Raw genomic sequence first — 144,179 nt, forward strand, 5'->3', positions numbered from 1 at the left:
AAACCATCCAGAAATTATGCCGGAAGAGCCCCCAAATGATCCCGAAAAAGTCCTCAGATGACCCCGACATACTCCATAGAAAGTTCCGAAATTGCTCCACGACGGATCGCGAAAACCATACAAAAATGATTCCGGAAGGATCCCAAAATGATCCGGAAATAGTCCGGAAATGACCCAGATGGGATCCAGCACAGATCCGGAAATGATCCCGGAAGGGTCCAAAAACTATTCCGAATAATTAACAAAAAATCCCGAAATAGCTCCTACGGCATTCCGGACGGATCCAGAAATGGTCTCGGAAGGGTCCCCAAATGATCCCAAAATGGTTCCGATATGACCCTGATCGATTCGGCAAACCATCAAGAAATTATGCCGGAAGGGTCCCCAAATGATCCCGAAATAATACAGAAAAAGTCACGAAACGACCCCTATAGGATCCCCAAATGATCCCGTATTAGCCCAGAATAGGTCCCGAAATAACCCCAACGGGATCCCGGACAAACCCCGAAAACCATCCAAAAATGATGCCGGAAGGATCCCAAATGATTCCGAAAAAGTCCCGCAATGATTCCGACGGGATCCTGAACGGATACCGAAAATCATCCAGAAGTGATGCCGGAAAAGTCCTCAAATGATCACCTAATAGTCCCGAAATGACCCTTAAGGGATCCTAGACGGATCCCGTAAACCATCCAGAAATGATCCCGATATAGTCCCGAAGAAGTCCGGAAATGACCCTAACGGGATCTCGAACGCATCCCTAAATGACCCTGACGGGATCCTGAACAGATGCCGAAATCCATCCAGAAATGATCTTGGGAGGGACCCCAAATGATTCCGAAAAAGTCCCGCAATGATTCTGACGGGATCCTGAACGGATACCGAAAACCATCCAGAAGTGATGCCGGAAAAGTCCTCAAATGATCACCTAATAGTCCTAAAATGACCCTGACGGCATCCCGGACTGATCCCGAAATCCATCCAGAAATGATCTTGGGAAGGTCCCAAAATGATCCCGAAATAGTCTCGGAAAAGTCCGGAAATTACCCTGACGGTTTCCCGGACGAATCCTGAAAACCACCCTTAAATGATCACGAAAAAGTCCCGAAATGACCCTGACGGGACCCCGAAAGGATCCCGAAAACTATCCAGAAATGATGCCGGAAAGGCCCTCGAATGATCTCCTAATAGTTCCGAAAAGACCCTGACGAGATCCCGAACGGATCCCGACAACTATCTAGAAATGATGCCGAAAGGGTCCGCAAATTATCCCGTATTAGTCGAGAAAAAGTCCCGAAATGACCCTGACGGGATCCCGGGCGAATCCCAATAACCATCCAGAAATGATGCCGGTAGGTATCCCAAATGATCCCGAAATAGTCCCGAAATGACCTCGTCGGCATCCCGGACGGATCCCGAAAATTATCCAGAAATGATGCCGGAAAGGTCCCCAAATGATCCCTTATAGGCCCGAAATTACCCTTATGGGATCCCGGACGGATCCCGACAACCATCCAGAAATGATGCCGAAAGGGTTCCCAAATGATCCCGTATTAGTCGCGAAAAAGTCCCGAAATGACCCCGACGGGATCCCGGACGGATTCCGAAAACCAACCAGAAATGATGCCGAAAGGGTTCCCAAATGATCCCGTATTAGTCGCGAAAAAGTCCCGAAATGACCCCGACGGGATCCCGGACGGATCCCGAAAACCATAGAGAATTTATGCCGAAAGGGTTCCCAAATGATCCCGTATTAGTCGCGAAAAAGTCCCGAAATTACCCCGACGGGATCCCGGACGGATTCCGAAAACCATCCAGAAATGATGCCGGAAGAGCCCCCAAATGATCCCGAAAAAGTCACCAAATGACCCCGACGAGATCCCGGACGGATCCCAAAAACCATCCAGAAATGATGCCGGAAGAACCCCCAAATGATCCCCATAAAGTCCCCAAATTACCCTGACGAGATCCCGGACGGATCCCGAAAACAATCCAGAAATGATGCCGAAAGGGTCCCCAAATGATCCCGTATTAGTCGCGAAAAAGTCCCGAAATGACCCCGACGGGATGCCGGACGAATCCCGAAGACCATCCAGAAATGATGCCTAAAGGGACTCCAAATAACCCCGAAAAAGTCCCGTAATGATCCCGGAAACCATCAAGAATTTATCTCTCGAAGGTACGCAAATGATCCCGAAAGTACCCCGACGGGATCCCGGACGGATCCCGAAAACCATCCAGAAATGATGCCGGAAGGGTCCCCAAATGATCGCGAAATAGTCCCGAAATGATTCGGGAATAGTCCCGAAAATGTCTCAAAATAACCCCGACGGGATCCCTGACGGATCCCGAAAACTATACAGAAATGATCCCGGAAGGGTCCCAAAATGATCCCGAAAAAGTCCCGAAATTACCCCGGCGGGATCCCGGAAGGATCCCGAAAACCATCCAGAAATGATCCCGGAAGGGCCTCGATATGACCCTTACGGGATTACAAATAAGGTGAAGCTAATTATAAAACCATGTTAATAAGGCAGCAGTCGCATTGGAGCGAATGAAAAGTTACATAGAAACATACAGGTAAAGCTAATAAAAGCGTGCTAATAAAAACAATTGATGGAGGGCGGATGGCGGGTGTAGAAGGAGAGGACTACTGATCGTTCCTCCAAAATTGTCTAGATCTCGATCTGTATGTGCTAGATACCAAAAACTATTGAAGTAGGAGAAAATTTATATTGAGTTATACCAATTTATAGATTTTACACCAGAAGGGGTGATAAAGGGGGAGGGGCGGCGGAGTGTTTCACTGCTTACTTTGTAAGCCCTCGACTTATTTGACCCTTGAGTCTGTGATATTGGTGAAGGCCAGTATACGTAAAGTTATAATGTGTAAAAATTATTAAAAAGTAATTGCTCGAAAGGGTCGTGGGACCCCCACCCCTCTTTCCATGTTCGAAAAAAATTTCGCTAGTAGACTACTGTCTGTGTCCCAAATTTCATCAAAATCCGTGTAGCCATTCTGGCGTGATTAAGTCGCAAAGACGAAAAAATATAATAATTAAATTATAACTGTTCCTAGGGGGCGGGGCCACGCCCCTTTTGAAAAATATATAGCTAGTAGATCCTTCTAGACTATTGGCTATATTTGTGCAAAATTTCATTCAAATCGGTCCAGCCGTTCTTGCGTTATTGAGTCACAAAGACAAACGTCTGGACAAACATCCAAACATCCAAACATCTTAACATCCAAACTTTCCCATTTATAATATACTAGCCTTTACCCGCGGCCCCGTCCGCAAGGAGAAAATGAAATATGTGGGCTATTCACGTTAGCCTGCTTATAAAGTTATCTGTTTAAAAATTTTTTTCTGTCTAATGCATTTTATTTTTGTAATTGAGTAAAAAAAAGAACTTTATGAGCTGATAACCTGATAGGATCCCAAAATGATAACGAAATTATCCAGAAAAAGCCACGAAATGACCCCGACGCTATCGCGGACGGATCCCGAAAACCATCCAGAAACGCCCCGGAAGTGTTTCCAAAAGTTCCCGAAGTAGTCCCAAAAAAACCCGAAATGACAACGACACGATTCTAGACTTATCCAGATAACCACACAGAAATGATGCCTGAAGGGTACCAAATTGATCCCGAAATAGTCCCGAAAAAGTTCCGAAATTACCCTGACGGGCTCCCGGACGGATCTCAGAAACCATCCAGAAAATATCCAGGAAGGGTCCCTAAATTATCCCGACTAACTCCAGAAAAAGTTCCGAAATGGCTCCGAGGGGATCCACGATGGATCGCGAAAACCATACAGAAATGATTCCGGAAGGATTCCAAAATGATCCCGAAATAGTCCGGAATTGACCCAGATGGGATCCCGCACAGATCCAGAAATGATCCCGGAAGGGTGCAAAAACTATCCCGGAAAAGTAACAAAAAATCCCGAAATGGCTCCTACGGCATCCCGGACGGATCCAGAAATGATCTCGGAAGGGTCCCCAAATGATCCCAAAATGGTCCCGAAATGACCCTGATGGATCCGGCAAACCATCAAGAAATTATGCCGAAAGGGTCCCAAAATGATCCCGAAATAATACAGAAAAAGTCACGAAACGACCCCTAGAGGATCCCCAAATGATTCCGTATTAGCCCCGAAAAGGTCCCGAAATAACCCCGACGGGATCCCGGACAAATCCCGAAAACCATCCAGAAATGATGCCGGAAGGAATCCCATATGATTCCGTAAAAGTCCCGCATTGATTCCGACGGGATCCCGAACGGATACCGAAAATCATCCAGAAGTGACGCCGGAAAGGTCCTCAAATGATCACCTAATAGTCCCGAAATGACCCTTAAGGGGTCATGGACGGATCCCATAAACCATCCAGAAATGATCCCGATATATTCCCGAAGAAGTCCCGAAATGACCCTGACGGGATCTCGAACGCACCCCTAAATGACCCTGACGGGATCCCTGACAGATCCCGAAATCCATCCAGAAATGATCTTGGGAGGGACGCCAAATGATCCCGAAAAAATCCCGCAATGATTCCGAGGGGATCCTGATCGGATACCGATAACCATCCAGAAGTGATGCCGGAAAGGTCCTCAAATGATCACCTAATACCAAAATGACCCTGACGGCATCCCGGACTGATCCCAAAATCCATCCAGAAATGATTTTGGGAAGGTCCCAAAATTATCCCGAAATAGTCTCGGAAAAGTTCAGAAATTACCCTGACGGGTTCCCGGACGAATCCTGAAAGCCATCTCTAAATGATCCCGAAAAAGTCCCGAAATGACCCTGACTGGACCCCGAAAGGATCCCGAAAACTATCCAGAAATGATGCCGGAAATGTCCTCAAATGATCACCTAATAGTTCCGAAAAGACCCTGACGGGATCCCGAACGGATCCCGACAACTATCTAGAAATGATGCCGAAAGGGCCCGCAAATGATCCCGTATTAGTCGAGAAAAAGTCCCGAAATGAACCCGACGGGATGCCGGACGAATCTCAAAAACCAGCCAGAAATGATGCCGGAAGGGACACCAAATGATCCCGAAAAACTCCCGCAATAATTCCGACGGGATCCTGAGCGGATACCGAAAACCATCCAGAAGTGATGCCGAAAAGGTCCTCAAATGATCACCTAATAGTCCCAAAATGACCCTGACGGCATCCCGGACAGATCCCGAAATCCATCCAGAAATGATCTTGGGAGGGTCCCAAAATTATCCCGAAATAGTCTGGGAAAAGTCCAGAAATTACCCTGACGGATACCGGACGAATCCTGAAAACCAATCTTAAATGATGCCGAAAAAGTCCCGAAATGAACCTGATGGGACCCGGAAAGGATCCCGAAAACTAACCAGAAATGATGCCGGAAAGGTCCCCAAATGATCTCCCAATAGTTCCGAAAAGACCCTGACGGGATCCCGAACGGATCCCGACAACTATCCAGAAATGATACCGAAAGGGCCCGCAAATGATCCCGTATTAGTCGAGAAAAAGTCCCGAAATTACCCCGACGGGATGCCGGACGAATCCCAAAAACCATCCAGAAATGATTTTGGAAGGGTCCCCAATGATCCCGAAAAAGTCCCGCAATTATTCCGACGGGAATCTGAACGGATACCGAAAACCATCCAGAAGTGATGCCGGAAAGGTCCTCAAATGATCCCCTAATAGTTCCGAAATGACCGTGACGGGATCCCGAACGGATCCCGACAACTATCCAGAAATTATGCCGAAAGGGTCCGCAAATGATCCCGTATTAGTCGAGAAAAAGTACCGAAATTACCCCGACGGGATCCCGGACGAATCCCAAAAACCATCCAGAAATGATGCCGGTAGGTATCCCAAATGATCCCGAAATAATCCCGAAATGACCTCGTCGGCATGCCGGACGGATACCGAAAATTATCCAGAAATGATGCCGGAAAGGTCCACAAATGATCCCCTAATAGTCCCGCAATTACCCTGATGGGATCCCGGACGGATCCCGAAAACCATCCAGAAATGATGCCGGAAGAGCCCCCAAATGATCCCGAAAAAGTCCCCAAATGACCCCGACGATATCCCGGACGGATCCCGAAAACCATCCAGAAATGATGCCGGAAGAGCCCCCAAATGATCCCGAAAAAGTCCCCAAATGACCCCGACGAGATCCCGCACGGATCCCGAAAACCATCCAGAAATGATACCGGAAGAGCCCCAAATGATCCCGAAAAAGTCCCCAAATGACCCCGACATACTCCAGAAAAGGTTCCGAAATGGCTCCGAGGGAATCAACGACGGATCGCGAAAACCATACAGAAATGATTCCGGAAGGATCCCAAAATGATCCCGAAATAGTCCGGAAATGACCCAGATGGGATCCCGCACAGATCCAGAAATGATCCCGGAAGGGTCCAAAAACTATCCCGGAAAAGTAAAAAAAAATCCCGAAATGGCTCCTACGGCATCCCGGACGGATCCAGAAATGATCTCGGAAGGGTCCCCAAATGATCCCAAAATGGTCCCGAAATGACCCTGACGGATCCGGCAAACCATCAAGAAATTATGCCGGAAGGGTCCCCAAATGATCCCGAAATAAAACAGAAAAAGTCACGAAACGACCCCTAGAGGATCCCCAAATGATCCCGTATTAGCCCCAAAAAAGTCCCAAAATGACCCTGACGGGATCCCGAAAGGATTCCGAAAACAATACAGAAATGATGCCGGAAAGGTCCTCAAATGATCCCCTAATAGTCCCGAAATGACCGTGACGGGATCCCGACAACTATCCAGAAATGATGCCGAAAGGGTCCGCAAATGATCCCGTATTAGTCGAAGAAAAGTCCCGAAAGGACCACGACGGGATCCCGGACGAATCCCAAAAACCATCCAGAAATGATGCCGGTAGGTATCCCAAATGATCCCGAAATAGTCCCGAAATGACCTCGTCGGCATCCCGGACGGATCCCGAAAATTATCCAGAAATGATGCCGGAAAGGTTCCCAAATGATCCCCTAATAGTCCCGAAATTACCCTAATGGGATCACGGAGGGATCCCGAAAACCATCCAGAAATGATGCCGAAAGGGTTCCCGAATGATCCCGTATTAGTCGCGAAAAAGTCCCGAAATGGCCCCGACGGGATGCCGGACGGATCCCGAAAACCATCCAGAAATGATGCCGAAAGGGTTCCCAAATGATCCCGTATTAGTCGCGAAAAAGTCCCGAAATGACCTCGACGGGATCCCGGACGGATCCCGAAAACCAGCCAGAAATGATGCCGGATGAGCCCCAAAATGATCCCGAAAAAGTCCCCAAATGACCCCGACGAGATCCCGGACGGATCCCGAAAACCATCCAGAAATGATGCCGGAAGAGCCCCCAAATGATCCCGAAAAAGTTCCCAAATGACCCCGACGATATCCCGGACGGATCCCGAAAACCATCCAGAAATGATGCCGGAAGAGCCCTCAAATGATCCCGAAAAAGTCCCCATATGACCCCGACGAGATCCCGCACTGATCCCGAAAACCATCCAGAAATGATGCCGGAAGGGTCCCCAAATGATCGCGAAATAGTCCCGAAATGATTCCGGAATAGTCCCGAAAATGTTCCAAAATAACCCCGACGGAATCCCGGACGGATCCCGTAAACTATACAGATATGATCCCGGAAGGTTCACAAAATGATCCCGAAATTGTCCCGAAAAAGCCCCGAAAGGACCTCGATGGGATCCCGAAGGATCCCGAAAACCGTCCACAAATGATCCCGGAAGAGTCCCAAAGTGATCCCGAAAAACATACAGGTAAAGCTAATAAAAGCGTGCTAATAAAAACAATTGATGGAGGGCGGATGGCGGGAGTAGAGGAGAGGACCACTGATCGTTCCTCCAAAATTGTCTAGATCTCGTTCTGTATGTACCAGATACCAAAAACTATTGATTTAGGAGAAAATTTAGATTGAGTTATAACAATTTATGGATTTTACACCCGAGGGGGGTGATAAAGGGGGGCGGGCGGAGGGTGTCACTGCTTACTCTGTAAGCCCTCGACTTATTTGACCCCTTGAGTCTGTGATATTGGTGAAGGCCAGTATACGTAAAGTTATAATGTGTAAAAATTATGAAAAATAATTTCTCGAAGGGTCGTGGGACCCCCACCCCTCTTTCCATGTTCGAAAAAAATTTCGCTAGTAGACTACTGTCTGTGTCCCAAATTTCATCAAAATCCGTGTAGCCATTCTGGCGTAATTCAGTCGCAAAGACGAAAAAATATAATAATTAAATTATAACTGTTCCTAGGGGCGGGGACCACGCCCCTTTTGAAAAATATATAGCTAGTAGATCCTTCTAGACTATTGGCTATATGTGTGCAAAATTTCATCCAAATCGGTCCAGCCGTTCTTGCGTTATTGAGTCACAAAGACAAACGTCTGGACAAACATCCAAACATCCAAACATCCAAACATCTAAACATCCAAACATCCAAACATCTTAACATCCAAACTTTCCCATTTATAATATATATTAGATATTAGATATTAGATATATTAGATTAGATTAGATTAGATAACGGCAAAAATTGCATGCATTTCCCTACCGCCGAAAGCAAATTTGAATCATGTTTGAAAGCAGCTATGTGCTATAAAACGGCGCAAATATTTATCACGTCGTAATGGGTTAAAAATAATGATTTTTTCCTTCACACATCAATAACGTACTTTCCATAAAATATTTCAAAATACGACATTTGCAAAATTTTGCAAATGGACACCAGAAATAAGTTTTTTTGATCTCCTGAAAAGTTACTGAAAAACACATAACTGTTTTTGTGAGCGCAGCAACGTTATGCTTTAATTATTTACAGTTCGAAGGTATCTGGTATATGCAACGTGGAATGACCCTCGACGAATCTTGGGATTTCCGCTGCCGAAGAATGAATTTCACGTATTTATATACAAGGCCACATGAAACGGCGTATAGAGCAGAAGAATTCAAAATAAGTAATCTATGGTAAGTATTTTTAATTGCAGTCAAATCTTTTGGTTTTAGTTGAAAGTTATGTTGTCTTTTATGTTGTTGATTTTTCGATAGGGTGCAAAAGTGAAGACTTTTGTCAAAAGAAACTTTTCTCAAATACCAAGTGCATAGGTAAAATATTAGTTTCCCTTTTCGTTCTCAAAAAATAGCACTGAAGATGGCACAACACCGAACCCGGTTCGTTTTCAAATCAAATTTGACAAGGAATGATGGAAAATTGTTCCAATATACAGCAATTACTTGAATTGGAACGATTTCCCGCCATTCCTCGTCAAGTTTGGTCCGGAGACAAACCGGTTTCGGCGTTCGCCATCTTTAATGCAATTTATCGAGAACGAAACAAGAAAAACAATTTGACTATAAAATTTAATTTTGAAAAAAATTTTTTTCAACCCAAATGACTACACTTTTCTTTATATTGGAACGAATTTCGGGGAAATTCCGCTTATTTCAAACTTTCTGCTAACGTTCGAATCGCTAAACTGTAGAAAAATTCACTGCAATTTTCAGTATTTCAAAGTGGCCTTTCTTTAGATTACTTGGGGAATAGTACAATGATACTTCAATATCAAGTACTTAACAAAAGCGTGTTTAACTCAAACTGATTACTCGTTCGTCAGCTTGCGCTGCTTTTATTCTATCTATTGTCTCTTCCGCATATTTCTCCAAAGGTCTAGACGTTTCACCTTTGCAACTGTTGTATCTCCTGCTTGGTTACCAGCTATATATGCACATGTATATTTGTAGTTAATGCTTTTCTACTGGTCGTATGCGTGTGTATGTATGAGTAACTACTTCGGCGATGACTACATCTGTGTGTGTGGAATATCTCTTCGTCGCCTTTATGTACACGTGTAAATGGATTAAATTGATGTTTTCGTGTACACAAGAGTGGCAGCTTGCTTTATTGTTGTTGTGCCTTTATTTACTAACAGTCTAGTTATGCTAAAATTCGCCACACTGCCCTCCACCTAAGTCGGCTCGTCCCGATCTAAACACTGCCAGCCTCTCCAAATGAACCACTTTCATTTTCTTTCGTGGTTAGCCAATGGTTTGTATGATGCAAACTACATCGTTGATTCGTTTTACAACTTTGTATGGGCCTTCCCACTTACACTGTAATTTCGGAGACAAACCATTTTTTCGTTGTGGGTTGTATAACAGCACCAAATCTCCTTCCCGAAAGCCTTCTGAATTAATTGCTTTATCATGCTTTCATCTTGTCACTCATAATCTTGGTTCGTTGCCTTACAACATCGTGTATTTCCTTCATCTCTTCCTCCAAGACGCCAGTGGATTTCTTGGTATTTCTCTCCGAATCGGCATTTATCCCAAACATCAAATCAGCTGACAGTCGAAGGTCATTGCCAAAAATTGCGGCCCATTGTTTCATGCACTGCCGATAGGTAAGCGATCAAGAATAATGATATGTATGTATCCCACTCTTTATGGAACTTGTCCACTACTTTCCTCAAGCGCTCGTCCAAGGTTCTATTGTATCGTTCCACCATACCAACGGACTGAGGATGCAATACAACTGTATCCGTGTTTTTCGAATGCTCAATGTCTTATACCTTTCTTGGAACACAGCTGCTTCAAAATTCCTGCCTTGGTCACAATATAACTCCATTGGTACACCTCCATCCCAATTGTTTGCAAACACTTCTGATACTGTTTCAGCTTCTTGATTTGGGATTGGGTATACCTCTGGCCATTTGCTAAAGTAATCCATAACCACCAGTACATATTTGTTTCCGCGGTTGCTAGTAGGAAATGGAACTGCGATATCCATAGCGATCCTTTCAAATGGTGCACCTGAGTTATATTGCTTCATCTGGCCACGACTTGGGGATTCGGGCCCCTTCGCTCTGCTGCAAACCTCGCAGTTGGCAAACCACTCCATGACCGACTGACGGCAACAACCCAATAGAATATCTGCTTAATTTTCTCAAGCGTCTTCGTGATCCCCAGATGACCTCCACTTGGACCATTATGTAGCTCGTTGAGAACGTCAGGAATCCTTTTCCTGGGGACAACTACTAGTTTCCTCTTACGTTGACCATCCTTTATCCAAACTGTTCCAATATGACTTCGCAATAGGACTCTCTGCTGACATCTCTTTATTTGGTTTTCGTTTCTTTCAAGCCCTCGCATAACATGTGACCGATCTGTATCTTCTTGCTGACACTTCCTTAGTTGTTCCATGGCCCCTTCATCCGAACACATTATAGTCATAAGCCGGATATCTATGATGTTTTCCTTAGCCTCAGCTTTCGAACAGTGTTTGCATTCCAAATTACATGGTCTTCGTGACATTGCATCGGCATTCCCATGGGTACTACCTTTCCGATGCTCAATGTAAAAGTCATAGCTTTGTAGTCGCCCGATCCACCGTGCCAATTGACCTTCTGAATAACGGAACTGTAGGAGCCATTTCAACGCGATCTGTCCTGATGCGGAATCGCTGCCCGTAGAGGTACTTGTGAAAATGTTTAATGCACTCTACCAATGCCAGCAACTCTCTGCGTGTAACGCAATAGTTCTTCTCTGGTTTTCCAGTTCGTCGGCTGAAATCTCCTGTCCTGCTATAGCATATTCACTGGCATCTGTATCTAGAATAAATGTTGCTCCTGCAATCGGATATGCCAACATTGGGGCAGTGCACAAACGCTCTTTCAATGTTTGGAGGGCCACTTCTTGCTCCTTCTTCCATTCAGAAGCTTTATCTTTTCTTGTAAGCTCATGGAGGCTATGGGCTACGCTTGCAAATTTTGCTACAAATTGGCGGTAATATGTGCACAGCCAAAGGAAACTTCTCAATTCAAGCAGGTTATGTTGCCTTGGCCAATCCTTTACAGCCTCTATCTTTTCGTTCGCAGTGTAGATGCCCTCTGTCGTTACCTTGTGAACCAAATAACTTACTTCCTTTTTAAACAGCGAACACTTTTTGGCACTTAGTTTCAGACCAGCGCCAGGCATTGTCTGGAAAACTTCCTCTCAGTTCTTAAGATGTTCTTTAAAGTTCTTTCCCTATTCGATAGTGTCGTCTAAGTACACTAAGCATGTTTTCCAATGTAGTCCTTTCAGTACCTGTGTAAAATATATTAAATTATTTATTTGGGTGGAGGCACCATACCCCTAAATATTTAAACAAGATTATTTAAGGAGGTGGCGCCCTTGAGTGCCGAATACCGAATCTTCGTTATTAATAAAAACTTCATCGTATTTACACATAATTCTTATGCGCTACTTAGTTACTACATAAACATATACATATTTACTCTTAATTCTTACATTCTTACTAAGTCTAACAAAATAACAAAAGTCATGTAGCCAAGCGTATGCATACACATTCGTACACACATTCATAAGTTGCTTCAATGCACTTGCTGAAAGCGTGTGAAAATGTTGGAGTAGAGGAATACGCGGTGTCTGCAAATTCTTAGTTACAGACTAAACAACTTAGACACCGCGTATGTTATGTGTGTAGATATGTATGCAGTCACTTTGGATACATTACACCTGATCCATAAATCTTTAAAAAGTAGCTGGTGCATTACATAGTCCAAAGGACTGTAAATTTCCAAAGACTAGCACCGACACTGAAGGCTGTTTTCTCTTTGTCTTCCTCCTTCACTTCCACTTGCCAGTAGTCGCATTTCAAGTCCAGTGTGGAAAACCATTTCGTACCAGAGAGCGAGTCCAGAGTGTCGTCAATTCTTGACAATGGGTAGCTATCCTTTTTCGTAACGTCATTCAACTTCCGGTAGTCCACGCAAAACCTCATTTTTCCATCCTTCTTCTTCACAAGTACCACCGTTGGCTCAATGGACTAGCTGTCGCTTATTTCTTGTATGATTTGACTCACAACTTTCCCCTTCGCCAGTGAAAGACTACGAGGAGCTTGACGGCTCGGCCTCGCATCTCCAGTCCCAATTTGATGTTTCACAACATTGGTGCGGCCTGGATTGGAGCCATCTTGGTCAAATATATTTGCGTACTTTAGGAGCAGTTGATTTGCCTTATTCTGATAGTCTTCCTCTATACCCCCCGTCAATGCCGTGATGTCATTTGAAAGATCAATGTTGCTTGTTGAAACATTTTGCTGGATCTACTCACAGTTAATAATTACATCAGCCTCTTGGCATCTTCCCAATATAGTATCAGTTTGAATGGTGACTTGAACTCATTGAGTACTCGTACCGGAATTCGTCCATCTTGTTTAGTTGTACCCAGGGTTTTTCCTACAAGTATTTTCGTTGTTGATTTGTTTGCTGCCTCGACAGCCCACTATTTGTTTGTTCCACAATCTCCATCAATCTTTGCCCAGATGACCCCCTCCGTTTTTGGTGGTATTTACTGATTCTCCTCCACCAGCACTTGTTGACTGCTGTAGCCTTTTTCGTAGCCAAAATTAAGTGGCACATCCATGTTCTTATATCGCATCGTCTTGCTTTGCATGTCTATCTTGATGCCTTGGTCGATTAAGAAGTCCACTCCAATTATGATTGCATCAACAATCTCTGCCACTACAAAATTCTGTAGTACCGTGACGTTCCCAATTGCGACTTCACATGCTACTTCTCCTAGAACCTGGGTGTCTACTCCAGTGGCTGTAACCAATCTTGCTCCATGCAATGGTCTTATCTTCTCGTTGTCTAAATCCGATTGAAAGATGGAATGAGATGCACCCGTTTCTACAGTCAGTAAACGTTCCCTTCCAACCCCACGTCTCCCGTTGGTAAGATTGCTGGACCTTATTCCAATTTGCGAGATAGAGATTATGGGGCGTTCAATTGCGGGAGATAGCTGTCACTCCTTGCCGCTGACTCGCTTTAGTTTAACGATTGAGTAAACTTGGAGATTTGCTTATCTCCTTCAGTTCTGCGTTTGCGGCCACCCACATTGTTGGAACTATTAGGACCGGTGCTGCGATGACGTAGAATGTGAGCTGGGTTGCCGCACTTGAAACATTTCATAACTCCGGCATTTTTTTGTTGTCATCCCGTCAGTGCTTCCAAAATTATGTCTACCCAATCTGGCTTTTCTACTTCCACGCGATGAGCTTTGTATGCGGGCTTACTCAAAAGTGACGCTGTTTCCTGAGTCAGTGCATGGGATACAGTTTCAGAAAATGTTGGCTTTGGATTTGCGTATGTAGCTCGCTTCGTTTCCACGTCCCGTATGCCATTTATAAAGGTCTGGATTTTTACCCTCTCGATGTATTCCACGGTTGCGTCCACATTTGCTAAATGGGTCAGCCTTTCGACATCCGACGCAACTCCTGCAAAGTCTCATTCGCTTTTTGGTAGCAGTTTTGCAACTCAATTTGGTATATCTGTTTCCTATGCTCGCCTCCGTAACGTCTCTCAACAGCGGCCATTAATGCTTCATAACTGTTCCGTGCGTACTCTGGAATAGTCTGGTGTGAGATGTCAGCGTGCGACAACATCGCGAGCCTGCGATGGCTGGAAGAAGTGGTTCCAAACCTCCAAAGGTGAGGCACGAACGCGCGGTTTGAGGTGGTGGATAAAGCTCAAATTCCAACGGTACCAAAAGTTAAGGTGTGGGTATCCACGCATGGTAGCGTGATGTCGTCGGAGGATACACTTCGACTTCTGCAGAATCAGAATACGAACATACCGGCAAAGGATGGGGAGGTACTTACTGTATCTCGGCCTACGGGGGAAGATCAGTTCTACATCTTCCAAATAAACAAGCAGGCGGAGGACAATATACGCAGCTTGGCAAAATATTCTTTGGTATAGGCGAAATTTACATGCGACTCAAGAAAAGAAGTCCGAGGATACAAATCCTTACACGCTAGAATTGGACGAAGTCGAAAAGGACCTCAAAAGCCAAAGAGAAAAAGGACAAGTGGAGGTAGCCGACGGCACCACAAAGGTATTAGAAGAGGACCAGCAGCCAAATGGTGCTGCGAGTCGCACACCCTGCACAACAGTTACAAAAGGCTGAAGGGGGCTTCGAATACTCTAAACCAAAAGGGCATGGGGAGGACGACGACGTCACGACGAAGGTGCTGGAGGGGGACAAACAGCGCAATGGTGCTGCGAGTCCTACAGATAAACTTCCAACACAGTAAAGTGACATCGAGCGAACTGCTGCTAACCCTTGAGGAGCGCTTGGTTTGGCGCTGATCCGGCAGCCGTGGCTCTCATCGGGGGGAAAGGTTTCTGTAGTAATGGTAAGAAAACAGCTGCATTCATATATGATGCCTAATTACACTACTGAGGACCTCGTATCTTTTTGATATCAAAAAGATTCATAAATTTTGTTTTATTTATATAATAGCGGTATTTATGTATAAATTGCCATGCAATGTGAAAAGCAAAATTTTTGTTTTGATCTGCGTACAGCGCTTAATAATTCAAAAATGTCAGCCTTCGATTTCAAAGTATTTTCGAAAGTATGTATGTATTCCGTTTTTAAATACTTTTTTATTTTTTATTTGGTACTTTTATCATCACTGGGTGTGTACATTTCATGCTTATATAATTTTAATAAAACAATCAGGCCTGTTCTGAATTCCGATTCCGATCAATTTTTTCGGAATCGAAATGGATTGGTGTTCTCAATTTCGATTCCAACCAAAAATTATCGGTTTGAAAAGTATTGCCTCTGAGCAGTCGGAATGAAAATTAATTGACCGATTATACACAAATGTTGCGAGATTTGTCTTTCAAATCATTTTTTTTTAATTCTTCATTTTATTTGGAAGAGTTGTGTGTATTTTTTTGTTTAAATTTGAGTTAAATTGGCATAATAAATCTTTCTTTAAAAACTTCTATCAAGAAATCTATTAGGCAAACAAATCGATGCTGATCGAAATGAAGTCGACCTATTCTGAATTCCAACCCAGCGCATTTTTACGATTCGCACGCACAATAGCACATCTTCTTGCGTCTGCGCATCCAAAAACCATATCTGCAGGCATTTTTTAATTAAAATAAAATTTTATGATACTTAAACCAAAACACATACGCGAAATTGAGAAAACCAATCCATTTCGATTCCGAAAAAATTGATCGGAATCGAAATTTAGAACAGCCTGATAAACAAAAACAGCTGATTAAACTGATTACCGAATCGGAATGAAAACGATTCGAAATCGACTTCGAATCGATTTTTTACAATCAGAATTGAGAACACCAAATATAAACCGAGTCGAAATCAATGTCGTTTTACTTTTCATTCCGAGTCGGAATTCAGAACAGGCCTGAATGTAATAATAGCAATGTAAATAAATGTTATATTTAAAGACACTTTTTTCAAAAAATGCACATTCGTTTTGGCTTTGCAAAATTTGATATATATAATATTTCGTTTGAACAAAAATGGCACATTCGTGACTTTGGCATTGTAACGACGATATATGATGGCGCACTTATTTTTAGCGCTGCTTCGTGTTCGACTTCAATTTCAACTTCGTCTTCGAATTTGGCATCAACCAGAGAGGATAGATAGAATAAGTGGCGTCATTTCATACTTTTTGCGAAATTTATTTGTAATGTCCCATTTGAGGGGTAATTTCATGAGGTATTTTTGATTGTTTTAAAGAATTGTATTAATTAAGCAATTCATCCTCTTTCCAACAATCACAATATATATTAATATACACTTCTTAAAAATGTGTAGAAGCCAATTTTCTAATACCCGCCAATCAGGTACATCTACTATATATATGTCTGAATGTATGTCTGTATGTATGTTTGGACTTGCAGCCTAAACCGCAGAATGGAATCGAACGAAATTTTGCCATGACATACCCTGACTGCGTCAATCTATGGTAGGCTATATAAAAAAAGTTTTCGACAAGGGGGCGTGGCACCTCCCATACAACTGAAATTATTCGTAGTCAATATATCTGAAAGTATTAAGGCTAGACGACTGAAATTAGGTGAGTGGTTATATGAGACCAATCCCTACCCCTCCGGAAAAGCTGGGTATAACGAAAAATAAAAATGTGTAGAAGCCAATTTTCTAATACCCGCCAATCAGGTACATTACAAATAAAAATTGAAATGACGTCTCTTATTCTATCTATCCTCTCTGAGGATATCTTTGTCATTGTTGAAACTTGGCTGACTCCAGATTTTTTGATGGCTAATTCTTCGATCCCAATTTGTTAGTCGTTTTCCGTAAAGACAGGGATGCAGGAAAAACTGGGCGTTCGCGAGGTGGAGGTGTATTTATTGCAGTTCAACGCAAGTGTAATACTTCCCTAGTTCAGCTTAATAATAGTGATTCCCTACTTGACCAGCTCTGTGTTAATGTTAGTGGCTCTACGTACTCCGGCTCTCTATTCGTGATGGCATCTTATATTCCGCCGAATAATTCTGAAGATCTTTATAAAGCTCGTGCTGACAATATTTCGTCTGTAGTTCTTAATAAGCCTTTGAGACTTATTTTTTAGATAACATGCTAAGCTTAAATTTACTACAAATCAATAACTTCACTAAAATTGACAGAATATTAGATTTTATATTCCTCAGTGATAATATTAATTTTAACATATCCGAATGCCATGCACCATTTGCTCCGTCGGATATGCATCATACTACTATTGTTCTTAAACTTGAGTTTTATTAGTTTTGTGTACCCTCTATAAATGATGATATCGCTTTTAATTTTGCACGGTGCGATATGTCTATCCTTAACCATGTTTTCTCGGAAATTAACTGGGCTGATCTTTTTTCCTCCTCAGATGTTAGCGTTTCCTATGAAATATTTATATCAACGCTTTTTGACCTATGTTTAAGGCATGTTCCAGTCTTTAACAAAGCGTTTAAAAAAATTGAGGAATTTGCGAAACAAATACTACAAAAAGTTTAGTCAGACCAAGAGTCTGTCCTTTTACGAGAAGTATCAGCAGTATCTAAAGGAGTTTAACTGTCTGGATAAGTTTCTTTACACAAACTATATTCTTAGCTTTCAGATAAACATTAAGTCCCATCCTAAAACAATTTGGAATTTTATTAAATCTAAAACGACATGCTCCTCGGTTCCTGCTTTTGTCTTTTACCAAGATAATGTAGCTAAAAATCCTAGTGCGGTATTGAACCTGTTTGCGGACTCTTTTAGTGTTAATTTTGCATTCTATGATGATGCCCCTTCTTTCTGATTTAAATTCTTCTCTGGATTTCGGTTCAATGTCAATTTCATGTGACGATATCTCAAGTGTTATTACTAAATTAAAGCAATCGGTCAAGACAGATTCTGATGGTCTCTCAAGTGCCGTGATTAAAGGTTGTCCGGCCTTAGTTTTGCCTCTTGAGATCCTGTTGACATATTAACTTTAGTGCGGGGAGCTTATTGATGCTTGGAAACTTGCATCGAAAACTCCTATCTACCAATCTGAAAATAAGAGATATGTCTATAACTACAGACCTATATCAAAGCTCACTACTGTTTCGAAGTTATTTGAATGTGTTGTAAAAGACAAGTTATACTTTTCAGTGAAGAGCCTAATTTGTGCCAAGTAGCATGGTTTTGTTGCGGGACGTTCGACGGTCCCAATCTAGTGGAGTTTAGTGAGTATTGTATATCTGCTTTTGCATCTGGATACCAGGTAGATTGTGCTTATTCTGACTTCTCCAAAGCTTTAGATAAGGTATCACTTATTCATAAACTTTCCTGTCTTGGTTTTCGCTCAATTTTTCTGCAGTGGCTAAAATCATATTTAATTAAAAGATGGTGTATTGTCTGTACTGATGGTGTATCATCCGATCCTTACGTTGCGACTTCCGGCGTTCCGCAAGTCAGTATGCTTGGACCCTTGGTCTTTGTCCTGACGTATCTCAAAAAACATCCAGAAAATATCCAGCAAGGGTTCCTTAATTATCCCGACGTAGTCCAGAAACAGTTCCGAAATGGCCCCGAGGGGATCCACGACGGTTCGCGAAAACCATACAGAAATGATTCTGGAAGGGTCCCAAAAGTATCCCAAAATAGTGTGGAAATGACCCCGATGGGATCCCGCACGGATCCAGAAATGATCCCGGAATGGTCTCAAAACTATCCCGGAAAAGTAACAAAAAAATCTCGAAATGACTCCCATGGCATCACGGATGGATCCAGAAATGACCTCGGAAGGGTCCCCAAATGATCCCAAAATGGTCCCGAAATGACCCTGATGGATCCGGCAAACCATCAAAAAATGATGCCGGAAGGGTCCCCAAACGATATTCAATTCAATGCAATTTATTTAATTTGTACAAGTGAGACTATTGTCTCTTAAAGTACATCGATATTTGGATCTGTGTACAATATAATAATGTAAGTATAACAATATTTATATTAATACTAGCAGACCCGGCAGACGTTGTTCTGCTCTAAATTTGGCCTATCTACATACATTTTAATAAGCTTTTCCGTCTATCTTTGCCCTACACTCTTTCCTAATATTTTATTCCCTCCTCCCTCCGTCTTTTTCGCTTCATCTCCATCTTCGTTTCATTCTATCTCTTTCTCAGTCTCCTTCTCTCTTTTCTCTTCTCTCAAGTTTTTCTCCTTCTTCTTCATCTCTTATTGCCAGTCCCAGAGGGTGGTATGTAATTTGTTCCAGTCCCACTCCGAGTCTCAGTCCCAGTCCTAGTCCTAATCCCAGTCCCAGTCCGTTTCTGGTATACTTCCCGGAAAAAGCATCGTAAATACTAATATAGGCAAATTTATATACGAAATTTCTGTCAAATCGAATAGGCCGTATGTGAATAGGTATGTGGGTATTATTAATTCTTGTCTTTATTTCGGCTTCGCATGCATATTTATCAGTTTTGCCAGGTTGATGCGACCAAATCGACTATCGCAATGAATTTTAGAGCTCTCAGCAACAGCTTTCATTTGATATTCATAATACACACACATTCTAGGGGTATCCGAGTCCATGCTTTAGCCTATATCTCGAGACCCTAGTCACCCAGCGTTGTGAAACTTACTCTGTACTAAAGCACACATCAACAGTTTCAATTTTATACCCATAATATAAAAACACATTCAAGGTGTATTCGGGACCATGTTTTTGCCTATATCTCGAGACCGTAGTCACCCAGCGGTGTAAAACTTACTCTGTACTAAAGCATACATCAACAGCTTCAATTTGATACCCATAATGTAAAAACACATTCTAGGTGTATCCGGGTCCACGTTTTGGCCCACATCTCGAGACCGTAGTCACCCAGCGGCACAATATTTACTCTGTACTAAAGCACACATCAACAGCTTCAATTTGATACCCATAATATAAAAACACATCCTAGTGTTACCCTGATCCACGTTTTGGCCTATATCTCGAGACCCTAGTCACCAATATGAAAACTATCCTGTACTAAAGCACTCATCAACAGCCTCGATTTGATACCCACAATGTAAAAACATTGTCTAGGCGTTCACGGGCCCACGTTTGGCGAATATATCCAGACCTTAGTCACCAAGGGGTATGAAAATTATCCTCTACTAAATCACTCATCAACAGCTTTGTTATTTTTCTTATCCATATTGTATAAACACATTCTAGGGGTACCCGGGTCCACGTTTTGACTAATATCTCGAGACCCTAGTCACCCATGGTTATGAAAATTATCCTGAACTATAGCACTCATCAACAGCTTTCATTTGATATCCATATTGTATAAACACATTCTAGGGGTGCCCGGGTCCATGTTTTGGCCTATATCTCGAGACCCTAGCCTCCCAGTTGTATGAAAATTATCCTGTACTATAGCACTCATCAGCAGCTTTCATGTAATATCCATGTTGTATAAACACATTCTAGGGTTACCTGGGTCCACGTTTTGATCTCAAGACCCTACGCACGTAGCGAAAAAAAAGGTAGACGGTGGCCGATTCTCAGGCCTACCCAATATGCTCACAAAATTTCATGAGAATCAGTTCAGCCGTTTCGGAGGAGTTCAGCCTCTAAAACCGTGACAGAAGAATTTTATATATTAGATAAAAGAAATAACAGAATATAATAATATAATATAAAAGAAATAACAGAAATAGACAATGTAGATTCGAGAAAATAGCTAGAATAGTGTTTTTCGTATATCAAAAAATTCAGACAAAGCCAATTTAAAGCGCGATGCATTGGCTAATTTTTAATAAAATTAGGTAATGAGTTCCACACTTTGATAGTACTGACAAGGAACGTCCTTGATGATGAGAGATATTTATGGCGTGGAACGATGAGGTTACAGGTTCTGTCAGATCTAGCAAAACATAAATTTCGGAATAGGTATTCTGGTTGTTTTTTATAAAATAATTTATTCAGGAAAATTAGATTGCGATAGTTTAGGAAGGTAGTAAGACTGCAATCAAGTATTTTAAACGAAAACTCTGATATGTGGTCAAATTTACGCTTCAAGTAGATATATCCTGCACAATTGTTCAATGCAAGTTGTAGCTTATTTCTAGACCAAACTAATCCATCACCAAACACTAACCCTCCCAACAAAATGAAAGGAACTATTAGTGATCTGACTAACATTAATTTGACATTTGGAGGAATGAAAGCAGCTGTGTACCACAATTTCCTTAACACAAAATAAATTTTTGATAAAACGTAGTTAATATGATCAACACAGTTAAAATTGGAATTTAGTTTGAACCCCAAACTACTAACGACCGACCCATACTTAATGGTAATATCCTGTAGTATAACCGATGGCAAATTCTCTACTAGTTGCGGAGTGTGCGAAATGCAAATAGCTTTTGTTTTAGACGCATTTAGATTTAAATTATTATCACTCGACCAGAGAGAAGAGATGCTTCCGAGATCCTCGTTCATCGTACAAACCAAATCTTCAGATAAGCCAATAGGGCGAGATAAATATATTTATGTCAAAGGCTTTCGAAAAATCTAAAAGTGACATCACAGTCAAATCACCCCTATCGTAGGCAGGGCGGATGTCTTCAGTTACCTTGAGTAAAGCCGTCGCACAATTATGGCTTGCTCTATAACCAGACTGGCATTCTGAGAGAAGGTTGTTCTTATTGAGGTGTTCGGTGATTTGGGCCACCACTAACTTTTCCCAGATTTTAGAAAGAGAGGGTAATATGCTTATCGGCCGTAAATCCATTGGCAAAACAGCCGATGGCTTTTTAGCAATAGGAATAACTTTTACTATCTTCCAAGCATCGGGAAAAGTTGAAGTCGTTATCGAAAAGTTAATAATATGTGTTAACGTTGAAACAATGTTGATTACAATAAGTTTTACAACCTAAGGCTTATACCGTCGTCACCAACGGCATTGGACTTTATTGAGAATATACTTCTCATGACATCATCCTCTGTAACTCCGAAAAATTGAAATTTGTTATTATCTGGTGTGTACATCACATTTTCATTAAGTTTGAAATTTTGATTATTTATATACTACTCGACTGTAAAAAGTAGTCATTGATGGAGTCAGGGTCCAAATCGCTTTTCGAATCATTTTTACATGCAATCCCTATTGATTTGAGATTATTCCACAAGTTCTTGGTTGGTAAATTCGTGTCAAGCTTTGTTTGAAAAAAAAGTCTTTTAGAATTTCTTACTGTGAGTGTAGCATGATTTCTGGCCAGACGATAATATTGCCAGTTTTCATTTGTGGGATGTTGCTTCCAGCTTTGATAGCCAGCAGAACCTCTTTTGTGAACCACGGCTGTTTATTTGTTTGGGACTTTACCGCCTTTAGAGGTACATATTTAGTAAATAGGTAATTTAAAAGAAACATGAAATAACTGAGTTTTTAGTTAATATCTGAAAACATCCATACGCGGTTCCAATGTAAAGAATCAGCTTCGCACATTAGTTCAGAGAGATTAAGTGACTTAAAATCCCTATAATAAAATTGTGTTTCGGTATTGCAATTAAAATCTATATCATACGATATAAACAACATATCATGATCCGATATTCCCGCAACTGAGAACTGGTCAAAATAAAGTACACTGGAACGGTCCGAGGTACATATAATAAAAATAAATTTGCAATTTGGTGAAAATCTAGTAGGAGGTTTATTGACAACGTCTAAGCCAGCGGAATACAAATTATCCGTTAATGTCATTGACCTCAAGTCATTGTTTAATAGGTCTGTGTTAAAGTCACCACAGACCAAAATATGTTCATATTTGTATATAAATTCAGACAATTTTAGGAAAAAATTGTCTAGCTTATGGAATTTACTGGGGTTGTACACACACACAACTAAATACTTCTCTAGTGCATCACTAACTTCTAAAATCAAGTACTCAACAGGATCATTTTCGTTGGATTTGAAGATAACCTGATGTCTCAGCGATGTTTTACAATATATGGCAACACCTCCACCTCTTGCCCCAGTTTTCCTATCATTCCGTGCCAATGTGTAAGAGTGTAGTTTATAAAATTCATCCTCAATATCCTCTCAAAACCAAGTCTCAGTCACACAAAATATGTCAATTTTTGTATTTTGCAAAATTTGGTTCATGTAATGAAGTTTCAGTAAATTATGACTACGTGCATTTATGTGGCAAAGCTGCAAACCTGCATAACTGTTGCTTACAAGGGTTAAAATGGTCTTGAGACATTCGTTGTCAGTACTCAGATACTCATTTTCACTGATCATTAGGACTAATGCACTTAGCGCTGCGTAATGGGCTTTGGTTTGTAGAATTGAAATTAATAAAGAAAAGAGGAATTTGCAAATGATAAACATACATATTTGAAAAAGTAAGAGAGAAAGATAAAAAAGTAAATGTAGTAATAAACATAAATATTAATCCCATGCTTGCGTCGTTGTAGAAATTCGTCATCATTGTTTGCCTTCGCTGACAAGAGCATTTATATCTTCTCTGCTTTTCACCAGCTTCGCCTCCGTTTTTCTCTGCACTCTCACGTATACTCTGCCTCTAATGCTAAAAGCAGAAGATAATGAACCCTGACGCTTCAGCTGTGTTGCGTGTGCATTATCTCTCTGTTTCGCTTGGTTAAACATTCATGCACGAAAATTTTCCCATAGCTAATCTCATCAACATCAGAGAGAATTAAGGATCTTTTTTTGGTCTTCACAAAAGTAGATATAGCTTTAAGCAGTTGATTTCTATCGTACGCTGAGTTAAGTTTAATTATAACAAGCACATAATCATTATTTCAATTTTTGTGTTTGATTGAGCGCATATGGAAAGCTTGACGAATGGCTGGCGTCTCATAACTAATTGCTTCACACAGTTTGATGAAAATTTCTTTAACATTGTCATTATTTAAATAAGGTATACCATTTTTCCCCAAGATCCTCAATTTCCTCACGCAATGCATCAACCTTGGTTTTGAGAAATGCAAACTCAGTTTGTGGATTTTCGACACCCGCTACTCTTTGTTCACATCTTCCTATTCTATCTTTCGCATTCGCTAACTCACCCGTAAGCTCGCTCATTCTTTGCATAACTCTATTCTCCATTGATTGCATTGACTCATTAATATGTTTAATAATATTTTCTTCGTGCGTTTTGAGTTTTTGTTCCCACATTTCATTTATGTGTTCAATGATATTTTTTTCATGCTTTTCGAGTTTTTTCTCCCATATTTGCATAAGCTGTTCGGCTGATATACTCTTGCATTTTTCGATACCGAAATAATACAAAAAAATCTCGAAATGCCTCCTACGGCATCACGGATGCATCCAGAAATGGCCCCTAAAGGGTCCCCAAATGATCCCGAATTTACCCCGATGGCTTCCCGTACAGATCCCGAAAACTATCCAGAAATGATGCCGGAAAGGTCCTCAAATGATCCCCCTAATAGTCCCGAAATGGCCCTGATGGCATCCCAGACGGATCCCAAAAATCATCCAGAAATGATGCCGAAAGGGTCCCGAAATGATCCCTTATCAGTCGAGAAAAAGTCCCGAAAAGACCGCGACGGGATCCCGAACGGATCCCGAAAACCATCTAGAAATGATGCCGGAAGGTACCCCAAATGATCCCGAAATAGTCCCGAAATGACCTCGACGGGATCCCGAACGGATCCCGAAAATCATCCAGAAATGGTACCGAAAGGGTTCTCTAATGATACCGTATTAGTCTAGAAAAAGTGCCGAAATGACCCAGACAGAATTCCGAAAACCATTCAGAAATTATGCCGGAAGGGACCCCAAATGATCCCGAAAAGGTCCTGAAATGACCCCGACGTGATCCCGGACGGATCCCGAAAACCATCCAGAAATGAGGCCGGAAGGGACTCCAAATGCATGATAAGCTCTCTTTTAGAATATGATGTGTTGGTTCTAACTGAGACATGGCTCAATTCAAATTTTTTCGATGCTGAATTTTTTGACATACGCTGTTATGATGTTTTTCGTAAGGACAGAGATCCTATTAAAACTGGCTGCAAGAGAGGTGGAGGTGTGTTAATAGCAGCCCGGTGCAATTTGCATGCGTCATTTTGTGAATTGCGTGATAACGACTCCCTCCTCGATCAACTTTGTGTCCGTTTGTGTGGTTCCACTGGTTACCTCTATATTTGTGTTTCTTATATTCCGCCATTGAGTGATGAATGTGTCTACAAATCGCATATTGACAACATTCTCTCAATTCATCAAGACATTGGTAACAATCAATTATGCGTTCTTGGCGATTTCAATTTGAGCTCTGTTAACTGGAATTATCTTGATAACAATTCCTACTTAACTGCTGTAAATATTACAAGTGCTATTGAATCTTATGTCATAGATAACTTTTTAAGTATCGGCTTAACGCAAATTAATGATTTATGTAATAAGCTGCATCGCTTTCTGGATTTGATTTTCATAAGTAATGAATTGAATTTTGTGTTATCGCAGGCTGCAACTTGTATATCACCTGCTAATTTGCATCATATCCCGATCTTATTGGAAGTTGAATTTTTAGAATTTTTCAAATCGTCTACCTCTATGACCAAACCGTCATTTAATTTTGATCGTTGCAATTTTAATGCTTTTGATGCAGAGTTGAACAACATTGATTGGGACTCCGCGTTTAAAAATAAAGAAGTTGCAACCTGCTTCAGTATCCTTAAGAGCTCTCTGGCAGCTTTGTGTCATAAATATATCCGTGCTATTAAGAGTAAATTATATAAGTTTCCTTGGTACTCGGCAGAGCTTAAGCATCTGAAAAATTTGAGAAATAAGTTTTTCAAAAAGTACAAAGCCACAAAAAGAGCCAACTTTTTTGAGTTGCAATAAAAAATTTAATGATTTGAATAAACTTTTATATGACAATTATATTAATAACTTTGAGAAAAACATTAAGAATAATCCTAAAAAGTTCTGGGCTTATGTTAAATCGGAAAAAAATGTATCGAGTATTCCCAAAACAGTGTACTACAACAATGTCTCAGCCTGATCGATCAGTGAGGCTGCCAATCTATTTGCGAACTTCTTTTCATCGAACTTTGTATCAGATGAGGACTTGACTGTAAACGACCTAGATGCGTTACGTGTTAGCCTCAACGATAAACCGTGTTCTTCTATTGATTTTGGATCTTTGGTATTATCTGAAGTGGATGTCATCGAAGGTTTAAAGAGTGTCAAAGACTCTTCGCATACCGATGTTGACGGGCTTTCCATGAAACTTTTGAAAAATTGTACCTCGATGGTAAAACCTCTCATGCTTATTTTTAATCTGTCCCTAGCTTCAGGGGTTTTCATTGATGATTGGAAAAGCACTTCTATTACCCCTATTTTTAAAAGTGGAAATAAAAATGATATTTTAAATTATAGGCCTATATCCAAGTTGTCGTCTGTTGCCAAGCTATTTGAATGCATTGTAAAAGAGAAACTTTATTTTCATGTGAAACATATAATTTGCGCAAATCAGCATAGATTTGTGGCAGCACGCTCGACAGTTACCAATCTTTCAGTCTTTACTGAGGATTGCCATTCGTGCTTTCGTAATGGTCTTCAGCTTGATACGATTTATACTGATTTTTCTAAGGCGTTTGACAAAATTTCTCACGTAATCCTCATTGAGAAACTTGCATTCCTGGGTTTTCATTCCAGTATCCTCAAATGGATAAAATCTTATTTACATAACAGGAGTTGCATGGTTGCTATAGATGGGGCATTCTCGGATCCATTCATTGCTACATCTGGTGTACCTCAAGGTAGCATATTAGGTCCTTTATTATTCATCTTGTTTATTAATGATGTTTCTTTTTGTTTTAACTCGTCTAGATTTCTCTTATATGCCGATGATCTTAAAATATATTCTGAAATAAGTGACTCGCGTGATTCATCGGCGCTTCAAAGTGAACTTAATAAATTTTTAGATTATTGCGCCTTGAACAGGCTTTATATAAATATTAACAAGTGTTTCAAAGTAACTTACTCTAAAATGGTCAAGCCTTTGGATACTTGCTACTGGTTGGCGGACTCGTGCCTTTCTGAGGTTAATGAAATTAAAGATCTTGGCGTGTATTTTGATAGCAAACTAAATTTTACTACTCATTTAAACTACATAATTACAAATTCTTTTGGAACACTTGCCTTTGTGAAACGCCACTCTTCTAATTTTTCAGACCCATATACCTATAAGCTTTTGTACTCGGCTTTTGTCCGTTCTAAAATGGAATACGCAGCTGTCATTTGGAGACCATACCATTCAGTCCACATAAATCGTCTGGAGAAAGTCCAAAAGTGCTTTGTTCGTTTTGCTTTACGCTCTCTTAACTTTACTGAACCGATTCCGTCGTACGTTGCTCGTTGTCGATTAATTAGTTTGGTATCGTTATCCGATAGGAGAACGCTATTATCGGTTACATTTATTATGGATCTTGTTTCTGGCAGGATAGATTGTCCTTCCTTACTTCAGCTAGTTAACTTTAATGTGCCCTGCAGAAATTTACGAAATTTTGTTGGTTTTCGTGTTGGATTTAACAGAACAATCTATGGTGCTAACGCTCCCTTGAATAGAATTATGTCTGATTACAACTATTTCTCAAATTTTCTGGATTTAGATTTTACGTATACCAAATCGGTTATACAGTTCAAACTAAAAACCTATTTTTTAAGTAATACTTAATTTACATTAGTTGTACTATATTCTTAAGTGTCTGCTGTATAATAGACATACAAGTAAATAAATAAATGATCCCGAGAAGGTCCTGAAATGACCCAGACGGGATCCCGGACGGATCTTGAAAATGATGCCGGAAGGGACCATAAAGGATCCCAAAAAAGTCTCGAAATAACCCCGGCGGGATCCCGAAAGGGTCGTCTAATGATACCGTATTAGTCCCGAAATGACCCCGACGGGATCCCGGATGGATCCCGAAAACCATCTACAAATGATGCCGGAAGGAACCTCAAATGATCCCAAAAAAGTCCCGAAATGACCCCGATGGGATCCCGGACGGATACCGAAAACCATCCAGAAATGATGCCGGTAGGTACTAGAGATATACGCCGCCGATTTTAAGACTGTTTAGGCCATTTATTGTTAATGTCGAAAATTGGTCGGATATGATCGAAAATGGTATCAACGGTTGCGCATCGCTGCCAGTTATAAGAAACTAATTGCCAAATTTAAATCTTTCTAACTTTTCGAAAGTTATTTAAAAAAACAGGCACTTTCAACGCTAGCTTAACACGGACTTATTAAAACAAAACACTAAAAGAAGAGTTACATTATAAATTTATATTCTCATTTTGGACATTTTTTTCCAAAAAATTAATAATGAACAATCAATTCAAATAAAATTACCCAAGGCGAATTTGTTCCCTTCCGGCATCATTTTTGGATGGTTTTCGTGATCCGTCCGGGATCCCGTGAGGGTAATTTCGGGACTATTACGGGATCATTTGAGGACCTTTCCGGCATCCTATCTGGATGGTTTTCGGTATCCGTCCGGGATCCCGTCGGGGTCATTTCGGGACTTTTTCGGGATCATTTGGGGTCCCTTCCGTCATCATTTTTGATGGTTTTCGGGATCCGTCCGGGATCCCGTGAAGGTAATTTCGGGACTATTAGGGGATCATTTGGGGACCTTTCCGGCATCCTATCTGGATGGTTTTCGGTATCCGTCCGGGATCCCGTCGGGGTCATTTCAGGACTTTTTCGGGATCATTTGGGGTACCTACCGGCATCATTTCTGAATGGCTTTCGGTATCCGTCCGGGATCCCTTCGAGGTCATTTCGGGACTTTTTGGGGTTCCTTCCGGCATCATTTCTGGATGGTTTTCGGGATACCGTCGGGGTAATTTCAGGGCATCATTTCTGGATGGTTTTAGGGATCCGTCCGGGATCGCATCAGGGTCATTTCGGGACTATTAGGCGATCATCTGGGGACCTTTCCGGCATCATTTCTGGATAGTTTTCTGGATCTCGTCGGGGTCATTTCGTGATTATTTCGGATCATTTGGGGACCCTTTCGGCATCATTTCTGGATGGTTTTCGGAATCCGTCCGGGATCCCGTCAGGGTCATTTCGGGATTATTAGGAAGATTATTTGAGGACCTTTCCGGCATCATTTCTGGATAGTTTTCGGGATCTGTACGGGAACCCATCGGGGTAATTTCGGAACCTTTTCGGGACTATTTCGGGATCATTTGGGAACCCTTTAGGGGTCATTTCATGACTTTTTCTGTATTATTTCGGGATCATTTGGGGACCCTTCCGGCATCATTTCTTGATGGTTTGCCGGGTCCTTCAGGGTCATTTCGGGACAATTTTGGGATCATTTGGGGACCCTTCCGAGGTCATTTTTGGATACGACCGTGATGCCGAAGGAGTCATTTCGAGATATTTTTGTTACTTTTTCGAGATAGTTTTGGGACCCTTCGGGGATCATTTCTGTTTGGTTTTCGCGATCCGTCGTGGATCCCCTCGGGGTCATTTCGGAACTTTTTCTGGAGTATGTCAGGATAATTTAGGAACCTTTCCTGGATATTTTCTGGATGGTTTTTGAGATCCGTCCGGGAGCCCGTCAGGGTCATTTCGGAACTTTTCCGGTACTATTTCGGGATCATTTGGTACCCTTCACGGATCATTTCTGTGTGGTTCTCTGGATAAGTCTAGAATTGTGTCGTCGTCATTTCGGGTTTTTCGGGACTATTCCGTGATCATTTCGGGACTATTTCGTGATCATTTAGGGACCTTTCCGGCAACATTTCTGGATGGGTTTCGGTATCTTTTCGGCATCCAGTCGGGGTATTTTCGGGATCATTTGCGTACCTTTGAGAGACAAATTCTTGATGGTTTCCGGGATCATTACGAGACTTTTTCGGGGTCATTTTGGATCCCTTCCGCCATCATTTCTGGATGGTTTTCGGGATCTCGACGGGGTCATTTCGGGACTATTTCGGTATCATTTCTGCATAGTTTCCGGGGTTCGTCCGAGATACCGTCGGGGTAATTTCGGGACTTTTCTCGACTTATACGGGATCATTTGGGGACCCTTTCGGCATCATTTCTGGATGGATTTCGGTATCCGTGATCCGTGATGGATCCGGCAAACCATCAAGAAATGATGCCGGAAGGGTCCCCAAATGATCCCGAAATAATACAGAAAAAGTCATGAAATGACCCCTAAAGGGTTCCCAAATGATCCCGAAATAGTCCCGAAAAGGTTCCGAAATTACCCCGATGGGTTCCCGTACAGATCCCGAAAACTATCCAGAAATGATGCCGGAAAGGTCCTCAAATAATCTTCCTAATAATCCCGAAATGACCCTGACGGGATCCCGGACGGATTCCGAAAACCATCCAGAAATGATGCCGAAAGGGTCCCCAAATGATCCGAAATAATCACGAAATGACCCCGACGGGATCCAGAAAACTATCCAGAAATGATGCCGGAAAGGTCCCCAGATGATCGCCTAATAGTCCCGAAATGACCCTGATGGGATCCCGGACGGATCCCTAAAACCATCCAGAAATGATGCCCTGAAATTACCCCGACGGTATCCCGAAAACCATCCAGAAATGATGCCGGAAGGAACCCCAAAAAGTCCCGAAATGACCTCGAAGGGATCCCGGACGGATACCGAAAGCCATTCAGAAATGATGCCGGTAGGTACTCCAAATGATCCCGAAAAAGTCCTGAAATGACCCCGACGGGATCCCGGACGGATACCGAAAACCATCCAGATAGGATGCCGGAAAGGTCCCCAAATGATCCCCTAATAGTCCCGAAATTACCTTCACGGGATCCCGGACGGATCCCGAAAACCATCAAAAATGATGACGGAAGGGACCCCAAATGATCCCGAAAAAGTCCCGAAATGACCCCGACGGGATCCCGGACGGATACCGAAAACCATCCAGATAGGATGCCGGAAAGGTCCTCAAATGATCCCGTAATAGTCCCGAAATTACCCTCACGGGATCCCGGACGGATCACGAAAACCATCCAAAAATGATGCCGGAAGGGAACCCAAATGATCCCGAAAAAGTCCCAAAATGACACCGGACGGATCCCGAAAACCATCCAGAAATGATGCCTGTACGTACCCCAAATGATACCAAAAAATTCCCAAAATAAACCCGACGAGATCCCGGACGAATCCCGAAAACCATCCAGAAATGATGCCGGAAGGGACCCCAAATGATCCCGAAAAAGTCCTGAAATGATCGCGACGGGATCCCGGACGGATACCGAAACCCATCCAGAAATGTTGCCGGAAAGGTCCCTAAATAATCGGAAATAGTCCCGAAATGATCCCGGAATAGTCCCGAAAATATCCCAAAATAACCCCGTCGGGATCCTGGACAGATCCCGAAAACCATCCAAACATGATCCCGGAAGGGTCTCCATTTGACCCCAACGGGATTACAAATAAGGCGGAGCTAATTGTAGAACCATTTTAATAAGGTAGCAGGCGTGTTGGAGCCAATGAAGAGTTACAAAGAAACATACAGGTAAAGCTAATAAAAGCGTGCTAATAAAAACAATTGATGGAGGGCGGATGGCGGGAGGAGAAGTACCGCTGCTCGTTTTTCCAAAATTGTTTAGATCTCGATCTGTATGTGCCAGATATCAAAAACTATTGATTTAGGAGAAAATTTATATTGAGTTATAACAATTTATAGATTTTACACCAGAGGAGGAGAAAGGGAGGGGGGGAGGGGGGAAGCGGATGGTGTCACTGCTTACTTTGTAAGCCCTCGACTTATTTGACCCATTTGAGTTTGTAATATTGGTGAAGGTCAGTATACGTTAAGTTATACCGTGTAAAAATTATTAAAAAGTAATTATTCGAAGGGGTCGTGGGACCTCCGCCCCCCTTACCATGTTCGAAAAAAATTTCGCCAGTAGAGTATTGTCTGTGTTCCAAATTTCATCAAAATCCGTGAAGCCGTTCTGGCGTGATTCAGTCACATATACGAAAAAATACAATAATTGAATTATTACTGTTCCTAGGGGGCGAGGACCTCCCCCCTTTTCAAAAAAATATAGCTAGTAGATCCTTCTAGACTATTGGCTATACGTGTGCCAAATTGCATCCAAATCCGTCCAGCCGTTCTTGCGTGATTGAGTCACAAAGACAAACGTCTGGAGAAACATACAAACATAAAAACGTTCAAACTTTCCCATTTATAATATACTAGCCTTTACCCGCGGCCCCGTCCGCAAGGAGAAAATGAAATATGTGCGCTATTCACGTTAGCCTGCTTATAAAGTTATCTGTTTAAAATTTTTTTTCTGTCTAATGCATTTTATTTTTGTAATTGAGTAAAAAAAAGAACTTTATGAGCTGATAACCTGATAGGATCCCAAAATGATAACGAAATTATCCAGAAAAAGCCACGAAATGACCCCGACGCTATCGCGGACGGATCCCGAAAACCATCCAGAAACGCCCCGGAAGTGTTTCCAAAAGTTCCCGAAGTAGTCCCAAAAAAAACCCGAAATGACAACGACACGATTCTAGACTTATCCAGATAACCACACAGAAATGATGCCTGAAGGGTACCAAATTGATCCCGAAATAGTCCCGAAAAAGTTCCGAAATTACCCTGACGGGCTCCCGGACGGATCTCAGAAACCATCCAGAAAATATCCAGGAAGGGTCCCTAAATTATCCCGACTAACTCCAGAAAAAGCTCCGAAAATGAAAAAGTCTTGAAATGACCCCTAAAGGGTTCCCAAATTATCACGAAATAGTCCCGAAAAAGTTCCGAAATTACCCCGATGGGTTCCCGTACAGATCCCGAAAACTAACCAGAAATGATGCCGGAAAGGTCCTCAAATGATCTCCCAATAGTTCCGAAAAGACCCTGACGGGATCCCGAACGGATCCCGACAACTATCCAGAAATGATACCGAAAGGGCCCGCAAATGATCCCGTATTAGTCGAGAAAAAGTCCCGAAATGACCCCGACGGGATGCCGGACGAATCCCAAAAACCATCCAGAAATGATGCCGGAAGGGACCCCAAAAAATCCCGAAAAAGTTCCGAAATTACCCCGAAGGGGTCCCGGACGGATACCGAAAGCCATCCAGAAATAATGCCGAAAGGGACCCCAAATGATCCCGAAAAAGTCCTGAAATGATCGCGACCAGTAACGATGCCGCAAGGGTTCCCAAATAATCTCGTATTAGTAGAGAAAAAGTCCCGAAATGACCAAGACGGGATCCCCGACGGATACCGAAATCCATCTAGAAATGATGCTGGAAGGGACCCCAAATGATCCCGTATTACTCGAGAAAAAGTCCCGAAATGACCGCGACGGTGTCTCGTACGAACCCCGAAAACTATGCACAAATGATCCCGAAATAGTCCCGAAATGACCCCGTCGAGATCCCCGACGGATTCCGGAAACTATGCAGAAATGATGCCGGAAAAGTCTTCAAATGATCCCCTAATTGTCCCGAAACTACCCTGACGGGATCCCGGACGGATACCGAAATCCATCCAGAAATGATGCCGAAAGGGTCCCCAAATGATCCCGTATAAGTCGAGAAAAGTCCCGAAATTACCCCGAATCTATCTCGGACGAACCCCGGAAACTATGCAGAAATGATACCGAAATAGTCCCGAAATGACCCCGTCGAGATCCCGAAAACCATCCAGAAATGATGGCGGAAGGGATCCAAAATGACCCCAAAAAAGTCTCGTAATGATCCCGGAAACCATCAAGAATTTGTCTCTCAAAGGTACGCAAATGATCCCGAAAATACCCCGACTGGATGCCGAACAGATACCGAAACCCATCCAGAAATGTTGCCGGAAAGGTCCCTAAATGATCACGAAATAGTCCCGAAATGATCCCGGAATAGTCCCGAAAAACCCGAAATGGCGACGACACAATTCTAGACTTATCCAGAGAACCACACAGAAATGATCCGTGAAGGGTACCAAAATGATCCCGAAATAGTACCGGAAAAGTTCCGAAATGACCCTGACGGGCTCCCGGACGGATCTCAAAAACCATCCAGAAAATATCCAGGAAAGGTTCCTAAATTATCCTGACATACTTCAGAAAAAGTTCCGAAATGACCCCGAGGGGATCCACGACGGATCGCGAAAACCAAACAGAAATGATCCCCGAAGGGTCCCAAAACTATCTCGAAAAAGTAACAAAAATATCTCGAAATGACTCCTTCGGCATCACGGTCGTATCCAAAAATGACCTCGGAAGGGTCCCCAAATGATCCCAAAATTGTCCCGAAATGACCCTGATGGACCCGGCAAACCATCAAGAAATGATGCCGGAAGGGTCCCCAAATGATCCCGAAATAATACAGAAAAAGTCATGAAATGACCCCTAAAGGGTTCCCAAATGATCCCGAAATAGTTCCGAAATTACCCCGATGGGTTCCCGTACAGATCCCGAAAACTATCCAGAAATGATGCCGGAAAGGTCCTCAAATAATCTTCCTAATAATCCCGAAATGACCCTGACGGGATCCCGGACGGATTCCGAAAACAATCCAGAAATGATGCCGAAAGGGTCCCCAAATGATCCGAAATAATCACGAAATGACCCCGACGGGATCCAGAAAACTATCCAGAAATGATGCCGGAAAGGTTCCCAGATGATCGCCTAATAGTCCCGAAATGACCCTGATGGGATCCCGGACGGATCCCTAAAACCATCCAGAAATGATGCCCTGAAATTACCCCGACGGTATCCCGAAAACCATCCAGAAATGATGCCGGAAGGAACCCCAAAAAGTCCCGAAATGACCTCGAAGGGATCCCGGACGGATACCGAAAGCCATTCAGAAATGATGCCGGTAGGTACTCCAAATGATCCCGAAAAAGTCCTGAAATGACCCCGACGGGATCCCGGACGGATACCGAAAACCATCCAGATAGGATGCCGGAAAGGTCCCCAAATGATCCCCTAATAGTCCCGAAATTACCTTCACGGGATCCCGGACGGATCCCGAAAACCATCAAAAATGATGACGGAAGGGACCCCAAATGATCCCGAAAAAGTCCCGAAATGACCCCGACGGGATCCCGGACGGATACCGAAAACCATCCAGATAGGATGCCGGAAAGGTCCTCAAATGATCCCGTAATAGTCCCGAAATTACCCTAACGGGATCTCGGACGGATCACGAAAACCATCCAAAAATGATGCCGGAAGGGAACCCAAATGATCCCGAAAAAGTCCCAAAATGACACCGGACGGATCCCGAAAACCATCCAGAAATGATGCCTGTACGTACCCCAAATGATACCAAAAAATTCCCAAAATAAACCCGACGAGATCCCGGACGAATCCCGAAAACCATCCAGAAATGATGCCGGAAGGGACCCCAAATGATCCCGAAAAAGTCCTGAAATGATCGCGACGGGATCCCGGACGGATACCGAAACCCATCCAGAAATGTTGCCGGAAAGGTCCCTAAATAATCGGAAATAGTCCCGAAATGATCCCGGAATAGTCCCGAAAATATCCCAAAATAACCCCGTCGGGATCCTGGACAGATCCCGAAAACCATCCAAACATGATCCCGGAAGGGTCTCCATATGACCCCAACGGGATTACAAATAAGGCGGAGCTAATTGTAGAACCATTTTAATAAGGTAGCAGGCGTGTTGGAGCCAATGAAGAGTTACAAAGAAACATACAGGTAAAGCTAATAAAAGCGTGCTAATAAAAACAATTGATGGAGGGCGGATGGCGGGAGGAGAAGTACCGCTGCTCGTTTTTCCAAAATTGTTTAGATCTCGATCTGTATGTGCCAGATATCAAAAACTATTGATTTAGGAGAAAATTTATATTAAGTTATAACAATTTATAGATTTTACACCAGAGGAGGAGAAAGGGAGGGGGGGAGGGGGGAAGCGGAGGGTGTCACTGCTCACTTTGTAAGCCCTCGACTTATTTGACCCATTGAGTTTGTAATATTGGTGAAGGTCAGTATACGTTAAGTTATACCGTGTAAAAATTATTAAAAAGTAATTATTCGAAGGGGTCGTGGGACCTCCGCCCCCTTACCATGTTCGAAAAAAATTTCGCCAGTAGAGTATTGTCTGTGTTCCAAATTTCATCAAAATCCGTGAAGCCGTTCTGGCGTGATTCAGTCACATATACGAAAAAATACAATAATTGAATTATTACTGTTCCTAGGGGGCGAGGACCTCCCCCCTTTTCAAAAAAATATAGCTAGTAGATCCTTCTAGACTATTGGCTATACGTTGCCAAATCCGTTCAGCCGTTCTTGCGTGATTGAGTCACAAAGACAAACGTCTGGAGAAACATACAAACATAAAAACGTCCAAACTTTCCCATTTATAATATACTAGCCTTTACCCGCGGCCCCGTCCGCAAGGAGAAAATGAAATATGTGGGCTATTCACGTTAGCCTGCTTATAAAGTAATCTGTTTAAAATTTTTTTTCTGTCTAATGCATTTTATTTTTGTAATTGAGTAAAAAAAAGAACTTTATGAGCTGATAACCTGATAGGATCCCAAAATGATAACGAAATTATCCAGAAAAAGCCACGAAATGACCCCGACGCTATCGCGGACGGATCCCGAAAACCATCCAGAAACGCCCCGGAAGTGTTTCCAAAAGTTCCCGAAGTAGTCCCAAAAAAACCCGAAATGACAACGACACGATTCTAGACTTATCCAGATAACCACACAGAAATGATGCCTGAAGGGTACCAAATTGATCCCGAAATAGTCCCGAAAAAGTTCCGAAATTACTCTGACGGGCTCCCGGACGGATCTCAGAAACCATCCAGAAAATATCCAGGAAGGGTCCCTAAATTATCCCGACTAACTCCAGAAAAAGTTCCGAAAATGAAAAAGTCTTGAAATGACCCCTAAAGGGTTCCCAAATTATCACGAAATAGTCCCGAAAAAGTTCCGAAATTACCCCGATGGGTTCCCGTACAGATCCCGAAAACTAACCAGAAATGATGCCGGAAAGGTCCTCAAATGATCTCCCAATAGTTCCGAAAAGACCCTGACGGGATCCCGAACGGATCCCGACAACTATCCAGAAATGATACCGAAAGGGCCCGCAAATGATCCCGTATTAGTCGAGAAAAAGTCCCGAAATGACCCCGACGGGATGCCGGACGAATCCCAAAAACCATCCAGAAATGATTTTGGAAGGGACCCCAATGATCCCGAAAAAGTCCCGCAATTATTCCGACGGGAATCTGAACGGATACCGAAAACCATCCAGAAGTGATGCCGGAACGGTCCTCAAATGCTCACCTAATAGTCCCAAAATGACCCTTAGGGCATCCCGGACAAATCCCGAAATCCATCCAGAAATGATCTTGGGAAGGTCCCAAAATGATCCCGAAATAGTCTCGGAAAAGTCCAGAAATTACCCTGACGGGTTCCCGGACGAATCCTGAAAGCCATCCTTAAATGATCCCGAAAAAGCCCCGAAATGACCCTGACGGGATCCCGAAAGGATTCCAAAAACTATCCAGAAATGATGCCGGAAAGGTCCTCAAATGATCCCCTAATAGTTCCGAAATGACCGTGACGGGATCCCGAACGGATCCCGACAACTGCCGAAAGGGTCCGCAAATGATCCCGTATTAGTCGAGAAAAAGTCCCGAAATGACCCCGACGGGATCCCGGACGAATCCCAAAAACCATCCAGAAATGATGCCGGTAGGTATCCCAAATGATCCCGAAATAATCCCGAAATGACCTCGTCGGCATCCCGGATGGATACCGAAAATTATCCAGAAATGATGCCGGAAAGGTCCACAAATGATCCCCTAATAGTCCCGAAATTACCCTGATGGGATCCCGGACGGATCCCGAAAACCATCCAGAAATGATGCCGGAAGAGCCCCCAAATGATCCCGAAAAAGTCCCCAAATGACCCCGACGATATCCCGGACGGATCCCGAAAACCATCCAGAAACGATGCCGGAAGAGCCCCCAAATGATCCCGAAAAAGTCCCCAAATGACCCCGACATACTCCAGAAAAGGTTCCGAAATGGCTCCGAGGGAATCAACGACGGATCGCGAAAACCATACAGAAATGATTCCGGAAGGATCCCAAAATGATCCCGAAATAGTCCGGAAATGACCCAGATGGGATCCCGCACAGATCCAGAAATGATCCCGGAAGGGTCCAAAAACTATCCCGGAAAAGTAACAAAAAATCCCGAAATGGCTCCTACGGCATCCCGGACGGATCCAGAAATGATCTCGCAAGGGTCCCCAAATGATCCCAAAATGGTCCCGAAATGACCCTGATGGATCCGGCAAACCATCAAGAAATTATGCCGGAAGGGTCCCCAAATGATCCCGAAATAAAACAGAAAAAGTCACGAAACGACCCCTAGAGGATCCCCAAATGATCCCGTATTAGCCCAAAAAAGTCCCAAAATGACCCTGACGGGATCCCGAAAGGATTCCGAAAACAATACAGAAATGATGCCGGAAAGGTCCTCAAATGATCCCCTAATAGTCCCGAAATGACCGTGACGGGATCCCGACAACTATCCAGAAATGATGCCGAAATGGTCCGCAAATGATCCCGTATTAGTCGAAAAAAAGTCCCGAAAGGACCACGACGGGATCCCGGACGAATCCCAAAAACCATCCAGAAATGATGCCGGTAGGTATCCCAAATGATCCCGAAATGACCTCGTCGGCATCCCGGACGGATCCCGAAAATTATCCAGAAATGATGCCGGAAAGATTCCCAAATGATCCCCTAATAGTCCCGAAATTACCCTAATGGGATCCCGGACGGATCCCGAAAACCATCCAGAAATGATGCCGAAAAGGTTCCCAAATGATCCCGTATTAGTCGCGAAAAAGTCCCGAAATGACACCGACGGGATCCCGGACGGATCCCGAAAACCATCCAGAAATGATGCCGGATGAGCCCCAAAATGATCCCGAAAAAGTCCCCAAATGACCCCGACGAGATCCCGGACGGATCCCGAAAACCATCCAGAAATGATGCCGGAAGAGCCCCCAAATGATCCCGAAAAAGTCCCCAAATGACCCCGACGATATCCCGGACGGATCCCGAAAACCCTCCAGAAATGATGCCGGAAGAGCCCTCAAATGATCCCGAAAAAGTCCCCATATGACCCCGACGAGATCCCGCACGGATCCCGAAAACCATCCAGAAATGATGCCGGAAGGGTCCCCAAATGATCGCGAAATAGTCTCGAAATGATTCCGGAATAGTCCCGAAAATGTTCCAAAATAACCCCGACGAGATCCCGGACGGATCCCGTAAACTATACAGAAATGATCCCGGAAGGGTCCCAAAATGATCCCGAAATAGTCCCGAAAAAGTCCCGAAATTACCCCGGCGTAATCCCGGACCGATCTCGAAAACCATCCAGAAATGATCCCGGAAGGGTCTCGATATGACCCTTACGGGATTACAAATAAGGTGAAGCTAATTATAAAACCATGTTAATAAGGCAGCAGGCGCATTGCAGCGAATAAAAATTTAGATAGAAACATATAGGTAAAGCTAACAAAAGCGTGCTAATAAAAACAATTGATGGAGGGCGGATGGCGGGAGTAGAGGAGAGGACCACTGATCGTTCCTCCAAAATTGTCTAGATCTCGTTCTGTATGTACCAGATACCAAAAACTATTGATTTAGGAGAAAATTTAGATTGAGTTATAACAATTTATGGATTTTACACCAGAGGGGGAGATAAAGGGGGGCGGGCGGAGGGTGTCACTGCTTACTTTGTAAGCCCTCGACTTATTTGACCCCTTGAGTCTGTGATATTTGTGAAGGCCAGTATACGTAAAGTTGTAATGTGTAAAAATTATGAAAAATAATTTCTCGAAGGGTCGTGGGACCCCCACCCCTCTTTCCATGTTCGAAAAAAATTTCGCTAGTAGACTACTGTCTGTGTCCCAAATTTCATCAAAATCCGTGTAGCCATTCTGGCGTGATTCAGTCGCAAAGACGAAAAAATATAATAATTAAATTATAACTGTTCCTAGGGGGCGGGGACCACGCCTCTTTTGAAAAATATATAGCTAGTATATCCTTCTAGACTATTGGCTATATGTGTGCAAAATTTCATTCAAATCGGTCCAGCCGTTCTTGCGTTATTGAGTCACAAAGACAAACGTCTGGACAAACATCCAAACATCCAAACATCCAAACATCCAAACATCCAAACATCTAAACATCCAAACATCCAAACATCCAAACATCTTAACATCCAAACTTTCCCATTTATGATATATATTAGATACTAGCCTTTACGCGCGGCCCCGTCCGCAAGGAGAAATTTAAATATATGGGCTATTCGCGTTAGCCTGATTATTATCTGTTTAAAATTTTGTTTTCCGTCTAACGCATTTTATTTTTGTAATTGAGTAAAAAAAAGAACTAAATGAGCTGATAACCTGATAGGATCCCAACTGATCCCGAAATTATCCAGAAAAAGCTATGAAGTTACCCCCACGCTATCGCGGACGGATCCCGAAAACCATCCAGAAATGCCCCGAAAGGGTCTCCAAAAGTTCCCCGAATAGTCCCAAAAAAACCCGAAATGACAGCGACACGATTCTAGACGTATCCAGGGAACCACACAGAAATGATCCCTGAAGGTGTTCCAAAATGATCCCGAAAAGGTTCCGAAATGGCCCTGACGGGCTCCCGGGCGGATCTCAAAACCCATCCAGAAAATATTCAGGAAGGGTCCCTAAATTATCCCGACATACTCCAGAAAAAGTTCCGAAATGGCTCCCAGGGGATCCACGACGGATCGCGAAAACCATACAGAAATGATTCCGGAAGGATCCCAAAATGGTCCCGAAATAGTCCGGAAATGACCCAGATGGGATCCCGCACAGATCCAGAAATGATCCCGGAAGGGTGCAAAAACTATCCCGGAAAAGTAACAAAAAATCCGGAAATGGCTCCTACGGCATCCCGGACGGATCCAGAAATGATCTCGATAGTTCCCCAAATGTTCCCAAAATGGTCCCGAAATGACCCTGATGGATCCGTCAAACCATCAAGAAATTATGCCGAAAGGGTCCCAAAATGATCCCGAAATAATACAGAAAAAGTCACGAAACGACCCCTACAGGATCCCCAAATGATCCCGTATTAGCCCCGAAAAGGTCCCGAAATAACCCCGACGGGATCCCGGACAAATCCCGAAAACCATCCAGAAATGATACCGGAAGAAATCCCAAATGGTTCCGAAAAAGTCCCGCATTGATTCCGACGGGATCCCGAACGGATACCGAAAATCATCCAGAAGTGATGCCAGAAAGGTCCTCAAATGATCACCTAATAGTCCCGAAATTACCCTTAAGGGGTCATGGACGGATCCCATAAACCATCCAGAAATGATCCCGATATAGTCCCGAAAAAGTCCCGAAATGACCCTGACGGGATCTCGAACGCACCACTAAATGACCCCGACCGGATCCTGAAAGCCATCTCTAAATTATCCCGAAAAAGTCCCGAAATGACCCTGACTGGACCCCGAAAGGATCCCGAAAACTTTCCAGAAATGATGCCGGAAAGGTCCTCAAATGATCTCCTAATAGTTCCGAAAAGATCCTGACGGGATCCCGAACGGATCCCGACAACTATCTAGAAATGATGTCGAAAGCCCGCAAATGATCCCGTATTAGTCGAGAAAAAGTCCCGAAATGACCCCGACGGGATGCCGAACGAATCCCAAAAACCATACAGAAATGATGGCGGAAGGGACACCAAATGATCCCGAAAAAGTCCCGCAATTACTCCGACGGGATCCTGAACGGATACCGAAAACCATCCAGAAGTGATGCCGGAAAGGTCCTCAAATGATCACTTAATAGTCCCAAAATGACCCTGACGGCATCCCGGACGAATCCTGAAAACCAATCTTAAATGATGCCGAAAAAGTCCCGAAATGACCCTGATGGGACACGGAAAGGATCCCGAAAAACTAACCAGTAATGATGCCGGAAAGGTCCTCAAATGATCTCCCAATAGTTCCGAAAAGACCCTGACGGGATCCCGAACAGATCCCGACAACTATCCAGAAATTATACCGAAAGGGCCCGCAAATGATCCCGTATTAGTCGAGAAAAAGTCCCGAAATGACCCCGACGGGATGCCGGACGAATCCCAAAAACCATACAGAAATGATGTCGGAAGGGACCCCAATGATCCCGAAAAAGTCCCGCAATTATTCCGACGGGATCCTGAACTGATACCGAAAACCATCCAGAAGTGATGCCGGAAAGGTCCTCAAATGCAAACCTAATAGCCCCAAAATTACCCTGACGGCATCCCGGACAAATCCCGAAATCCATCCAGAAATGATCTTGGGAAGGTCCCAAAATGATCCCGAAATAGTCTCGGAAAAGTCCAGAAATTACCCTGACGGGTTCCCGGACGAATCCTGAAAGACATCCTTAAATGATCCCGAAAAAAACCCCGAAATGACCCTGACGGGATCCCGAAAGGATTCCGAAACCTATCCAGAAATGATGCCGGAAAGGTTCTCAAATGACCCCCCTAATAGTCCCGAAATGACCGTGACGGGATCCCGAACGGATCCCGGCAACTATCCAGAAATGATGCCGAAAGGGTCCGCAAATGATCCCGTATTAGTCGAGAAAAAGTCCCGAAATAACCCCGACGGGATCCCGGACGAATCCCAAAAACCATCCAGAAATGATGCCCGGTAGGTATCCCAAATGATCCCGAAATAATCCCGAAACGACCTCGTCGGCATCCCGGACGGATACCGAAAATTATCCAGAAATGATGCCGGAAAGGTCCACAAATGAGCCCTAATATATCCGAAATTACCCTGATCGGATCCCGGAAGGATCCCGAAAACCATCCAGAAATGATGCCGAAGGGGTTCCCAAATGATCCCGTAGTAGGCGCGAAAAAGTCCTGAAATGACCCCGACGGCATCCCGGACGGATCCCGAAAACCATCCAGAAATGATGCCGGAAGAGCCCCAAATGATCCCGAAAAGGTCCCCAAATGACCCCGACGAGATGCCGGACGGATACCGAAAACCATCCAGAAATGATGCCGGTAGGTATCCCAAATGATCCCGAAATAGTCCCGAAATGACCCCGTCCGGATCCCGGACGGATCCCGAAAACTATCCAGAAATGATGTCGAAAGGGTCCCCAAATGATCCCGCATTAGTCGAGAAAAAGTCCCGAAATGACCCCGACGGGATCCCGGACGGATCCCGAAAACCATACAGAAATGATGCCGGAAGAGCCCCCAAATGATCCCGAAAAAGTCCCCAAATGACCCCGACATACTCCAGAAAAAGTTCCGAAATTGCTCCGAGGGAATCAACGACGGATCGCGAAAACCATACAGAAATGATTCCGGAAGGATACCAAAATGATCCCGAAATAGTCGGGAAATGACCCAGATGGGATTCCGCACAGATCCAGAAATGATCCCGGAAGGATCCCCAAATGATCCCAAAATGGTCCCGAAATGACCCTGATGGATCCGGCAAACCATCAAGAAATTATGCCGGAAGGCTCCCCAAATGATCCCGAAATAAAACAGAAAAAGTCACGAAACGACCCCTAGGGGATCCCCAAATGATCCCGTATTAGCCCCGAAATAGTCCCAAAATGACCGTAACGGGATCCTGAAAGGATTCCGAAAACAATCCAGAAATGATGCCGGAAAGGTCCTCAAATGATCCCCTAATAGTCCCGAAATGACCGTGACGGGATCCCGACAACTATCCAGAAATGATGCCGAAAGGGTCCGCAAATTATCCCGTATTAGTCGAGAAAAAGTCCCGAAATGACCACGACGGGATCCCGGACGAATCCCAAAAACCATCCAGAAATGATGCCGGTAGGTATCCCAAAAGATCCCGAAATAGTCCCGAAATGACCTCGTCGGCATCCCGGACGGATCCCGAAAATTATCCAGAAATGATGCCGGAAAGGTTACCAAATGATCCCCTAATAGTACCGAAATTACCCTGATGGGATCCCGGACGGATCCCGAAAACCATCCAGAAATGATGCCGAAAGGGTTCCAAAATGATCCCGTATTAGTCGCGAAAAAGTCCCGAAATGACCCCGACGGAATGCCGGACGAATCCCGAGGACCATCCAGAAATGATGTCTAAAGGGACCCAAAATAACCCCGAAAAAGTCCCGTAATGATCCCGGAAACCATCAAGAATTTATCTCTCGAAGGTACGCAAATGATCCCGAAAGTACCCCGACGGGATCTCGGACGGATCCCGAAAACCATCCAGAAATGATGCCGGAAGGGTCCCCAAATGATCGCGAAATAGTCCCGAAATGATTCCGGAATAGTCCCGAAAATGTCCCAAAATAACCCCGACGGGATCCCGGACGGATCCCGAAAACTATACAGAAATGATCCCGGAATGGTCCCAAAATGATCCCGAAATAGTCCTGAAAAAGTCCCGAAATTACCCCGGCGTAATCCCGGACCGATCCCGAAAACCATCCAGAAATGATCCCGGAAGGGTCTCGATATGACCCTTAGGGGATTACAAATAAGGTGAAGCTAATTATAAAACCATGTTAATAAGGCAGCAGGCGCATTGGAGCGAATAAAAAGTTACATAGAAACATACAGGTAAAGCTAATAAAAGCGTGCTAATAAAAACAATTGATGGAGGGCGGATGGCGGGAGTAGAGGAGAGGACCACTGATCGTTCTTCCAAAATTGTCTAGATCTCGTTCTGTATGTACCAGATACCAAAAACTATTGATTTAGAAGAAAATTTATATTGAGTTATAACAATTTATAGATTTTACACCAGAGGGGGTGATAAAGGGGGGCGGGCGGAGGGTGTCACTGCTTACTTTGTAAGCCCTCGACTTATTTGACCCCTTGAGTCTGTGATATTGGTGAAGGCCAGTATACGTAAAGTTATAATGTGTAAAAATTATTGAAAAATTATTTCTCGAAGGGGTCGTGGGACCCCCACCCCTCTTTCCATGTTCGAAAAAAATTTCGCTAGTAGACCACTGTCTGTGTCCCAAATTTCATCAAAATCCGTGTAGCCATTCTGGCGTGATTCAGTCGCAAAGACGAAAAAATATAATAATTAAATTATAACTGTTCCTAGGGGGCGGAGACCACGCCCCTTTTGAAAAATATATAGCTAGTAGATCCTTCTAGACTATTGGCTATATGTGTGCAAAATTTCATCCAAATCGGTCCAGCCGTTCTTGCGTTATTGAGTCACAAAGACAAACATCTGGACAAACATCCAAACATCCAAACATCTTAACATCCAAACTTTTCCATTTATAATATATATTAGACTAGCCTTTACCCGCGGCCCCGTCCGCAAGGAAAATTTTTAATAAATGGGCTATTCGCGTTAGCCTGCTTATTATCTGTTTAAAATTTTGTTTTCTGTCTAATGCATTTTATTTTTGTAATTGAGTAAAAAAAAAGAACTAAATGAGCTGATAACCTGATAGGATCCCAAATGATCCCGAAATTATCCAGAAAAAGCTACGAAATGACCCCAACGCTATCGCGGACGCATCCCGAAAACCATCCAGAAATGCCGCGAAAGGGTCTCCAAAAGTTCCCCGAATAGTCCCAAAAAACCCGAAATAAGAGCGACACGATTCTAGACGTATCCAGAGAACCACACAGAAATGATCCCTGAAGGTTTTCCAAAATGATCCCGAAAAGGTTCCGAAATGACCCTGACAGGCTCCCGGGCGGATCTCAAAAACCATCCAGAAAATATCCAGGAAGGGTCCCTAAATTATCCCGACTAACTCCAGAAAAAGTTCCGAAATGGCTCCGAGGGGATCCACGATGGATCGCGAAAACCATACAGAAATGATTCCGGAAGGATTCCAAAATGATCCCAAAATAGTCCGGAATTGACCCAGAAGGGATCCCGCACAGATCCAGAAATGATCCCGGAAGGGTGCAAAAACTATCCCGGAAAAGTAACAAAAAATCCCGAAATGGCTCCTACGGCATCCCGGACGGATCCAGAAATGATCTCGGAAGGGTCCCCAAATGATCCCAAAATGGTCCCGAAATGACCCTGATGGATCCGGCAAACCATCAAGAAATTATGCCGAAAGGGTCCCAAAATGATCCCGAAATAATACAGAAAAAGTCACGAAACGACCCCTAGAGGATCCCCAAATGATCCCGTATTAGCCCCGAAAAGGTCCCGAAATAACCCCGACGGGATCCCGGACAAATCCCGAAAACCATCCAGAAATGATGCCGGAAGGAATCCCAAATGATTCCGTAAAAGTCCCGCATTGATTCCGACGGGATCCCGAACGGATACCCCGAAATGACCCTTAAGGGGTCATGGACGGATCCCATAAACCATCCAGAAATGATCCCGATATAGTCCCGAAGAAGTCCCGAAATGACCCTGACGGGATCTCGAACGCACCCCTAAATGACCCTGACGGGATCCCGGACAGATCCCGAAATCCATCCAGAAATGATCTTGGGAGGGACCCCAAATGATCCCGAAAAAGTCCCGCAATGATTCCGAGGGGATCCTGATCGGATACCGAAAACCATCCAGAAGTGATGCCGGAAAGGTCCTCAAATGATCACCTAATAGTCCCGAAATGACCCTTAAGGGGTCATGGACGGATCCCATAAACCATCCAGAAATTATCCCGATATAGTCCCGAAGAAGTCCCGAAATGACCCTGACGGGATCTCGAACGCACCCCTAAATGACCCTGACGGGATCCCGGACAGATCCCGAAATCCATCCAGAAATGATCTTGGGAGGGACCCCAAATGATCCCGAAAAAGTCCCGCAATGATTCCGAGGGGATCCTGATCGGATACCGAAAACCATCCAGAAGTGATGCCGGAAAGGTCCTCAAATGATCACCTAATGCCAAAATGACACTGACGGCATCCCGGACTGATCCCAAAATCCATCCAGAAATGATCTTGGGGAGGTCCCAAAATTATCCCGAAATAGTCTCGGCAAAGTTCAGAAATTACCCTGACGGGTTCCCGGACGAATCCTGAAAGCCATCTCTAAATGATCCCGAAAAAGTCCCGAAATGACCTTGACTGAACCCCGAAAGGATCCCGAAAACTATCCAGAAATGATGCCGGAAATGTCCTCAAATGATCACCTAATAGTTCCGAAAAGACCCTGACGGGATCCCGAACGGATACCGGAAATCATCCAGAAGTGATGCCGGAAAGGTCCTAAAATGATCACCTAATAGTCCCGAAATGACCCTTAAGGGGTCATGGACGGATCCCATAAACCATCCAGAAATTATCCCGATATAGTCCCGAAGAAGTCCCGAAATGACCCTGACGGGATCTCGAACGCACCCCTAAATGACCCTGACGGGATCCCGGACAGATCCCGAAATCCATCCAGAAATGATCTTGGGAGGGACCCCAAATGATCCCGAAAAAGTCCCGCAATGATTCCGAGGGGATCCTGATCGGATACCGAAAACCATCCAGAAGTGATGCCGGAAAGGTCCTCAAATGATCACCTAATGCCAAAATGACACTGACGGCATCCCGGACTGATCCCAAAATCCATCCAGAAATGATCTTGGGGAGGTCCCAAAATTATCCCGAAATAGTCTCGGCAAAGTTCAGAAATTACCCTGACGGGTTCCCGGACGAATCCTGAAAGCCATCTCTAAATGATCCCGAAAAAGTCCCGAAATGACCTTGACTGAACCCCGAAAGGATCCCGAAAACTATCCAGAAATGATGCCGGAAATGTCCTCAAATGATCACCTAATAGTTCCGAAAAGACCCTGACGGGATCCCGACCGGATCCCGACAACTATCTAGAAATGATGCCGAAAGGGCCCGCAAATGATCCCGTATTAGTCGAGAAAAAGTCCCGAAATGAACCCGACGGGATGCCGGACGAATCCCAAAAACCATCCAGAAATCATGCCGGAAGGGACACCAAATGATCCCGAAAAAGTCCCGCAATAATTCCGACGGGATCCTGAGCGGATACCGAAAACCATCCAGAAGTGATGCCGAAAAGGTCCTCAAATGATCACCTAATAGTCTCAAAATGACCCTGTCGGCATACCGGACAGATCCCGAAATCCATCCAGAAATTATCTTGGGAGGGTCCCAAAATTATCCCGAAATAGTCTGGGAAAAGTCCAGAAATTACCCTGACGGATCCCGGACGAATCCTGAAAACCAATCTTAAATGATGCCGAAAAAGTCCCGAAATGACCCTGATGGGACCCGGAAAGGATCCCGAAAACTAACCAGAAATGATGCCGGAAAGGTCCTCAAATGATCTCCCAATAGTTCCGAAAAGACCCTGACGGGATCCCGAACGGATCCCGACAACTATCCAGAAATGATACCGAAAGGGCCCGCAAATTATCCCGTATTAGTCGAGAAAAAGTCCCGAAATGACCCCGACGGGATGCCGGACGAATCCCAAAAACCATCCAGAAATGATGTCGGAAGGGACCCCAATGATCCCGAAAAAGTCCCGCAATTATTCCGACGGGAATCTGAACGGATACCGAAAACCATCCAGAAGTGATGCCGGAACGGTCCTCAAATGCTCACCTAATAGTCCCAAAATGACCCTGAGGGCATCCCGGACAAATCCCGAAATCCATCCAGAAATGATCTTGGGAAGGTCCCACAATGATCCCGAAATAGTCTCGGAAAAGTCCAGAAATTACCCTGACGGGTTCCTGGACGAATCCTGAACGCCATCCCTAAATGATCCCGAAAAAGCCCCGAAATGACCCTGATGGGATCCCGAAAGGATTCCAAAAACTATCCAGAAATGATGCCGGAAAGGTCCTCAAATGATCCCCTAATAGTTCCGAAATGACCGTGACGGGATCCCGAACGGATCCCGACAACTATCCAGAAATTTTGCCGAAAGGGTCCACAAATGATCCCGTATTAGTCGAGAAAAAGTCCCGAAATTACCCCGACGGGATCCCGGACGAATCGCAAAAACCATCCAGAAATGATGCCGGTAGGTATCCCAAATGATCCCGAAATAATCCCGAAATGACCTCGTCGGCATCCCGGACGGATACCGAAAATTATCCAGAAATGATGCCGGAAAGGTCCACAAATGATCCCCTAATAGTCCCGAAATTACCCTGATGGGATCCCGGACGGATCCCGAAAACCATCCAGAAATGATGCCGGAAGAGCCCCCAAATGATCCCGAAAAGTCCCCAAATGACCCCGACGAGATCCCGCACGGATCCCGAAAACCATCCAGAAATGATGCCGGAAGAGCCCCAAATGATCCCGAAAAAGTCCCCAAATGACCCCGACATACTCCAGAAAAGGTTCCGAAATGGCTCCGAGGGAATCAACGACGGATCGCGAAAACCATACAGAAATGATTCCGGAAGGATCCCAAAATGATCCCGAAATAGTCCGGAAATGACCCAGATGGGATCCCGTACAGATCCAGAAATGATCCCGGAAGGGTCCAAAAACTATCCCGGAAAAGTAACAAAAAATCCCGAAATGGCTCCTACGGCATCCCGGACGGATCCAGAAATGATCTCGGAAGGGTCCCCAAATGATCCCAAAATGGTCCCGAAATGACGCTGATGGATCCGGCAAACCATCAAGAAATTATGCCGGAAGGGTCCCCAAATGATCCCGAAATAAAACAGAAAAAGTCACGAAACGACCCCCTAGAGGATCCCCAAATGATCCCGTATTAGCCCCGAAAAAGTCCCAAAATTACCCTGACGGGATCCCGAAAGGATTCCGAAAACAATACAGAAATGATGCCGGAAAGGTCCTCAAATGATCCCCTAATAGTCCCGAAATGACCGTGACGGGATCCCGACAACTATCCAGAAATGATGCCGAAAGGGTCCGCAAATGATCCCGTATAAGTCGAAAAAAAGTCCCGAAAGGACCACGACGGGATCCCGGACGAATCCCAAAAACCATCCAGAAATGATGCCGGTAGGTATCCCAAATGATCCCGAAATAGTCCCGAGATGACCTCGTCGGCATCCCGGACGGATCTCGAAAATTATCCAGAAATGATGCCGGAAAGGTACCCAAATGATTCCCTAATAGTCCCGAAATTACCATAGTGGGATCCCGGACGGATCCCGAAAACCATCCAGAAATGATGCCGAAAGGGTTCCCAAATGATCCCGTATTAGTCGCGAAAAAGTCCCGAAATGACCCCGACGGGATCCCGGACGGATCCCGAAAACCATCCAGAAATGATGCCGAAAGGGTTCCCAAATGATCTCGTATTAGTCGCGAAAAAGTCCCGAAATGACCCCGACGGGATCCCGGACGGATCCCGAAAACCATCCAGAAATGATACCGGATGAGCCCCAAAATGATCCCGAAAAAGTCCCCAAATGACCCCGACGAGATCCCGGACGGATCCCGAAAACCATCCAGAAATGATGCCGGAAGAGCTCCCAAATGATCCCGAAAAAGTCCCCAAATGATCCCGACGATATCCCGGACGGATCCCGAAAACCATCCAGAAATGATGCCGGAAGAGCCCCCAAATGATCCCGAAAAAGTCCCCATATGACCCCGACGAGATCCCGCACGGATCCCGAAAACCATCCAGAAATGATGCCGGAAGAGTCCCCAAATGATCGCGAAATAGTCCCGAAATGATTCCGCAATAGTCCCGAAAATGTTCCAAAACAACCCCGACGGGATCCCGGATGGATCCCGTAAACTATACAGAAATGATCTCGGAAGGGTCCCAAAATGATCCCGAAATAGTCCCGAAAAAGTCCCGAAATTACCCCGGCGTAATCCCGGACCGATCCCGAAAACCATCCAGAAATGATCCCGGAAGGGTCTCGATATGACCCTTACGGGATTACAAAAAAGGTGAAGCTAATTATAAAACCATGTCAATAAGGCAGCAGGCGCAATGGAGCGAATAAAAAGTTAGATAGAAACATACAGGTAAAGCTAATAAAAGCGTGCTAATAAAAACAATTGATGGAGGGCGGATGGCGGGAGTAGAGGAGAGGACCACTGATCGTTCCTCCAAAATTGTCTAGATCTCGTTCTGTATGTACCAGATACCAAAAACTATTGATTTAGGAGAAAATTTAGATTGAGTTATAACAATTTATGGATTTTACACCAGAGGAGGAGATAAAGGGGGGGGGGGCGGGCGGAGGGTGTCACTGCTTACTTTGTAAGCCCTCGACTTATTTGACCCCTTGAGTCTGTGATAGTGGTGAAGGCCAGTATACGTAAAGTTATAATGTGTAAAAATTATGAAAAATAATTTCTCGAAGGGGTCGTGGGACCCCCACCCCTCTTTCCACGTTCGAAAAAAATTTCGCTAGTAGACTACTGTCTGTGTCCCAAATTTCATCAAAATCCGTGTAGCCATTCTGCCGTGATTCAGTCGCAAAGACGAAAAAATATAATAATTAAATTATAACTGTTCCTAGGGGGCGGGGACCACGCCCCTTTTGGAAAATATATAGCTAGTAGATCCTTCTAGACTATTGGCTATATGTGTACAAAATTTCATCCAAATCGGTCCAGCCGTTCTTGCGTTATTGAGTCACAAAGACAAACGTCTGGACAAACATCCAAACATCCAAACATCCAAACATCCAAACATCTTAACATCCAAACTTTCCCATTTATAATATATATATTAGATATTAGATTAGATATATTAGATTAGATTAGATTAGATTAGATTAGATTAGATATTAGATTAGATAGATTAGAATTAGATTTTTCCAGAGCAATTAAATTCTGCAGCTAGTATAATTTTCACCAGCAACGTATTAAAGAAATCGCACGATAGAGGGTCACCCTGTCTGAAACCTCGTTTAGTTTCGAACGATTCGAATAGGGTTTTCCCAATTCTGACTGAGCTGATGGTGTTGCTCAACGTCAGTTTTGCGGGCAAACCAAAAAACATTTTTCCCAGGCGCAAGAAAACCTCACTACGTCACTGATCGTCCGAGGTCTTGTTTTTTAATCTGGTTATTGATATTCTGATTTCGTCGTAGTTGGGTGGAGGAACATAAGTTCATCGATTGCGGGCTCAAAGTTGGGCGATAGGTACATCGCTGTCTCCATTTGGAAGGTCAGAGAAGTGTTCCCTGCACAATCTAAGTGTTCTCTGAACATCGGTTAAAAGGTAACCGTTTTCATTCTGACAGTATTTTACCCCGGACTAAGAACTTTTTGTCTGTCGTCGAATTTGTTTGCTAAAATTTGCAGGCGCCATTCGTGGTGACTAACAGCTCATGCTCCTCGCACTCATGCCTTTCTGCCTATGCTTTTTTCCTCCTGCAAAGGCGTCTCACTTCCTCTTTAAACTCTCAGTAGCGTTCACATACTCTTCTTGTTGTTTACTTTGAAAATATAAACAGCAGCTTAACACATTTTTTCACAATTACTAGCGAAACCACAATTTCTAGCATCGGAGCACTTAAATTCCCTTCGAATTGTGAAGGACAATTTCGAATTACATATAGCGAAACAGGTATGTTATTATAATCATATCTTTCTAAGAAATTTAAACTATACATTTTATTTATATTTTGCAGCTAATCCCGGAACTGAAGAGATTGATTGGAGAAATCTTAGGTACAAAGTTCTAACTCTTGATTTACAGAAACTTATCATCTATGCCTGCCAGAATTTTCCATCGGGTTCAGAGCACGCCGGTTAGTAAGTTTTGATTTGAATAAGCATTTCGATTTTTGTGTGTGTCCGAACGCCGCCAGACCAGGTTCTTATTAAGCATGTTCGTCACCGAAAGCGAATGGTCTGCAAGATCATTTGAGCGATATAAATACAAATAGAAGCGGTTTTCTTATTGGTGGAAAATCAGTTGTACAATTCTTATTTTACTAAAACTTATTTCCGCCGACTTATTCTCATTATCTATGCCATAAAGGCAGTAAAGAAAATATACGAGCACACGCTAATACGACTCTCTCACATACAGGACATGTATTTTAAAATGTATCGCAATGTATAGTTGATCTGGCCGATCCGTGAGGACGTCAAATAGGATGAATGAGCCCGCCGTTTTTTACTAATTATTTTTATTTTTATAAGTTTTTTTCTAAAGTTACATATTTCTTTCTTCTTTTAAATAAATTTTTTTTACCAATATTCTTTACTAATTTTAATGAAATCAAGGCTTCTTTCTACTTTGTTACATTTTCACAAATTTTATGAATTTTTTTGTTCTTGTTACTAATTACTTGTTTTTATTTTTTATACTCATTTGAAAAAATTACTTAGTTTTATACTCAGCTGTACTTGTACGCAGAGTATTATAACTTTGATTGGATAACGGCTGGTTGTACAGGTATAAAGGAACCGACATAGATATAGACTTCCGTATACTCGTACCAAAATCATCAGTGTCGAAAAAAATGTGTCCGTCCGTCCGCCCGTCGATGCGTTAACACGATAACTTGAGTAAATATTGAGATATCTTCACCAAATTTGGTACACGAGCATATCTGGACCCAGAATAGATTGGTATTGAAAATGTGCGACATCGGATGATAACCACGCCCACTTTTTATATATATAACATTTTGGAAAACACAAAAATCCTGATTATTTCGTAAATAATACACCTAGAATGTTGGAACTTGACGTGTGAAAATTTTAAAAACTTTTTTAAAATGGGCGTGGTACCGCCCACTTGTGATAAAATCAATTTTACAAATATTATTAATCATAAATCAAAAATCGTGAAACCTATCGTAACAAAATTCGGCAGAGAGGTTGCCTTTACTATAAGGAATGCTTTGAAGAAGAATTAACGAAATCGGTAAGGGATCACGCCCACTTTCATATACAAGATTTTTAAAAGGGTCGTGAACTAATAAAATAAGCCATATCGTTGCAAAAAATAGCTTTATATGAATAGCATTTCATTTCCCAAGTTTCGGGAGCCATAACTCGAAGAAGAATTAGTTCAGAATAGAACCATGTGTACATATATATTATTGTGCAGCCTAGTAACAATATTAAGAACACAAAACAAACAACAACAGCATTTCAAGTGTACAGCTGGGTATGTATTGTTTGGTTTCACCCGAACTTAGACTTCCTTACTTGTGTTTACTAATTATTTCCAAAAAAGTTCTTTGTTTATTTATTTTACTACTTCTAAATAAAAAAGTTATTTTTCGAATTTTTTTTATCAAATATCTGTACTCGTTTTAATTAAATCAAGTTTTTATCAAAACCTTTTCTATTTTTCTTTTTATTAACAAGTTTTATAAGTTCTTAAATTTTTTTACTCCTTTATGGCTACTTATTTTTATCAAATACATTTTTAATAATTTATCAAACTACTTGTGCTTTTCATCATATTGTGGTGAACTAAATAAAGTAAACAGAAATCAGCTGTTTAGTGCAAGAATCGTGAAATGGAAAAAACGTAAGAAAAAAACATAAGTAAATATTGTTCATTATTTTTTGTAACAAATATTTTAAAATCATAATTTTTCAAGGAAATCAAAAGTGGAACGTGCTACGCATGAGCAATTGGAGCGATATGTCTCATTTTATGCTGCTAACACCGAAATGGGAATAGGAAAAAATAATCCGCTGGATTTTTGGGGGTTATTTCGGCATGGCTTTAGGGACTCCCTCGGGTCATTTGGGGGTCATTCCTGGATCATATTGGGGACTCACTCGGGGTCATTTAGGGGTCGTTCCGGGATGTTTATGGGGACTCCCTCGGTATATTTCCGGGGAGGTTTTGGCGACTCCGTCGGGTTCATTTGCGGGTCGTTCCGGGATCTTTTTGGGGACTCTCTCGGGGTCATTTGGGGCACATTTTGGGATGGTTTTGGGGACTTCTTCGGGGTAATTTAGGGTACCTTCCGGGATGGTTATGAAGACTCCCTTGGGGTGATTTGGGAGATATTCCGCGATGGTTTTGGGGACTCCCTCGGGGTCTTTTAGGGGTCGTTCTGGGATTTTTTTGGGGACTTCCTCGGGGTCATTTGGGGGACATTCTGAGATGATTTTTGGGATTCCATCGGCGTCCCTTGGGGTAATATGGAGGACCTTCCGGAATGGTTATGGGGACTGCCTCGGGTTAATTTGGTGGACATTGGGGACTCCCCAAAACCATCCCGGAAGAACCCTAATTACCCCGAGAGAGTCTCCGAAAAGATCCCGGAACGACCCCCAAATGACCCAGGGAGGACCCCGAGAGAGTTTCAAAAACAACCCAGAAATTACCCCCAAAATCCAATTAAGGAGGATCTTCGCACAATAATACCAAAAGTAATAAATCTTCTTCCATTTTCTCTCGATCGCACAATAAGAGAATTCTAGTTTAAATTTATCCGTATAAATTAAATTATCAAGAGCGTTTGACTTATTGACAATTTGTCAGCGAAAAAGCTTTTTATTTTTTACATAAAATAGCAATTATTTACTTGATAAATTGTCAAACTTGACAAATAAGCAATATGGTGAATTTTTCCAAGTGCACAGAATAGGGCTTTTAATTTATTTTGTGGAAGCCTTCGGCAGCATAGGAGAGAAGAGAAAAGTAGCGCCAATACTATTACAATAAGTTTCAATTGGCAATTTTTCCGAGAAAGGAACAGAACAAAAATTCTCAAAAGTTGTAGAAAAATTTGGTTCCCAATTTGATTCTCTGCATTGCTCATTCATCATGTTTGTGATGGGTTTGGGAATTCTAATTAAAAATCCCAAATTAACGTTAGCCTTGTTCTCATATCTAACACGTTAGCTCTAAAAAGAAACTCAAACAACAATTGGTAGGCAAGTTTTTAATATGAGATTTTCACCAACTCTCAAATTAACATTAAGCAAAAGACAGCTGTAGTGTTGGGCTTCGTGTATTATGTATTTGCAATATGTTTAAGCTATTTTTTCTACAAAATATTGGAATGCAGAAAAAACAAAGACACTGAACATCGTAATAATTTCGTTAACAAACCAAATTCCAAAAGGGATGTGGGTAAATCATTCCCACACTTATCTTCAACATAGTCTTTGAACCAAAAGTCTACATAATGGATAAAAGTTCAACAATCCATTTCTTCCTTTAATAAAATTTGAAAAATGCTGCACAAATGGACGAACGTAGTCACAATTTTACATGCCATTCAAAAACCACATATAAACATATTTATAACATTATTTTCTCTTCCAAAATTTAGAACTCGTTTGGGTTTATACACGACATATCAATCCATGGCGTAATATTGAACTACGGTACATACAGGCTTTAACGGAGAAAGGGATTAACGTAGAGGGACTCCATCGTATCTATCACGGGGAGTGCGGAAATTATGAAATCCAACGAGCTGCAGGAGCTGTGTATATTATAATCTAGTTTTCATTTGTAATTGTCAGAAACTTTATTATAAAACTGAAAATGTTTGAAACTGATTACAAAATAGAGAATTATGAAATATTTTACATTTGTAATTTGTTTGTTCGGTAATTCTATTGACACTTTACGATATGGCTAGACAGCGCATTGCATAGGGTGGTAATAAGCATAGAGAAATCCCTGGAATATAAGGAGTGTGCTCTAGGAGTCTTCTTGTACATTGCCGGGGCTTTCAATAATGTTGCAAAATTGGCGATTATGGATGGTCTTAATTACATTAAAGTACAGCCTGCCTCAATCAGATGGATCGGCTGCATGTTAAATTGCAGAAAGATTACATCACAATGGGGATTGTACGAGGCCACGAAATCAGTGGACAAGGGCACGCCGCAGGGAGGGGTGCTATCACCTCTGCTGTGGACGCTGGTCATCAACCAACTGCTCAGGCGATTCGATGAGGGGCCTGTAGTACTAACGGCTTACGCAGATGACGTTGCAATTGTCATAAGTGGAAAGTGCCTTCCAACGAATAGTTCTTTGATGGATCGGGCGCTTCGGGATATTCATACCTGGGCATCTAATGTCGGGTTGAAAGTCAATGCGGAGAAGACGGATATGGTCTTGTTTACAAAGAGGTACAAAGTCCCAAATTTGACCAGGCCTATGTTGGTAGGGGTGACCTTACAGGAGACAATAAGCTATCATGTAAGCTCAACGTGGAGGAGAGGGTCAAGAAGACTTCAACGCCACTCTATGCATGTAAAAGAATGCTGGGGTGTACGTGGGGCCTATCGCCCTCTCTTTCTCGTTGTGTTTTTACAGCGATTGTAAGCCCTATTCTATACTATGGAGTTCTTGTTTGGTGGAAAGCCAGACAAAAAACAACATACCTCAAAAAATTAGTGGGGGTATGCAGACTATCAATGCTTAGCATTACGGGAGCCCTGAAAACAACCCCTACAGCTGCACTGTATGCCATTCTGTACATTCCACCTGTACACCTGGTAGCAAAGAACAATGCATTAACGACCGCAACCAGGCTCGGTGCCTCGGGGCAGCTAGAGCGCCGACCATATGGCCATAGTAGTATAGCGTCATCAATCACAAGACGAACAGACTACCTGATTCCCTATCTGCGCTTCGAGGGAGATCTTAAGTCCACAATAGAGGTGGACGGTTGGCACAAGGGTGCGCAAATGGCGGACGAGGCGATACATGTGTACACCGATGGTTCCAAAGTAGTGGAAGGAGTAGGGTCTGCTGTATACTGTGCTGATCCGGCAATTAGCAGATCCTACAGGCTGCCGGATTACTGTAGCGTTTTCCAAGCGGAAATATTAGCCGTAACCAAAGCAGTAGAAACCCTGGAAGAGAATAGCTTAAGCTGCAAGCAGCAATTAAGGCAATAATCTCGCATAGCACAGCATCTAAGTGCATGTTAGAGTGTAAGCAGTCTCTGGAGAGAATGGGGACAGAGAGAAGCATACATCTAAATTGGGTCCCAGGGCATATGGGAATAGATGGGAATGAAAAAGCAGAAGAGCTAGCTAAAAATGTCCCATCCCTTGAAGCTTGCTCCACTGGGCGAGATTAAGCGAAAGCCAGAGGTGCACATGATCGGCCAAGCGGGAAAGGCGTGGGTTCAAGCGCGGGGCTGTAGGTCTTACAACCTTAGACTAACAAAGTTGCTTCTATCATTAGAAAGAGAGGACTGTAGACTCATGACAGGCATTCTGACTGGACACTACCTTCTGGCGTCACATGCCTTTAAATTAGGCTTGGTCAGTGATAGCAGATTTAGGAAGTGCGGGTTGGAGGAGGAAACCATCGAGCACGTTCTGTGCTCGTGCCCTGCACTTGCCAGGCTAAGACTCCAGCTGTTAGGAGTGACACAGCTGTCAGATCTAGAAGCAGCAAGTGGCTTAAATCCTAGGAAGCTTCTAGTATTTGCCAAGATGACGGAGTTATTTTATAACATAGGTCCTGGTTTTTGATAGGGTTTTTAAGTTTGGTCGTTAAAACAAACTTCCGGTAACACTACGGACTCAATCAGTCTATGTGAGGTCCTCATGGACCGGCCAGTTCAATCTAACCCAACCTTACGATATGGCTGATCTAAGGTTGGCGATTACGAAATTGTATCGCGATAAACACGAGCTGTGAAAATATAGAAAGCAGCTTATTATGAAGATGGAAAAGGTTTGGGATTTAATTGAAGGTCCTGTTCGTTAATCTGGAGATGCCTCATGGAAGCAAAGATACACGAATGCTTCAATTATTATTGGATTGACGGTTGAAGATACGGAAATATTTCGGATGAGGTTAGGTTAGGTTGAACTGGCCGGTCCATGAGGAAATAAAAAAAAGATTCAATGAGTCCGTAGTTTTACCAGAAGTTTGTTTTAACGAACAACTGACAGACCCTATCAAAAACCAGGACGTATGTTATAAAATAACTCCCTCCTATTGGCGTATACTAGAAGCTTCCTAGGACTTAAGCCACTTACTGCTTCTAGATCTGACTGCTGTATCACTCCTAATAGCTGGAGTCTTAGCCTGGCAAGTGCAGGGCACGAGCACAGAACGTGCTCGATCGTTTCTTCCTCCTACCCGCACCTCCGACATATGCTATCACTGACCAAGTCTAATTTAAAAGCATGTGACGCCAGAGGGCAGAGTCCAGTGAGAATACCCGTCACGAGTCTACAGTCCTCTCTATTTAATGATAGAAGCAACTTTGTTAGTCTAAGGTTGTAAGACCTACAAATAATCTTCGACGCTTTACAGCCCCGCCCTTGAAACTACGCCTTTCCCGCTTGATCGATCATGTGTAGCTCTCGCCTTCGCGAGATGCCTTTGGGCGAGATGCCCAGTCTAATTGGGAGCTTCAAGGGATGCACCCTCTTTAGCCTGTTCATCCGCTTTTTCATTCCCATCTATTTCCTTATGCCTTGGGACCCTATATAGATGTATGCTTCTCCCTGTCCCAATTCTCTCCAGAGACTGCTTACACTCTAACATGCATTTAGATGCTGTGCTATGCGAGATTATTGTCTTAATTGCTGCTTCACTGTCAATATAAAAGTTAACACATACAGTTGCAGCTTAAGCTATTCTCTTCCTGGGTTTCTACTGCTTTGGTTACGGCTAATATTTCCGCTTGGAAAACGCTAGAGTAATCCGGTAGCCTGTAGGATCTGCTTATTTCCGAAACAGCACAGGATACCGCTGACCCTACTCCTTCCACTACTTTGGAACCATCCGTGTACCCATGTATCGCCTCGTTCGCCATTTGAGCACCCTTGCGCTAACTGGCCACCTCTATTGTGGCCTTAAGATCTCCCTCGAAGCGCAGATAGGGAATCAGGTAGTCTGTTCGCTTTGAGATTAATGACGCTATACTACTATGGCCGTATGGTCGGCGCTCAAGCTGCCCCGAGGCACCGAGCCTGGATGCAGTTGTTGACGCTATGTTCCTTGCAATCAGGTCTAAAAGTGGAATATGCAGAATGGCATAATCAAGTTATCTGTTTAAAAATTTGTTTCTGTCTAATGCATTTTATTTTTGTAATTAAGTAAAAAAAAAAACTAAATGAGCTGATAAGGGAAGGGAATAGGAAGGGTCTGCAAAAGCTCCCGGAATAGTCCCAAAAAAACAAAAATGTCAACGACACGATTATCCAGAAACCAAACAGAAATGATCCCTGAAGGGTACCAAAATGATCCCGAAATAGTCCCGAAAAAGTTCCGAAATGACCCTCACGGGCTCCCGGACGGATCTCGAGCACCATCCAGAAAATATCCAGGAACGGTCCCTAAATTATTCCGACATATGAGAATAAGTTCCGAAATGACCCCGAGGGGATCCACGACAGATCGCGAAAACTATGCAGAAATGATCCCGGAAGGCTTCGAAAATCATCCCGAAATAGTCCAGAAAGGTCCCCGACGGGATCCCGCACGGAAAGTAATGATTACACTACTCGACAAAAAAAATCTCCAAAAATAAAATAGGCCTTTCCTAAAGTAAAATTTTCTCCTGATTCCGAATATGACTTCCATTTTCCTGTGGCAGATCTTGTTTCCGAGATATCGTTGAAAATATGAAAATTTTCATTTTTGCAGAACACTACTTCATATAGGTACGCCAAAAATTTGTATTGTGACGAATATGAGTGACGCTAAGTGATACTCACATCCCTAGTCTTATGCTAAGTAAATAAAGTCACAACAACAATAAAGCAGACAGTCACTTTTATCTACATAAACGAATCAATCATTATGTCTACACATATGTAGGTACACGCAGCTGAGAGCAACGCACAAGCATATGCAGATATCTTATCTGACACGCTCCTAAAGGTATGCAATTGTGATTGTGGAAGTGTCGCTCACACATACAAGCGCATGGGGTATATGAGAAGTAACTAAGTAAATTCTGGAAGCGCCTATAAGATGCAACGAGGAAATCACAGAGTATAACAGCACCAACGGTAGAGGCGCGAGAATTTAGTTTTCAGTTAAGCCCGCTATATGTCGGTTTCATTTGAGCTAGCAATCAGTTTGGTTATTAAGTAAGCTATTCGTTGCAAAGTATAAGTGTTATTGTGAAGTACTTTAATAAAGGCCATTTTTCCATTATTCAATATTGGAGTTATTTATTCAACAGTTTAGCGATACGAACGTGGGTAGAAGATTGCAAATAACGGGAATTGCAGTAAAATCGTAACAATTAGTGTCAGAAGAGGAATTGTTGAATAAATTCCAGAGGACAACAAGGACAATGCAAAGTTCAGTGAATTGTTATTGTGAAGTACTTTAATAAAGGCCATTTTTTCATTATTCAATATTGGAGTTATTTATTCAACAGTTTAGCGATACGAACGTGGGCAGAAGATTGCAAATAAGGGGCATTGCAGTAAAATCGTAACAATTAGTGTCAGAAGAGGAATTGTTGAATAAATTCCAGAGGACAACAAGGACATGGCAAAGTTCAGTGAATTGTTATTGTGAAGTACTTTAATAAAGGCCATTTTTCCATTATTCAATATTGGAGTTATTTATTCAACAGTTTAGCGATACGAACGTGGGCAGAAGATTGCAAATAAGGGGAATTGCAGTAAACTCGTAACAATTAGTGTCAGAAGAGGAATTGTTGAATAAATTCCAGAGGACAACAAGGACATGGCAAAGTTCAGTGAATTGTTATTGTGAAGTTCTTTAATAAAGGCCATTTTTCCATTATTCAATATTGGAGTTATTTATTCAACAGTTTAGAGATACGAACGTGGGCAGAAGATTGCAAATAAGGGGAATTGCAGTAAAATCGTAACAATTAGTGTTAGAAGAGGAATTGTTGAATAAATTCCAGAGGACAACAAGGACATGGCAAAGTTCAGTGAATTGTTATTGTGAAGTACTTTAATAAAGGCCATTTTTCCATTATTCAATATTGGAGTTAGTTATTCAACAGTTTAGCGATACGAACGTGGGCAGAAGATTGCAAATAAGGGGAATTGCAGTAAAATCGTAACAATTAGTGTCAGAAGAGGAATTGTTGAATAAATTCCAGAGGACAACAAGGACATGGCAAAGTTCAGTGAATTGTTATTGTGAAGAACTTTAATAAAGGCCATTTTTCCATTATTCAATATTGGAGTTATTTATTCAACAGTTTAGCGATACGAACGTGGGCAGAAGATTGCAAATAAGGGGAATTGCAGTAAAATCGTAACAATTAGTGTCAGAAGAGGAATTGTTGAATAAATTCCAGAGGACAACAAGGACAAGGCAAAGTTCAGTGAATTGTTATTGTGAAGTACTTTAATAAAGGCCATTTTTCCATTATTCAATATTGGAGTTATTTATTCAACAGTTTAGAGATACGAACGTGGGCAGAAGATTGCAAATAAGGGGAATTGCAGTAAAATCGTAACAATTAGTGTCAGAAGGGGAATTGTTGAATAAATTCCAGAGGACAACAAGGACATGGCAAAGTTCAGTGAATTGAAGATCAAGCAACTGAAGAATAAGTTGGTCAGCCGTGGATTGAATACAACCGGCAATAAACTCGAACTTCAGGCACGACTACGAGAGGCAATGGAATTAGAGGGAATTAAGAGTATGTCTTTCATCTTGATGGCGAGGAGACAAGAAAAATTTAAGAGAGAAGCGAAACTCGCAGACAGTTACCAGCACAGACTTGAACATGATATTGGCTGCAATATCTGCACAAACATCGACAGTAACAAAATGCCGTCGCAAATATCATCCCAACTGGAGGCACAGGAGGCACGCATTTCAGAAATGTCGTCACAAATGTCATCTCAACTGAAATCACAGGAGACAAGCATTACATCCAAGCTGGAATCTCAACTGGAAGAACAGAAAACATATATGGCATCCCAACTGGAACAGCAAAAGACATATATGACATCTCAGTTGGCTGAGCAGTTGAAAGCACAGGAGGCCCGCATATCCACACAGCTGGAGGCACAAGAGATAAGGGCAACATCGAAGCTGGAGGCCCACGATACAAAAATTGTACAGTTTGGGGAAAAAATCGAGGCCGAGGTGGATGCTTTGAGAGGACGTATCGAGCAGTTGCAACTAAATCGCCCAGCAGTTTCAACAAGTAATCCAAAAGTAAAAACTCCATCTTTTGACGGTTCTGTTCCTTTCCAGGTCTTCAAGCTACAGTTTGAGAAGATCGCAGCACTGAACAACTGGAATGCGGAAGATAAAGTTGCTGCACAGTTCGTGACATTGAAGCGGCCAGCAGCCGAAATCCTACAGACGATTCCCGAAGGAGAGCGGAACAATTATGAAGCATTGATGGCTGCTGTAGAAAGGCGTTATGGAAGCGAGCATAGAAAACAGATATTCCAAATTGAGTTGCAAAACCGCTACCAAAAAGCAAATGAGACATTGCAGGAGTTTGCTTCAGATATTGAAAGATTGGCTCATCTTGCAAATGCGGAGGCACCCGTGGAATACACTGGAAGGGTAAAGATTCAGAGCTTTATAAATGGCATACGGGACGTCGTAACAAAGCGAGCTACATTCGCAAACCCAAAGCCAACATTCGCAGAAACCGTGTCGCAAGCTCTGATTCAGGAAACAGCGTCGCTTCTGTGTAACCTAGTTTTCAAAGCACGCCGTGTGGAAGTGGAAAGGCCAGAGTGGGTAGACGCAATATTGGAGGCGCTGAAAGGATCGCAAAAGCGGAGTGGAAGAGTTATCAAATGCTTCAAATGCGGAAAGCACGATCACATTGCACGTCATTGCGATCTTGGTCCTAATAATTCCAACAATGCGGGTGGCCGTAAACGCAAAGCTGGAGGAGACGAGCAAGAGCGTGTCAGTTGTAAAGAACGAAAACTTACCCCAGCTATTGAATGTCCTGTGATATCTGTGTCGCAAATTGGTAGAAAATCGAGCAGTCTTACCGTCAGAGGGAATGTGGATGGCAAAGAACGTGTACTGACTGTAGATACGGGCGCATCTCATTCCTTGATCCGATCTGACTTGGTCAACAGGAGAGTAAAACCGTTACCTGGAGCAAGGTTGCGTACGGTCACTGGCGAGTATAACCAATTCCAGGGAGAAGTGATATGTGAAGTCTTGATTGGAAAGGTCACGGTTCTACACAAATTCGTTGTGGCGAAGGTCGTTGAAGAAGTCATATTGGGAGTGGACTTCTTGGTTGACCATGACATCAATATCGATATGCAGAGAAGTGTGATGCGTTATGAGAACCAGGATATACCACTTAACTTCAAGTTTGAGAAAGGGTTCAGTGGTAATCGAGTAATGGTGGAGAAGACTCAACAAAGGCCACGAAAGCCAAAAAAAAAGGTTGATGCATCGAATGGGCCAAATAAAGCGAAATTAAAAGTACCTGCGAGAAAAAGACCGTCATCGACAAACCCTAATGGACGCACGACTGAAAGAATTTTTCAGAAAGAATGCAAGGGTGGTTTCAAGCCAGCGCGAACTACTGTTGTGAAACGTCTAGACGATAATGATGATGCAAAGCCAATCCGTCAAGTGCAAACTCTGCGAAGAAGTTCATTGGCCAAACAACAGAGTGCGAGGGAACGATCTAGAATAATGAGTAGTAAGATGAAACGCAGGTACAATGAGAATAAAAATTCGGAAGGTTTCTTGGAGGGAGATTTGGTACTGTTAAACAACCCTCACCGGCGGAAAGGTGTTCCAGCCAAATTTCGGCGCAGTTGCGAAGGCCCGTACAAGGTTGTGAAAAAGATCAGTGATACCATCTACCGCATACAAAGCATTGGGAAACCACGGAGTTGAAGAGTGGTACATTTGGAGATGCTAGCGGCGTTTAGATCGGGAGATTTGCCTGATCGGGACGATCAGACTTAGGTTGAGGGCAGTGTGACGAATATGAGTGACACTAAGTGATACTCACATCCCTAGTATTATGCTAAGTAAACAAATTCACAACAACAATAAAGCAGACAGTTACTTGTATCTACATAAACCAACCAATCATTATGTCTACACATATGTAGGTACACGCAGCTGAGAGCAACGCACAAGCACATGCAGATATCTTATCTGAAATGCTCCTAAAGGTATTCAATTGTGATTGTGGAAGTGTCGCTCACACATACAAGCGCATGGGGTATGAGAGAAGCTATAAAAATTATACATCTGTAATTGTAGCTGAGAAATTTATAAGTAACTAAGTAAATTCTGGAAGCGCCTAGAAGATACAACGAGGAAATCACAGAGTATAAAAGCACAAACGGTAGAGGCGCGAGAGTTTAGTTTTCAGTTAAGCACGCTATCTGTCGGGCAATAGATCAGTTTCATTTGAGCTATCAATCAGTTTGGTTATTAAGCAAGCTATTCCTATTCGTTGCAAAGTATAAGTGTTATTGTGAAGTACTTTAATAAAGACCATTTTTCCATTATTCAATATTGGAGTTATTTATTCAACAGTTAGCGATAAGAACGTGTGTAGAAGATTGCAAATAAGGGGAATTGCAGTAAAATCGTTACAGTATTTTTCACTCTTTCGTTTTAAGCTGTAGAACTATACATTATACTAATTCCCATAAACATTTCTTGCCTTCACCTCCTTCCAGTATCTTCAGTAATTTGGCCACTATGACGTCACTTATTTTAGCTGCGAAAGGTTGGCGGAATAAGTTGAAAAGTTTACATAATTAGTAGCTAATTTGGTGCAAATTAACTGCGAGAAGAAAAAATTTATAGCTTTACAAATTTTTTTTTATGAGATTCTGCGCTAAATTAAGACTGAAGTTAGCGAAACCCTTCGACGAAAGGTTGGCGGAATAAGATGAAAATTTTGTATAATGTGTACCTAATTTAGTGCAAATTAACTGCGAGAAAAAAATGTATAGCTTTACAAATTTTTTTTATGACATTCTGCGCTAAAATAAGACTGAAGTTAGCGAAACCAATCGGCGAAAGGTTGGCGGAATAAGTTGAAAATTTTACATAATGAGTAGCTAATTAAGTGCAAATTAACAGCGAGAAGAAAAAATTTATAGTTTTACAAATTTTTTTTTATGAGATTCTGCGCTAAATTAAGACTGCAGTTAGCGAAACCAATCGACGAAAGGTTGGCGGAATAAGATAGAAATTTTGTATAATGTGTACCTAATTTATTGCAAATTAATGCGAGAAAAAAAATTTATAGCTTTACAAATTTTTTTTATGACATTCTGCGCTAAAATAACACTGAAGTTAGCGAAACCAATCGGCGAAAGGTTGGCGGAATAAGATGAAAATTTTACATAACGAGTAGCTAATTAAGTGCAATTTAACTGCGAGAAGAAAAAATTTATAGTTTTACAAATTTTTTTTTATGAGATTCTGCGCTAAATTAAGACTGCAGTTAGCGAAACCAATCGACGAAAGGTTGGCGGAATAAGATAGAAATTTTGTATAATGTGTACCTAATTTATTGCAAATTAATGCGAGAAAAAACAAGTAAGGAAGGTTAAGTTCGGGTGTAACCGAACATTACATACTCAGTTGAGAGCTATGGTGACAACATAAGGGAAAATAACCATGTAGGAAAATGAACCGAGGGAAACCCTGGAATGTGTTTGTATGACATGTCTATCAAATGAAAGGCTCTAAAGGGTATTTTATGAGGGAGTGGGCCATAGTTCTATAGGTGGACGCCATTTAGGGATATAGCCATAAAGGTGGATCAGGGTTGACTCTAGAATGCGTTTGTACGATATGGGTATCAAATGAAAGGTATTAATGAGTAATTTGAAAGGGCGTGGACCTAAGTACTATAGATGGACGCCTTTTCGAGATATCGCCGTAAAGATGGACCAGGGGTGACTCTAGAATGCGTTTGTACGATATGGGTATCAAATGAAAGGTGTTAATGAGCATTTTAAAAGGGAGTAATCCTTAGTTCCATAGGTGGGCGCCGTTTCGAGATATCGCCATAAAGGTGGACCAGGGGTGACCCTAGAATTTGTTTGCACAATATGGGCATCAAACGAAAGGTGTTAATGAGTATTTTAAAAGGGAGTGGGCCTTAGTTCTATAGGTGGACGCCGTTTCGAGATATCGCCATAAAGGTGGGCCAGGGGTGACTCTAGAATTCGTTTGTGCAATATGGGTATCAAACGAAAGGAGTTAATGAGTATTTTAAGAGGGAGTGGGCCTTAGTTCTATAGGTGGACGCATTTTCGAGGTATCGCAATAAAGGTGGACCAGGGGTGACTCTAGACTTTGTTTGTACGATATGGGTATCAAATGAAAGGTGTTAATGAGTATTTTTAAAAGGGAGTGGGCCTTCGTTTTATAGGTGTTCGCCTTTTCGAGATATCGCCATAAAGGTGGACCAGGGGTGACTTTAGAATTTGTTTGTATGATATGGGTATCAAATGAAAGGTGTTAATGATTATTTTAAAAGGGCGTGGGGCTTAGTTCTATAGGTGGACCTCTTTTCGAGATATCGCCATAAAGGTGGACCAGGGGTGACTCTAGAATTCGTTTGTGCAATATGGGTATCAAACGAAAGGAGTTAATGAATATTTTAAGAGGGAGTGGGCCTTAGTTCTATAGGTGGACGCCTTTTCGAGATATCGCCATAAAGATGGACCAGGTGTGACTCTAGAATGCGTTTGTACGATATGGGTATCAAATGAAAGGTGTTAATGAGTATTTTAAAAGGGAGTAATCCTCAGTTCCATAGGTGGACGCCGTTTCGAGATATCGCCATAAAGGTGGACCAGGGGTGACCCTAGAATTCGTTTGTGCAATATGGGTATCAAACGAAAGGAGTTAATGAGTATTTTAAGAGGGAGTGGGCCTTTCTGGACCAGGGGTGACTCTAGACTTTGTTTGTACGATATGGGTATCAAATGAAAGGTGTTAATGGGTATTTTTAAAAGGGAGTGGGCCTTCGTTCTATAGGTGTTCGCCTTTTCGAAATATCGCCATAAAGGTGGGCCAGGGGTGACTCTAGAATGAGTTTGTACGATATGGGTATCAAATTAAAGGTATTAATGAGAGTTTTAAAAGGGAGTGGTGGTAGTTGTATATGTGAAGGCGTTTTCCAGATATCGACCAAAATGTGGACCAGGGTGACCCAGAACATCATCTGTTGGATACCGCTAATTTATTTATATATGTAATACCTGCCAAGATTTTAAGGGTTTTTTATTTCGCCCTGCAGAACTTTTTCATTTTCTTCTACTTAATATGGTAGGTGTCACAATCATTTTATAAAGTTTTTTCTAAAGTTATATTTCAAGTCAATAAAACAATCCAATTACCTTACCATATTTCATCCCTTTTTTCGTATTTGGTATAGAATTATGGCATTTTTTTCATTTTTCGTAATTTTCGATATCGAAAAAGTGGGCGTGGTCATAGTCGGATTTCGTTCATTTTTCATACCAAGATAAAGTGAGTTCAGATAAGTACGTGAACTGAGTTTAGTAAAGATATATCGGTTTTTGCTCAAGTTATCGTGTTAACGGTCATGCGGAAGGACAGACGGACGACAGTGTATAAAAACTGGGCGTGGCATCAACCGATTTCGTCCATTTTCACAGAAAACAGTTAACGCCATAAAATCTATGCCCCTACCAAATTTCAAAAGGATTGGTTAATTTTTGTTCGACTTATGGCGTTAAAAGTATCCTAGACAAATTAAATGAAAAAGGGCGGAGCCACGCCCATTTTTAAATTTTCTTTTATTTTTGTATTTTGTTGCACCATATCATTACTGGAGTTGAATCTTGACATAATTTACTTATATACTGTAAAGATATTAAATTTTTTGTTAAAATTTTACTTTAAAAAATTTTTTTTTTTAAAGTGGGCGTGGTCCTTCTCTGATTTTGCTAATTTTTATTAAGCGTACATATAATAATAAGAGTAACGTTCCTGCCAAATTTCATCATGATACCTTCAACGACTGCCAAATTACAGCTTGCAAAAGTTTTAAATTACCTTCTTTTAAAAGTGGGCGGTGCCACGCCCATTGTGCAAAAGTTTACTAATTTTCTATTTTGCGTCATAAGTTCAACTCATCTATCAAGTTTCGTCGCTTTATCGGTCTTTTGTAATGAATTATCGCAGTTTATCGGTTTTTCGAAATTTTCGATATCGAAAAAGTGGGCGTGGTTATAGTCCGATATCGGTCATTTTAAATAGCGATCTGAGATGAGTGCTCAGGAACCTACATACCAAATTTCATCAAGATACCTCAAAATTTACTCAAGTTATCGTGTTAACGGACGGACGGACGGACATGGCTCAATCAAATTTTTTTTCGATCCTGATTATTTTGATATATGGAAGTCTATATCTATCTCGATTCCTTTATATATGTACAACCAACCGTTATCCAATCAAACTTAATATACTCTGTGAGCTCTGCTCAACTGAATATAAAAATTATAGCTTTACAAATTTTTTTTTATGACATTCTGCGCTAAAATAACACTGAAGTTAGCGAAACCAATCGGCGAAAGGTTGGCGGAATAAGATGAAAATTTTACATAACGAGTAGCTAATTAAGTGCAATTTAACTGCGAGAAGAAAAAATTTATAGTTTTACAAATTTTTTTTTATGACATTCTGCGCTAAAATAAGACTGAAGTTAGCGAAATCAATCGGCGAAAGTTTGGCGGAATAAGATGAAAATTTTACATAATGCGTAGCTAATTAAGTGCAAATTAACTGCGAGAAGAAAAAATGTATAGCTTTACAAATTTTTTTTTTGAGATTCTGCGCTAAATTACGACTGAAGTTAGCGAAACCAATCGGCGAAAGGTTGTTGGCGGAATAAGTTGAAAATTTTACATAATGAGTACCTAATTTATAGCAAATTAACTGCGAGAAAAAAATTATAGCTTTACAAATTTTTTTTATGACATTCTGCGCTAAAATGAGACTGGAGTTAGCGAAACCAATCGGCAAAATGTTAGGGGAATAAGTTGAAAATTTTACATAATGAGTACCTAATTTATAGCAAATTAACTGCGAGAAAAAAATTATAGCTTTGCAAATTTTTTTTATGACATTCTGCGCTAAAATGAGACTGGAGTTAGCGAAACCAATCGGCAAAAGATTACCGGAATAAATAGAAAATTTTACATAATGAGTACCTAATTTAGTACAAATTAACTGCGAGAAGAAAAAATGTATAGCTTTACAAATTTTTTTTATGAGATTCTGCGCTAAAATAAGACTGAAGTTAGCGAAACCAATCGGCAAAAGGTTACCGGAATAAATAGAAAATTTTACATAATGAGTACGTAATTTAGTGCAAATTAACTGCGAGAAGAAAAAATGTATAGTTTTACAAATTTTTTTTTATGACATTCTGCGCTAAAATAAGACTGAAGTTAGCGAAATCAATCGGCGAAAGTTTGGCGGAATAAGATGAAAATTTTACATAATGCGTAGCTAATTAAGTGCAAATTAACTGCGAGAAGAAAAAATGTATAGCTTTACAAATTTTTTTTGAGATTCTGCGCTAAATTACGACTGAAGTTAGCGAAACCAATAGGCGGAAGGTTGAAGGAATAAGTTGAAAATTTTACATAATGAGTACCTAATTTATTGCAAATTAACTGCGAGACAAAAAATTATAGTTTTACAAATTTTTTTTTATGACATTCTGCGCTAAAATAAGACTGAAGTTATCGAAACCAATCGGCAAAAGGTTACCGGAATAAATAGAAAATTTTACATAATGAGTACGTAATTTAGTGCAAATTAACTGCGAGAAGAAAAAATGTATAGCTTTACAAATTTTTTTTATGAGATTCTGCGCTAAAATAAGACTGAAGTTAGCGAAACCAATCGGCAAAAGGTTACCGGAATAAATAGAAAATTTTACATAATGAGTACGTAATTTAGTGCAAATTAACTGCGAGAAGAAAAAATGTATAGTTTTACAAATTTTTTTTTATGACATTCTGCGCTAAAATAAGACTGAAGTTAGCGAAACCAATCGGCAAAAGGTTACCGGAATAAATAGAAAATTTTACATAATGAGTACGTAATTAAGTGCAAATTAACTGCGAGAAGAAAAAATGTATAGCTTTACAAATTTTTTTTATGAGATTCTGCGCTAAAATAAGACTGAAGTTAGCGAAACCAATCGGCAAAAGGTTACCGGAATAAATAGAAAATTTTACATAATGAGTACCTAATTTATAGCAAATTAACTGCGAGAAAAAAATTATAGCTTTACAAATTTTTTTTATGACATTCTGCGCTAAAATGAGACTGGAGTTAGCGAAACCAATCGGCAAAATGTTAGGGGAATAAGTTGAAAATTTTACATAATGAGTACCTAATTTATAGCAAATTAACTGCGAGAAAAAAATTATAGCTTTACAAATTTTTTTTATGACATTCTGCGCTAAAATGAGACTGGAGTTAGCGAAACCAATCGGCAAAATGTTAGGGGAATAAGTTGAAAATTTTACATAATGAGTACCTAATTTATAGCAAATTAACTGCGAGAAAAAAATTATAGCTTTACAAATTTTTTTTATGACATTCTGCGCTAAAATAAGACTGAAGTTAGCGAAACCAATCGGCAAAAGGTTACCGGAATAAATAGAAAATTTTACATAATGAGTACGTAATTAAGTGCAAATTAACTGCGAGAAGAAAAAATGTATAGCTTTACAAATTTTTTTATGAGATTCTGCGCTAAAATAAGACTGAAGTTAGCGAAACCAATCGGCAAAAGGTTACCGGAATAAATAGAAAATTTTACATAATGAGTACCTAATTTATAGCAAATTAACTGCGAGAAAAAAATTATAGCTTTACAAATTTTTTTTATGACATTCTGCGCTAAAATGAGACTGGAGTTAGCGAAACCAATCGGCAAAATGTTAGGGGAATAAGTTGAAAATTTTACATAATGAGTACCTAATTTATAGCAAATTAACTGCGAGAAAAAAATTATAGCTTTACAAATTTTTTTTATGACATTCTGCGCTAAAATGAGACTGGAGTTAGCGAAACCAATCGGCAAAATGTTAGGGGAATAAGTTGAAAATTTTACATAATGAGTACCTAATTTATAGCAAATTAACTGCGAGAAAAAAATTATAGCTTTACAAATTTTTTTTATGACATTCTGCGCTAAAATAAGACTGAAGTTAGCGAAACCAATCGGCAAAAGGTTACCGGAATAAATAGAAAATTTTACATAATGAGTACGTAATTAAGTGCAAATTAACTGCGAGAAGAAAAAATGTATAGCTTTACAAATTTTTTTTATGAGATTCTGCGCTAAAATAAGACTGAAGTTAGCGAAACCAATCGGCAAAAGGTTACCGGAATAAATAGAAAATTTTACATAATGAGTACCTAATTTATAGCAAATTAACTGCGAGAAAAAAATTATAGCTTTACAAATTTTTTTTATGACATTCTGCGCTAAAATGAGACTGGAGTTAGCGAAACCAATCGGCAAAATGTTAGGGGAATAAGTTGAAAATTTTACATAATGAGTACCTAATTTATAGCAAATTAACTGCGAGAAAAAAATTATAGCTTTACAAATTTTTTTATGACATTCTGCGCTAAAATGAGACTGGAGTTAGCGAAACCAATCGGCAAAATGTTAGGGGACTAAGTTGAAAATTTTACATAATGAGTACCTAATTTATAGCAAATTAACTGCGAGAAAAAAATTATAGCTTTGCAAATTTTTTTTATGACATTCTGCGCTAAAATGAGACTGGAGTTAGCGAAACCAATCGGCAAAAGATTACCGGAATAAATAGAAAATTTTACATAATGAGTACCTAATTTAGTACAAATTAACTGCGAGAAGAAAAAATGTATAGCTTTACAAATTTTTTTTATGAGATTCTGCGCTAAAATAAGACTGAAGTTAGCGAAACCAATCGGCAAAAGGTTACCGGAATAAATAGAAAATTTTACATAATGAGTACGTAATTTAGTGCAAATTAACTGCGAGAAGAAAAAATGTATAGTTTTACAAATTTTTTTTTATGACATTCTGCGCTAAAATAAGACTGAAGTTAGCGAAATCAATCGGCGAAAGTTTGGCGGAATAAGATGAAAATTTTACATAATGCGTAGCTAATTAAGTGCAAATTAACTGCGAGAAGAAAAAATGTATAGCTTTACAAATTTTTTTTGAGATTCTGCGCTAAATTACGACTGAAGTTAGCGAAACCAATAGGCGGAAGGTTGAAGGAATAAGTTGAAAATTTTACATAATGAGTACCTAATTTATTGCAAATTAACTGCGAGACAAAAAATTATAGTTTTACAAATTTTTTTTTATGACATTCTGCGCTAAAATAAGACTGAAGTTATCGAAACCAATCGGCAAAAGGTTACCGGAATAAATAGAAAATTTTACATAATGAGTACGTAATTTAGTGCAAATTAACTGCGAGAAGAAAAAATGTATAGCTTTACAAATTTTTTTTATGAGATTCTGCGCTAAAATAAGACTGAAGTTAGCGAAACCAATCGGCAAAAGGTTACCGGAATAAATAGAAAATTTTACATAATGAGTACGTAATTTAGTGCAAATTAACTGCGAGAAGAAAAAATGTATAGTTTTACAAATTTTTTTTTATGACATTCTGCGCTAAAATAAGACTGAAGTTAGCGAAACCAATCGGCAAAAGGTTACCGGAATAAATAGAAAATTTTACATAATGAGTACGTAATTAAGTGCAAATTAACTGCGAGAAGAAAAAATGTATAGCTTTACAAATTTTTTTTGAGATTCTGCGCTAAATTACGACTGAAGTTAGCGAAACCAATAGGCGGAAGGTTGAAGGAATAAGTTGAAAATTTTACATAATGAGTACCTAATTTATTGCAAATTAACTGCGAGACAAAAAATTATAGTTTTACAAATTTTTTTTTATGACATTCTGCGCTAAAATAAGACTGAAGTTATCGAAACCAATCGGCAAAAGGTTACCGGAATAAATAGAAAATTTTACATAATGAGTACGTAATTTAGTGCAAATTAACTGCGAGAAGAAAAAATGTATAGCTTTACAAATTTTTTTTATGAGATTCTGCGCTAAAATAGGACTGAAGTTAGCGAAACCAATAGGCGGAAGGTTGAAGGAATAAGTTGAAAATTTTACATAATGAGTACCAAATTTATTGCAAATTAACTGCGAGACAAAAAATTATAGTTTTACAAATTTTTTTTTATGACATTCTGCGCTAAAATAAGACTGAAGTTATCGAAACCAATTGGCAAAAGGTTTGCGGAATAATTTGAAAATTTTCTATAACGAGTACGTAATTTATTGCAAATTAACTGCGAGAAAAAAAATGTATGGCTTTACTAATTTTTTTTTATGACATTCTGCGCTAAAATAAGACTGAAGTTAGCGAAACCAATCGGCGAAAGGTTGGCGGGATAAGGTGAAAATTTTACCTAATTTAGTGTAAATTAACAGCGAGAAAAAAAATTTATAGTTTTACAAAATTTTCTTTTATGATATTCTGCGCTAAAATAAGACTGAAGTTAGCGACACCAATCGGCGAAAAGTTGGCGGAATAAGTTGAACATTTAATATAATGAGTACCTAATTATTGCAAATTAACTTCGAGAAAAAAAATGTATAGCTTTACCAATTTTTTTTTATGACATTCTGCGCTAAAATAAGACTGAAGTTAGCGAAACCAATCGGCGAAAGGTTGGCGGGATAAGGTGAAAATTTTACCTAATTTAGTGTAAATTAACAGCGAGAAAAAAAATTTATAGTTTTACAAAATTTTCTTTTATGATATTCTGCGCTAAAATAAGACTGAAGTTAGCGACACCAATCGGCGAAAAGTTGGCGGAATAAGTTGAACATTTAATATAATTAGTACCTAATTTAGTGCAAATTAACTGCGAGAAAAAAAAATGTATGGCTTTACTAATTTTTTTTTATGACATTCTGCGCTAAAATAAGACTGAAGTTAGCGAAACCAATCGGCGAAAGGTTGGCAGGATAAGGTGAAAATTTTGCCTAATTTAGTGTAAATTAACAGCGAGAAAAAAAATTTATAGTTTTACAAAATTTTCTTTTATGATATTCTGCGCTAAAATAAGACTGAAGTTAGCGACACCAATCGGCGAAAAGTTGGCGGAATAAGTTGAACATTTAATATAATGAGTACCTAATTATTGCAATTTATAAATTTGTTTTTCTCGCCGTAAAGCTAAAAAATTTTTTTTTTCTCGCTGTTAATTTGCAAGAAATTAGGTACTCATTATGTAAAATTTGCAACTTATTCCTTCAACCTTGCGCCGATTGGTTTCGCTAACTTCAGTCTTATTTTAGCGCAGAATGTCATAAAAAAAAATTGGTAAAGCTATACATTTTTTTTCTCGCAGTTAATTTGCAAGAAATTAGGTACTCATTATGTAAAATGTTCAAGTTATTCCGCCAACCTTTCGCCGATTGGTTTCGCTAACTTCAGTCTTATTTTAACGCAGAATCTCATAAAAAAAAATTTGTAAAGCTATACATTTTTTTTTTCGCACTTAATTTGCATTTAATGAGCTACTAATTACGTAAAGTTTTCAACTTATTCCGCCAACCTTTCTCCGCTAAAATAAGGGACGTACCGCTTTGCCAAAAAACGTTGAAAAATTTTGAGAAGAAAAAGAAATTTTTTTACAAAATTTCAGATTTAAACACTTTAAAATCGGAATAATTCTTCGGAGGAAAAAACGCTAGCCACCCTATGTTATAGGTAATTTAACTACGAAAGTTTAAAGCATACCAGTACAAGAATCGGACGTGCCATTGAGACTATAGCCCCGTTAACTTGCAAGCATCTATCCTACAATTTTTTATAGAGACAATTTTTATTCAAACTACGTTTTAATTTTTTTATAACGTTTTATTATAGACATATGTTTGCACGTTAAACTGTATTCAATTGAGTAATATGAGTATAAATCAGCAATTCAGTAAAAAACAACAACGACAGCAACATTTAATACATACATATCTACATCTAAAAAAGTCAAATTGAGCGATTTTACCGTGGTGGTCAATAGTGAGGGACGTGGGTACTTTTAACTATCCGTTTATAATTATCTGGGTTTGTCTCCCGTATTATTGTCCAGCAATAATCTCCCATCATTTCTTCATTCCAAAAACCTTGGTAACGCTTTTCAAAAATCATGAGGTCTTGGTGAAGCCTTTCACCCTGTTCATCACTTTCAGAACCTAGGTTTGCGGGAAAATTATCCAAATGTGAATGCAAAAAATGCATTTTGAGGACATGTTGCATTTCATAACACTGTAGTTTTTCAACATGGCTTTGACCATCTCTCTATAGTTGGGATCTTTGTTGTTGCCAAGAAATCGCCGCTGCTTCTACTGATGATAAATGATTCGCAAAATTTTCGTCTTTCAGCAACTTTCTAATTTGCGGACCAACAAATATACCTTCTTTTAATTTGGCTTGAGTTATTTTAGGGAAAAATTTTGTTAGGTACTGGAAGAATGGCGCGTCCTTATTTAAATCCTTTACAAAATTTTTCATTAATCCTAATTTGAAGTGAAGTGCTGGCAAAATAACTCGTTCGGGATTTACTAAAGGCGGGTTTGCGATATTGAAGGCACCTGGTTCGTATTCAGCTCTTGGTGGCCAGTTTTCCTGAATATAATGGATTTCTCTAGCACGGCTGTCCCAAAGATAGAGAAACCAGCAATATTTAGTGAAACCTCCTTGAAGTCCGAGAATTATAACTACAACCTGGGATGTATTTCATATACTATTGTTACAATATTAGCAACACTAAAGGGTACTGCCATCTCTAAGTCGATGCTAAACAGTGATATCATGCACATCCATAGATCAATCATTATGTATCTACATAAACGAATCAATAATTGCGTCTACACTTATGTACGTATACGAGCAGCGGAGAAGCAACGCACAGACATACATATGTCTTACCTGAGTTGCTCACAAAGAGGGCAATAATTTGTGCAAGTGCAGTAAATTCGTTACAGTTGGTGTCGGAAGAGGAATTGTTGAATAAATTCCGAAGATTGGGAATACAACTTGGACATGGAAAAGTTGAGTGAATTGAGGATACAGCAACTGAAAAAGGAGTTGGAGCACCGTGGATTGAATACAACCGGCAATAAGATCGAACTTCAAGCACGGCTATGAGAGGTGATGGAGTCGCAAGGAATTGATGTGGACGAGTATGTCTTTTATCCTAATGGGGACAAGACAACAACAAAAATTGAAGAGAAAAACGAAACATCGCAGACAGTTACGAGCACAGACTTGAACATGATTTTGGCTGCAATATCTGCACAAACATCGACAGTAACGTCAATGTCGTCGCAAATGTCAGAAGTGTCGTCAGAAATAACATCGAAGATTGAAGCACAAGAAACGCGTATGTCAGAAATGTCGACACAGATTACATCAAAGATGGAAACACAACTGAAAGAACAAGAGGCACGCATACCAGTACAACTCGTAGCGCAAGAGGTGCGTATATCATCAAAACTAGAAGCGCGTATGGACGAGAAAATAACGCAGTTTGAGGAAAAAATCGAAGCCGAGGTGGATGCTTTGAGAGGTCGTATACAAGAGTTGCAATTAAATCGCCCATCTGTTTCAGCAAGCAATCCAAAGGTAAAAACACCAAACTTTGACGGTTCTGTTCCTTTCCAGGTCTTAAAGCTACAGTTTGAGAAGACCGCAGCAGTGAACAACTGGAATGCTGAAGATAAAGTTGCAGCTCTATTCGTAGCATTGAAGGGGCCAGCAGCCGAAATCCTACAGACGATTCCCGAGCCGAAGGAGAGCGGAACAACTATGAAGCATTGATGGCTGCTGTCGAGAGACGTTTTGGAAGCGAACATAGAAAACAGATATTCCAAATTGAGTTGCAAAACTGCTACGAAAAAGCAAATGAGACATTGCAGGAGTTTGCGTCAGATATTGAAAGATTGGCTCATCTTGCAAATGCGGACGCACACGTGGAATACACTGAAGGGGTAAAAATTCATAAATGGCATACGAGATGTGGAAACGAAGCGGGCTACATATGCGAATCCAAAACTAACTTTTGCTGAAACGGTATCGCATGCACTGAAACAGGAAACAGCCTCACCTCGCGTGGAAAGGCCAGACTGGGTAGACGCAATTTTGGAAGCATTGAAGGGTACGCAGCAGAAGAATAATGATGCAGTCAAATGCTTTAAGTGTGGAAAGCCAGGGCATATTGCGCGTAATTGCAACACCAACTCTAACAGTACCAATAATTTGGGTGATCGTAAACGCAGAGCAGAAGGAGATGAGCAAATCTCCAAGACCACTCAATTGTTAAACTAAATCGAGTCAGCCGCAAGGGGCGACAGCTGGCTACCGCAATTGAATGCCCCATAATCTCAACCTCGCAGATTGGAAGAAGATCGAGCAATCTTACTGTTGGAGGACATGTGGATGGAAAGTAACGTTTACTGACTGTAGATATGAGCGCATTTCATTCCATCATTCGAGCGGATTTAGTCAACAAAAAGATAACACCATTGCTTGGAGCAAGATTACGTACAGCCACGGGAGAGGACACCCAGGTAATTGGAGAAGTAGAATGTTAAGTAGCAATTGGGAACGTCACGGTACTATACAATTTTATAATGGCAGATATTGTTGATGAAACCATAATTGGAGTGGACTTCTTAATCAACCAAGGCATCAAGATCGATATGCAAAGCAAGACGATGCGATTTAAGAACATGGATGTGCCACTTAATTTCGGCTACGAGAGGGGCTACAGTTGTAAACGAGTGCTGGTCGAAGAGAGTCAGCAAATACCACCAAAATCCGTAGCAGTCATCTGGGCAAAGGTTGATGGAGATTGTGGGACAAAAAATTGTGGGTTGTCGAAGCAGCAAACAAATCAGCACTGAACATACTTGTAGGAAAAACCCTGGTTATGACAAAACAAGATGGACGTAATCCGGTAAAAGTACTCAATGAGTTCAAGTCACCATTTAATTTGACCAAAGGAGCTATTTTGGGAAGATGTCAAGAGGCTGAAATAGTTATTAACTGTGAACAGCTCCAGGAACACGCTTCATCTAGTAATACTGATCTTTCAAATGACATCACGGCATGGACGCAAGGGCTAGAGGAAGCCTATCAGAATAAGGCAAAACAACTGCTCCTAAAGTACGCGTATATATTTGACCAGGATGGTTCCAAACCAGGCCGCACCAATGTTGTGAAACATCAAATTGACACTGGAGATGCGAGGCCGATACGTCACGTTCCTTGTAGTGTTGGCGAAACGGGAAATTGTGAGTCAAATCGTACAAGAAATGAGCGACAGCGGTGTCATTGAACCATCAGCTAGTCCATGGAGCTCACCGGTAGTACTTGTAAAGAAGAAGGATGGAAAAATGAGGTTTTGCGTGGACTACCGGAAGTTCGGTGACGTTACGAAAAAGGCCCATTGGCAAGAATTGACGACACTCTGGACCCGCTCTTTGGCACGAAATGGTTTCCCACACTGGACTTGAAAAGCGGCTACTGGCACGTTGAGGTGAAGGAGGAAGATTAGGAGAAAACAGCCTTCAGTGCCGGTGATGGCCTTTGCCAATTTACAGTAATGCCTTTTGGACTTTGTAATGCACCAGCTACTTTTGAGAGACTCATGGACCAGGTACTGAAAGGGCTACATTGTAAATATGCTTGGTGGACCTGGACGACATCATCGTATTGGGAAATAATTTGATGAACATTTTAAGAACTTGGAGGAAGTTTTCCAGAGAATTGTTGGCGCTGGTCTGAAGTTAAGTCCCAAAAAGTGTGCGCTGTTTAAATAGGAAGTAAATTATTTGGGTCACAAGGTAACGACAGAGGGAATCTGCACTGCAAACGAAAAGAGAGAGGCTGTAAAGGATTGGCCAAGACCACAGAACCTACATGAATTGAGAAGTCTCCTTGGGTTGTGCACATATTACCGCCGATGTGTACCAAATTTTTCCAGCGTAGCCTATAGCCTCCATAAGCTTACAAGAAAAAATAAAGCTTTTGAATGGAAGAAGGAGCAAGAAGTAGCTTTCCAAACATTGAAAGAGCATTTGTGCACTGTCCCAATGTTGGCATATCCGATTCCAGGAGCAACGTTTATCCTAGATACAGATGCGAGCGGATATGCTATAGGAGGTGTTTTGTCACAACTGGTTGATGGACAGGAGAAGGTAGTTGCATATTACAGTCGTTCGATTGGAAAACCAGAGCGGAACTACTGCGTTACGCGGGGAGAGCTGTTGGCATTGGTAGAGTGCATTAAATATTTTCACAAATACCTTTACGGCCAGCGATTCCGTGTCAGGACAGATCACGCAGCGTTAAAATGGCTTCTGCAGTTCCGTAATCCGGAAGGACAATTGGCACGGTGGATCGACCGACTACAAAGGTATGACTTTTCCATTGAGCATCGGAAAGGTAGTACCCATGGAAATGCCGATGCAATGTCACGAAGACCATGTAGTTTGGAATGCAAGCACTGTTCAAGGGCCGAGGCTAAAGAAGACATTATAGATGTCCGGCTAATGACTATAACGTGTACGGATGAATGGGACAAGGAACAACTAAGAAAGTGTCAGCTAGAAGATACAGATCTGTCACATGTTATGCAAGGGCTCGAATGAAACGAAAGACCAAGCAGAGAGGCGATGTCAGCAGAGAGTCCCATTGCGAAGTCATATTGGGCACAGTGGAACAGTTTAGAATTGATATCCGGTTGCCTTCATCAAGTATGGGAGAGTGAGGATGGTCAATGCAAGAAGAAACTGATAGTTGTTCCCAGAAAAAGGATTCCTGACGTGCTCAGCGAGCTGCATAATGGTCCAAGTGGAGGTCATCTTGGAATCACGAAGACGCTCGAGAAAATTAAGCAGGGATTCTATTGGGTTGGTTGCCCTCAGTCGGTCACCGAGTGGATTGCCAACTACGAGGTGTGCAACAGAGCGAAAGGGCCCAAAACACGAAGTCATGGCCAGATGAAGCAGTATATTTCAGGTGCACCATTTGAAAGGATCGCCATGGATGTCGCAGGTCCATTTCCTACTAGCAACTGCTGAAACAAATACGTACTGGTGGTTATGGATTATTTCAGTAAATGGCCAGAGGTATACCCAATCCCACACCAAGAGGCAAAAACAGTAGCAGAAGTGGTTACAAACGAATGGGTTGCAAGGTATGGTGTACCAATGGAGTTACATTCTGACCAAGGCAGGAATTTTGAATCAGCTGTGTTCCAAGAAATGTGCAAGAAGTTGGGCATTCGAAAAACACGGACAACTGCATTGCATCCTCAGATCGATGGTATGGTGGAACATTTCAATAGAACATTGGAAGAGCATTTAAGGAATATTGTAGACAAGTACCATAAGGACTGGGATACACACATATCATTATTCTTGATGGCCCACTGATCGGCAGTATATGAGACAACGGGCCAAACACCCGCAAAGGAAATGTTTGGCAATGACCTTCGACTGCCAGCTGATTTGAAGTATGGGATAGATGCCGATGCGGAGAGGAATGTTAAGAAATCCACTGGTGTCTTGGAAGAAGAGCTGAGAGAGATACACGATCTGGTAAGGCAACGAGCAAAGATTATGAGTGACAAGATGAAAGCGAGGTACGATAAAGCAATTAATTCGGAAGGGTTTCAGTAAGGAGATTTGGTGCTGCTATACAACCCACAACGAAAAAAAGGTTTGTCCCCGAAATTGCAGTGTAACTGGGAAGGCCCATACAAATTTGTAAAACGGATCAACGATGTAGTGTTCGCATACAAACCATTGGCAAACCACGAACCAAAATGAAAGTGGTTCATTTGGAGAAGCTAGCAGCGTTTAGATCGAGAGATTTGTCTGATCGGGACGACTTAACTGGAGGGCAGTGTTACAATATTACCAACACTAAGGGGTACTGCCATCTCTAAGTCGATGCTAAACAGTGATATCATGCACATCCATAGATCAATCATTATGTATCTACATAAACGAATCAATAATTGCGTCTACACATATGTACGTATACGAGCAGCGGAGAAGCAACGCACAAACACATGCATATATCTTATCTGAGTTGCTCACAAGAGAGGGCAATAATTTGTGCAAGTATTACTCAAATGAGAAGTTATAAACGTAGTTGTGGCTGGCGATTTTGTAGCTGATAACTAACTAGTAAGTTCTGGAATGGAAAAGCCTAGAAGTATGCAATGAGAAATCAAAACGTATAAAAGGCGCAACAGTAGAGGCGAGAAGTCAGTTTCATTTGAGCTATCAATCAGTTTGGTTATTAAGCAAGCTATTCGTTTCAAAGTATAAGTGTTATATTGTGAAGTACTTTAATAAAAGGCCATTTTTCCATTATTCAATATTGGAGTTATTTATTCAACAGTTTAGCGATACGAGCGTTGGCAGGAGATTGCAAATAAGGGTAATTGCAATAAATTCGTTACACTATTTATTTTAAATTGTACCACCGAAACTGCTTACCTTTAAATCCGCACAAATATTCCAATTAAATAGTTTATATTGAATGAGCTCAAGTAAATTGGATATGCTTAAATAAGTTTCTTTTGTGTTCTCAGAATGTGCCACTGGTATTAACGGTAACGAAATTCCTATATGGAGTAATGCTGCTTTTAAACTATGCTTTGAACTGTCTATAAACAAACGTCAATCATCCACTTTATTTTCTAATTTTAGTGCTTCAAATAAACCTTGAACATCATTGCAGTAGCAAATATTTTCACTTTTAGTAAAAAAAGAAGAGAAAGTCTTGTGTCTATTTCGAAATTTGGAAGTATTTGTCGAAGGGCCCAGGGTACCCCATTGCTGCAAACGAGATCCTAGAACTTCGCTATCAAATTTCGATAATTTCAAATCTCTGGCCAAGTCATTAAGTTCGGCTTATGAGACTCGATGTGGGACCTCTTCTTCTTGTTCACTATCCGAATGATCTGCTTCGGAGTCACTTTCGCTTGAGGCTTCACAACTTACAGGCGGTCTAGGTATGGGTAAGGTATGGTCATGTAGTTTTGTTTTTTCAGCTGATGCCACATTTGGATAACTTATTAATCTCCTCTTTTTTCTCGTTTTACCTTTAAGATCTATCACGCAAAAATAACACTGGTCGTGGTTAAAGGGTTCAGTCCACATCATTGGAACGCCAAACTTCATGTTATGACCTTTACCCGATACCCATCTTATTAAAGTTAATCTACAGGAGGCGCAAATAAAATGAGGTGTCAAATATTTATCGCGATTTTTTACACGGAAACCGAAATAATGATAGTATGCATCTTTGACAGAATTAGTTATTTTCCGAGCTGAGTTTCCGAAAATATAATGTCCGCAAATAAAGCAAAAATCATCCGGATTATTTTTATACTCAGTTGAGCAGAGCTCACAGAGTATATTAAGTTTGATTGGATAACGGTTGGTTGTACATATATAAAGGAATCGAGATAGATATAGACTTCCATATATCAAAATAATCAGGATCGAAAAAAAATTTGATTGAGCCATGTCCGTCCGTCCGTCCGTCCGTCCGTTAACACGATAACTTGAGTAAATTTTGAGCTATCTTTATGAAATTTGGTATGTAGATTCCTGGGCACTCATCTCAGATCGCTATTTAAGATGAACGATATCGGACTATAACCACGCCCACTTTTTCGATATCGAAAATTTCGAAAAACCGAAAAAATGCGATAATTCATTGCCAAAGGCAATTAAAGCGATGGAACTTGGCAGATGGGTTGAAGTTATGACGCAGAATAGAAAATTAGTAAGATTTTGGACAATGGGCGTGGCACCGCCCACTTTTACAAGAAGGTAATTTAAAAGTTTTGCAAGCTGTAATTTGGCAGTCGTTGAAGATATCATGATGAAATTTGGCAGGAACGCTGCTACTATTACTATATATGTGCTAAATAAAAATTAGCAAAATTGGATGAAGAACACGCCCACTTTTTAAAAAAAAAAATTTTTTAATTCAAATTTTAACAAAAAATTTAATATCTTTACTGTATATAAGTAAATTGAGTCAAAATTCAACTCCTGTAATGATATGATGCAACAAAATACAAAAATAAAAGAAAATTTCAAAATGGGCGTGGCTCCGCCCATTTTCATTTAGTTTGTCTAGAATACTTTTAATGCCATAAGTCGAACAAAAATTTACCAATCCTTCTCAAATTTGGTAGGTACATACATTCTATGACGGTAACTGTTCTCTGTGAAAATGGCCGAAATCGGTGTAAGCCACGCCCAGTTTTTATACACAGTCCACCGTCTGTCCTTCCGCTCGGCTGTTAACACAATAACTTGAGCAAAAACCGATATATCTTTACTAAACTTAGCCCACCTACTTATCTGAACTCACTTTATCTCGGTATAAAAAATAGCCGAAATCCGACCATAACCACGCCCACTTTATCGATATCGAAAATTACGAAAAATGAAAAAAATGCCATAATTCTATACCAAATACGAAAAAAGGGATGAAACATGGTAACTGGATTGGTTTATTGACGCAAAATATAACTTTGGAAAAAATTTTGTAAAATGGGTGTGACACCTACCATATTAAGTAGAAGAAAATGAAAAAGTTCTACAAGGCAAAATCAACAGCCCTTGGAATCTTGGCAGGAATACTGTTAGTGGTATTGCATATATAAATAAATTAGCAGTACCCGAAAGATGATTTTCTGGAGCACCTGGTCCACATTTTGGTCGATATCGCGAGAACACCTTCACATATACATCTAAGGGCCACTCGCTTTTAAAACCCTCATTAATACCTTTAATTTGATATCCATATCGTACAAACACTTTCTAGAGTCACCCCTGGCCCACCCTAATGGCGATATCTCGAAAAGGCGTCCACCTATAGACCTAATGCCCACTCCCTCTTAAAATGCTCAGTAACACCTTTCGTTTGATACCCATATCGTACAAACATTCTAGAGTCACCCTTGGTCCACCTTTATGGCGATATCTCGAAAAGGCGTCCACATATAGAACTAAGGATTACTCCCTTTTAAAATACTCATTACCACCTTTCATTTGATACCCATATCGTACAAACACATTCTAGAGTCACCCCTGGCCCACCCTAATGGCGATATCTCGAAAAGGCGTCCACCTATAGACCTAATGCCCACTCCCTCTTAAAATGTTCAGTAACACCTTTCGTTTGATACCCATATCGCACAAACATTATAGAGTCACCCCTGGCCCACACTAATGGCGATATCTCGAAAAGACGTCCACCTATAGACCTAATGCCCACTCCCTCTTAAAATGCTCAGTAACACCTTTCGTTTGATACCCATATCGCACAAACACATTCTAGAGTCACCCCTGGCCCACCCTAATGACGATATCTCGAAAAGGCGTCCACTTATAGACCTAATGCCCACTCCCTCTTAAAATGCTCAGTAACACCTTTCGTTTGATACCCATATCGTACAAACATTCTAGAGTCACCCTTGGTCCACCTTTATGGCGATATATCGAAAAGGCGTCCAGCTATAGAACTAAGGATTACTCCCTTTTAAGATACTCATTACCATCTTTCATTTGATACCCATATCATACAAACACATTCTAGAGTCACCCCTGGCCCACCCTAATGGCGACATTTCGAAAAGGCGTCCACCTATAGACCTATTGCCCACTCCCTCTTAAAATGCTCAGTAACACTTTTCGTTTTATACCCATATCGTACAAACATTCTAGAGTCACCCCTGGCCCACCCTAATGACAATATCTCGAAAAGGCGTCCACCTATAGACCTAATGCCCACTCCCTCTTAAAATGCTCAGTAACACCTTTCATTTGATTCCCATATCGTACAAACACATTCTAGAGACACCCCTGGTCCACCTTTATGGCGATATCTCGAAACGGCGGCCACCTATGGACTAAGGATCACTCCTTTTCGAAATACTCATTAACAGCTTTCCTTTGATACCCATATCGTACAAACATATTCTAGAGTCACCCCTGGTCCACCTTTATGGCGATTTCTCGAAAAGGCGTTCACCTATAGAACTAAAGCCCATTCCCTTTTAAAAAACTCATTACCACCTTTCATTTGATACCCATATCGTACAAACACATTCTAGAGTCACCCCTGGTCCACCTTAATGGCGATATCTCGAAAGGGCGTCCACCGATAGACCTATTGCCCACTCCCTCTTAAAATGCTCAGTAACACTTTTCGTTTTATACCCATATCGTACAAACATTCTAGAGTCACCCCTGGCCCACCCTAATGGCGATATCTCGAAAAGGCGTCCACCTATAGACCTAATGCCCACTCCCTCTTAAAATGCTCAGTAACACCTTTCGTTTGATACCCATATCGCACAAACATTATAGAGTCACCCCTGGCCCACACTAATGGCGATATCTCGAAAAGACGTCCACCTATAGACCTAATGCCCACTCCCTCTTAAAATGCTCAGTAACACCTTTCGTTTGATACCCATATCGTACAAACACATTCTAGAGTCACCCCTGGCCCACCCTAATGACGATATCTCGAAAAGGCGTCCACTTATAGACCTAATGCCCACTCCCTCTTAAAATGCTCAGTAACACCTTCCGTTTGATACCCATATCGTACAAACATTCTAGAGTCACCCTTGGTCCACCTTTATGGCGATATATCGAAAAGGCGTCCACCTATAGAACTAAGGATTACTCCCTTTTAAGATACTCATTACCATCTTTCATTTGATACCCATATCATACAAACACATTCTAGAGTCACCCCTGGCCCACCTTAATGGCGACATTTCGAAAAGGCGTCCACCTATAGACCTATTGCCCACTCCCTCTTAAAATTCTCAGTAACACCTTTCATTTGATACCCATATCGTACAAACAAATTCTAGAGTCAGCCCTGGTCCACCTTTATGGCGATATTCCTAAATGGCGTCCATCCATAGAACTATGGCCTACTCTCTCTTAAAATACTCTTTAATACCTTCCATTTGATACACATGTCATACAACCACATTCCAAGGTTACCCTAGGTTCATTTTCCTACATGGTGATTTTCCTTATTTTGTCTCCATAGCTCTCAACTGAGTATGTAATGTTCGGTTACACCCGAACTTAGCCTTCCTTACTTGTTACATTTAAAATCTCCTTTGCAACAAGCCATTTCGTAAACACATCTACCGATATAGTATGTATAAATTTGCACTACAATTTGCAAAACAAAATTTACAACAAACAGTAGTGACAATTAAATACTTGATGTCTTTTTAAATTTATTAGACCCTAAGGTAGAGTGACCAAATTAAATGTCTCGTCAATTTTATCAAAGTACTACTAAAATTTTAGGATAGACGCTTGCAAGTTAATGGGGCTATAGTCTCAACGGCACGTTCGCTTGTTGTACTGGTATGCTTAAAATTTTCGTAGTTAAATTACCTACAATATAGGAGGGCTAACTTTTTCCGTCCATAGAATTTTTCCGATTTTAAAGTGGTTAAATCTGAAATTTGCAAAAAATTTCTTTTTTTTCTCAAAATTTTTTCAATGTGGTAACGAACAATAAAACACTCTAATTAGCCCGTGTGCTAATTTCCAGCAACCGATGTAACTAAGTCCGTTTAAAGAAAACCACTTGGCACTTTTTGCTGATTTTAAATTCTTTATTGATTTACCGACGGTAATATCGCGAGGGTATGCGTATGAGCGCAAAATTTGACTGACTTTACTTTAATATTTCAATTACCAAAAAGGTGTATATTTACTTATTAAATAAATTACATAGGTAAAGACTTTAACAAAGGAAATTAGAAAACAATGAAATCAAGAAAAAATAAAATAATAGAAAATATTGAAACCAATAAGTGGACTGTAACAATTGACTGCGTAGCGGTAGAATCGTATGATGCTGCTGGCATTGAACTTGCATTCGCTTTGTATGTAAGTTAAGGATTCTTTTATTGAGAAATCCAAAAAAATATATTTTTAGGGTCTTTACGACCTTTATTGAGTCACATCAAAAGTATAACTAACTTTACAAAAATCATTAACTTATAACTACGCTTAATTAATTGGCCGACTCCGCTGGCGTTGCTGCTGCGTTTTGCTATTCCGCGAATTAGCCAACTTTAGTTGCGCATGTTGGGCTTCCTGTTTAAATGAATTGGAGCTTTAATTTGCTGACGTCGCGTCTGGCAATTTTGTGGGAAAGTATTGAACTTCCGCTCTAAATAAATTCAAGCTAATTTTGCTGTCATTGCTTCTTGAGCTTTTATGTGAAATATTGTGCAACGAGAGTTGCATATCCGCTTTACCTGTATTTATTATTGCTTATTAATCATTTATTGTTGTAGCAATTGTTAACATATGCCATGTTAACACTTCTCCTCTTAAAAACGTTCGTCCCGAGCGTTGTCAAAAATAAGGTAAGTTATTAAAATTTATGTAAGTGGGCTGCTCGTTTGAAAAATCTTTGATCTCACCTAGAGTGATGCTTGGTGCAGGTATCTGGTTAATGTCAAGATTTGATGAAATTACTATCTTGTTTTTGGACTTCTTCCAGAATTTGCAAAAAATTATTATGATGATTAAAGTAGTCACAACTGCTCCAAGTGAAAGTGAGCTGTTGGATATAGTTGCTACTTTAAGAAGATTTATTCTGTGTATATTCTCTATGTGTAACTCTTTTAGAGCCTTGAGGGAGAGTAACTCAATTCGATTCCTTTCGATTGGTGCAGGTTGCAAGACTGCTGGGATAGCGGGAAATGGTACTATGTCATAGTTAATGTACGTTTGACTATTAATTTGCAGCGTTGAATTATGAAAGTTGATAAGTTGTGTTCCTGATATATTCTTAAGCTCGCCGTCTGTGAATATCTGTCCTTTAAAGCCATTAAGGAGTAATATACCGGATTTTATTTCTTCGATTTGGGGAATGTGGTGGCCGTTGCTTTTAGTGCAAGTTGAATTAAGACTACTTATTATCCTAGGCATACAAGTTTTATTACTTATGTCAACTAAATGATTCTGTCTACAAATTTCTATTTTCTTATAGCTATCGCAAAGTTTTTTTATTCCGTAAATTTCTTTTTTTTCCTCTTAATATTTTTTCGAATTCTATATCAATTATAGTGTTGTCTGCTTTTACAACAGGTCTTAAAATAATTTTTTGAAAATTTTCTTTAATAACTAGTGGTATTTTTACCAAGTAAAAAATTGTCATATTTTGACTAATAACATTTATATTGGCAATCTCTAGTGCCTCTTCCGCATTTTTAAACGGTATTTTCTCATGTTCGAGTTTTTCCATAGCAATTTCAATTTCAATTTTATTTAACAATAGTGTATTCAATATGTCTTTTTTCGCCCACTGTATGGCGTATTTAATATTCGTCAATTCTTCCTTAATTAATCTTATTCTATTTTGCAAGTTGGTTATTGTTTCGTTTTCTACATAAATATCTTTCCTTATGTTATTAAAGAGATTATTTACTATATTTGTAATATTATTAATTTTTTCATTGAAAAGTTCATTTATAATTACTTGTTTATTATTATTATTGTTAATTTCGTTAAGATTATTTGTTATTACTTCAAGGTCTTCATGATCTGGGCTTCTGGCGATGCATTTCCATGCCGTCCCTAAAATGTTTATAGATCTCTTTTGTTTCTTTTCAATTGGTTTGATCGTGTCTAATATCTGGAGGGATTGGGTTAGCTAGTGTATTAAGGTGGGATACAGGATGTTATCCTTAGGTATGTCCGATGAAATAAATTTGTACATGTCTGTCAAAAATTGTTCGTACTTATTGAGGTCAATTATATGTATAAGCCTAAAGGCACCGTTCTGTATTTTTACTAGTCCGTCATTAATCGTCACTAGTTGCGAGTTCGTATAGTCGTAAATGTCTACTGTCGCAGTGGCACAGTAAATTAACAGGAGTCTGAAAATGAAAGGGTACGTTTATTGATTTTCACATATACGGTTTCTCCTGGGTGAAAAATCTTTATGGGATGCCGGGTTTTATTATGATAAGAAAGATCTTTAAGCTGTTTATTTCTTAACTCGGAGATGTTTTCTTCCCTCGCTCTTTCGAATTGGCTTGGGTCAGTAGAGACTGTTCTCCCGAAAAACACCTCTATTGGTTTCTTTTTTGTTGTTGAGTGAATTGTATAATTATATTCGTAGACAGAGTTGTCGAGAAGTTCGGCGAATGAAGAGAAGGTGCGTTCTGCTTTTAAGCAACGCATTATTTCTGTGAGGGTCGAGTGGAATCGTTCCACTTGACCGTTAACGGAACTGGTATAAGGCGGTGTTTTGAAAACTTGTATGTTTAAAGTGTCCTCCATTAAAAATCTTATGGAAGCTGAGTTCAGGGATGTTTCGTTATCTATTATGACATATTCGGGTACGCCAAATTGAAAAAGTATTTCACGGAGAGGTTCTTTAACGTGTTCTATTGCCCTGGATTTAAGTATTTTGGTTTGAGCGTATTTTGAAAATTTGTCTATTGCTGTCAGGACTATGTTTCGGTCGGTCATGTAAATGTCGATGTGCAAAATTTGTCCTGGGAATTGAGGTATGGGAGTTTCTCCTAATTTTGGTTTACTGGGGTGTCTATCATATTTATTTTCTTTACAGGTTGAACATTGTTGAATTATTCTTTTAATTTTTGTAGTCATAGATGGGAAGTAGAAATTTTCGAGAATTTGAATTTTATTTTCTCGACAATTTCTGTGAGCTCTTTTGTGGGTTTTGATTATGATTTCTTCCTGTTCTTGTTCGTCTGTCACGTCCTGGACTTGCAGTTGTGTAAACCTGATCTTATAGTTGCTAAAGTGGATTGGGTATATTTCCTGAATTTTTCCAATAATTCGTTCTTCTGTTTTAATACAGTTAACTACGGAGGGGTTGAGGTATCTTTTAAGGCGGTCTATCAAAATTTCTGGGCTATAGTCGGGTTCCTCTAAAATGTGCCTGTGGTAAGTGGGAAATATTATTTTAAATTGGTACGTTGAAGTTTCACCTACTTTCAGAAATAGCTGATTTTTGAAAACATTTATTGGGATTTCGACGTGAGGAATTAAATTATCCGATGAACTCTCGTCACTATGTTGAGTTGAGATAAGGAATTAATTGGTTCAGGTGGTATTCTTGAAAGGGCGTCAGCTACAACGTTAGTTGTGCCAGGTTTGAAGTGGAGTTCGTGATTATATTCCTCTAAAATGGATTTCCAGCGTTTCATTTTAGAGTTGTTGTTTTTATTGCTAAGAGCCTGAGTGAGGTGTTGATGATCTGTAAATATTTTTACTTTTGCTGAGCCGTAAAGATAGTTCCTGAAATTGTTTAGGGCCCATATTATAGCTAAAAACTCTTTCTCGTTTGTAGCATAGGCTTCTTCTGTTTTTTTGAGTGTTCTTGAAATGAATGCGATAGGTTTTTTATCCTGAGAAAGGACTGCACCAATCGCATAGTTAGAGGCATCGGTTGTTAAATGGAAATCTTTGCTGAAGTCGGGGTATGCGAGTATAACATCGTCAGACATAAGGGATTTTTTTATTTTATTGAAAGCATCTTTTCCTTCTTCATTTAATTCGATATTTATTTTAGCTGATTTGCTTTTAGATATACGCCCTTCTTCCCCTCTTAAGAGTATCGTTAGGGGTTTAGCCAACATGGCGTAATCTTTAATGAAGCGGCGGTAGTAGCCGGAAAGGCCTAAGAATGAGCGAAGTTGCTTAATGGTTTTTGGGTAAGGTATTTTTGATATTGCTTCAACCTTTGCGGGGTTTTTTGTAATTGCTCTTGAGGAAATAATGAATCCTAGGAACTCTACAGAGTCCTTGAAAAAATGGCATTTATCGAGTTGGATCTTCATGTTAGAGTCTTCTAGAGTTTTAAAAATTTGCTGTAAGTGGAGAGCGTGCTCTTCTTCAGAGTTGCTGAAGACGACTATGTCATCGATATAGACGTAGCATAGTTTGCCGATGTGATGACGAAGAATGTCATCTAGGGTTCGCTGGAATATTGACGGGGCATTTTTGAGTCCGAATGGCAATCTCGTGAACTCGTACTTGCCATTATTGATTGAGAAAGCCGTTTTCTCAATATCGGATTCCTTGAGCGGGATTTGATGAAATCCGCTTTTTAGGTCTAACACGGAAAAAATTTTTTTTCCCGAGCTGAGACAATACTTCATTTATCTGAGGTATTGGGTAGCGGTCTGCTACAGTAATCGCGTTAAGCTTGCGATAGTCGATAACGACTCGATACTGCTTGTTGCCTTGGGAGTCAGGCTTTTTCGCTACCACCCAAACGGGTGAGTTGTAAGGTGACCTTGATGGTGACATGTTGTCTTCCTTAAGGTCAATTTTGTTAATTGATCCCGAAGCTAACTGTTTTATCCTAATTCTTGTGTTTCCTTTTATTTCCATAAAGTCATCCTTGACGTGGATCACAGCTTCGAGTTCCTTGAGGCTGTCGTTTCCGAGGATACCATGGAAGGATTTTAATGTGGGGAGGAGGTAAAATTTCAATTTGTTATCGGCGTTAAAAAGATTGAGATAGGTGTGTTCTTTGATTTCGATGTCTCCCGCTATTGATTTTGCAAAAAAAATTTTGTCGTTTCTGATTGGATTGGGAACAATGGAGGGCTGTATATAGTTTTTTGTAGATCCTGTATCTATTAAAAATTTTACAGTTTCTCCACTCTTCAGTTTGCACTGGAAGTAAGGCAGCGAAGAGTGGTTCATCCTAAAAAATGTAGGTCTGTTGTGTCTAGGTAATTGTCCTTGTGTTGTTCCTCGCAGTTGTCAGGAGTGGTATAAGTTTCGTCGTTGTAATAATCTGCATTTGTCTGGTCGTCAGGTCATGGTAGGGGAATATTCCTCAGGTTGGTCGGCATCTATATGGAAGTTCCTTTGGATTTTGTTTGGGGGAACTGGTGCTGGAGGGTTTCCGATAGGGGGTCTTTTGTTAGTTGGGTCATTTGGACGCGGCCTATTCATATAATTTATGTTGCGCGTTCTTAGCGACTGGTCTATATCCATGGGTTCTGGACGGGGCTGAGGCTTCTGAAAGGGCCTCGGTGGTGGATAGTTTGGTTGCTGACCATAATGATTAGCTGGTTGTGGACGTTGGCTTTGACCACTTACCTGTGGTGGTTGGTATGGGTTGGTTGCGTACAACCTGGGTTGGGGCATGTATGCCAATTCTGGGTAGAATTCATTATTTAGCCTTCTAGGAGGCAAAGGTGGTCGAAATTCCTGCGGCTTTCTCCCTTGGCCATTATTGCTTAGAGCATAATGTGACCTGAAATTCTGATTTTCTAGTTTAAGGCACAGGTGGAGTGTCTGAGGGAGGTCCGCCGGTTCTCTCATTCCCAGGAGTCTGGGGAGATCTCCTTTGAGGCCACGGACAAAAGTGTCTAGGGCTTTATCCCTATAAGTGCGGGTTAGTAGGTGCATGGCTTCTGTGCCGACTTCCATGCAGCCTAGTTTATTTAATATTAAGGACAAATGAGAGTATACCCGTTGGTAAAACTCTTGGATCGTAAGGTTACCCTGTACGAGTGAAGTCATTTGGTACTCGAGGGTACCAAGGTCGCGCTTGTCCGCGTAATGGAGTGTCAGGCATTTTGATATGGCCTGCCAGTCTAATGGAGTGTTGTACGACTCCAGGGCGACATCGGCGTTGCCCACAATTTTATTTCGTATGACATTAAGTATGCCATAGTATTTGGGAGTTCCTCTTTGAGGCTCGTATATTTGGAGGATTCTGTCCACACTTTTCCTCCAAGATGTGAATTCTCCTGGGTTTCCAGAGAATTCCCGAAGACATCTTACGACATCCGGAATTTTGTCAAGTTCGGAAACATTACCGGTTAAATTTGTATCGATTGTAATGTCCGTAAAGTTCGAAAAATTCGCGTTAGGATTTAGGGCGGCTTGAACTAGGTTCCGCCCCTCGGTTTTCAGGATGTTGGTGACAAGTCCTGAGACAATATTTGTAAGTTCTTCCATTGAAAACGCATTGGGGTTACGAGGAGCTTGCTGACCAGAAGGTGCAGCTGGAGCTTGGGGTGCGTTCAAGATTGGTGGACGAACGAGGTTGTTTGGATTCATTTCAACTGTTAAATTTATTTGATATAATTAATTTCTTTTATTAATAGTGAAATTCAATGAACCGAACCAATTGAAAATCTAAAGTATAAAACCTTTCTTTAAGTTTTTCACAAGAATAAATTTATCACTTCTTTCTTCTTCTTATTTAAATTTTGGTAATTGATTCACTTTTATCATAAAATTTTCTCGGTGTTGTCACCAATTATTCACAAAGGGTTAATTCTACACTCTTTTTATTTTACTTTTTATCAATCTAGCTCTCAATAGAGGCTTGTTACTATTCCTAAAATTTTAATTCTAAGGCGAATACTTTTTTCGCAGATTTTGCTTTGCAATTTTTCCTTTATCCAATAAAATTTCTCAAATTAATTTTTCATTTTACTTTTAACTTCAAAATAAGATTTTTTTTTCAACTACACTTTTCAAATGATTTCCTTAGTAATCTAGTATTCATTTACTTAAAAAAATTTTTATTTCACAAATTTTTTCACTTACTTATTTCTAAACTTAACTTACATTGCTAGCTTCTCCATTTTTTTGGGGAAGGTCCTTCGCGTACCGGCTGACGACTGGGCGTCTCCTTTTTGTCCTTGGTCGGTCTACTGGGGGGGCCGATATACGCTGCTTCTATCCTCTGGCCTCGGTTGCTGCTTTCGTTGCTTTTTCGTTTTTCCTTTTCTTAACTTATTCCACTCGAATATTGCACGCTTTCTTATTCGCGCGATTTTACACGGTTTTTTGTTTAGTGTTTTTCGGAACGGAATCTAAAGGATTTAATCACTACTTTTACAACCCGCGAACAACCGTAAGCCCCACGTTGGGCGCCAGTTAAGGATTCTTTTATTGAGAAATCCAAAAAAATATATTTTTAGGGTCTTTACGACCTTTATTGAGTCACATCAAAAGTATAACTAACTTTACAAAAATCATTAACTTATAACTACGCTTAATTAATTGGCCGACTCCGCTGGCGTTGCTGCTGCGTTTTGCTATTCCGCGAATTAGCCAACTTTAGTTGCGCATGTTGGGCTTCCTGTTTAAATGAATTGGAGCTTTAATTTGCTGACGTCGCGTCTGGCAATTTTGTGGGAAAGTATTGAACTTCCGCTCTAAATAAATTCAAGCTAATTTTGCTGACATTGCTTCTTGAGCTTTTATGTGAAATATTGTGCAACGAGAGTTGCATATCCGCTTTACCTGTATTTATTATTGCTTATTAATCATTTATTGTTGTAGCAATTGTTAACATATGCCATGTTAACATGTACATAGGGATAGGCATACATATGTAAATATGTATGTACGCTTGTTATTAGGCAAATGCATGCTAGTGAGCGCTCAACAGCTTTAGTAGGCTATGCAGTTATTCAGGCCTGTTCTGAATTCCGATTCCAATCGAAATGGATTGGTGTTCTCAATTTCGATTCCGACCAAAAATTATCGTTTTGAAAAGTATTGCCTCTGAGCAGTCGGAATGAAAATTAATTGGCAGATTAAACACAAATGTTGCGATATTTGTCTTTCAAATAATTTTTTTTTAATTCTTCGTTTTATTTGGAAGAGTTATGTGTAGTTTTTTGTTTAAATTTGCGTTAAATATGCATAATAAATCTTTCTTTAAAAACTTCTATCAAGAAATCTATTAGGCAAAGAAATCGATGCTGATCGAAATGAACTCGACCTGTTCTGAATTCCGATCCAGCGCATGCGCAGTATTATTCGAAAAACTCATTATTGCCATGTGTAGAGAAAAAATATTCGAGTGCCATATTCGAAGAACATAAAATCTAAGCACTTTTATTTTTGGTCCTATGTTTGTTACTCTATTGGCATTATATGAGGTATTATAATAATAATTGTTATTATTTATAATTATTATAAAGTAATTGCTAAAATACATCAAAGTAATACAATTTTCGAAAATATTTTCGTCCAATGAATTTGTCACTATAAAAAGTACGACTAATGGCAACCCTTCGATCAGCTGATATCTATTGCATTGTGTATCATACGAAGTGTGATAAAAATAAATATCTTACAAATAATTGGGAAAAACAAGAGATTTTGTAATGTAAGTATTCATTTGGCAGTTTTACTTTGCTTTAATTTGTTCCAAATATGGATATATATATGTATGTACATATATTTCAGGGGAAAGAAGCGAAACCCAAAGCAGGAAGAAATCCTCTTATCCTTTATGCAAGGCAACGAAGCCATTGCTAAAGGTTTCACTAAAGGGGACAGAGTGGATGTAGAAGCAAAATGGGGTGAACTAACAAAGTCCCTGAATGCTGTTGGTCCTCCGTGCAAAGATTTGGCTGGTTGGAAAAAGGTAAGAAAGTTTGTTTGGTTATTCTTTACTTTAGCTCCCAACGGCTAAGACTCAGCAAAAAATTTGGGAAAAGGGATGGAAAGACGCGTTTTGACCGTATCAATAATTGGAAGTACATTTTTTTGTTTCTGTGAACATTTATTGGCACCTTTCTGAGTTGGCTGCATTCGGCCACGATTTAAAAAAAAATAACCCTTAACCGATCCATCACCGGCTACGCGATATTCAGTATTGCTTTGCAGAACAGCTTTCGTTAGTAGTGCAGTTTACAGTACCCACCCTAAAGTTGGGCCAAAATATCAAGTGAGGTGTCAAAAGACGCGTATTAATCTCGAGAACAATAATCCGAAGGCGGAAAAGAAAAATTTTATCTCTGTAGGGAGATATTTGCAGTTGAAGTTGGCGATTTTAATGTGGTTGTTGTGGTTATACCCACAAAAAAAATTGTGCATCACCGTGGCGGTAGCCACGGTTATACCACACACCCGGACTTGGCATGGCGTAGCCCAGGGTTATTTTTTATAAGCGCGGCCGAAGGCCGCCAACGCAGAAAGGTGTTCTGCGCAAAAATACTATGGATCCCACCCCCGGTTTCGGAGGGACCCGGGGTCTTTTTTCGGTTTTTCGTTAGTATCTTTTGAACGGGTAAAAAAAGTTAACTTCCGCTTTCGGATTCTTGATGTAGACGTGAATACGCGTCTTCTGATACCTCACTTGGCACTTTTGGCCAAAATTTCGGTGGGTACCGTAAACTGCACTATTACCCAGCTTTCTGCACTTTTCGGAACACTCTAAATGTGTGACTACAACAACCAATAAAAATTACGGAGTGTTGAACTTTGATTACAAGTATCTCGACAGAAATAAAAAATCGCCTTCGGATTATTTATAAGGTCAAACCGCGTATTTTTTGTATAAATCCCCCGGCATTTCTGAACGTGTTTTAGCAGTTGCGTACTGTCGCAGAGAATAATCTAAATCTCGATTGCAATTCGCTTATTGTAGTAAAGAATTGTGGAGGTCCACACCAAAAATACACGATTCCAAAAATGTTTAAAATTGACTTTTAAATGCACATCCCTTTCCCTGGCGCCCGCTGCTACTACTGAGCTCAGTTCATTCAAAAAAACTTTTTTCAATTTACTTAAAATTATAAATAAGTGAATTGTGCTTTTCTGGTGTGGACCTTCACAGTTACTCTTTGTTTTCTTTTGGTTTTATTTCAACTCTTTTTACAGTCTTGGGTCGATTGGAAGTCCACTATAAAGAAAAAGTTGTCAGATAACCGGCGCGAAGTGAATTCAACTGGTGGTGGACCATATTCCCAGCAGCCTATTTCACCGACTGAAGAAGCGATTGCGGTGCTCTGTAGCCTATATAAATCCGTGAATGGTATGGATGGCGTCAGACGCTATGGACCCTCACAAGCTCCAACTACAAGCAGCAACCGGGAAGTCCCAGGTGACGGCGCTGAAAAGTCTGCTGATGAAAGCAGCGACAGCATTGCAGAGTCAACCACAAATAAAGCTGCTACAATTGAGCCACGAAATACATCGCGTGCACGTCGGCGATCTATTGACACTTTTGAGAAAATGTGCATTGAGCAAAATGCTGCATTTGATCGGATTGCCCGTGCATTCGATGAACTGCTAACATTCAAGAAAAAAGAATTGGAGATTAAAGAGCAGGAGGAAAAGGAGAGAAAAAGACATAACGAAAGATTGGAGGAAATAGAGATGCTGAAGTTGGAAACTTTACGAAAATTTTTGTAATTGCAATGCTAAACCAATGCTGTGAATATCGATCTCTATATGTACATTAGGGTGTCCCTTATTTCCCAAGTTGTTTATAAGCAGCACCCGCAAAATTTTGGTTAAGGCCTCATAACTAATTTAAGAACCAGAAAATTTATTAATTTTTATTATTACTATTAATTTTGTAGAAGTCAATGGATTACAGGTATTTTTTTTTAGCAATTTTCGCCTACTTTGGCTTCAGTAAAATTATTTTAATAATTTTTTTATAAATGTATATGTTAGTGAGTGTTAAAAAATTTGTAAATATTAGTTTACAAATTACACAAAAATTTAAATAATTTTCGGAAAAACTTTTACGTTTGTAGTACTAATCTTGAGTCTATAAAAAAAAATTTTGTAAAGTTTTTGCAAATTTTGCATAAAGTGTTAACTTTTAATTTACTGTTTGTGTAATATACATATACCCCATTTCATAATCATAAGGTCACTCACGTAGACATGTTCCAATTAAATTAATTGCCAGTTAGGAGCCGTTCAAATCTGCGTCCTAAACTTTTTAAATATTCTTTTAAAGAAAAAAATTTCTAAAAATTAAAATAGATTTTCGCAGACTTAGGAGTTATATCCCTAGAATCTAGAATTTGATGGAGTTTCGGTTTTTTGATTTGAAGTATTTCAAAAAAATGTCAACGTTTTTCAAAACTTTTTTGAACTTATTTAAAATTTTTTATTTAAGGCGTATATTTGCAAGGCTCCTAACTTGGAATTAATTTATACAAAAATTAAAATTTAAACGAAATGATAAACAAAATAAGAACATTTTAATATGAGTGACCTTATAATTATGAAATTGGGTATATATTTGCATATATTTGAATAGAAAATTAGGAAACATAATTTTACTGAAGCCAGGGCTGAAGAAAATTGCAGGAAGTTGCCTATACGCAGGCTTTGGTTTGGATAGAGATTCGAATCACGAATCAGAAGCATCTTTGAATTGAACGGAGAATCAAATCACAAGCAAAATTTTTCTTTTATTTGAACAAATTATTAAAGACACGAATAAAACGATTGTCAATTTAACACTTTAATTTGACCAGCAGTGTACCTGTAAAAATACATGTATATATTTCAGGGACGTTCTTGTTTCAAGAGGAGCCATTAATAATAATACGTAGTTATTGGAATAAAAGTTATAAATCACCATTATCAATATAATCAATTTATTTTACCAAAACTAATAAATATGAGAATTTTTTTACAGAGTGGTGGAAAATTATGGGGGGGGGGGGGGGGGGGGTGGGAATATCAGAGGAAAAGGAAGAGGAGTTAGGAATGTCAGAAGCAAAAGACTAAGGAGTGTGTGATGAAAAGTGAGAGGAGGAAGGTGGAGAAAATAGGAAGAGAAAACTCAAGACCCTGAGAATGAGGTTTCCGCAAGGAAAGTGCGAGCGACCTCATTCCTCATCTCTGCTCCATCTATAATGACCTGCTCAATTGGTTCATGCTCCTCTTCGGTTTCAGCATTTCTCTCTGGAATTTCGTGATTTCTATCATCTTCGTTGCTTGGAACGTTACGCTTGCGGCAAATGTTGTGTAGCGCAGAACAAACATTGATAATCTGCGCAACAAACTGTGGATCATAGTGCAGAGTTCCTTGCAAGCAACGAAACCGACTTTTCAATAACCCTATAGTACGCTCAACCATATTACGGGCTGTAGCATGCTTTTTATTGTATACATGTTCCATGGATCCGTGTTGTGGGTTCCTGTATGGTGTCAACATAAAACTTTCCAGGGCATAGCCAGAGTCCGCCAAAATCCAAGAATTTTCGGTACGATTATTGATGTAGAATTGTCTCACGTCACTTTGATTCCAAATGAAAGAATCATGGCACGAACCAGGGTGACTTGCATCTACTGCTATTATTTCCATATTGTAATTGCAAACCTGTAAGACATTTCATGATTTCTAGCCAAATATTGTAATATTTTATAACATACTATCATAACATTAACGCTGAAATATCCCTTTCTATTGAAAAAGAGGGACTCGTCCACTGCTGGCTTTATTATTTTCACGCGAGTGCCATCTACACAACCAATGACACCCGGAAAATTAAATTGCCTGTAGAAATATTGCTTGGTTCGATCCATCTCCACAGCAGACATATTCAATTGAATATTCTCTTCACAAATACAGTTCTCCAATTCCTGGATTGTATAGTGTAATATCTTCGAAAAATTATTTCTGCCAACGTTTATGTCCTGATCCTTAGCTACAGCCAGTTGGTATGATCCAGTAGCTAAAAATCGGAGTGTAGCCGCTAGTTGCGTAGTTGGTGAAATAAGAGGATGTCTTTCTGCCAACTTGTTGCCTATTTTGCCGAGGAGTATTTTAAAAATATCCTTGTTCACGCGGTATGACTCCACAAATCTAAAAATTCCCAATTAGTACTTGAGCTTATACACTATCTTGAGAAATTTTGAATGGTACATTGGATAACTAGAGTTATTCTCGAGTCGACGAAAACGTTACAGAATTATGCTAGTGATCGGCATGGGGATATCAAATTCAATTCCCGGTATAATTATATTATAAAAGTAGATTAAAATTCAGTCTGATACTAGCCCTTAAATTATAATTTCGGAACGCCATACCTCTATCAACTTTAAGAAAGGTGACTGCAGTGGCTTCACCGAATTTACGGATAACGTCTTTGCTAATCTACCCAATTTATGTTGCGCAATAAAATTAACCAAAATGGCTAGGCGGCGAGACGCCTTCAATTTTGTCGCCGCACTTAGTGGGCAGAAACTGCAAGGAAACTGCACTCACTACTGGGTGTCATCTTATGACTCTGCTTTTATGTAATCCTTTAACGTTAACGATAAGACCACAAATATAGCTATCCAATATTCCTCTGTAGGGTGTAGATACTACCTCCATCCAGCAATTTTATTTAAGTATACATACTTGCAGTCCAGGTGCCTAAAGATATTCACACGGGATCTTAGCTCCCGATTTTTACGATTCGCACGCACAATAGCACGTCTTCTTGCGTCTGCGCATCCAAAAACCATAGCTGCAGGCATTTTTTAATTAAAATAAAATTTTATGATATTTAAATCAAAACACATAAACAAAAACAGCTGATTAAACTGGTTATCGAGTCGGAATGAAAACGATTCGAAATCGACTTCGAATCAGTTTTTTACAATCGGAATTGAGAACACCAAATAGAAAGCGAGTCGAAATCAATGTCGTTTTACTTTTCATTCCGAGTCGGAATTCAGAACACGCCTGATTATGTATTAAATATGATGTTATGTTGAAGTAGTTGAATGACTTCCGGCGTATGACAATATCGCAGAGGTTCCCAAGTAGTTATTACGATGCAATAAAGTAGTCTGCGGTTCCCAAACATACCGCCACCCCTGAACGACGCGTTCAGAAAGGCAATGCCGCTACCTTTGAAATTGGACGCTTGTATTATCCTTTTCTCGTTTTGATGGTAACCACACGTACTAGATCATCATCTCCTTTGTGCACTTCGACGATGCGTCCTAAAATCCACTTTGATGGTGGGGGATTAGGTTCTTTCAATACGACCAATTTGCCGATTTCAAGATTAGTAGTGGACTGTTGCCATTTATTCCTCTGTTGTAAAGAGGTTAAGTACTCAGTATGCCAGCGTTTACAAAAGCCTTGAACCATAGCCTGCACATGGCGCCAATGTTGTTTTAATTTAAAATTTGTAGTTAAAGCAGATGGCTCAGGCATACATGTATACGGTTCGCCAATTAAAAAATGTGCCGGAGTAAGAGGATCGAGATCTGTATCAGAAATGCTGCACAGAGGTCGTGAATTTAAAATAGCTTCGCTTTGACATAGTACCGTGCTGTATTCTTCGAACGTAAGTAGGCTGTCTCCAATCACTATTCTCAAATGTAATTTTATAGATCGTACTCGAGTTTCCCACAATCCTCCAAAATGTGGTGCTGTGGGTGGGATGAAATGCCAATTAACGCCTTCTTTTGCTAAGGATTGAGCCACTTCTGCCCGATCTCCATGAAATATTGAGAGCCGTTGAAGTTCGTTCATAGCTCGTTTCGCACCGTGGAAGGTGGTACCATTATCGGAATAAAGGCCACTGGGCTTTCCTCGGCGTGCAATAAATCTGCGAAAAGAAGCTAAAAAAGCATCGGTTGTTAAATCACTCACCAATTCGATGTGTAGGGCCTTAGTAGACAGACAGACGAATATGGCAAACCAAGCTATACCAATTTTTGGATTTCGCGTTTTTGAGTACTTTATGCGTACAGGGCCAGCGTAGTCAAGTCCGCAATGTAGAAAACACCGACTGAGCTGAACTCTTGTTGATGGTAGATTACCTATAAGTTGAGTGCTGGTTGCTCTTCTTTGCAAGAAACATGTTTTGCAACCAAATATGACCTTCCTTACTAAGTTTCTGCAGCCCAAAATCCAAAATTGGTGACGAACAAGAGCGAACGTCGCTTCGACACCTGCGTGCATATTGATTTCGTGCGTATGTCTTACGATGAGTAGCGAAATTTTGGCGTCTTTAGGTAGTATAATCGGAAACTTTATATTGTAATTTATATCTGCATGTTCCATGCGACCACCATTCCGAAGTACACCTGATTCGTCTAGAATGGTGAACACCGGATCAGCGTAGATTTGCAATGTAGTTGTTGTAAATTTTGTAATTGATCAATGTCTTTAAAGAATGCATGAGCTTGCGCCCTTTTAGTAATTGGATTCTAGCTTGTTGGAGCTCGTATGTAGATAAAAACGAGTCACAGTAACCCTCTCGACGACGGCGTGCTTTGTTGATAAATCTTATGCAATATGCGACTATACGTGTCAATCGCCACCACGAAGATATTTTTGAGCTTAGCAACAACAGCGGATTATCAATTTCGTTGGTACATAATACTATCGCCGCCTTACGATTTTCCTCTACGAGTACCAACGGGTTCGATGACGATATATTGAATTTAGTGTTAGAAGGCCACGATGGTTCAGGGAGTGCTAACCAGCTGGCCCTGACCACCAAAGCGTATGCTCAATTAGCTCTGTAGGTAGAATACCACGAGAGGCACAGTCAGCAGGTTGTCTTCGAATCGAAATGTCTCCATTGACTTCGAGGAATTACGTCTAAAATTTCTGTGGTTCTGTTGCTAACAAACGTAGCCCATTTCCTCGGTGGAGCGGAAAGCCAATGAAGAACTATCTCCGAATCCGTCAAACAAACAATATTTGAAATTGTTAAAGTTAACGAGTCCTTGACGAGAGTGATCAGCTTCGTTAGCAACAATGCGGCGTTCAATTCAAGCCTTGGAACTGATATTAGTTTCAGCGGCGCCACACGCGTTTTTGCTGCTATCAATTTTATGGCGTAGGAGCCTTCAGTGTGCACGCGACACTATACAACAGCAGCACAAGCCACGGTTGATGCATCTGAAAATCCAAGAATCTCCATAGGCTTTGAAGGTTATGAAATGTATCGTGGTATCTGTAATTGTTTTAAATGATGGAGCTCCCCCATATAATTGCACCATCGTTTGCATAAGGCCTCCGGTAGTGGGTCATCCCAACCAAGGCCGTAACACCAGGACTCCTGGAATAAAACTTTAAAAAGAACCACAATAGGTGCAACCATACCTAATGGATCGTAAATCTTCGAAGTTTCTGGCAACACCATTCGCTTCGCAGGTTTCGGCTCAATTACAGGATCACCAATATTCAAAAATAGCTGATCGCTAGACAGATTCCAATGTAGCCCCAGAATTTTTACAGATGTTTCAGATGTTTGAGAGTGTATGGCAATTGGATTAAATTCGCAGATTGCTTTTGGTAAAGTTTCAAGCAGAGGCCAACAATTTGAGCTCCACTTTCTCAAGTTGAAATTAGCTTTTGATAAGAGTTCTATATGTTCGTTCTTCAAAGCTATCAGATCTTCGACGGTGTCGCATCCAGTGGGTATGTTATCTACGTATGCGTCGTGCTCAAGAACGCGTGAAGCATTGGGATATTCTGCTTTGTAGTCTTCCGCAATTTGTTTTAAAACTCTCAAAGCCAGAAAAGGAGACGGGGCAAGCCCATAAGTAACAGTTAGCAATCGGTAATGTTGAAATTTAGCTGTTTGTTCATGCCTCAGTACAATGCGTTGCTAATCAGTATGTTCTGGATGCACCCTTATGCCGCGGAACATTTTCTCAATATCGGTTGCGAACACATAACAATGCTGGCGGAAACGTAAAAAGACACCAAACAAATCGCGTTCAATTGGTGGACCAATATGTAACCGATCATTCAATTAATACCCGGAGGAATATTTAAGCGAACCATCAAAAACTACACGGCATTTGTTTGTTGAACTGTCAGCCTTAAGTACGGGATGATGTGCTAAATAAAAACGTTTTGAAGCACTCACATTAATATGCTGCTCTGGAATCAATTCCATGTGTCCCAACTGAATATATTCATGTAAAAATGCTGTGTATTGTTGTTTTAGCGCAGGTTGACGTTGCAGTTTGGCATCCATACTATTAAGGCGTGAAATAGCTTGCGGCAAAGTGTCATCGATGGGTTTGATATCGGCTTTAAATGGATATTTGACCACATATGTCCCATTCTCAGCTCGTTGCACTGTTGAAGAAAAATACTTTTCTACCGGATCGTGATCGGTGATTTTACTCTTCGATGATTGTAAACTATCCATTTCTAAAAGTGATCGAACCAGGTAATCTAAATCTTCCCACGCGTGATTTACTGACACCTGACTTGGACACACTGCCTCAGATAAACATGACCCAGTGATTACCCAACCGAATGAACTATTTAACGCAGTCAAAGTCTGATTGTTTAATTGTATCTTTTCACCCGTTAAAATCTTCCAAAGTTGATCAGAACCAATGTCGATTGGACCAGGAATTCCGTAAGTTGGATCTGCTAATGATATTGATTTATTTGCTTACGGGTTTGCTCACATAAATGAATTGATTGAGGTGGTAGTATTGAAGTCAGCTTCTGAAGAATAAGGGCTTCAACCTCAACATTATTTTTGTTATTTGCAGAGAGTAGTGTAAGAACTACACGACCTCGAGTATTGCCGACGCTTTTCGACGATAGCCCTACAATTGGAACAGGGCATGTTTGCGCTCTACGCCTACCAACTGAACAAATGCTTCTGTAACGAATGAATCTGTTGACCCAGTGTCAATCAGCATTCGAAAATTTACCACAGTGCCCCATTTATCACTCACCCTAGCAAGAACGGTGGGTAAAATTGTTTGCGATGAGACTTTGACCTTTTGAATTGTATGATTACTCACAATAGGTTGAACTGCACTATTTTTGCTACTTGTTGCATTTTCAACATTGGCTACACTTTGTCTTTCTAAATCTTTGGGCTTGGCATTATTTTCAAAATGTAATAAAGTAGGCAATTAAAGCATAATTTCTTATTTTTCACAGTCACTCGTCTGGCATTAACATCAAGTGCGTTAAACTTAGGGCAATAAGTTAGCGTGTGTACATCTGTGAATTGCATTACACACTGATTACTGTGCTTCACTTTTGATGAATTTGCAAAATGTACTACGGCAGCCCGCCGACCTGTTGAATGAGTACTAGGTTGGCATGATTCCAGGGAATCACATCGGCGAATTAAAAATTGCAGCAACTCTCCAAATGTCCGTTCCGTTATAGCGTCGTTGGTTGCAGTTGAGAGCATTAAGTCATCGAATGACTTGACATCTGCTCCGTCAGTTATTTTCCGCAAAGAATTCGCATTTGCCGTGTGGCAAGTAGAAACAAATAAAAAGGATTGAATAAACGATCGTACGATAAGCGGTTTACGATCATACCGCTGTGTCAGACGATCCCATGCCTCCAAATAATTTGCATCTGTCATCGCCAAACGCTTCACCAGCTGCAAGGCTTCTCCAGCTAGGTAGGACTTCAAATAATGAAATTTTTGTGTCGGTGTTAGATTATTCTTTTCATCGATGGCACCCGTAAATAAATCCCTGAACGAGGGCCAATCTTGATAACTACCGGAAAACGTTGGTACTTGGATTTTTGGTAAGTGGATATTCGAAATATTTTGTCTTTCAGCAGCTTGTTGACTAGCCAACTTGTTGATCGAATCTTCATTCGACGCACCTGGCAGGTCTCGAGTCTTGCCTTTCAGTGCGGTAGACAGCAATGCATGAGCCGTAAAATACTTATCCTCGTAGTCCAGTATGTCGTCTACTGGATCTACGAACCCTTCTTGACCCTCGTACTAGTAGAGCTGCTTGCTCAATTCAGACAACTCACTAAAACTTAGCTCTAGCTTTTGTAAGCGATTTGCCAAGAGCTCCGCGTTGACTGTGTCCTCAATATTTATAATATGCACGGGATATGGTTGCCTTAGCCCAACCACGCCTTCTCGTAAAAACATTCATTTTGTTAATTTAAATTTAAATATTTTATAAAAATTTCAAGTAGGTATTTCACTATTTGCAGTTAGTTATTTTTTCTCAAATGAACGACCCTATGTTGCAACGTCTTAACTTTTTTCGTTTTGATATAAAAATGAGCTATTGAATTATTGTTTTACTATTTTATCTCCATTATAAGACCTTTTCCCCACTTTCACAATTTAAAGCAGTTAGCTTTTTTTGTATTTATTTTACAAGGTTTCAAATGATTTTGTTTTTTTTTTGCAAATGAACTAGGTATTTACAAATGCGATGTAAAAATTTTTCTCAAATAAAACACATAGCTATTTTATTTGTTTTATGATTTAGATATAAGAAAGTATCGCCACTTTCACAGTTTAGTTTTTAGATAACTTGTTCCAAAATGAAATTTTTAATTTTTTTCTCAAATACACTATATCTGTAGTTTTTTGATATAACCGATTAAGTTTTCCTTGATTAGATTCACAATCTTTTAAATGATGATTTGCAAATTCACAGTTTTTGTTATTTTTATCGTTCGCACTTGACTGATTCCCACGCGAATCAGTTTTCAAATATCAATATTAGAGACCGGAACCCGCTTGATCCGGCTCAAAGGACCAAATTTTTTAATGGTAACGAACAATAAAACACTCTAATTTCCAGCAACCGATGTAACTAAGTCCGTTTAACTCTTTCGGCGGCAATGGTTTAATTTTTGTACCATATATTTTAGATATTTTCCGCGACGGTGGTACATTTTTCGTACCACATATTTTTTACGTTATCAAGTCTCAAAGGTTTAAAAATTGAACCGCACTTGATAACGGGACAATAAAGCAACAATGTTCGCAGAAATATTGTCGTTTTGTGCAAATTGCGTAGTTTATGTACCTTTTATGGTCAGTAAAGCATCTTTTGTGCAACGCAGTGGATGGTTATTGAAAAAATTAAGAAAAACTAGTTTTTTATAAAATAATTATAAAAATTGATGTTTTTTGGACAGATATATTGCTAAGATTTGTATTTTCATGTTTTGGAAATAATATTACAACATAATTTTTGCTGATAGTGTATTTTGTTGTGGTACTTATATTGAACCATTACGACGTAAGGTATTTTTTTCATTGGAAATTATTTTGCTTATTATTTGTAAAAGAAATATGAATCAGCCACATAATGTGCAGCACAATGAAAAAACAAATAAGAACAGATTGGATTTGTGGAACATACAATGTACCATTGTGTTTAGCAAAGAATAAAAGATGCTTCCAAGATTATCATAAAGGTAGTTCAAGTTGCCATGGTCTATAAATTGAACCACTATAAAATATTATTTTTAACAAAAATATAAACCATCTAAGAATTTTTTATGAATTCATTTTAAGTTTTGATCATTTTTTTTTTTAATAAAAACATTTAATTAAAAAAAAAAAAAAAGTTCTCTGCTAAACAAGGGGGTAGAATTTTTCTTGAATCTTTGCCGCTGAAAGAGTTAAAGAAAACCACTTGGCACTTTTTGCTGATTTTAAATTCTTTATTGATTTACCGACGGTAATATCGAGACGGTATGCATATGAGCGCAAAATTTGACTGACTTTACTTTAATATTTCAATTACAAAAAAGGTGTCTATTTACTTATTAAATAATACGATGGAACAAAGTAGTCTGCGGTTCCCAAACACAAGGTTTTTTTGGCATAGTGGCCAAACTACTGAAAATACTGAAAGAGGTGAAGGCAAGAAATGTTTATGGGAATTAGTATAATGTATAATTCAACGCCTTAAAACGAAAAAGTGAAAAATACAAATTTTTGCCGTACCTATATGGAGTAGTGTTTTGCAAAAATGGGAATTTTCATATTTTCGCCGATATCTCTGAAACTAGATCTGCCACAGGAAAATGAAAGTCATATTCGGAACCAGGAGAAAATTTCACTTTATGAAAGACATATTTTATTCTTGGAGACTAAAGTTGATCAGAATTTGTTGAGTAGTGTTATTTTTGCTTTTTTTTATTTTTAAAATTTTTTTTTTGATTTTTTTCCGCTTTGTTGAAAGATAAATTTTCGTTTTTTGCATGCATACAAGTACAAGTGCGTACAAGTAAGCCCTTATCGAGGCGAATATATACATGCAACATATAGGGGCCTAGTATATGAGCGTTGATTCAAATATATTCTCATTATATAAAATAATAATGGTTTCATACTTAAGTCAAGCTATTTTTGTTTTGTATCTAAAATTAATATATCTGCTATTTGGATTAAGTTATGGCTATGCACTGATTGTTTTGTAATCGAAGTTTATCATATTGTTCGCTTTATTTTAATAATATTGGTTTTATATTATCGCCACTATGTGAGTGTTCTTCGTTCCATTTAGAAAGCTTTATCATATATAGGCATTTTTCTTTGTTAATACTCAATTAAAAACTCAAAATTTTTGTTTTCCGCCTTCAGATTATTAATACTGAGGGCACGTATTAGCAGCCGACCGCTGTTATAGACTTTTAAAATGTATATATTGTACCGTAGTACAAGGCCTCAAAACATTTTTCCTAATTCTTACTTTTTTATTTACAGCAGACTTTAGATTTTTTTTGTTCACATACATATTTTTTTATTTTGCCACCACTGTCCTTACTTCAAAACACTAACTAACACCGCCCATGTCAAAAACATAGGTTTTTTCGAACCGATTTATCTACTTATCTGAGCAACATGCCGCTCTAAAGCTACTTCCGAAAAGAATTCTCCTTCTTTTCCTTTTGGACTTCAACACTGAAAAGTCGTGAATTTAAGCCGTCAGAAAAATTTGCAGAGTCTAGTTGTTCGGGTAAATTTTCAAAGTTATATAGTTTTAAAGTTTTAAATCAGAGTGCAGTGATTAATAGACTTGTGACAGATTTGCCAATATAAAGTACGCCTTTTCACGCCGAGTGTTAAAAAGTTATAATTTTTTTTTATAACCACTATGGCACATTTTTTTGAAGCTATATAAAGTTTATAATTTGTGATTTCACATCTAGGTTAACAGATCCGACACCCGTGCGAATTCAAACTTAATATTAATTCATAAATTTGCCTCCGGTAACCAGCATACTTTGAGTCCAAATTTATAAGGAGAGATACATGGTAAGTGTCCACATTTTTATTAAATAATAGAAATCCCTTTTACCCCTCTTATTGTGATATATATGTGGTGCAAATAATTTGAACATACATCTAAAAGAGCTGTACCTTTTTCATCCGCAGATTTTCCGTAAAAACCACATTTTCTGCTAATTCATTTGCCATCAATTTTATATCATATACATGTGGGTTGCTTGTGAATTTAAATTTTAAATTAAATTATTCAAATTTCCTGACATGTCTTGGGATTATGTTAGAAACCTCCGACGATGATGAAAACTGGCCATTTTCGAAATGTCAGGAAATTTGAATAATTTAATTTAAAATTTAAATTCGTTTTAGTAATATAGATAATAGATTAGTAATACATATAGATACATAAAATTTATGTAGAAATATAGAAATCGAACTCGAACTCAAAAATAAGTATGAATAAGAATCAAGTTATGTTTAGAAACATTGATTCGTATGCCTAAAATGTCGCTAAGAAATAGTAAATTATAATTGAAATTTTCTCATAAAAATTTTTTTTTGAAATCACTAAATGTATTCAATATAAGCAAATAGGCTAAAAGAAACCCCCTTTAGGCCCCTTATTTTGAATACCCACTGTAGTTTGAATTAGCCAAATTTGAATAGTTGGTAATATGTAGCACCTTCTCATAAATTCAACTAGCCAAACCGCAAATTATCATATTTTTGTTGTTATTGTTGCACAGCATTCTCTTGAACCTGTGCACTATACATACATGTGCAGTGTTGCCAGGTTAGACTTTTCGAGGCTAGGTTTAGCCTTTTTTTTTGCCTTTAGCCTCGAAATTTTGGGTTTAGCTTCGTGACTTTTTTCTAGCCTTTTTTACTCCGAATGTATTTTTAATAATTTCTAAAATAAAATATTTTCAATAGTTCCTGTGAACACCTAATACCTAATAATATGAGTTCTCTACAAAAGATTAATTCTTTTTCTGCTGAAAATTCGTTGAAAGTTTCAAAGCCAGATGTATTTTCTTACTTTGAAAAAGAGAAGTATAGTTATTCTTCAAGTCAAATAGCATTAATAGGGCTGCAGTGGCGAAAACTTATAACAATACAATGGAAAAATGTACACTCCACCATGGAATTTTGGTCGGAAGTCCGAGAGCATAAAAATGCATTAAACGAACCTCCTTTTTTAGAACTTGTCGAAATCATATTTAGTTTTTTAGTATTACCACTCAGTAACGCGGAGGTTGAAAGAATTTTTAGTGGCATAAAAATTCTGAAAACTAAATTAAGGAACAAACTAAAAATTAAAATGCTTAATGCACTGCTTAATATTAGATGCTCGTTAAAACGCTTATCTAAATGTTGTAAGGATTTTGAAATTACCGATGATCTCATATTTATGGTAAATAGCCAAACTTCATACGCAGACTTAAGCTCTTCTGATTCTTCAGACGGGGAATATTTTATATAAATAATAAGATTGTAAATTTTTTTTATGTATATACATATATGCAATCATTTAAAGTAATTTCATGTGCTAGTCAAGGAAAATGTGCCTGATATGTTTTGAAACAAGAAGTTATGTTTATAAGTTTTTATTTACAAATGTGTAAACTAAAATATAAAAAAAAATTTTATGAATTAACCAAAAAAATTTCTGGCCGTTTTTTAGTTTCTTTTTTTTCTAAATTTAGCCTTTTCTAACCTTTTTTTTTGCCAATCTAGCTTCTTGTTTTGTCATCACCTGGCAACACTGTACATGTGAGTGAAGTGGACATGTTCTAGAGAGCTGTATGATGCGTTTGAGAGTGCTGTATGATGCCATCTAAAGAAATATTGTTCGATGCAACCATTTATGGGAATTTGTAGTTATTTTTGTATGATCTTTAACGCGAACATTTATACATATTCTTCTTTACTGAGAGTGATTTAAAATATTTTTACATTTGCGGTTTGGTAATGTTTTAAGTGATTTTCTTTTGCAAATTAAAAATCATTAATTGTGTTAATTGGTTTAGAAAATATTTTAATTCTTGTTTAAGGAATGATAACCCATTTCCCCAAGCAAGAAGGCCTTCGGCGCTAGGTAGAAATGCTATATACTTGTAAAATGAATTTAGTTACTCACGTATATACATATGTACCTAAATATATTCACCTATTTTCAACATATTATTTTGTTAAAAATTTTTTTTCTTTATGCATATTTATACAATGATGTGCATTTACATACACATGTATGCAAATATGTAAGTTGCCATACATATACATATGTACATATATTGGATTTAGTCGTCTTTTCAACTAAATTTTTTTTGTTGATACTACTTTTTTTATATATGCGTACATAAATGCACACATACACATTTACATACATACGTATATCAAAATTATGTTTGTTGAGTTCTAAGATATAAATTTACGATTCGCGTAAAGACTAATTATAGTTTACCACATCATTTCTTTTTTTATACTTTCTTTTATAATAATTTTCTTGGATGATGAATCAAAATAAATCTCACAAATTAAGTTTAGGTTAACTAAACTAAGCAACGAATTGTATAATGGATTGAATTTGTTTTAAATAATAATAATTCATAATGGGTAACTAATTTCTTTGATTTGGTTTGAGACACCGGAGTTAGTGGTAATGTATTGTGGCCAAAGGTAGGGTGGGTACAGAGGCAGCCACCAAATGTTGCAACAACGAGCTGCCAGCCATAAGGGTAAGTTGAGGGTGTCGTATTAGTGAAGTGTGGCATGCAAATGCGTAGGTTTGCTTCTTTTTTTTTCTGTGTGAATATCCCCAGCGTGCAAAAATAATTATCGTGTTTGACCATTGACTGGGGAGAGCAGTGCTGTGCAGTGATCGCGTTATCGAATCCACGAAGTTGAAGCTCCGGGCCTAAACGCCAGTACACACGCCGTGGTCATTGCACCTTGCCACAAGCACTGCAGCTCTTTCGTCCTTGAATGTGCCTGTAGCACACTCAGTCAATGAAGATCATAACAAAACAATAAAAAAAAAAAATTCTCGGCCCACTCCGGGATTAGTGGGAATGATTGCAGAATTGATTGAAGTTTTTTATGAGAAAAAAAAGGGCGAAATTCGAAAAATCTCGAAAAACTGAAAAATTATAAAAAAAAAACTTTAAGAATTTTTTTGAATTTTTTCCGAAAAGTACATTTAAAAACATATTTTTTTTTAAAAAAAGATCCCAAACTGTCAATTTTTGCAAAAGTTATAGCATTTTGAAAACAAAAACGGTGCTTTTTTTAAAATTCATAACTTTTTTTGAGTTGGATGAAAAAATTTGAAAAACTTCTGAAAAACGTCTTTCGTAAGCTAGAAAAAGAAGAAAAACTTTAAGCCAATTCTAAAGGTGTCGGGTTCAAAATTGGTCGAAATGGGATGGAATACCCCATATATGTTCTTGGAAAATATCCAACCATGTCGAAAAAAATAATGTATGATAGGCAACCAAATGTGTCCATTGTTATAGGAAATATCCACCGAATCATAAGGAAATAAAAAGAAGTTTAAATCTAATGTACATGGACATATGTATGTAAATAAATTTATTTGGGATATAACAACCTTTGGGTAGACAACTGATCATGATGATGAATGACAACTTAGAGGATCGCTCCAGTTGGAAGTGAAGCTACAACCTAAGTAGTATTACTCATACATATTGTTTGAGCATATTGTTTAGTCGTAAAACAATACGCACTCCCCCGCAAGTATTCGTCGCATACATCTATAGACCCGATAATTTGTAGGTGGGTATGTATGTACCCTTATGCCTAAATAAGCGCTCACGATATACCGTTACATCCAGCAATGTACTTGTATGTACTAAATAATCAGTGCATAGCCATAACGTTATCCAGAATAGTGGATATATTTATTTTTGATATAACAAAATTGGCTAGACTTAAGGATGAAACCATAAAGAATCGTTGCTAAATGAAAGCTTTTTGATGCCAACCTATGAATCCAACATTTTTTTACATATTGTCTGGGCAATTAGAAAAACCGCCGTTTTCGATCCTACATTATTTTATATAATGAGTGTAGTAAAATATGCACATGCGTGTATACATACCGGAGAATATGTTTAGATCAACGCTCATATACCATTCGCCCTATATGATGATGTATATATTCGCCTCGATAAGCGCTTACGATTTACTATTGCATTTTAAAATGTACTTGTATGTAGAAATTATTCCGTGCATGCAACAAAGGAGAATTTTTCTTTCAACAAAGCGGAAAAATAATCAAAAATAATCAAAAAAAAAATTTTTAAAAATCAAAAAATTCAAAAATAATAAAAAATAATAAAAAACCAGTAAGGAAGGTTAAGTTCTGGTGTAACCGAACATTACATACTCGGTTGAGAGCTATGGAAACAAAATAAAGGTAAAATCAACATGTAGGAAAATGAACCTAGGGTAACCCTGGAATGTGTTTGTATGACATGTGTATCAAATGCAAGGTATTAAAGAGTATTTTAAAAGGGAGTGGGCCTTAGTTCTATAGGTGGACGCCTTTTCGAGATATCGCCATAAAGGTGGACCAGGGGTGACTCTATAATGTGTTTGTACGATATGGGTATCAAATTAAAGGTATTAATGAGAGTTTTAAAAGGGAGTGGTGGTAGTTGTATATGTGAAGGCGTTTTCCATATATCGACCAAAATGTGGACTAGGGTGACCCAGAACATTATCGGTTGGATACCGCTAATTTATTTATATATGTAATAATTTTAAGGGTGTTTTATTTTGCCCTGCAGAACTTTTTCATTTTCTTCTACTTAATATGGTAGGTGTCACAACCATTTTATAAAGTTTTTTCTAAAGTTATATTTCGCGTCAATAAAACAATCCAATTACCTTACCATGTTTCATCCCTTTTTTCGTATTTGGTATAGAATTATGGCATTTTTTTTCGCAATTTTCGATATCGAAAAAGTGGGCGTGGTCATAGTCAGATTTCGTTCATTTTTCATACCAAGGTAAAGTGGGTTCAGATAAGTACGTGAACTGAGTTTAGTAAAGATATATCGATTTTTGCTCAAGTTATCGTGTTAACGGCCATGCGGAAGGACAGACGGACGACTGTGTATAAAAACTGGGCGTGGCATCAACCGATTTCGCCCATTTTCACAGAAAACAGTTAACGCCATAAAATCTATGCCCCTACCAAATTTCAAAAGGATTGGTTGATTTTTGTTCGATTTATGGCATTAAAAGTATCCTAGACAAATAAAATGAAAAAGGGCGGAGCCACGCCCATTTTTAAATTTTCTTTTATTTTTGTATTTTGTTGCACCATATCCTTACTGGAGTTGAATCTTGACATAATTTACTTATATACTGTAAAGGTATTAAATTTTTTGTTGAAATTTTACTTTAAAAAAAAATTTTTTTTAAAAGTGGGCGTGGTCCTTCTCCGATTTTGCTAATTTTTATTAAGCGTACATACAGTAATAAGAGTAACGTTCCTGCCAAATTTCATCATGATATCTTCAACGACTGCCAAATTACAGCTTGCAAAAATTTTAAATTACCTTCTTTAAAAAGTGGGCGGTGCCACGCCCATTGTCCAAAATTTTACTAATTTTATATTTTGCGTCATAAAAACTGTTAAAGATAAACAATGTAGTTTCTTAGTAGTTTTCTTTTTTGAGTCATAAGCCACCTTTTCATAGGCCGGGTCACATATATTTAAAATTTAAGATGGTTAAAAAAATTTAGATTGTTTTTGTTATACTCAGTTGAGCAGAGCTGAACAGAATATATTAACTTTGATTGGATAACGGTTGGTTGTACAGGTATAAAGGAATCGAGATAGATATAGACTTCCATATATCAAAATTATCAGTATCGAAAAAAAATTTGAATGAGCCATGTCCGTCCGTCCGTCCGTTAACACGATAACTTGAGTATATTTTGAGGTATCTTGATGAAATTTGGTATGTTGGTTCCTGGGCACTCATCTCAGATCGCTATTTAAAATGAACGATATGGGGCTATAACCACGCCCACTTTTTCGATATCGAACATTTCGAAAAATTGAAAAAGTGCGATAATAAATTACGAAAGACGGATAAAGCGATGAAATTTGGTAGGTGAGTTGGTGAGAACTTATAACGCAGAATAGAAAATTAGTAACATGACAATGGGCGTGGCACCGCCCACTTTTAAAAGAAGGTAATTTAGAAGTTTTGCAAGCTGTAATTTGCCAGTCGTTGAAGATATCATGATGAAATTTGGCAGTAACATTACTGCTATTTCTATATGTATGCTTAATAAAAATTAGCAAACCACGCCCACTTTAAAAAAAATTTTTTTTCAAGTCAAATTAAAAAAAAAAAGTTAATATCTTTACAGTATATAAGTAAATTATGTCAACATTCAACTTCAGTAATGATATGGTGCAACAAAATACAAAAATAAAAGAAATTTTCAAAATGGGCGTGGCTCCGCCCTTTTTCATTTAATTTGTCTAGGATACTTTTAATGCCATAAGTCGAACAAAAATTTGATTGAGCCATGTCCGTCCGTCCGTCCGTTAACACGATAACTTGAGTAAATTTTGAGGTATCTTGATGAAATTTGGTATGTAGGTTCCTGGGCACTCATCTCAGATCGCTATTTAAAATGAACGATATGGGGCTATAACCACGCCAACTTTTTCGATATCGAACATTTCGAAAAATTGAAAAAGTGCGATAATAAATTACGAAAGACGGATAAAGCGATGAAATTTGGTAGGTGAGTTGGTGAGAACTTATAACGCAGAATAGAAAATTAGTAACATGACAATGGGCGTGGCACCGCCCACTTTTAACAGAAGGTAATTTAGAAGTTTTGCAAGCTGTAATTTGCCAGTCGTTGAAGATATCATGATGAAATTTGGCAGTAACATTACTGCTATTTCTATATGTATGCTTAATAAAAATTAGCAGACCACGCCCACTTTAAAAAAAATTTTTTTTCAAGTCAAATTAAAAAAAAAAAGTTAATATCTTTACAGTATATAAGTAAATTATGTCAACATTCAACTTCAGTAATGATATGGTGCAACAAAATACAAAAATAAAAGAAATTTTCAAAATGGGCGTGGCTCCGCCCTTTTTCATTTAATTTGTCTAGGATACTTTTAATGCCATAAGTCGAACAAAAATTTACCAATCCTTGTGAAATTTGGTAGGACGATAACGGTTTTCTGTGAAAAAGGGCGAAATCAGTTGAAGCCACGCCCAGTTTTTATACACAGTCGACCGTCTGTCCTTCCGCTCGGCCGTTAACACGATAACTTAAGCAAAAATCGATATATCTTTACTAAACTCAGTTCAGTAACTCACTTTGTATTGGTATAAAAAATGGCCGAAATCCGACTATAACCACGCCCACTTTATCGATATCGAAAATTACGAAAAATGAAAAAAATGTCATAATTCTATACCAAATACGAAAAAGGGATGAAACATGGTAATTGGATTGGTTTATTGACGCAAAATATAACTTTAGAAAAAACTTTGTAAAATGGGTGTGGCACCTTCCATATTAAGTAAAATAAAATGAAAAAGTTCTGCAGCCCTTGGAATCTTGGCAGGGATACTGTCCGTGGTTAGGTTAGGTTAGGTTGAGTGGTAGCTTCCCTGATAGGAGAAGCTCACTTGGACAACATGACGGTCCGTTGTGATACCACATATAATAAACTAAACTAACGGTGACGTAGATATAACTACTTAGAGAATCGTTGGGTAGCAACGATAAAGTTCCGAATGATCCCGATCTCAACCTTGGATAGCTCCTCGGGAGATCCAAGTGAGTCACGACCGAAATACTTTCGCCTAATTCTGGCAAAAGCTGGGCAGTCAAGCATACAGTGATTTGGTGATTCCACCTCATAATCCTCCATACAGCTGCAGCAGGATGGAGTTTCCAATATATTGAGACGTACCGCATGGATACCCATGGGACAGTTCCCTGTCAAAACGCCAATGACCATTGATAGGTGAGCCTTAGTGAACCCAATTATTTCAGCAGACCTCCTGCCATCCACTTTCGCCCAGAAAGATCTTAATACTCTGCAAGACGTAGTGTCCGCCCAACGTTTGCTGAGCTGACTCGAGGCCCAACTATGGAAGAGCAATCCACAGGTGGCTAGAGGAATCCCGAAATCCCTACAGCCATCTTCATCCGGTTCAGTTGTACCGATTCGGGCTAAGAGATCCGCTTGACAGTTACCCGGAATATCACTATGGCCCGGGACCCAGATAATCTTAATTGTAAAGTAATTCGCTGCAATCGCAAGTGAGGTCAGGCACTCCCAGACCACCCTCGATCGCACTGTAGTTAAGCTCAAGGTCTTTATAGCCGCTTGGCTATCAGAGTAGATGTTAAATTCCCTAACCGTAGTAGCGCTGGATAGCATTTCATCCACCGCATCCTTAATCGCAGCAACTTCCGCTTGGAATACGCTGCAGTGATCAGCCAACTTAAACTTGCGGCTTACATTTAGCTCTTGACAAAAGACCCCACCCCGCCAACCTTTCCGTCCAACTTCGACCCATACGTGAAAAAGTTAACCGGTCCCATGCCCCAGATAATTCCTCTTCTCCACTCCTCCCTCGAGGGAATGACTGGGGTGAAGGTTGTATAGGGAGCGGCCACCGGAATGCAATAGTCCGTCATGTCCGAGATAAAGTCGAAACTAGTAAGGAGGCTAGAGTGTCCGAAATCAGAAAGCATATAACCCATATCACGAAGCCTGACCAACGACCGGGCCGCGGCTGCCTTTCCCGCAATATCTACTGGATGTATATTCAGCATGACATTCAGTGCCAAGGTAGGTGTTGTTCTCATAGCGCCACTGATACCAATAAGCGCCGTCCGTTGCACTGACACTAACATTTTGGAGGTGCTCGCCGTGTCCGGTGCTTTCCACCAGACCAGCACCCCATAGAGCAGAATCGGGTTGACCACCATCTCATAAAGCCAGTGTACTACTCCTGGCGAGAGCCCCCATCTCTTGCCGATAGCCCCCTGCAGCAGTACAAGGCAACCGCGGCCTTCCTGGCCCTATCTTTCACATTGGGCTTCCAGGACAGCTTCTTGTCCAGAACAATTCCCAAATATTTAACCCTGTCAGTAAGTACCAACTGTACCCCTCCAATCGAAGGAGTTTTGAAGTCGGGTATCTTATATCTCCTTGTAAAAAGAACCAATTCTGTTTTTCCCGGGTTGACCGCCAATCTACATGATTCAGCCCACCTAGCCACAGTATCCAGGTAGCCCTGCAGAACATCGCGCAGGGTGCCCAGAAATTTGCCCCTGACTAGGATAGCGAGGTCATCTGCATAGGCAACCACCCGACAACCATTGGCTTCCAGCTCCACAAGAAGCTCGTTCACTACCACAACCCAGAGCAGAGGCGATAGGACACCCCCCTGTGGCGTGCCCCTGCACACCTTCCTCCTAATTATGGCCCCTCCCCACTCAGCTGCGACAAATCTGCCGCATAGAGCCGCTTCGACTCCTAAACCCACCAGAGCTCTTTCGAATGCCCCCGGTAAAACATTGTTAAAAGCCCGCTCGATGTCTAGAAAGGCACCCAGAGCATACTATTTATGTTCTAGAGACCCCTCTATTTGCGACCAGTTCCCACCATCATCTCTCAGATACCCCCGAGGGGCGCGATTCCTACAGAGTATTTTTCTAAGCCTCGCGGATTCATTGCAGCCCTCTATGTTTTCGCAGAAGCTTCGCCATGAATCTCGCTTGGCTATCCTTATTTCATATTTATAAATCCCCAGACTCACCTTATAGAGCTCCCAGTCCGAGGGTAGTTTACTCCTCCTGGCTCTGTTAAAGAGCAGCCTACTGGACGCTCTTAGGTCGTCGACGGAATCAGACCACCAGGGCGGCTTGCCCCTCCCCCTGTAAGTTTTCAGTGGGCAGGACTGTTGAAAGGCGCTATTGCTTGCCGAGGTGAAGTTTTCCACCAGACCGTCTATTTCAGATTCGGACAGGTCCGAACCAACGATAGGCGCCTCAGGCAATAGCTCTCCCAACTTCCTACAATACAAGTCCCAGTTGGTACTTTTAGGGTTCCTAAAAGATATTTTACCGGGACGTTCTTCGTTCACCAAGAACTGAATATATCGGTGATCGGAGAAAGAGTGCTCGTTGAGAACCCTCCAGCCAGATATCCGATCTTCCAGTTCTCTGCTAACCAGGGTGAGGTCCAGGACCTCCTCCCTTACCGCAGTAATAAAAGTCGGGTCATTCCCGCTATTACATATACAAAGTCCCTCATCTACAATAAAAGTAAATAAATACTCACCTCTGGTGTTCGTATCCGAGCTCCTCCATATGCTATGGTGTGCATTAGCATCGGCACCTATGATTACGCCAACACCTCTCCGCCTTGCTTCAGCGGTTATTTCGCCCAGTATCACAGGTGGTGGTCCCGTTACGTCCACATGGGGCATATACGCATAGACCACCCAGAATTCGTTACTGCCTCGCTCGAGGCAGACCGTGGTTACGTCAGCATTGCTGAAATTAGAGAGAATAAAAGCTTTACATTCCTTTTTAGTAAGCACACAGGATCTAGGTCTACCTGCCTCCCCATTCACCAAGGTGTTGAATTTTCCCGTCCTTAATCCAGAAATTTTTCCGCCGTTACTACTCAGCCACGGCTCCTGGGCAAGGACTATATCCACTCCGCCTTTCTCAAGACAGAGCAACAGGTTTGCGGAAGCCGCCTTAGAATGCTGAAGATTGATTTGACGGATTTCCATCAACACCACCCATCTTCTTCTGCACCCCATCTTTGGCGGCTTCGCCCTCGGAGACTAGGAGATCCTCCTCCCCCCTAAACAGACGACTTACACTGATAACGGATCCCGCCATCGATGATTCGCCCTCGGAGGCTAGGAGCTACTCCTCTGCCCTATCAGCCAGACGACTAGCACTAATGACAGATCCCGCTATTGGCGGGATAACTCCCCTCGTGTCAGAGAAAGGACCGGTGGACTCTGCGTTTAGCACAATCAGCACTTGCCGACGTGGCCCAACAGCCTCCTCTACTCTGAGGACCCTCCAGTTATGCGTTGGAAATTTCGGGTTGCAGTAACGCATTAATTCAATTATTTTCTCCGGCTGAGAGGGCCCGGCAGGCAACCACACTCGAGCCCTCGGTCGAAGGGGGAGATCCCTCCGTTCCACGGCCTCGAGTCTGGCTCCTCTCCATACCATGCAACCATGCAACCAAGCAAAGAAATTATTTTCTTAAAGATACAGGCCGACCGCTCGTCAGCACAAGTCATCAGTCTAAATCCATGATACCACCCCGAGTATTGGAAGCATGGCCGCGGACCTGGGCTCTCCATAACAGCGGTCATATAGGCCGCTGATATGGCGCTGGCGACCCAAGGCCACTCCTCTCGGGAGATGGCACCATCCTCCCTACTCCTATCCAGGATCCCGAGGGTGATGGCCCGCTCCTTTAGCGATTTCGCTAAACGAAATTGCGTCCCCATCTCCTCGGGCCCTTTTTGTCGTTGAGGCATTCCGCTCATCGGACCTTTGCCGCTTTATAGCCCCCAAACACTGCTGCTCATCCGCATCGTTCGACCCCGACTGAGCTGCATCCCTTCCGCTGAAGCGCTCCAAGATCTTCTCAGCTAGGCGCCGATCACCCAGAGCTTTCCTACGCGGCGTCGATCGCCTACCTTTCCCGACAGGCTTCGATCCCAGGGCTCCCATTAAGAATGCTCCTCGCGACAGGGCTTCCTTACTAGTACTGGGCTGGTCCGTCGCATTCGCCGGACCCCTACCTTTCCCTGTCACAGCCCCATATGGGCCTGCATTGGGTGTCGGTTTCGACGCCCCTCCACTACCCGAACTACCCGTACCTACGGGGTTTGAAACCAAACCCCTGCGCTGATCCGTCTGATCAGCCCTTTTGACCCGCCGGGAGCTTTCCCGGCTGGCAGCGACCTGCTTCGGAGCGCCCTCCGCACCTGTCGCGTCCATCGCACCATGAGGACCTTCGCCGTCACTCCTACCCACTGTCCGTGGTATCACATATATAAATAAATTAGCGGTACCCGACAGATGATGGTCTGGGTCACCCTGGTCCACATTTTGGTCGATATCTCAAAAACGCCTTCACATATACAACTACCACCACTCCCTTTTAAAACCCTCATTAATACCTTTAATTTGATACCCATATCGTACAAACACATTATAGAGTCAACCCTGGTCCACCTTTATAACGATATCCCGAAAAGGCATCCGCCTATATAATTAAGCCCACTCCCTTTTAAAATTCTCATTAACTCCTTTCATTTGATACCCATATCGTACAAACAAATTCTAGAGTCACCCCTGTTCCACCTTTATGGCGATATCTCGAAAAGGCGTCCACCTATAGAACTAAGGCCCACTCCCTATTAAAATACTCATTATCACCTTTCGTTTGATACCCATATTGCACCAACGCATTCTAGAGTCACCCCTGGTCTACCTTTATGGCGATATCTCGAAAAGAAGTCCACCTATAGAACTAAGGCCCACTCCCTTTTAAAATACTCATTAACACCTTTCATTTGATACCCATATTGTACAAACAAATTCTAGAGTCACCCCTGGTCCACCTTTATGACGATATCCCGAAAAGGCATCCACCTTTAGAATTAAGCCAAGCCCACTCCCTTTTAAAATTCTCATTAACACCTTTCATTTGATACCCATATCGTACAAACAAATTCTAGAGTCACCCCTGGTCCACCTTTATAGCGATATCTCGAAAAGGCGTCCACCCATAGAACTAAGGCCCGCTCCCTTTTAAAATACTCATTAACACCTTTCGTTTGATACCCATATTGTACAAACGCATTCTAGAGTCACCCCTGGTCCACCTTTATGGCGATATCTCGAAAAGGCGTCCACCTATACAACTAAGGCCCACTCCCTTTTAAAATACTCATTAACACCTTTCGTTTGATACCCATATTGTACAAACGCATTCTAGAGTCACCCCTGGTCTACCTTTATGGCGATATCTCGAAAAGAAGTCCACCTATAGAACTAAGGCCCACTCCCTTTTAAAATACTCATTAACACCTTTCATTTGATACCCATATTGTACAAACAAATTCTAGAGTCACCCCTGGTCCACCTTTATGGCGATATCTCGAAAAGAAGTCCACCTATAGAACTAAGGCCCACTCCCTTTTAAAATACTCATTAACACCTTTCATTTGACACCCATATCGTACAAACAAATTCTAGAGTCACCCCTGGTCCACCCTTATGGCGATATCTCGAAAAGGCGTCCAACTATAGAACCATGGCCCTCTTAAAATACTCTTTAATACCTTCCATTTGATACCCATATCGTACAACACACATTCTAGAGTCACCCCTGGTCCACCTTTATGGCGATATCCCGAAATGGCGTTCACCTATAGAACCATGGCCCTCTTAAAATACTCTTTAATACCTTCCATTTGATACCCATATCGTACAACACACATTCTAGAGTCACCCCTGGTCCACCTTTATGGCGATATCCCGAAATGGCGTTCACCTAGAGAACTATGGCCCACTCCCTTTTAAACTACTCTTTAATACCTTCCATTTGAAACCCATGTCATATAAACACATTCCAGGGTTACCCTGGGTTAATTTTACTAAATGGTGATTTTCCCTTATTTTGTCTCCAAAGCTCTCAGCTAAGTATGTAATGTTCGGTTACACCCGAACTTAGCCTTCCTTACTTGTTTTAATTGAAAATCTCGGTTTCCGGAGCTGTTATTTGCGATCCCTGATCCTGATCATATTTTGTTTCGTTTTTTTTTTATGAATAAATGATGTTAATGTATGATTTTTTTCACCCTCAGAAAATCACCAGTTTGCTGCAATACTGCTCGTCGGAATATTCGCTTCACCTATAAGAGCGCATTTCAAAAAATTCGGTGTTGGCGGCTTTGGAGGTGGGTATGCAGGTGCCTTTGCCACAAGCCATGTTATAAACAATTATGAACTGGCACCAGTGCAGGTACCGGTACCGGTTCCGGTAACCATAAAATTGCCTCATCCTGTGCCGGTGCATGTGACGAAATTTTTGCCTGTGCCAATTCATATTTCGTCGCCTGAAGTATGGCTAACGGTGGTTGGGCTGGTGGTTTTGGTGGTGCAAGCGCTTCGGCGTCGGCATCTAGTTTCCGTGGAGGATTTGGTGGTTTCGGCGGTCAAGGGTTAGGAGATTTCGGTGGACAAAGCTTTGGAGGTTTTTGTGGTTTTAGACGTCGTTAACAATTTTTATTTATTTTTCTATAATTTGTCTTTTTATTAATATTTATTTATATACTATTTTATTAAATTATTAAAATGGAGTTATGACAAAAGGTGAAGATTATTTTATTTCAAATATCTTGCTATCTTTGCGAAAATAATTTTTAATTGACACCAAGGCATTTTTCCAGTGCCATTCTCTTTCCAAATAACTCTGGCTGTCCAAGGATAAGGAATGTAAATAGTGGAGGTAGGATATAGTCTCAATATGACTCTTATAAAGATTGTGAAATAGTCAAAAAAAAACAATCCTGAAAGCGACGACACCATCACAATATGATAATTCAAACAATTTTAAAATAATGTGAAGCTATTTCCCAAATGATCCACAGATGGTGCCAGAATTATCCCAAATGGGAATCAGCTAAAATTGCGTAGGTGGTTAAGCGCCAATTAATGATGATAAATATGCTCCGAAGATAGTCCTCAAACCATACCGAGATTAATTGTGAAAATATCCCGAAATATGTTCGAAGTAAACCCCTTAATAATCCGCATATAATTCAAAAACGGTTCCGGAATGATTTCGAAATTTTCCAGTGTTTCAGAAAACAATGCCAATAAGATCTGTGATAGTTACACCATGATGCCAAAATGGCTCCGAAATAGTACAGTGTTTTTGAAAACAAACCCATGAAGAGAGTCCCGCAATAATGCCAAAATGGTATGGAAATAGTCCGGATATAATCCCAAAATCATTAATGTAAATAATACCGAAGTGATCCCGAGATAATTCAAAAATAATCCCAAAACAGGGTAGAAGTGATGCCGACATTATTTATAAATCAAATCGAAATAGTTCGGATGACTAAAGCGTGGGACCTCCTCTTTTTCGAGAAAGAATATAGCTAAGAGATCTTTTCCAGAATATTCGCTATCTGAATTCAAAATGTCAGTGAAATCTGTTAAGCCGTTTTGGATTGATTGTGTCACAAAAAAAACATCTCAATTCATAAAGATGGTAAAATATTATAAATAGAGTATCGGAGTACCGTTAAAAAACAAAATCTTCAAACAGACATAAATAAAAAGTGGGAAAAATATTACCAGCAGCTATAGGAACGAACAATTAAAACAACAAGCTAAGAAGAAAAACGACAATAGCAAAAACATCTACAGAAATAGCAATAAACAAACACAAACATTATCAAAATAACAAGCACCATCACTTTAAAAATAGCAGTAAAAACAACAAGAAGGCAAGTGTAAAAAGAGAAATACCAAAAAACATAACAATAAAACACAAAAACCAAAAAAGAAAGATACAAAAACAACAAAATTTCACAATAAAGATACAAGCAGACTGCGGATTTTGATCTGTCACAACTTTTGTGTGTGTTGCTTTAACATTTATAAAATACCTTTTTTTCTCACTTCGGTCCCTAACACTATTTTATGCTGCTTTTAAGTTCCATATCCATCCTTCTACAGCTCTCCTTTTCTCTCTACCCTACATTCTATAATTCCCACCCCACCCTCACCAAACACTGAAAGTATATCAAAATGGCGCCTAGAGCGCTATTTCGGTCCGGTATCTCCCAATGATGCCCGACTAACCAACCCACCCTCAACCTGTTTTCTTTATACCTAGGTTCACTATACCTAGGCTTGCCATAATTTTTCCAACTCAATGCCTGACTGAGGTGAAATTTTAAAAGATAAAAGTCTCAATTATAAAAACAACAAAATTCATTCATATATATTAAGAAGTCTTAAAATTGCAAGTTACATGGTATATATATACAATGTATATTACATGTACATACTAACATATATGTAAACTTATGACATCAGAAAAGCAGTTCACTTATTTAAATTAACAAAGCAAAAGAGACTAGTCCGTGGTTATCCCAAACAGAGTTTACAGCTTGTATTACAGGTGCTGTGAGTTCATTTCAAAAACACCGAAAAATAAAATATAGAAAGTAAACACAGCAAACATTTCTTCGTGTTTAAGAAATAAAAGTTGCGACAACCTGTCGTTTTTTTCCTTTAATCCATTTTATGATTTTTAGTATCCCACTCATAATTTTCAGCTTAAGCAGCTCGTTTTAGTAGCTGAATGTTAGTTTTTATATTATGGTAGAACGTTGAACAGTCCTCGTCACTGTTTATTTGAATGTTCAATAACTCCGCCAAAACTGAAATACGCATTCGACCACGTTCCTCGGACCATTGATATTACGCTAACGAAAATGACCGCTCCACTGCGGAAGATCTCCCTGGAATGCACAAAGCAAACTCCTCTGTTTTCATTAAATGTATTATTTTAATATGAGATAGCTCTGCTATCACAGCTATTCGTATCCATCTGTCTACACAGGTAAGTTCTTTACATTTTTCTGTTCCTTTTTCAGTATTTATAATATCATTGACTAGTGAAACTTCATCAAAAATTTCGTCGCTGTTAAACTCTTGAACGAAGCTATGCTTAGTAATTACGTCAATACTAATTTCAACGTCTTGCCATTTGATATCTGTATTAATTTTAATCCACCTAAATTTAGATACTTCCTCAACATTGCTCTGCCAAGTAGTTAAATAACTAATTGCTTTATCATAGAAGTGCAATACAATATTTTTAAAGATATCCTCTTCAGAATCAGGAAACTCACACCGAAACTTTAACCATCTTTGCTTTGCTGCAAAAGGAATATAAATTTCTTTTCTTCGATTTTGAGGTTTTTTTTAGTAAGTCTGAGTAAACATAAGAAATTTCGGAGGCACTTATTTCACCAGATTCTACAACTAAAATTGCATTCTGAAAAAGGGATAGGCTTCCATGTAGGATCAATGTATATATTTCGTTCATAAGGTTAGGTTAGGTTAAAGTGGCTGCCTCCACTGTCCGAGCGGAGACTCACGTAGGCCGTTGTGGCCCGCTGTGCTACCACGCGGGGCCCCTATTTCCTGTTACCCTACTTTCGAAGAAGAAGACAGTTTAGACCCCAGTGAGGCTAAACCAGCGCGTTTGCCTAATGAAACGCAAGATGTCGTTTGGGTTTATAGATTCAAGCTCCGGAAGGCACCCAAAAGAGTGTCTGTGGAGGCATTGGTACCTGGTTTTTGACAGTGCGGGACAGGGGCACAGATAGTGCTCAACGCTTTCTATCTCCTCCTCGTCCCTACAGTTGCGGCAGAAGTCATTTTCTGCAGACCCATATAGGCACCGTGAGTGCCCATGATACAGTGACCTGTAAGAAGGCCCACTAGTGGGCTTATAGAGATACGGTTTAACAATATCACCGATCGCGATCTCTTTTCATCCAACTTAGGCCAGATTTGCTTGGATATAGTATATGTAGGTTCCTTGGCCCATCTGGCGTTTGCCTGATCCGTGAAAAGAGATCGCAGATAGATTTGCAAGTGTTTAGAGGAGGGCTGGCCCAACCTGCGGAGTTTATTGTTTGCAGGTTGGTGACTTCCCTAGCTAGCTCATCCGCGGCGCAGTTTCCTGAGATGTCACAGTGGCCAGGAACCCATATTATGCTTAGGTTGCAATTTTCAGCGAGTTTGTTGAGGGTTTCTCTGTTTGCCCACTCGTTCCTCTCTGGAATTCTTGTGAAAAATTTGTTGCTCCAGAAAAGGGACGATGTTGTATGGTCCAATTTCAAGAAGGTTTCGGGGACTTGCTTCAGGATCCGGGTGTGACCAAACCTGCAGTCCCTCCATGGTTCGATAGCGTTGAGCCTTGCCGCGTTGCAGGAGGCACAGTATCTACCATATAAATCAGTTGGGAGAAGGAATAATATGGTTTCAAGAGCTTTGGTGTGAGTGGAGGGACGGGCGCCGCTGGTAAGCATTGCCGCCATCCTCTGCACTCTCGTTACTTTGCTCTTGTTAGATTCGATATCGAGTGCCGTTCACCATACGGTGACGGCGTAGAAGAGTATGGGTCTCACCACTGCCGTATAGATTCAATGGGCTATGCGTGGCTGGAGACCCCACCTTTTTCCGATTGCCGACTTACAAGCGTAGAGAGCCATTGTGGCTTTCCTGGATCGTTCCTCCACATTTCGCTTCCAGTCAAGCTTCCTGTCTAGAATAACTCAGAGATATTTAACCTCCGTAGAGAGTTTGATTTCCCTCCCGTTTAGGGACGGGAGGGTAAATTCCGGTATAATGCGTTTGCGGGTAAAAAGCACCATCTCAGTTTTTTCACTGCTGATGCTGAGTCTGCATTCCCTAAACCAAGTGTTTGTTAGACTAAGAGCATTTTGCAAGAGTTCGCTAAGCACCGGACGGTGTTTGCCGGTAACTGTCAAGGCTTTGTCGTCGGTATATGCAATGACTTGGCATCCGGTGGGCTGTAGTATAGATAACAGAGCGTTCACCGTCAGGTTCCATAGTAGAGGAGAAATAACGCCCCTCTGGGGGGTTCCTCTGTTGGTATACCTTATTAATGATGAGCTGCCCAGCTCAAAGATAATCATTCTCTTGTTTAGAAGGAGCTCGACAAATTTCACAATAGGCTCTTCCACCCCTAGTGAACGTAGAGATTTTGTGACCGCTGCTGGGAGAACGTTGTTGAAGGCTCCTTCTATGTCGAGAAAGATACCCAGCATAAATTCTTTAAAGGCAAGACCCTTCTCTATCTTAGTAGTTATAGCATGTAGAGCTGTCTCTACGGATTTGCCCTTAGAGTAGGCGTGTTGGTTGTTGGAGATTAGTGCCTTATTTACCGATCGCCTAATATAGGCGTCCAGCAATCGTTCTAGAACTTTTAAGAGGAAGAATGTCAGACTTATTGGTCTGAAATCCTTTGGACTGTTGCCCGATATCCTGCCTCCTTTGGGTATGAAGACTACTTTTGCCTTGGTCCATTCCGTGGGGATATAGACCAGGTTGAGGCAAGCCTTGTAGATTTTAGCTAGCAGCGGGCTTATAAGATCGCATGCAGCTTGCAATTCAGTGGGAAATATTCCATCCCTTCCTGGAGATTTGAAGGGTTTAAAGGACGTGATTGCCCAGATAACTCCTTTTTCGCTTACAATGTGGTCCAGGGGTCGAAACGGCCCTGGGTTAGATTGTGTGTTTAAGAGGTATGGTTGAAATCTGCAGCCTAGAAAGTGAGTGCTGATCAGGGTTTCCAGAATTTCCGTACTAGAAGTGGCCCATTCTCCGTTCGCTGTGCGAATGCAGCTTGGTGGTATGGGGTTTTTGGAGAGGATTTTTCGTAGGCGATTGGGCTCTGAGACTTCTTCGATGTCATTGGTGAAGTTCTTCGAGGAGTCCCTTTTGGCCTTCTGGATTAACTTCTTAAAAGATTTTAAGGCGTCCTTATAATGGGATCAGATTCCAGTGCGCTTAGCCTCATTAAAGAGTTTTCTGCTGTTTTTCCTCTGCTCGGAGATTTCTTGGTTCCACCAATAGGGTTTCTTTTTACCCCTTACCTTAATCTCGGGGCAGTCTACTGTGAAGGCAGCGTTGCAAGATTTGGTGATAAGATCTACTGCTTCTTCTATTTGAGAGAAGCGTTCTTTAGGAGAGTAGAGGATAGGACTTTTTTATAAAGGTTCCAGTCCGTACGTCTCTTATTCCTGTAAGCCACCCTAGGCGGTGTACGCAAGAGTAGAGTGAAAATGATATACATATGATCAGAGTAGGAGTTTTCGTTGGAAACTCTCCAATTTTTGACAAGGTCAGAGAATGCCCCAGAAACTAGAGTAACATCTAGAACCTCCTTCCTGTTTGAGGTAATGAAAGTTGGTTTGTCTCCAGAGTTGCATATACTTAGATTGTTACTTATAATAGAATCAAAAAGAGACTCACCCCTATTGTTAATACCGGTAGAGCCCCAAGCAGTGTGATGTGCATTGGAATCGGCCCCAATTATTATCGGGAACCCTTTACTGTGGGCCTCCCATACCGCTTTGCAGAGCCGGTCCTGCACAGAAGTTGGGCGATCGTGCGAAAGATAGGCGGACATCAGGCAGATTGTTTGACCCTGTAGCTCGAGGCTAATACAGGTAAAGTCTTCGTCGCTAAAAAGAGATAGTAAAATAAATACTAGATTTTTCTTTATTAGAATACAAGATCTGATTCTACCTGTCACGGCCGGTGTCACCAGCTGGTAGTCCTTAGAAAAGAGTCCACAGACCTTGCTGCCAACGACCCAAGGCTCCTGGACTACAACGACGTCCTCATACGTTGTGCTGAGGCGTAAGATTAGGGCAGCCGAGGCTGCTGGTTAACTGCAGTACCTGCGCGCCCATTAAAGTTCGTTTGCGGCATCGACGTCCATCCTCTGCTGATCCGCATCGTCGGATGCCTCCTCTACGATAGTATCGTCGATTTCGGCATCCGACGGGTGGGATTCCAGCAGAAGCTGCTCGTCCATGCCCGTGAAGAACTCGTCCGCAAACTCAGATACCGAGAGTGTATCGCTCTCGGCATCCGGAGTGCTGCGTGCCAGTTCGATATCGGCCCCATGTCCACTCAAGGTGTTGCATGGGTCCCTGAGATTCGTTGTGGCGGTTGCGGGTTCGCTCGAGGCGGTATCCCCAATCACCAGATCCTCCGGCGCGGTGGCGGTCCCTTCCCCAGTGCCATGGGCAGCAGATCCACTCGGGGTGTTTCTATCTAACCCCTCGCCTTGAGGTACAGGCTCACCCTCGTCCAGTGTTTCCTCCTTCGTACCATCCCTTCGAATTTTGAACGTGATGGAGTAGAAGCCGTAGCTTAAGACTCCACCACATTCGTCAAGCCAAGAGAAGCCGCGTTTATGATGAAGCCAACATAACGCTGCTTCGCTCTTGTCTCGCCGACCCAGACTATCCTCCAATCGCTCGAAGGTAGCCCCTTATTCGACTCCGCGATGGTATACAGGATCTCGCCAGGATCCGTTATGCCGTCTGGAACCCAGGCCCAAGCTCTCGGTCTGTTCGGAATTTCTTCCACACCGACCGCATCCAACATGTTCCCAGGCCACAGCTGTCCTAGCAAAGCTATGGCGAGTTTGCAGAGCTTGCACGAGCGATCGTCGGCGCAGGAAACAAGCTTGATCCTACCCTGGTACCAGCCGGAATCACGTAAATTTGGCGTTAGCCGCCTCGCTGATGGTTTTGGTCAGGGCAGGGGGAGTAGAGGTCGAAGGCCGGTGCCTTTTGGGATCGCTCGAGGCATTTCCCATAGACCTTTGCCTCTTAAAGGCCGGCATCTTCGGGTCAGATGGTTGTTTGGTGGCAGAAGAGGAAGGGCGATGGGGTTGTAGTTGCTGATCCTCTTGGCAGCAATAATCTTCCTGGCCCAGGCCAGAGAACTTTTTTGCTCTGCCGTCAACTTTTCGCTAGGAGAGTTGCCAAGTTTCTCAACGATTTTGACGGCATTGCGAATGTTCCGCTGGTTGCGGACCGAAGTCGGGATTCGCTTATTTGCCCTGGAACGCTCAAGGCTTGCGAGGTAGCTTTGCAGCGGCGGAGGCAGTACTTTTGTCCGTGGAGGATTTAGTGCTGTTACCAGCCACCTGCTGACAAGAGGTGCCCGGTACGGGCGTGGGACGGGCCTCCTGTGCTTGCTCAGTCGTACGTTGCTTTCCCTCTTTGGGGCTAGCTTTGCCGGCTGCTGCGGAATTGGACTTGCCCTCAAGGGGTTTAGTTCTTCCGCTAGCTTGCACAGGTGGCCGAAGATTTTTTTGTTGCAGTGAAGGCCTGGCCGGCGCCGTCTGTGCGGTTCCCGACGAATTGTGGACTTTTTTAATGCCTAGTCCAAGGGCGGCATCTTTACCCGTGCAGGGATCCGCGGCCAGGTTTTTGTTGCTCATTTTACATCTTGTTCGTTAGCTGCCTACTAAGGTGGGACCGTTCGGCAGCCTGAAGTTAAGGGATAGGGGAAACAATGTGGTCGACTGCGGTAGAGCCCCATACCGCAGCAAGTCGCCGTTACTCCCGGAGGTGGACCGGTATCCGGGAGGCTCCGTAAGAATACAGTCGGATGCCCCTGACTGCAAACCATCCAATGATCACGGAATCGCATAAGACCCTGGATTAGGGGTGGACCACCTTTTCAACTGGGCGTGGTCCAGTTCCCACCTTGAGGCCACGTTTAAAAACCATTTCCATATGCCTAAGCTATTAAGGAGCTGGGGCACAAATGGAGATGATTCCTAAACTTAGCTAGCACTCCCCTGGAAGGGGAAACTGTTGTGCATATTACCAGACGGCACCCTCTGGGAGGGTTCAGCCCAAGGATTTGTGCCAGCCATAACTGGGTATAGCTATTATATTAATATTTATGCTGGGAAGGAACAGGATCAATCAGAGGGCACTCTTGGAGAACGAGTTGTAAAAAAAATTGTGTGCAACTATATCGAACCCAACGGCAGTTATATGCTGCGATCGGTTTTTTTACTACCGTGCATTTAGCACAGTCTTTGGAGTTTGGTATAGTAGGTACCATTATGAAGAATAGGAAGCTATTACCAAGTATTGATGGACCGAAAATGGAAAGGGGTGCCAACGTCTTCAAATTTAACAATAAAGGGTGTTTGGTCTGTAAATGGCAAGATACCAAAGGAGTTTTACTGATCAGCAATTGCCATACTGATAAAATGACAACTGTACAAAGAACCAGTAAACAAGGAGAGAAGCTAGAAGTTCCATGCCCAGAAGCTATTGCATTTTATAATAAATATATGGGCGGAATAGACCTTTCTGATCAATTTTCACCTCTCTACGGAAACAGAAAATCAGGAAAATGGTTGAAAAGAGTTTTTCAAAAGCTTCTTATGGTTTGCGTGTCTAATTCTTGGATTATTTTTCAAGAAACTCGGCATACAAAGGTTCCACTGATTTCCTTTCTCGTAGAATTATGCGAACAGCTTTTGGCATATGGAAAAGATCGAGCAAAAGTTAAACGTCGTAGTACAAGTGGCCAACCCTCTCACCGATCAAAATTTTTATCCGGAGTTGGAGAGCATCTTCCAATAGAAGAGACAACTCGATGTCGTTGCAGAAGTTGCGCCGATAAGAAAAAAGAACAACGTACGAAAACTATATGTTCTTCTTGAAATATTCCTTTGTGCAAGGCCTGTTTTGCTAAATATTACACAAGCTAATTTCATATATATAAACTATGATTCAATGTACTATTTTTTATAATCTAAAAGGAACTCCATGAATTCAATAAAATAAAATAATCAAGGATATCAGGAAGTCCTTAATTTAATAGTTTACGTTTACGTGGGTTACGTGTGTCCCAGAGTTTAATACGGGTGGGACAATGTGTCCCCGGACATTTTCTCAATTCCTAGAAATAATTTCCTTAATTATACAAGATATTCTTCATAGTTAAATATTTTTTATCCTTAAAAAAAAAATCCGTATTGAAAGGGTTAAAGTATACTACTTTGATGAAGAGGACAAAAATAAACTATAACTGTAAAAAAGCAATTAAATGAAATGTGAAACGAGTGAAGCAAATAATGACAAACCGAGTGAAATGATGAAATATTTGAAATAAAGATGTGTGTATTCTGTTTTTACTCTAATGCAAAAAAAAAACTACTTCCTATTAACTTTTAGAGTTATAATAACAAAATGAAACATAACAAGTAAGGAAGGCTAAGTTCGGGTGTAACCGAACATTACATACTCAGTTGAGAGCTGTGGAGACAAAGTAAGGCAAAATCACCATGTAGGAAAATGGATCTAGGGTAACCCGGGAATGTGTTTGTATGGCATGGGTATCAAATGGAAGGTATTAAAGAGTATTTTAAAAGGGAGTGGGCCTTAGTTCTATAGGTGGACGCCATTTCGTGAAATCGCCATAAAGGTGGACATGGATGAATCTAGAATGTGCTTGTACGATAATGATATTTTAAAAGGGAGTGGGCCTTAGTTCTATAGGTGGCGCCTTTTCGAGATATCGCCATAAAGGTGGACCAGGGGTGACTCGAGAATGTGTTTGTACGATATGGGAATCAAATGAAATGTGTTAGTGAGTGTTTTAAAAGGGAGTGGACCTTAGTTCTATAGGTGGACGCCTTTTTGAGATATCGCCATAAAGGTGGGCCAGGGGTGACTCTAGAATTTGTTTGTACGATATGGGAATCAAATGAAAGGTGTTAATGAGTAGTTTTAAACGGAGTGGGCCTTAGTTCTATAGGTGGACGCTTTTTCGGGATATCGCCATAAAGGTGGACCAGGGGTGACTCTAGAATGTGTTTGTACGATATGGGTATCAAATGAAAGGTGTTAATGAGTATTTTAAAAGGGAATAGCCCTTAGTTGTATAGGTGGATGCCTTTTCGATATATCGCCATAAAGGTGGGCCAGGGGTGACTCTAGAATTTGTTTGTACGATATGGATATCAAATGAAAGGTGTTAATGAGTATTTGAAAAAAAACGTGGACCTTAGTTCTATATGTGGGCGCCTTTTCGAGATATCGCCATAAAGGTGGCCCAGGGGTGACTCTAGAATGTGTTTGTATGATATGGGTATCAAATTAAAGGTATTAATGAGGGTTTTAAAAGGGAGTGGCCCTTAGTTGTATATGTGAAGGCGTTTTCGAGATATCGACCAAAATGTGGACCAGGGTGATCCAGAACATCATCTGTCGGGTACCGCTAATTTATTTATATATGTAATACCACGAACAGTATTCCTTCCAAGATTCCAAGGGCTTTTGATTTCGCCCTGCAAAACTTTTTCATTTTCTTCTACTTAATATGGTAGGTGTCACACCCATTTTACCAAGTTTTTTTCTCAAGTTATATTTTGCGTCAATAGACCAATACAATTACCATGTTTCATCCCTTTTTTCGTATTTGGTATATAATTATGGCATTTTTTTCATTTTTCGTAATTTTCGATATCGAAAAAGTGGGCGTGGTCATAGTCGGATTTCGGCCATTTTTTATAACAATACAAAGTGAGTTCAGGTAAGTACGTGAACTGAGTTTAGTAAAGATATATCGATTTTTGCTTAAGTTATCGTGTTAACGGCCGAGCGGAAGGACAGACGGTAGACTGTGTATAAAAACTGGGCGAGGCTTCAACCGATTTCGCCCTTTTTCACAGAAAACAGTTATCGTCCTAGAATCTAAGCCTCTACCAAATTTCACAAGGATTGGTAAATGTTTGTTCGACTTATGGCATTAAAAGTATCCTAGACAAATTAAATGAAAAAGGGCGGAGCCACGCCCATTTTGAATTTTTTTTTAATTTTTGTATTTTGTTGCTACATATCATTACTGGAGTTGAATGTTGACATAATTTACTTATATATTGTAAAGATATTAACTTTTCTTTTAAAATTTGAGTTAAAAAAATTTTTTTTTTAAAGTGGGCGTGGTCGTTCTCCGATTTTGCTAATTTTTATTAAGCAGGCATATAGTAATAAGAGTAACGTTCCTGCCAAATTTCATCATGATATCTCCAACGACTGCGAAATTACAGCTTGCAAAACTTATAAATTACCTTCTTTTAAAAGTGGGCGGTGCCACGCCCATTGTCCAAAATTTTACTAGTTTTCTATTCTGCGTCATAAGTTCAACCAAGTTTCATCGCTTAATCCGTATTTGGTAATGAATTATCGCACTTTTTCGATTTTTCGAAATTTTCGATATAGAATTGTCCGATATCGTTCATTTTAAATAGTGATCTGACATAAGTGCCCAGGAACCTACATACCAAATTTCATCAAGATAACTCAAAATTTACTCAAGTTATCGTGTTAACGGACGGACGGACGGACGGACATGGCTCAATCAAATTTTTTTTGGATCCTGATTATTTTGATATATGGAAGTCTATATCTATCTCGATTCCTTTATATACGTACAACCAACCGTTATCCAATCAAACTTAATATACTCTGTGAGCTCTGCTCAACTGAGTATAAAAAGTTAAAGGGAGGTTCCATGAGAAAGTGAACCTTTGTGCGGAGATTTTCTCATAAAACCGGAGACAGAAAGATATTTTTTTTTTTTTAATTAATTTTTAATACCTTTTTGTTAAAGTAAAGTGTTCACTGAATAATTTCAATTAGGTCTCCGTCTCAAAAACAACATTCAGTTTAAATCCCAAAAAAAAAGTCAAGGGTATCGCTTGAAAAAGTGTAAAAATCCACGTTTTCTACGTTTCGAAGTACTGCAAAAACTTACTATGAACTTTCTTGATTTTTAAAATCATCAGATCGGATAGTCAAAAGGTCAAACTTAATGTCCTTGTACTTTTTTCTGGCCTTAAGTTTTTTCCCGTGTGTAAAACCCGAGTATCCAAAAAAGTAAAAGTTTTGGGGATTTGCCCATATTAAGGATGTCTGTTTCGGCCATTTAGGATATATAGAAAACTGGCAAGGCTTCCAGCCCCCCGGGCCCGTCGTTTCTGAGGGAGCCGCGACATTTTTTTTAATTCAGGAGTCTTTAAATGTTCCATGTTCAATTTTTAAGCCGAATTTCAAAAGCAACGAATACCTGCATTTCGTTTTAATATTATTGTGAAAAGTTCTTTTCTTTAAAATTTAAGAATAAATATTTCATTTGGCAGCTGGCACAAAACCATTCAGGTTCTGCATCCGGGTTGACTATTGATAATGACTTTTTGCCTGGGCCTTCGAACAGTGAGGAGACAATAAAAACATTAAACAAAAATATATGTTGGCATGAATCCGAAATCGTAAAGTTTCGTGGGGACACTTACACAAGCATACTTTCGGGAGTTAAACTATAAAAATATTTTATAATAAAATTTCAAATCAAAAATAAATAGTGGAGTTCTCATTTTAAGTGGTCTAAAACCCACAACACTAATGAAGGTTCATCTTGAAAAAGTATTCCAACAATACCACCAACTCTGTATCAAAGTGCAGATTATTTAAACGACTTCGACATCGGTACCGTGAATAACGAGTTTTTGCGATATGAAGAAGTGAACGAAATATTTCACCGAGGAAAAAGTGTCCTGTATTTTCCACGGGATCGTCAGGACGAGGCATTTCCTACCTTGTTGTTAAACAGAATCTTGCCAAATGGAGAGAAAGTGGAGAGTGACTGGTTGGTGCGGAATAATAGCAATGCTTTTTATTTCCTACCATATCGTCTGTTAAGCACTAATACTTTAAATCGACCTAAAATTTGTTGTCCTGGCGGATATTCGAAATTGCAGGTGGGAAGAAGCTATACGATAAACTGCCAGCGCACGAAAATACTCAAGATCACATTAAATGTTATATTCAATGGCGATCTTTACAAAATCTAATTCAAAAAGAGGCTACTATTGATATACTTATTAATGAACAGCTAATCACTGAAACTCAAAAGTGGAAAGAAATTTTATATAGAACACGTGAGGGAAACTACATATCGTTAGCTTAATGTGAAAATGTGCTAAGTCAACTTTTACGAATTTTACAGGAGACGAAAAAAAATTAATAACTTTTGAAATAACCTTCTTTTTTCAAAACTGTGAATGAAAATACCTTAATTGCAATGCTTTTGGGATTAGAAGCTTTAAAAAAGTTAAATAAAAGTCATGTATGCCAACCCAGCAGCTATTTTATGACTTAGCACAATTTCCGCACTCATAACGAATTTTTTCTCCAGACCTAACACTTTTTACTCAATATGTTTTCCTATCACTCCTCACCTTTAATGATTGAAATTAAACACTAAAACTGTATATTGCACAAAAAATACTATTTAGAGTCAAGCACAGCTGCTCAACTGCGGTGTTGAAAATATAGGACGATATATGGGTGCCTTTTGATAAAAATCAGCTCACGTTGCTCTGTCTATTGGATTTATCGAAAGCTTTTGACTCTGTCAATCACCAGTTGCTTTGAAACAAACTGAGAAAATATTTTGGATTCAGTGGAAATGCAGTGAAGATTATGGATAGCTATCTGACCGGTAGATGCCAGCATTACTTGCACGGGCTACGAAATATCGCAGTCAAAATGTTTAACCCTGGGAGTTCCACAAGGTTCGATCCTTGGACCCCTATTATTCAGCCTGTTTCTAAATGACATTTTCCTAGAGTGCAGTTACGTTAGAATGCATGCCTATGCTGATGATGTGCAAATGTACATATCTGATAGTATTAGTAACACCAATGACCTTTGCGCTAAATTAAATGGAGATTTGTTGAAAGTGTCGCACTGGGCTAGCAAAAATGGTCTCTGCCTCAACGCAGGTATATCGTTGTTGGTAATGTTGGTAATCTACCTATCGTAGATATTGATAACAACGTGATTAATATTGTTAACAAGGTTAAAAACCTGGGATTTGTTGTTAAATCTAGTCTTACTTGCGTTGATCTTGTTAATTTCATGGTAGGGAGGGTATACTGCACACTCCGAAATCTAAGACAGTCGTCAATATTTACGCCAATTGCCATACGTAAAAAACTTGCAGCTCAACTATTATTGCCGATAATAACCTATTCAGAGTTGGTATACAATAAATTAGATTCCTGTTCCGCTCATAAAATTGATGTTGCGTTCAACCACATAACGTGATATGTGTATGGCCTATGTAAGTGTGATCATATTTCTGCTTGGAGAACTAAGCTTCCTGGTTGTGAAATCCATGCTTATTTGAAAATGAGAAGTTGTATTTTTCTTGTTCAGCTGATTGCCACAAAAACGCCCTCTTATCTATATGAAAAGCTTGTTTTTCCTAGGTCTAGTCGTTTGAATGATTTAATCGTGCCGAGTTTCAACTTTGTGGCTTCAACAAGACTTTTTTGTAAATACTATACGCACTTGGAATTCCATACCGGCTGCCACAAAGAACCGCATAAACCAAAGGAACTACAGACAAATTATTTATCAATATTTTTCAACATAATTTGCTTAAATTGGCCACCTATAAAACTATTAATTACTTACTTATCTTAGATTGTATTATCTTTTATTAATTTACTTTTCTGTATATGTTTTATGTATAATGATTTCCATGAATAGTATAATATTATACACTCCTAACTGGATGTTTAGTTTTGATATAATTTTTAAATAAAAACTGAAATTTTTGGTTGAGCTCAAGGCCGGGTTTTGTTAAATAAAACACTTGGATGTGTATTTTATTTTGTTTTTATTTTTCAATATTTCGACTTCAGTCTGAAGTCATCCTTAGGAATCTTAAGCTACGCTTTGAAGACTTCAAAATCTCCACTGAAGTCGAAATATTGAAAAATAAAAACAAAATAAAATACACATCCAAGTGTTTTATTAAAAAAACCCGGCCTTGAGCTCAACCAAAAATTTCAGTTTTTCTAAACACTAACGGCCAATAACGAGACAAATTATAATTTTTAAATTTAAATTAAATTGATTTTGTTAACATAAATATTATTGAGTAAGAGTTATGTGATAAAAGTTGTACTAAAAAAGACTGCAGTCAGGTCTTATTGTCCTAATGTTTCCTAAATATATAATAACTAGCAGACCCGGCAGACGTTGTTCTGCCCTAAATTTGGCCTATCTGCATACTCTTTAATAAGCTTTTTCCGTCTAACTCTGCCCTACCCCTCTACACTTTTTCCTAATCTTTTTATTCACTCCTCCCTCCGTCTTTTTCGCTTCATCTCCATCTTCGTCTCATTCTATCTCTTTATCAGCCTCTTTCTCTCTTTTCTTTTCTCTCAAGTTTCTCTCCTTCTTGTTGTTGTTGTTGTTGTAGCAGTGCTTCGCCCCACCTAACAGACGCGACCGATCACAAACTGTCATCAATATCCTCTAACGGGAGTCCAAGGAAACTTGCTGTTTCAACAGGGGTGGACCATAGGGAAAGGGGTGTTAGAGGCGTTGGTTCCACATTACAATTAAAGAGATGGTTGGTGTCATGTGGGGACACATTGCAAGCGGGGCATACATTTTGTATGTCGGGGTTGATTCTGGATAGGTAAGAGTTTAACCTGTTACAGTATCCAGAACGAAGTTGAGCCAGAGTGACACGCGTTTCCCTGGGGAGTATGCGTTCCTCTTCCGCAAGTTTTGGATACTTTACTTTGAGTACTGGGTTCACCGGGCAATTCCCGGCATAAAGGTCCGACGCCTGTTTGTGGAGTTCACCAAGGACCTGCTTATGTTTTTTCGCTTCATACGGCTGTGTTCTCAGATGCCGTATTTCCTCAAAATGCTTACGGAGATGACTCCTTAAGCCCCTAGGCGGTGCTGGCTCGTCAATCAGATGTCTGTTGGGATGCCCAGGTTTCTGGGTATTCAACAGGAACTGTTTGGTCAGCATCTCGTTTCTTTCCCTGATGGAGAGTATTCTCGCCTCATTATGTAGATGGTGTTCTGGGGACATAAGAAGACAGCCCGTGGCAATTCTGAGAGCAGTATTTTGGCAGGCCTGTAGCTTCTTCCAGTGGGTAATTTTTAGGCTTGGCGACCATATGGGTGACGCGTAGCACGTAATCGGCTGGCTAATTGCTTTGTATGTAGTCATGAGCGTTTCTTTATCTTTTCCCCAGGTACTGCCAGCAAGGGATTTGAGGATTTTGTTACGGCTCTGAATTCTCGGAACAATTGCGGCTGCGTGCTCACCAAAATGTAGATCCTGATCAAACGTCACACCCAAGATTTTGGGGTGTAGGACAGTCGGTAGCGTAGAGCCATCGACGTGGATGTTCAAAATGGTCGACATTTGGGACGTCCATGTTGTAAATAAGGTCGCGGAAGATTTAGTCGGTGATAATGCCAGGTTTCGCGAGGCGAAAAAACTGGAGAGATCAGGGAGGTAGCCGTTTATTTTATTGCATAGCTCATCGATCTGTGGGCCTGGGCCTGTGGCCATTACTGTGCAGTCATCGGCGTAGGAAACGATTGTGACTCCTTCCGGTGGTGAAGGTAGCTTAGATATGTAGAAATTAAACAAAAGTGGGGATAGGATACCACCCTGTGGCACCCCTTGTTTAATTCTCCTTGGCTTTGATGTTTCGTTTCTAAATAGCACCGATGCCTGCCGACCACCCAGGTAATTTGCGGTCCACCTTTTAAGACATGGGGGAAGGGTAGACCCTTCCAGGTCTTGCAGTAACGAGCCATGGTTGACCGTATCAAAAGCTTTTGATAGGTCTAGCGCTACGAGTACTGTTCTATGGTGGGGGTTTTGATTTAAACCGCAATTTATCTGGGTTCTGATGGCATTTAGCGCGGAGGTAGTGCTATGGAGTTTTCTGAAGCCATGCTGATGGGAGGCTAGTTGCAAATTTGCTTGGAAATAAGGGAGCAAAATGGCTTCGAGCGTCTTTGCTACTGGCGATAGGAGAGATATCGGACGATACGACTCTCCTATGTTAGCTGGTTTACCAGGCTTTAGTAGCGGGACCACCTTGGCCATTCTCCATTTCTCGGGTATGACAAAGGTGGAAAGAGACAGGTTGAAGACCTGCGCTAAATATTTGAAACCCTCTTTCCCTAGGCTTTTAAGCATCGGCATGGCTATGCCGTCTGGGCCCACTGCTTTGGATGGTTTAGCGCGACCAATGGCGTCCTCAACCTCTTTAGCGGTGATGGTGATTGGTGACGCGCTGAATTTGTGTTTATGTGCGTGTCTGTTGGCCCTCCGTCTAACTTTGTCGACCGTAGAATGCATTATATATTGTCGGCAGAAAGCGCTCGCGCATTTTTTCGCATCCGACAGCACTTTGTCGCCAAAGGCGATGGAAACTTTGTCTTTGTGCTTAGTCGGATTCGATAGGGACTTTACGGTGGACCAAAGTTTACCCACACCGGTAGAGAGGTTACAACCTCTTAGGTGCTCCTCCCATTTCGCCCGCTTGTGTTCATCCACAAGCAATCTGATGCGTTGGTTTATATCCCTTATTTGGGGGTCGCCTGGATCAAGCTGCCTTATAAGGTCACGTTCTCTCGCTAAGTTTGCGGCCTCCGCCGGGAAGTGGGGCCGGATTTCGGGAATTCTCCCGGCGGGAATGAAACGTGCCGAGGCGGATTCAATGACCTTGCGGAAGGCACGCTCCCCTTGGCGGGCATCAGTCGGGATAGGGAGGGCAGCAAAGAGGTTGTCTGTAAAGGATTTATATTCTTCCCACTTACCTTTTTTAAAGTTTATGAAAGTGCGTTTTTCGGTGACGATGAAGTCGGCGGTACGCTCGAGCGAAACAAGTATAGGCAGGTGGTCGGATGCCAATGATACCATCGGCTGCCAGTTGACGCAGTTTACGAGTTCTGCGCTCACGATTGAGATATCTGGCGAACTGTGACAGCTTCCTACCATACGTGTGGGGGCGTCTCCGTTTATTGTGCAGAACGTCGTTTCTTCTATTTGATCCGCCAACATCTCGCCCCTACTGTCCGCCCGCAAATTTGAATGCCATAGATCATGATGGGCATTGAAGTCGCCTAAAATAATGCGATTGTTTCCAGTGAGTAAGGCTCTGATATTAGGGCGGTATTCACCGGGGCAACAGGTGGCAGGGGGGATGTAGATGTTGATGATTTCTAGGTTTGCATCGCCTGACCGGACAGATAGGCCTTGACGTTCTAAGACGTTGTCCCTGCGGTCGATGCCAGGATCAAATATGTGATACTGCAAAGAGTGGTGTATTATAAACGCGAGGCCGCCTCCATTTCCGCTCTCGCGATCTTTTCTGTGGGCATTATACCCAGAGCAGGTCTGCAATGCAGATCGTGCTGTGAGTTTAGTCTCTTGAATCGCAGCAATGCGGATGTTGTGCCGCTTCATGAAATTGACTATCTCCGTAATCTTCCCAGTTAGTCCATTAAAGTTTAACTGCAGAATTCTGAAGTGCATGAGGGGAGACGTCGCCACTCTGGGGGTAAGTGACGGGTGACTACGCCTGGGTTGAGGAAGGCCAGGACGCAATTGCTGTTGTGGCCCTGGGACTGGGCGTCCTTGGGCAAGCATTGGGGTACCCGGATGATTTGGGTTTGCGACCTGGCAACATGGCGCAATGAAACCCGTCGAGGGGTTGCCGTCGCGGAGACCAGAACATCTAGGAAAGTGGCACCACCCAAGGCAGGAGCTGCATTGGGCGGATGTCGCAAACATATATATTCTGTGCTGGCAAACGGTGCAAACGGAGGTAGGGACTAAGAGTCTGGTTCCCTGACCTACACGATTGCTGCCGGAAAAGAGGGGGGGAGAAGACGGGGGCAGGGGCTGTTGCTCAGCATTGCTTCCGACTCTACTACGAAGATTGTAGTTATGAGTGGTAGCAGCTATTTGAGTTGTTGGCGCCGTAAGGCGCGAGCAGCAGCGGGTACTTGTTGTGGCTTGCTAAGCAGCTGGAAGGTAATGGGGGGGGGGGGGGGGGGGGCGCTTAGACGTAGACTACGAGGCGCCCTTGGGCGTGAACAGCAAGGAGCCACAAAAGATTTATAAAAGTTACGTGGACGTCGGGTTTTGGGATCAAGCCCAGAACAACCTGTCCGATGCAACCATCCCTTACACGAGACACACTGAACAGAGTATGACCGTCCTAAAAAGATTCTTTTCCGGCAGATGCAGCAAAACCATTTCTCAGGACCGGGGTCAGGAGACGGACCCGGATTGGATTCGATACCTTCCCGGAGCAAGAGAATATGGAGCAGTCCTGCTGCAAGGAGCTGCTGGGAGGATGACAATTTGTGGGAGGGACGAAACAAATTAAATGGGGTTACACTGA

General features: G+C 40.7%; 2 protein-coding genes across 2 annotated transcripts; both read left to right on the forward strand.

Annotated features, from left to right (window-relative positions):
• Positions 1-8,840: 8,840 nt before the first annotated feature.
• LOC137236056 (uncharacterized) lies at positions 8,841-56,900 on the forward strand. Its single transcript, XM_067758757.1, has 4 exons — positions 8,841-9,012; positions 52,856-52,938; positions 53,003-53,122; positions 56,630-56,900. The coding sequence occupies exons 1-4, from the start codon at positions 8,885-8,887 to the stop codon at positions 56,803-56,805; spliced, it is 507 nt and encodes a 168-aa protein (XP_067614858.1). The 5' UTR covers positions 8,841-8,884; the 3' UTR covers positions 56,806-56,900.
• A 39,588-nt stretch (positions 56,901-96,488) lies between these two features.
• LOC137236057 (uncharacterized) lies at positions 96,489-99,521 on the forward strand. Its single transcript, XM_067758758.1, has 3 exons — positions 96,489-96,582; positions 96,663-96,843; positions 98,082-99,521. Coding segments are annotated over exons 1-3 (717 nt in total). The 5' UTR covers positions 96,489-96,580; the 3' UTR covers positions 98,616-99,521.
• Positions 99,522-144,179: the final 44,658 nt, after the last annotated feature.

This window comes from Eurosta solidaginis, unplaced genomic scaffold (assembly GCF_040869045.1).
Source record: "Eurosta solidaginis isolate ZX-2024a unplaced genomic scaffold, ASM4086904v1 ctg00001302.1, whole genome shotgun sequence".
Lineage (NCBI taxonomy): Eukaryota > Metazoa > Arthropoda > Insecta > Diptera > Tephritidae > Eurosta > Eurosta solidaginis.

Coding starts and splice junctions, on each gene's coding strand:
- LOC137236056 (XM_067758757.1), top strand. CDS start 8,885: ATGCAACGTGGAATGACCCTCGACGAATCTTGGGATTTCCGCTGCCGA. Junction 9,013..52,855: donor TTCAAAATAAGTAATCTATG/GTAAGTATTTTT, acceptor CACAATTACTAG/CGAAACCACAATTTCTAGCA. Junction 52,939..53,002: donor AATTACATATAGCGAAACAG/GTATGTTATTAT, acceptor TATATTTTGCAG/CTAATCCCGGAACTGAAGAG.
- LOC137236057 (XM_067758758.1), top strand. Junction 96,844..98,081: donor ATTTGGCTGGTTGGAAAAAG/GTAAGAAAGTTT, acceptor CTCTTTTTACAG/TCTTGGGTCGATTGGAAGTC.